Genomic DNA, 128,861 nt, shown 5'->3' on the forward strand with positions numbered 1-128,861 from the left:
TCCTGTGCTCTGTATAGTCTTCCTGAAGTTTCTGGCATGCTTTGGCTCCCTTGGATCTTCCAGAGGGAAGGACAGCAGATGAAAAAGATGAATTAGTCTGTGTGTGACTGGGCATTTTGGGGTTCCTTCAATCAGCTGTGAAACCCTTTCTGGAGGCTTCCACACAGCAGGGACCAGGCTGAAGCTGTTACACCTGTTGGTTGTGAAGTGAAGGGGCACCCACTTGTTCCCACCTTATCTAAAACTTGGCAGCCTTCATCTCTAGTAGGATAATTCATGTGTATCTACACCAACCCTGGAACAGAGCTTGGCCTTTGGATGGGAACAATCATCACTGATGAAATGCTGAAGCAGCATTTCTAAAAGCTTTAAATTCTTTTATACTTAAAAAAAGAGCTTTTATATTCTTTTATACTTAAAAAAACTCACGCAGAATCTGGATTTTTGGAAAATTGTAGAGTCACAGAGTGGTTTGTGTTGGAAGGTCATGTCATTCCACCCCCTGCCGTGGGCAGGGACATCTTCCACTAGCCCAGGTCGCTCCAAGCCCCATCCAACCAGGCCTTGGACACTTCCAGGGATCCAGGGGCAGCCACAGCTTCTCTGGGCACCCTGTAATTGTGCTTAAAGGTGAGTAACCTCCACTACAGAAAATAAAGTTGCTGGGCCTCCGGCCAGGTTAAATGCTTTGTCTGTTTAATTGTATTGGGTTGACCCTGAGTTGATGGATATTGGTCTTTGAGACCAATGACGCGTCTCACAATTTACATATTTAAACCGCACGGAAAGGCTGGACTTGCCCTTTTTGTTGGAGCTCGCCTGCTGGAAGGTGGGGGGGCTGGGGCCACTGCCCCTTTCCCCCTTTCCCAACGCTGCGGCACGGACCCTGGGTCACTGAGGGGGACTGTCCCAGAGCCGCAGGCAGCTAAAACCAGCCATGGACTGCTCACAGCTAAACCCATCCAGCGCGGCTTCTGGGGACAGGCGGGTCCCTCTCCTCTCCATGCGGAGCCGGCGGAGTCAACGGGAGCCGGCAGAGCCTCCTGTCTGCAGCCAGCACACTCCGTGCTGAACTGAAGAGGACACCACGCAGCCAGCAGCACAGAGGGAGCGAGGCTTTCCCCATCGTAAAGCCTGAACAAGAACACCCTTCAACATGGCGGCGTCAGAGTCAGAGAGAAAGAGAAGTGAGTCACGTGGGACGGAGCTGAGCATGGCGACAGGAGAAAAGAGGGCGGTGCCGCGATTCTGGCGTGCAGCTTAAAAGAAACCTTCTTGCATGCCGTGGTAAGAAACTGTAATACCACAAACTGTTTGTCTCTTTAATCCATTTGAAGAACATGGGGGGATGGAGAATCCTCGTGTGGCCTATGAAGATTATGGAGAGTGCCTATGCCAGGCTATATAGAAGTAGTAAGAGGCTGTTAGAGACTTGTGGCGAAGAAAAGCCTTTGTGTGCAGGCCCAAATAACTTATCCTTAAAAAAATTAATAACCCCATGTGATGGCCCATGTTTGGCAGCGTGAAGGAACTGTGAACTTTTTCATGGGAGAGATGTTCTACACATAGCAGACTGTTTGTTTCCGGGCGGGTCTGCTATTGGTGGCAGTTTGGGAACCACGTGCAACTGAAGGAAAACCCTTTTTTCCTTAAGCATAAGAGAGAGACTTTTCAAGAACTGCAACACTGACTAACATCCCATGTTCTGTCATCCTTGTGTGAGCTGGGTAAAAGGAGAGAAGTGCTGGAAAGTGGGGGGGGGGGGGGGGGGTGTGGATTTGCTTTAATTTTTTTTGTTATTTTCTCTTTACTTTTAATTCTATTAGTAATAAAACTCTTTCATTGTACGGCAACTGTTTAAGGTTTGTGCCTGCTTTGCTTTTCTCCTAATTCTTATCTCACAGAAGGAAAATAAGTAAGTAATGAATATTTTGAACCAAAACCACTACTTTAATTGGTGTTTCTGCCCGGTTTCGAACTCAACCCGCTACATTAATTGATCTGGTTTTGCAGGTGAAAAAGTGTTGTTAAAGCCCAGCTGCTTTGGTGGGACAGTTCCCGTAACTGGGAGCTACAAAGAGAGAAAAAATCCCACGTTCATTTCAACACTGAGGTTCTTAATTAAAACAAAAAATACATTAAACATGGAATATAATATATGAATTTTAGAAGAAAGAGCAAATGAGGCAGTGTTGGTAAAGGCAGTGAGTAAGGAAACATAACAGATGAATTTGATTAATACATTAGGAATGACAAAATAACCCAAGTAATGTTCAGTTTCCCAGAATTAAGTAACCTTAATTACATTCTACTTCTCTGATAAGTGTTCGCCACAGGGCATCTATCCACCATGTTGAACAGTAAATTTTTGTATTTCTTTTTGCAACTCTGAGCATCAGCAGCCTCTTTTAAAAAGCGAAGTTAAGGTCATGCAATGTTCTATATTTACAGTCTACAGCCCACTGGAGCCAGATTCAGTCTCCCACTGAATCCCCAGCACCAGCCTGAGCCTGGTGAATGTGAGATTTTTTTACCCTGGGGAGAGTAATTGCTGTCTGATCTGTTTGCCACCCACTGAAATAGTGCATTTACCACTTGCTCTAGGTGAGAAAGTGAGTACCAAAATTATGACTCAAGGTCTCTACCAGGTTTTACAGATGTATGCATTTTTATATATGAACGTCTATCTGCACTTTCCAGGGGTAGGTAGTGATAGAATGAGGGATAGTGACTTTAAACTGAACGAGGTAGGTTTAGATTGGATATTAGGAAGGAATTCTTCCCTGTGAGTTTGGTGAGGCCCTGGCATAGGGTGCCCAGAGAAGCTGTGGCTGCCCCTGGATCCCTGGAAGTGTCCCAGGCCAGCTCAGATGGGGCTTGGAGCAACCTGGGCTAGTGGAAGGTGTCCCTACCCATGGCAGGGGTGGGACTCGATGGGCTCCTCCAACCCAAACCATTCCAGGATTCTATGACATTGCCGGGAGGTTGTGGAGAGCAGCAGTGACGAGGGAAAATTTGCTGCTGCCCAACCCTGATCAGCCCAATCTCAGCCAAACCTGAAGCAAGGGCAAAGTGCTCTGAATTCTCCCCCTTACCTATGGCTGGCAATGATTCTTGTGCCCGTGGATGTCATGTGTGGAGGAGCCAAGGGCTGCACTGGTGCTCCCCAGCTGTGCTGTGTCTTTTCCCCCTTCCCAGGAGAAGCCAAACACTGCTGTCAGAGCTTCTGCCGTGGCTCTTTAGACACAGCCTGCTGCCAGGTGACCAAAGACCCCAAATGAACTGTGAAAGGATAAAGAGGGACAAAGGAAGAGTTAACATGAAACATCTGAAACCACATTCCCCTATTTGCAAGTTCTCCATATATTTTTCTCAGTGGAAATGATCTGTGGAGGGAAAGAGAGAATGGCTGTTTATAGAAGTACCACTATTTGTTATCACTGTGAAATAAGAGTAAATCCTGAAAAAAGTAAAATTATCTAAATTATGAGAGAGGTAGTTAAACCTCACAGTGGTGACATTTCAAACTGTAAATATTGGAATGAAGCAAGCAAGTGAATAATCCCTTTCTATAAAGCATTGCTCATAATAGCTGACATTTTCAGGCCCTGTTTTAGCACCTTGCTGTATGTCAAAATACTACTGCCACATTAAAATATAAACTTCAACTTTGAAATGTTACAGAAATAACTCCTCACTAACCTGGGAAAGAGGTGACTGTCAAATTAAACCAAACTAATTCACCAGCATAAACCAGCTTGTCTTCTGGTATGGATGGACTGCAAAGAAGTAAGATGGTAGTTGTACCGAGACAAACAGAATTGAAGTAGGGGACCAGAGTACCTTTCTGGAGGAAGCTGATGGATTATTATTCTACATTACATTTTGTCTGTGTTTTATTGAGCCCATCAGCTGTTGTGCATCCAGTTTTGGGCAGGGAACATTTGAGTTTTATTCATCAGAAGCACTTTTAATATTTACTCTGCTACAACCAAAAGCAGTTTTGCATTTCAAAGGGATTCCTTGTATTTATTCCCTCATTAAACAACCTATTTTTCAGCCAGAGACAGGTTTCATATACTGAAGTGTTAATATTTAAAACTAGCATCTTCTCATGTTGAGGATGTTATCTACTGATTAAACCAGGGATTCAGCTCAGCTGGGCAAGTTACTTCACATCTCTCTGAGGTGTCAGCACTCATGGGATCAGATTGATACCTGTCTCCTCTGTGCAAAGATGGGACAAGGTTTATTAGCTGTTTGTAAAGTTTAAATGATGGATATTGATCCTGAGATGTGAGGAAGATCTTGCTCTTCCTCCCAACCCAGCATAAAATTCAGGTTTCACAGTCTGAGCCTGGGGTGGCTGGGCTGTGGCCTATTGACCCACTGATAAGCAGCATGTAGGTGAGCAATTAAACATCAAAGTCCTGGCTGGGAAGGGGGAGCTGATCCAGGTTAAGCAGCTTCCATGAAGTTTAGCTTTTGGGCTGCATAATGCCCCTCACACATGAGGCAGAGCAGCTCAGCTGGAGTTTGGTGAGCAAGGATGGCTCCTCTTGGTCTGTCACCACACTGAAGGTCAAGGTGCTGCTACTCTGATGCTTTCGGGGTTAGGAGAATATTTTGTCATTACATTTGTTCTCATTAAGTATTTGCACAAGAGTTTTTGAGCACTGAAGTGTACAAGAAATGACTGAATGTGGCACTCAGTGCTCTGGGCTGGGTGACTTGGTGGGGATCTGTCACAGATGAGACTCAATTATTTTGGAGGCCTTTTCCAACCTGAATGATTCTGAGATTCTGTGTTGTTTTCCACAGAGGAAGTGTGTGAGTTTATTCTCACATTGCTTTTGAACCTAGGAGACCTTTTCCTTCTTGCCAGTTATATCTGAGCTACATTCCCACTCCAAAGCTCAAGCAGAACAAGCTAATTGCTAAGAGACTTGCTGTACATAGAGCTACTAACTGCAATTAGAATATAACACACAAGAAGGCTGACATTAAATTTTGCTATTTGGCCTTCATCAGCTCACGTGGACTGGGGTTGTACACTTCATTTCCCACCACATGACTTCCCAGTATTCCATGGCAGTCAGCATTGAAAGACAGTTATATAATCTACAAGCCTCATTAAATTTTCATAAATATCCAACTTTGGTGGTGATTTTCTGAACACCCTGTACTTGATGATGTCTTTCACCAGGGAATAATTTCCCTTGATAAACATTGATGAAAATGCAGCCAAAGTTAATTGATACAATTTCTATTTTTCACTCTGAGCATAGTTACTCTTGGGTTTGCTCTGTTTGCACATGCCAAGGATCAGTTGTCTTAGAGAAGGACTTACTGTGCCTGACTGACTACAGCATCTTCCCACAGGCACTTGTTTGACAGTCACCTCCAGTCAGCCAGAAGTCTTTTGCCAGCCATTTTCAGACTCAAGTAAGGCATCAATCTCGTGGTGGGAAACCTTATGGAACTGAAAGCTGCTGTCACCGTCAGCAATCCAGACACCCTCCCTCCCTTTCACACAACAGTGTGATTTCTCCCCGAAGAGATGTTTCCCAGAAAACAGATGTTTCTGTTTGAACCAGAATTATTTTTAAAAGGTACTTTTTAGAAGTTTAGTTAATCTTTTAAGGGCAGTGGTATCAGGAGCATCATGGTGAAGTCTGGCAGTGTTCCATGTCTCCTAAAATGAACTGATAGCACTGAACTGCCTCTAATCAAAGCCCACTTGATATTTAGTGACAAAACCACCTTAACTTGTGTTGTGATCCGGTTTAAACTCAGAAGAGCAAAGAAAACTAAGTCTCTATGTACAAAATGGAAAGAACTTTGAAGGTTCAAAATACACCCAAAAATGAGATTAAAGCCAAACGAGGTTAGATGTTGGTGCCAAAAATTTGATATGATTTATTTAATAGTAAAAGAGACAAAGAGGAAAAAAAGAGAAAAGAAAGAAAGAAAGAAATAGAAAAGAAGTGTTCATGGGGGGTGGGGGGATAGGGAGAGAGTGACAGGGGTTAGGTGGAAGCATATCACCCTTCCAGGGGTCCCAAAGACATCTCGTTGCTCCCCTCCATCTGGTCTGTTGGTGGTGAGGGTCCCCCGCTGCCATGCCACGCCACGCCACGCCGAAGAGTAGAACCCAGTGGATTAATACATGCTTTGGGCAGGTGGGAATGCCCACGTGCCTCCCTTGCAGGGGGCCAGTTTGACATTGTCCCTTGCAACACTGAGGATTTGTTGCATCATTTCTGGTGCAGGGTCTGGAGACCCCTTTGATGGGCCATGTCACCCCCTCTGTCCTTCACGTGGATGCAGCTTCTCCCCAGATGAAGGAGCTCCTGGCTGGGCTCCTTTGCACAGTGGAGCAGGAGCCTCTCTCACCAGAGGCTTTGCCAACACACACCCAAAGCCTCTCTCCCTCCACCCTTTGGTGTGAGGGTCTGTTCAAGCCTGGCAACTTATAGCCCTGGGGCTGTGGCCTCCACCCTGAAGGTGCTAAGCTCGACCCCTCTGAATGGATTCTTCTTCCCCAGCCCAGACCTGAGTCACTTTATCTTATCTTCATCAGCAAGCGGTGTGTAGGGCCTCACTCCGAAGGCCTATGCAGGGTGAGGTAGTCTTCTCTGCAGCTTTTGTAATACAGTTTTGCTAGAAGTTCTTCATGAAAATGTTTAAGCCATAAACTATAATATTTCAGTCTCTGACAACTTGCTTAAAAGTAACAGCACAAATTCATCAAGGCTTTTTCAACATTTGATAGCGTGAGTTCAAAACAGGAAGATAAACAGCAAATAAACATGTGTTTTTGTATTGCTTATTGCTTCTGATGGCATCATGCCCACAGACTGCTTTCTGCAGCCTCCATCTTACAGATCATTTCCTTGCTCAAAGCCCTCCAAAGATTAGTGACTATGTCAACATGGGTTTGTACAAGAGCAGCCCTCAGGGCCAGAGCAGGACAGTTGCAAGGTTGGAAATTCTACAGCAAAAATGCCTTCAACATATGACTGTGTCACTCTGTTCTTAGTGGAAGTTTAAAAGCACTGTCATTATATTAAGAATTCCAAATGTTTTCTGTTCCCTGCTGTTTTACAGGAAAATTGTCACCCAGCTCCTAAAGATTCAGCAATTTCCAAAAGCTTCTCTGCAAAATTTCCCATTTTGTTCTTGTCCATTTGCCAGGCACCTTGGCTGTTTCTCTTTTCCCGTTCTTGCTGCAGCTGGAGGAGCCAACCCAGTTGCGTTTACTTTGCATGAACAAGGCTGTGCAGAGGTAAATTGACACACAAACCTGCCAGGGAATGGGCAGAGTCAGAGAGCATCAGGAAAATCTGAGGATTCAGTTACGTGATCTCATCTTCCAGCTCATGGATTGCTGCAAGGCCAGCTCTGCTGAGCTCCTCCTGCTTTGGGAATTAGGATGTGTGGGCACCTCTCATCACTGGGCTCATTGAGTGTAGGTTACCTGTGATCAAACCATAAGGGAAATCATCCCTGAGGCACACTTAAGGGAAATAAAAACACAATTTCTCTTTTCATTCTTGTTACTGGAATTGGACAGCAAACGAATCCATTCCCTATTCTCTGCTGTGAGGGTGGGGAGGCCCTGGCACAGGGTGCCCAGAGAAGCCGTGGCTGCCCCTGGATCACTGGCAGTGTCCAAGGCCAGGCTGGATGGGGCTTGGAGCAACCTGGGATAGTGGAAGGTGTCCCTGCACACAGCAGGGGAGTTAGGTGAGGTGATCTTTAAGATCCCCTCCAACCCAATCCAGTCTGGGATTCTGTGATTCTCTTGATGGGATTTTCAAAGCAAAGCCAGAATTTTGGCATCCAAAGTCGATTTATTTACAATTAAATCCTTAATACCAGGTGTTTGGAAGTATTTAAGCCTTGAACAAAAGGAAAAGCTTCAGGTGCTTATGAAAGGGCTCTATTTTTCACAAGTTATCCATCAGTCTTTTTTGTTGGAAAAGGCATGGAGTTCAGTCTCTTTGCCCTACAATTTCCAGATCAGGGATATGCAAATAGTGAGACTTGGCTGTCTTGTTCATCATTAGGGGAGAATTTATGCTACTTTACATGGATACTGGGCCATGATGACGTGTATTGCACTCAAAAAATATAGAAAGGTGCATAGAGAGAGATCAGTTCCTAGGGAATTACTCTACAGACAGACTGCGATGTCAGTTAGATGCCTAATGGGATTTTTAGACGTACTTTCATACATTAAGCACCCAGTTGCCCTGAGATTTAGGCACCTCTTTTTCTTTTCATTAGATTTTCCTTTGAAAATGTGATGTCTGAGTGCCAACTGCATTTCTAGGGATACAACGATCTCTGGAAATGGGGCTTTAAGCAATTTGCCAGCAGCACAGGGTATGTCAGTGAGCAAGTGCAAGAGCTCTCCAGGCTGCTGGCTGTGGCTCTGTTTGAAGCTCATCCTTAGGCATTAATGACATTTCAGTACATGAGAACATCTGACTGACATGAACAAAAATACCTGTAAATAAAGATACTGAATATACCTTTATAGAGATGTATTATGAAATAAATGTATCTATATAATAGAGATATATTGAAAAAGATATCCTTGGCCTCTCCATTCCACATTAAGTTTTATGGAAGAAAGAACACATATTTGTAATTTCATCCATGGAGGAAAAAAAGGAAAATTTTAAATTAAGTTTAATTGTGGCTCTAAAGGACTGAATTAAATTATTTTTATCTCCTCTGCAGGTCTTTTTTATTTCCCATAGTGGCTGAAGTCTTCCTGTGCATCATATTATTTCCTATTAATTTCTTTTTAAATCCCTCCTTTAGGGCTCTGCATCCTACACTCCCTCTTATTTTTCATGGAAATTTTTATCATGAAAAAAGAGGAGCAGACAGAGTTAGGGTAAAGAATACTTAACTTGGCCTCTGCCTGGACCTACATATTTAAGATTTGCAAGGTTTCTGCTTTCATCCAGGCAGAAAATAGCTGCTAAGCAGCAGCATTGTTTTATAAAAGGCAGAGCCACAGCTTGAACTTGCCCTGACTTGTGCTTGTGGCTACTCCCAGGGTTATCCCCAAGGGAGGGAATTTGGATATACCTCCCACCTATGCACTAATCTATGTCTCTGTACAGCTCACGGTGTCCTGGTTTGGGCTTGGATAGAATTTTGACACATGGGTATCTATGTGTAAAACAAAAAAAAATTATATATATATATACACACACACATATATACATATACATATATATACAGAGATAAAAAGAAATTATATTTGTGTTCTTGCATGTATTTCTGGGTGCACTGGTACAAATCGACTTAAAACTTGGTGTCTGCCTTCTTAAATGCATAAATTTACCTAAACTGTGATGGTGGTATGAAGCTGGTCCACTGACTTTTCCCTCGGAAAAATCCATCTTAAAAACCTTGCACCAGATTTTTGAGTTTCTTGCCAGGTTTCAAACACAAAAGTGAAAAGCTTTCAAACAAAGCAGAGAGGTTTGTAATATATACAAAAACTGTCAAGTCATGTCTCAGCCTTTCTTGCATTGTCATGCCTCTGCCATTATTTTTACTAAAACCAACTCTTTTGTTGAAATTTATGCAATTGTGTGAGGGGCATAAAACTCTAGAAATGTTTGGAGGTTCTGTTCATTAACCCTCACTGTATTTTTATATTTGATCTTGGACACAGCAGCCACCAGGATGCTTGTTGCTTCTGAGCTCATAAAGCAGACCAAAAGCCTTAGAGGAGATGAGTGCAAATATATAGAGTTTATAAATTTACCATACAAATGTAATAGGATATGAAATGTGTATATCATCTAATCAGTGATGTGACTTCAACAAATCCAATCTAAACTACTGTAAAGCCACGACCCTACACAGACCCAGAACTTAGACTCTCAGAATCCTTCAGGCTGGAAAATCCCTCTAAGATCATCAAGTCCAACCATTCCCCCAGCACAAGGCCACCACTAACCCGTGTCCCCAAGTGCCACATTCACACATTTTGAACTCTCCCAGGGACAGTGACTCCACCACTTCCCTGGGCAGCCTGTTCCAATGCCTAACCAGCCTTTCCCTGAAGGAATTTTTCCTAAACTGGGGTGTTCTTACTTTTCAGAGTGCTTTATACACATTACCTGACTCCCAGTATGGCTCCTGAGACAAGTCCAGTACCTGGGTGCCAGAACCACATGTGGAAAGCCACTCAAAGCTCTGCAGTGGCTTCTTTAAATCAGTAAGAGCGAGTTGGACTGAGGAGAGGTGCCATAAATTCCTCACTTGATAAGCCTGACGGTAAATAGGGCGGACTTCAACCCCTAAAACTAACTCCTGAAATTCCCCAGGCATGGCACGGATTGCCAGGTGACTTGGGGCAATTGGCAGGGGTTCTCCACACTCCGTGCATAATGCAGAGGTATGGCTCAGCTGGGAGATGCTGTGATCACAAATGGCACAACACACACATGCCCAACCGCTCCTTCTTGGGGTCATGGCAGAGACCAGGAGAGGAACAAGAGGACGTTACCTCAGGAGAGCAGAGAGTTCCCTTTGGAGGCACAGCCAGCCCAGAGTAGATCCCTGGCACAGAAGTCGGAGCAAAACAAAACAAGGTTCAAAAGCAAGTACACGGAGACCAGGTTGTTACAGTTCTGAAACACCACAGAGAGGCTGAGGAAAAGCTGGGTTTTGTCATCAGTGTTGTTTTGCTGGTCCAGCTGGAATTACACAAGGTACTTCAATGAGAATTTCAGTTGCACCCTGTACCCATGTTTATTATTTTTTCGGCTTACCCACTTTCACAGGCTTTAATATTTAATTGACTGTAAGTGAACACAATTCCAAAGAAGTGAGAGTGTAGTCTGCGTTTCTCAATTTTCCCACTGCTGCTAACATTAATTTGTTTCACTACTGCTTAAATAGGACAATTCTAGTACCGTCAACGTGAATTTTAGATGTATATAATCAGATATACATCTCCCATATTCAATAACATCATGTCAATACCAGAGTTTAGCACAACTTCTCAGCACAACCTTCTTAGCATATGAAGACTTAATGTTTTGCCTAAATCTCCAGTTCTCAGGAAAACTTACTGCTTTTTCTCTTTGGTGTTGAAAAGTAAAACTGATTGGAAGTGTATTTTTAAAAAGCCAGTGGGAAGTTAAAAAGAGAAGTCACACACATGACTCATGGTCCTGGAAACAGCTGTGCTGCTTTTGGTGACAAAGGGCTGGGCTTAGGCCTTATATAACTCCAGGAAAATCAATATGCAGCAAACATACTAAGCCAGAAAGGAATCTGAGCCCAAATTTTAAAAATCATACAGGCTGTCTCCTGTCATATGGGGGTTTACATGGGGGTTCTTTGTCCCCCAAGTACTTTATTTGTTGTCATGATTGATGTGTTGGCAGTAGATTGGGTCACTTGTAGGTGACAGGTACAACAATACTCACTGCTGTATCTTGAGTGCTTAACAAAATGAGGAGTGCGTTGATCCATAAAAAATTGCCCAAATCCAAGCTGTGCCCAGCCTAACTGCAGGCATCCTCAGAAGAGATTAAAAGGGCTGCATGGAACAGCTGTACCATTCCCCTGGAAAGTCAGTCTCCAGAGATCTCCACAAGTCCTTGCAAAACTGCTCCTTTCCACACCTTGAAAATACCCAGGAAACCAGAGCAGGAATTCTGGGTGTCTCTTTAAGGCACAAATTCTATTTGATACCAAAAAGGCTGAACCTTGAAAGAGTAAACTCCTCTTCAATATGTACTTGAAATGGATATTGTTGTGCCTGGCTGTTTGTTTCCTAATATTCCTGACAATGTTTTATCTGGTGTTTATGCTCACAGTAGTTCACAGATTATTAGGTACTTACTACTCAAAGCAAAAGTAAATCCAATATCTGGGATACATATTTAGCAACCCCAGGCCTATTTATATAGTGCCCTTAGGGCACTGGTCCATCTCACACACAAATGAGAACAGAAAATGCTGTCTCGGGCAAGCCCATGAGACACTTCCTGTGGTCTCTCCTAATGCCCCGAGTGAGAGGATACATCTCTGACTTCCCTGTATAGTTCTTCATGTACCTGGCGTCCATGAAATTGTGTAATCCCATTTCAAATCAGCCTCCATTGCCTCCTCTGGAAATAAATTCCAGAGGAATTACATTTGTGTTATTTAAAGAAGTGCTTTCTTCAATTAAAAGTTTTACATCTACCTCTTAATTGTTTCCACATCTGTGCCTTATTACTGAGGGATTTAGTGAGCAACGAGTTTGCCATGCACCCACCCCCTTCATCCAAGGCCAGGTGGCACAGGGCTTGGAGCAGCCTTGTCTGATGGAAGGTGTCCCTACCCGTAGCAGGGGGTGGAATGAGAGGAGCTTAAGGTTCCTCCCAACCCAAACCATTCTGTGATTCTATGATTCATTACTTTGTACTTATTTTGCCCTACTGATAATGAAATAACTACAAGTAGCCACTCTATGATACTCTCGTGGTCTTGAACACCAAGCCAGCCTCATCCAGGGACACACTGCACATAGCACTGCAATCCCCACCCCACAGCCCATTGTCTGTTAGCTGTAGTAGCAAAAGTAGGTGCAAGAATCACCAGCCCCTGCCCATTCCCATGCAAAATCAACCTGCTGAATGATTCGGGTTGATTTTGCAAGAAAAACTCCTCAGAAAGTTGATTCCTAGGTTGAGGTGATTTCATTGTGCATTACAGCATCCCAGCACATAAGTGCAGCAGTGCGCGGGGTGATAAAAAGCATGGTGGGGCTCTAGGGATTGCTCTTCCCAACCCTTTGTTTCTTCAGCTGGATTTGCAGAACTACAGAAACATATTGTAGCAATGTCTGTCACATTTCTATTTTCATAGAAACAGATCTAGATCCTCCTGAAAAAACTCTCTCTTTGTTATAACCAGAATTACAAGCAACTGTAGAATACATCCCCTTTTCTCCCTTTTAACCCTAATTTGCAGAACCCTGTAAATCTGTGTCTAACTGAGGTGTGTGTTGAAGTGCTTGTCCCATCAACCTTGCAAAGTTACTGCAGGTTTTGGGGTTTTTTTCTCTGGTTTGGTTTGGCTTTTTAATTCTGAAGTTCAAAATCCTGGAAAGCTTGAGAATGTTTCCTTCTTTCATTTGCTTCACCAAACTTTTCACTATGACCATGTCATTACCCATTCTTTCCCCAAATATACAGTTTCCCAGTCCCAACATTTAATCTTTCAAAGATTAAAGAGGTAGCTAGGAAATATAGGAAGGTACCTGCACAGCAATACCTGCAGCCAGCCACTTATTTTTGCCATCAGCCTCTACTGAGGCTTTAAAAAAAGCTCAAGTTTTTAATCTTATCTAAATGATAATAATCCCTCTGGATTTTTCCTCCCTAAGATTATACAGTAGATCATATGGTTATCCATATTCATAAGGTGGTCCTCTTCTAAATGGTCATACAGAAAAGACATGTTACATGCATGAGTCATATTGTTCTTCACAACAACAACAGCTTTAGGGTGAAAGTGTTAATACAGGACTTGGGTGATCTAACTTTAACTCACAGTTTTGCTCCATTCTTCCTTTTTAACTTGAACCAATAATGTGGCCTTTTTGAGCCTCAGCTTCTTAAGATGTAAAATGAGGCCTATAAATCTCTCCAAGTTGCTGCAAGACTACAATCATTCATCTTGGTGATGGAATCACAGATTACAGTGGGGAAAACTTAAAGAAAAATAACCATAGTAGAATTGCAAATAACAACAGGGCATAATCCTGATTCACTCACAAAAAGGAAGTGACCACAAAACCAAGAGGGATTCAGGTTTCACGTACAGATTTTAAACTGGAGTTCATAAATGGTGCTGCTCTTTCCCCTTTCCCATCAAACACATTCAGATCCCCTTCATGTATATGCAAAAGGAAAGATAAGGCATCCCACAAAAGCACCACAAGGTAAAGTCACTGGAGATTGTTCTCTCTACTGAAGAGTTGGTAATTTATCACCTTGGGTTTTGCCAAAGTGGCATAAAAGCAGGCAATGGAAATTACTGAAGAAAGGACATTGAGAAGACAAGACATAAATGAACAAGAGGCAAAAATTCAAGAGATTAATTTTTCATGTGTTGAATTTTCTCTCTTCATCTTCAAGAGATGAAGAGAGATTATCAGTTTTGGGGAAAAGCAAGACAACATTCTCAGTTTCTTTTCAGAACTTTGGGCCTCAGCAATACAAAGCAGACTGATATAAAATGAACATCTGCTTTGTTTGGTCTGGTACCTACAAGAATTGACAAAAGCTGAATACATACTCTATTTTTTTGAGTGGCTGTGTGACTTTTTGGGTCTGTGTGCATTATCTGAACATAGCTGGCAGAAAACCACTAATGCCTTTTTCTCTTTCCCCTAAATACGTATCATTCCTAGTACTGGAGACCTGCATGGTACTTAAGATTGTAAAACTGTAAGTAAAATGTGCTGCAATTAACATGAGTAATTTGGTTCAAATCAACTCAGAGATGAGTGAAGTAAATGCTCCTACGGTCAATTATTTCCCTCAGCCCCACACAGGGCCACTTCTTGTTCCAACCAAGTTCAAAGGTAAACATGCTTTTAACTCTGACAGGAGTAGGAACTTGCTGTTGACTGGTAGGGATGGATGGCTGCAGAGTTTTGAAGCTGGAACAAAACACCCATGGCTATCACACACCAGCAATTGTCTTGGCACCACAAACATTTACATATCAGCATGTTACACACTCTTCATTTTATGTGTGACAATGGAATAACCGAGACCCATGTGAGCGTCAACATAGAGTATTTCATCTTAGTAAAAACAGAGTTTATTGTTTAACTTCCTGACTATCCTGGTATGTACAACATATAAGAACGGCACTGTGAAATGCACAGATACAATATATATTTAAAGAAATAAACTGGGCATTTCCCCGCAGTGTTTGGGCAGCTAACAGCACTATTAATACTCCAGTGTAACACAAGGCAGCCTGTCGTGGTTCTCCCTCTCTGTGCTAAAAGGATAGAGCCAGAAAGTGAGATGCATGACCTTATGGTGGAATTTGCAGTCCTCAGGAGAGCAGATGACACTGCATGTGCGCCAAATACTCTTGTTGCCAATCTAGTCCATCCCGATTGGCAGCCATCATGCTGGAATTTTAAATGTCTCCAGCCTTTTTGTCCCCTCTCAAGGCTGGGCAGTAATTCAGATTCTGGAAGGGACATTGGTGCTGCAGGAAAAATACATCCCACTCCAAATGTGTTCCTTTACACTTTCCCCCTGTGCTGCTCTACCTTCCATAACCCTTCCAGTGCTTGTCCTGTTTGCACTCATGTGCATGTTTTCGAAGTGCACTGCATTTTCGTTATGCAGATGTTCTGTGACTGCACTACAAAGTGTTGCAGCTTGAGGTTGCTTCTGTGCAATTACTGATTCCTGATTATTACTGCTACCCTAGGGTATTTTACCGTGTCCCACAGCCATAGGGAGGAGGAGAGAAGATCCAGCAGGCAGGAATTGTGCAGCAAGATTGATTTATTTAATTATTTTACAAACTCTTTATAGACTTTTTTCATCATAGTCTATTTGGACAAAGGATCAGCCACCCCTTGGGGTGATTGGCTAAAATCCTAAAACATCCATTGTCAAAACATTTTCTACTGTACCATAAACAAGACTTTTCAAGGCTGCAGGTGTTTGGTTGTTTACATAACTCTGCTGCCTCTCTTGAGAGAAAAGTCTCTCACGGACTTACTTAGAAAATAGCAAGAAAATCCTTGCTAGCAGCATTTTTGTATCTATACCTGATGATACAAAAATATGCACTGACTAGCTCAAAAATAAGACCACTTTGTTCCTGTTTACTTGTATTTAAATTGAATATTCTTGTTAAGGAGAAACTTGCAGTTACTCATGTGCTTTTATTTTAATGATGATGATTTCCTTAGTATAAACAGGTCATACTACAGATATTATACATGAACCTCTCCCACTTAAATTGTCAGAGATTTGCTCGAATTAGCATTGCAACCAGAAGCTCCCAGCAGAATATGAAACAGGAGCTGGAAGCAGTGACGTGCTCTGGTTTCAAAGGCAGCATGCACACACAGCGGCCTCAGCTGCCCTGGCTCTCCTTTTACCCACCATTAAAGCGAATCCCACTGCAATAGGGAGTAAAATAAAGTCCTTCTCGCATTCCTTACACAGCCCCTGTCCCCCATATCCCTTCTGGCAAGCCCCAGCCTCTTCCAGGCTCCAAGGAGAGCAGGCACAGGCAGTTAACTCCCTGCACCGCAGGGGAGAGATAGGCACTGAAGATCCAGCCCCCACACAGATCCCGTGAGGGAGCACTTGGGTTGAAGCAGTTCAGCTAAAAATCACAGGTATTTCTCAAATGTGCCCTTAAATAGCATTCCCATTATCTGTTTTCTGCTGCAGCTCCCTCTCATTACTCCCTCACAGGTATCGTGGATCGTCCCACGCATCAGACACACACCATATGCTGCACTTGCAGAAGTCCCCCAAAAATTCTGATGAGTGCAGACTGCCCTGATCTTCCTTTCACCGTATTGTCTGTAGATTCAAGAGCTGGGAAACTTCATTTCTGTCAGCAATGCCAGTCCTTGCACTTCAGTGATGTCGGTCAGGTCAGACAGCTCTCTCCATGCAGTCCACTGAGCTGTGGAAACAAACACCACTGAAAAGTGAAATATAAATATGAAATAGTTATCTTCTCCTATGCATTTCTATGCTGCAGAATTAATTTACATATAGCTCTGAAGTCTTCAAACAGAAAGTGCTACATAAATGCAATGTATTGTGAGTTACGTGAAAGAAATGATTTCAACACAAACTCTACCTTCAGTTCAAAGATCTCATTTCCATGGAAGCTTTCCTCAGCCCTCTCAAAACCTACAACCCACAACAGGCTGGGTGTGGCAGTCACCAATGCTTTTGGAAACAAATCACATCAATAAAAGACACGTGTCCCAAATGTTAAACCCCCCCCAGTGCTGAATGTCCTCCTGACATTTGTGAAATCAAAGAGGATCCACGTATCAGGTTATTTTCTCAAGCACTGTCAAGCTGCAGCATAATACAGAGTGAGAACACAGTTACTATAAATTTCTATGTTCTTTGGAATAAATTATGAGGTTGAAGATTAATTCATTGCTCTTGATCAAGAAACAGCACAGTTCATCTTTGGCTTGTTCCTGTGCTCATTGTAAAACCAACCCTCAAGGCGGGGTTCTCATTAACCTTCTGCCTTTGTGCTGGCAGGGATATACAGTGGGAACAGTTTTCCTTTCATGGGACATAAAGGTTCTTCTACATTTTTCTTCTCTTTTTAAAGTTAAATTACTCATAGCATTACTATGGCTGGAACATATAAGCAGAGTTAAAGTGACATCAGAAATCTATTCTTCTGCTTGTGCAGACATTACAAATGCACAGTCCAACTCTTAAATAATTTTGTCCTCATACCTTATGATGTTAGTATTAATTAAAAAAGCAAATTTGAAGGATGCTGGGTTCTTCTGTAAAAGCTGAAATAAGAGTTTTGCTTGGAAAAAAAAAGCCCCGCCACAGGAGCTATGGACCTCTCAGTATAAATTTTCAGTCATTTTCTGGAACACTTTCTGAGCTGATGATAGAACAGGATGCTTCATTCTCTTTTAAATTCCCAGCAGAGCAGCTAAATCCCTACCTGGTCACCCACCCTTTATGTTATTTTAAAAGCTCACCTGTCTGGCAGCAGGGAGGACAGGCAGCGTATCCCTCACAGCCACGGGATGTGTGGGAGCAGACCAGACCCCCCAGGCTGTTGGCGCCCTGGCCCTGCTGCCGACGCTGTGTTCTGGTCTTCCTAATTACAGCCATCCCTTAATAATCACAGCAGGGATGCAGGAGGCTGAAGAACACACCACTGGCAAGGAGCGGCCTCTTACAACTGTGGTGGCCTAACAGCAGTCCCTGATGCTTCATCACGAGAGGCTGGGATTTACACATCTCCCTTTCCTTCTCTGGCATGACCCAACACAGCTCTTCTTTGGGATAGAGGCAATCAGGTCTCTGTTCATTTGTTTTCCAGAGATTCCCCACTGTTACCATTCTTAATTAACATTCTGATTTTTCACCAGGACCATGAGTGAAACTAATGATGCAACTCCAGAGGGAGAAAACTAAAAAGAAGGAAAAGCAAACTGGGAGCTACCAGGCTCCAGTACAGCCAGCAAACACTTAGTGAATGCAGCCCCAAGAACAAATAGTACAAAGCTTTTACTTGCGTGCACAGTCAGAAGCTGGCAGAAAGCTGAGGGGTCAGGAAAGCAAACAATTCAAGTGCAAAGTGTTTTATTGTAACCCTCTGAACAGGATGTTTCAGCCAAAGAAACTATTGTCCTTACGGAAGCAAGATGTACAGGTGTATGGAATGAGGCAGCGTTTTTGTAATGTACAACCAGAATATATTTGCAAATATCACTGCCCAGCAACCATAAGTTAATGTAGTTGAAAAGCCTTTAATTTTAACTAGGCTTCCAGTCCTAAGGAACCAATAACAAAATTTCAAGTTCTATAGGAAAGCCACAAACTAGAGATTTTTTTTAAAGGCTTATTTCTGATCAGAACCTCTTGAGCACGCGTGCAAAGTCAAAAGGATCAGACTTTAGACCAGCCTCCTTAAAATCAGAGAATCTCAGAACGGCTTGGGTTGGAAGGGACCTTAAACCTCATCTTGTTCCACCCACCGCCATGGGCAGGGACACCTTCCACTAGCCCAGGTTGCTCCAAGCCCATTCAACCTGACCTTGGACACTTCCAGGGATGAGGCATTCACAAATGTGCCACCACAAATGTTTGGAATCAAGTCTGAATATCAACTTTGGATTTTTTTGCTCCAAGAATGATGATGGGACAGGTACTGTTTTGTGAACACATCCATACTTCCGAACTGATGTTACATCTGGGTTAAATACTGTCCCAGGCCAAGGAAAAATAACTTGTATTATAAATTAAGGTAGTATCTCCATGCCCAGAATGGATCTGCTGACAGTTGCCTGGGGAGAATTGTCTTGAAAGAGTTATAAAAGCCATAATTTTTTCTAAAATTGTAGCTATTTTCTCTGTGCAAGATGTATCTGCAGCTGGGAGCTCACATGAGGCTTCATCCCAAAGGCTGTGTCTTTGAGATGGAAGAATTGATCCTTCAAGGACGAAAGAAGTGGTTTTTTTAAAGACATTAACTAGTGGCTCTATCAGAATCCTCTGAATGTTTCCTATGGAGTTCATCCAATGGAATTAATTAAGGAGACTTCTGTTTGCTTAATGGAAATGAGACAAGACATAATTTATAGCCTTGGTGTGGCAGTCTCTAGCTTTCTGTCCAACACAAATCAAGGAAGGTGACTGTGGTGGAAGAATGGTGTCTCCTGAAATGAAGGAGGGAAGTTGTTTATATTTTTCAAGAAAGATGAACAGAGATTTGATGACTAGAGAACCTGCCATTAAAATGTAAGGCCATGGCTATTAAACCTGTGTCTTTTGATACTCCTTCATAGTGCTTATAAATTTCCTACATTCTTTGCTCCTATGTAGAGAATTTATCCAAGACTATCACTGCTTTGCCACGGGGAAGGAAAGGAGATGAACTGCCCTGCTCAGAGTAGCTCTTATCAGCCAGCCAGATGGCAAACGACGTGCCAGAATTTACAGGGAAGAGTTCAGTGTGGACCATTAACCCCATCCCAGTCCAAACACCATTAAAATGTCACTGCTAAGGACTCTGAGAGCCAAGGCACTGACAAAATGTGTTCCACACAAGTACTTTTGCAACCAGAATGAATTATTGAAAACCCTTCCAAAGTGCAGCAAGGAAAAGTTATGGAAGGAGTAGATTGGTGTAAGTGACAATTACACAGAACCCAAGTAAATTTCAATTGCAATACATATCTCTCTATATATATTTCAAAAATATACATGATAAAGGGTATTTAACTAAATTGTATTCATTTTCACAAAGCATTTTGCTCATTCATAAAAACAATTTTCTATTTAAAACAAGAGCAGGGACTGGATTCCCTGGCTGGTGGTGCTGCACTGCACTGAGCTGTGCTAGTCTGTGTCCACAGAGAAACACTACGTGACTCTGGATTTAAAGACATTTTGTAGAGCAGCTCATGAGGAAAAAAAAAGCCCTTATTCTCACTTCTAGGAGTAATATATTTTTTCTACACTTCCTCCAATTTTACAGCAGCAATCCAAGCCACATATTTTGCTCTAACCAAATACAATATTTTCCCCTCTTGGGTGGTTTTCATGACAAAGCTCAATAGGAAGCAGAGTCCGATGTTGTAACATCAAGCCTTGCAATACCCAGAGACATCAGATCTTTGGATGAGATGTGGTGGAGACCAACAGAAGAGCCATCAGGGACACCTACAGACACCTGACTTACGGGAAACACGCCATTTGGATGACAAGCAAGAGGGCTTTCCATGCATTAGACTGTATTTTCCATGGCAGGAGACAACAGGTATGCAGAACATCCAGAGCCTCCACAAGCATAACAATCAGTTCTTCTGGTTCAGCTCCCGGTAACTCAATCTCTTGGTATCAACTCAGTCCACCGGTCCCTTTCCATAATGTGTTCTTCTTTAGAAACAATTAATATTTAGCACAAGTTTCATTGGGAAGGGTTGCAAAGCTTCTAGCCATTTGAAACGAAGATATTTGCGTGTTATAGAAGTACCTTCCATCATCATAGTATCTCATCCAGAGTAAGGGTGCTTTAATGATTTAAAATAATTTCATGTTGATTGCAAAGCAAAGACCGGAGGAAAAAACCCCTTTTTTTTTCAGTGGGAGTGAATTTGGGTGATCAGAATGCAATTGGCCCAAAGGAGAGCTGAGCTCCTGGCCTAGCCCTGCTCTGCAAAACCCCGAAAGTGTTCCCCTGTCACGGGGGTCTATATGAAAATAACTGGGAACACTCATCTGCTAACTGTGCTGTGGGGAAGCTGCTGCTCCTGCTCTCTGACGTCACAAGTGGTGGCTGACAATGAAAATTGATGGTGATTCATAAAGGCATCTCCATCCCTAAGAAAACCGGAACAGCAGCTTGTGTAATCCAGAGATTTACTTAATTAAGGAACATCCCAGCACCGTTCTATTTGATCATCATTCCTTTACCTCCCTCTCCCTCCCAGCTTTGCCTTTGATTAGCAGAGCCCTGATAAGAGACTTCATTCAAAAGAAAGCAGAGAGTGGGAAGGTGATTTAAAGGTGAAGTGTGGCTGGTGATTTAAAAACTGAAAAGAGGCAGTGGGAATGTGTCAGAGAGGCCGGAAGCTGGGATTATCCTGTTTGCTATGGGCAAGGTGAGAAGCTGGAGAGGGCTCATCTGCAGCTGAGATATATGTGCAGGTGAGGAATATACCTACAGCTTAATGCCTCTGCCTGCTTCTGATGAGACAAGATCATTATTTGCAGTATTTTAAAGTCCTTTCTGTGTGAAACCTCAGAATGGCCCAACTCCAGTGTTTTGAAACATGCTTCTCCACTGAGATTCTTGAAGAGTGTTAGAGAAATGGATAAATATTATAATATATGACAAAATATCATGTATATTGCACAGCGGAGACACTGAAGCTGTATCTAACGTAATCTACAGGCTTCCTATTTCTTGATCAAGGCGGCCTCTGAATCCGGAGGAAGCACTCAGGGAAATTGCACGGGAAAGTGTATGCTGCCTTCCAAGTGACCTTGGCACTTTAAATCAGGAAGCAAACATGGATCCTCAGACATCACCCAGCCCATAGTTTATTTATGATGCTCTTGCAGCAGCTCTCAGGCCCAGCCATGAATCAGGAGCTTGCAAACACATAACAAACAGACAGGGCTTCAAATACCCCTCGTTTATCAGCAGGGATGTTTAAAAATTAATTTCCCTGGAAAGACAGAATTTATCCTGAAGAGTGTGTGGGTATATTTCTCACCCATTCTGGGAAAATGTCATTCCCAGAGGGATTCCAGGGAGATGGAGTGAGGTGGGATGAAGCTGGCATGGCCTCACACAGGGGGCAAGCTGCCACGGAGAGTTCCAAACATTAAACACGGTATTTTTTTGGTCAAATAGGTATGATGCCTTGAACTACAGCCCAGACTGATGAAGAGTCATGGTTGAGGGAGTGCTATAGCTGAGGGGGTAACATGGCTGAGGGGGTGTCACAGTTGAAGGAGTGTTGTGGCTGACGGGGAGTCATGGCTGAGGGGGTTCATAACTGAGAGGGATCCACGGCCGAGGGGGAGCAATGACAGAGGGGGAGTAATAGCTGAGGAGGTGAAACGGATGAGGGAAAAGTCGTGGCTGAGGGGGTGTTATGGCTGAAAGGGAGCGATGGCCGAAGGGTGAAACGACTGAGGGAGTGTTACGGCAGAGGAGGAGTAGTAACCGAAGTAGAGCTGTAGCTGCGGAGCTGACATGGCTGAAGGAGAGTCACGACTGAGGCAGTGTCACGGCAGCGCGGGTCTCATGGCTGAGGGGGTGTCGTGGCTGAGAACAGGCAGCGCCAGGTTTGAAAAATAAAGGTTACTGAACCAGTTGTCCTCGTGGCTGAGCACTGCAAGCAACGCTGCAGGCGGCAGCCAATACCGGCAGAAAGGAGCACGGCGGTTCCGCCCCAACCACCTCCTCCGCCTCACCCTCCACGGGGCACGGCGCCTCTTCCCGCCGGCCCTCAGCCGGGGGAGGGGGAGGCCGCGGCTAGAGCGCCCTCGGGCGCGGAGGGCGGGGGGCCGGATCGTTTCGTAGCCGAGCGGAGCCGCCCCAGCACCGCCTCCTCCCCTCCCCGCTCTCCTCCCGCCCCGCGGAGGCGGAGGGTCCGGGGCGCAGTGCCGTGCGTGTGCCCGTAGCTCTCGTGGCCGCGCTTCTTCGCTCCGCTCTCCTTCCGCCGCCTTCCCTCGGCAGCGCCGCGCCGTCCGCTCTCTTCGCTCCCTCCGCTCTCTCCTCTCCTCTCCCTCCGTTCCTCCGCTGCCCCTTCCCGGCCGGCCTGGGCTGCGCCTGCGAGTCTTCTTCCCCCGCAGTCCGGAGGCCCCCAGTATGTTCAGCGCCGTCCGCGCTCAGAGGCACCAGGTACGATGGGCGGGGGCTGGCCAGGGACCGTGCTGGCCGCGCTTTGTTCGGCGCTGGGGAGCGGGTGGAGGCGGCGGCCCGGGCGACCGCCTCGCACTCGGGGAACCGGTGCCCCTGCGGACCCGCCGCGCTTTGTTGCTTGTTCGGGGCCCGTTTTCTTGGGCCTCGGAATTGTCCGCATGGCCTGAAGGGCGTGAGGCCGCTCCCTCCGTGCCGGGGGAACGGGCGGGCCCCGGCGGCCGCGGGGTGCGGTGTTGCCCCCGGCCGGGAACTCCCGGGTTCCCCGTGCGTTCGGGTGCGGTGCCAGGGTCAGGCGCTGCCTCTCCAAGCGCCACGCTGCAGCCGCGGAGTGGCACCTTCCTAAACCCTTAGCGTGGGGGGATGGGGGGGTAAGAGAATCGCGGGAATCCTGGACTTTGAAGGAAGTAGCCGCTCCGGGATGAGCAACGTGTGCTGACAGCTGGTTGCCAATGTCATGACGCTCCTTGTCATCTATACCAGTTCTAGGGAGTGAGGGATAATGAAGCAAAAACAGTGGCTGTCAGACCACATTAGTGCTTCTGGGAAAAGCTGGTGAGGGTGAATGACCAGAGCGGTTTGGTTTTGGTTTTTGGGGGTGGCTGGGGAGTGTACAGTATTTTCTGCCTGCATGCACCAGTTCCCAGAGCTTTTTAGATTTTTTAGAGGCACTTCAAGGTAGAAAATGCATTTGCATTGGCACTTTTGCTTTTCCTTTACCCAGCATTCCCACAGACAATAAAACCTGAATTGGTTATAATTTCATACAGGGTAGAAAAATGCTGACAGTGAGAGGCGAAGCGTCCGAGTTATTTCCTGAGGAGATGAGTGGTGATAGACTAATGGAAATACAGTCTCATGTCTCTCCTTATTTGTGTGCTTTGTGAAGGGAGGACTTTTTTTGTTGTTTGCAGTGATGAGTGTGTAGACACCACATTTATTCTCTTCTGTCAGCAAGCTTAAATAAAAGAAAGCGAGCAGGATGTGGTGCTTTGATGGTGAGATTGGTGTAATTTTAGAAAGCGGATTTTGTAGCCACAAGCCTGACTCCTGGAGCACAGGATACGACAGTCAGGGAATACTTTCCAGTTAGGAAGCTGTGTGTTAGCTGCTGTAATTAGGTCTAATTTTGTCTTCCTCAGCTTGAGTTCTTAAGGAGTAGGAGATGGTAAGAAAGGCAAAAACTGCCCAGAATGGGGGTGGAACACAAGGAGGACATACAAACAAAAATCACTGATTTGGTTGTGTGACATGTTTGGAGAACTGTGGGAAGTGTGCATTAGTAGAAAAAATAAACCCAGGGGGTGGGGAAAGGGGAGGAAAGAACTCAGATTTTAGTAGAGTGCATGTGAGGCAGAAGGTTGAAAAGGAGATGTAGATAAAGACTGTGACAACAACAGCAAAAGTACAACGTGGGAAAGGAGAGGAAAGGCAGAACCAGTGTGAAAAGGGAACTAATGACCAGAGCTAGGGCTCCGAAGTCTGGGAGGCCAGTCGTGGAAACCAGTGCTGAATGGGCAGCCAGGGTGTTACAGCTGAGGGTTGTCGCTGGAACAGCAAGCATGAAGCATGAAGCCTGCTGCTTATAAATTTTTAAAGTCTGCATGCATAAATGTGTTTGGAAGCACTCTTTATAGAGGACAGTCCAAGCATTACATCTTCCAGGGCTGCATGTAAGAGATTTTGAAAAATGTCCACAGTACTCTGTCCTTCCCCTTTCAGTTCCTAACCAGTGATAGCAAATATTCCCTCTTCTCTCCCTCTCTCCTCATTGTTGGCATGGGAGCACGACTGAGGTTGATGTGCAGGTGAAATAGAACAGTTTTGTCTACAAGTCATAGTTATCAGTGAGACTAAATCTTTAGTGGAAAGCAACTGAAAAGTGAATAAGCAAAGCAAAATTGTTGTAAATTCCGAGTCTTACTTCAGATTACTGGTATAAAGAGATTGAGCCTATTTAGTGGTGTAAAGTATGTTGGTAAGTGTCTTGGTCTGTGGTGTTTTGCCCAAATGCAGGCTCAGACATGAAAAGATGGTGCGTTTTTACCATAAATAAATGCTAATGTATGAAAAAAATATTTTGAGGATGTTTGGTTTTATCTTCTGATATAGGTAATGGACTGTGAGCAGTTGTAGGTATGACCTACATTTCTTCTGAGCTGGGCTGTCACAAGCCAGAATGCACCGACTGGGTGTTAAGTTCCATTTTTGTTTCACAAGTGTCAATCAAGTGTCTGTCATTATATCAGCAAGTATTGACTTTAGGTCAAAAGATTAACAAGTATCTCTCCCAAAGTAGTGCTTTACCTGTGAATTGAAGAAGTAATACCTTAATTTGACTAAAATGTTTGTGCAGAATTGGCACAGAGCAAATACTGCACATGGAAAATGGGCTGTATTAAAGATGAGAGGTAAAATAGATGGTCCCTGTGTTGTTAGGTCATGGGCAAGGTGACTTCTGCCTCTGGGGCTTGTTGTCTCGGTGGTCACCTGAGAGCACAGCTCCTGCAAGAAACTCTGCGGGAGAGAGGCCTAGGGCAGCACTGAGGATCGCTGTGTCTGAGTATCATTGCTGTTTAGGTGAGTCTTCTTGAATGTACCTTTAAATGGGCATACAGTGAAATAGAGGAGTTTAAAAGGAGGGAATCTCCCTTCTGGAAGTTCAGATGTGCAGCCAGTTTATCTCTGAGTGCATTATGAGCTGTGACTTGCTCATGGTCCAGTGGTACACATACATGGCAAAGGAAAATCTCAGTCTGTGCACAACATGAGGTGGTCAGGAAACACAGTTACTACAACAAGGTTGTGTTTAAAATTGAGCAGCTGGGCAGACATTTGAGTCCTGGCATTGCTGTGCTTGGGAACAGTCGGGGTGCTGGAACATGCCAAGGGGATGTTCCATGGCTTCAGGCCTGCCTGAGCCCAGCGTGATTGGCCCTTGATCCAAGGGGGTCTCCAGCCTCAACACCAGTACCAGTCCTTACTGTTCAAACTACAACAAAAATCCAGAGCTTATGGATTACTCTTATATTTTTTGCATCATTTTAAAAGTAAGTGCGAGGAATAGCTGCTCTCAAGTAGGAGTTTTCTCCAATGGAATGTGTTGGTCCCATCTGGGATGATAATTCTGTAGTTTTAATGTGTTTAGAGAAGTGCATTTGGATGGAGCTTGAACAGTCATCGTGTCAGAAGCACCAGGCTTTACCTGGCTGACAGTCATCTGGGAACATCTCACTTGGCTTAAAAAAATTCAAAATCCTGGATAATTATAAAAAATGCTGCAGAATTCTTGATGTGCTGAGCTAAAAGGGAGTATAGGCAAGGGAGGGAAGGTAACAGCAAAGTGATTTCGAGTTTTAAAAATAATTTAAGGGAACGAGTTTGTTTGCAGTACCTGTTTATAACCTTTAATGCAGAATAGGCAGCGTTCTTGACTTTGCAGTGAATTTTGGCTGATAGTTCGGGTTCTGTTCTAGCAGAAGTACTCCAAACCAAAATATGGAAAGTTGTGAATCTGCTTGTGCAGATTTAATGCTGTTTTGAGTAATAATATTAGCCATGACACGCACAACAGCATTGAAACTCTGTGGCAGCAATTAAGATGTTCAAGTTCCTAGATATTCAGATTGGACAATACCATTAGGGGCATAAATGCATCTGCGTGGGATTGGTGTCTTGCACAAAGGAGGACTTTAAAAGAAAAATCTCCTGTTTCAATCCAGAATTATTTTGGATGACCTTCTTGGGTCTTCAAGGTCCCAAGCAAGTACATGTGGCAGAGTTAGAACACTGGAAATAAAACGGATGTGTTACAGCAGAATGTGACAAAACATGCCCAGAGATGTAAACAGAGCGAGGCTGATTGTGGGATTTAGTTGGAATTGTTTGACTAGCTGTCCTGTGACTCGGAATGTTTTGTTGCGTTGAGTCTTTGGGGAAGGTGTGGACATCAGGCTGTTGGGTTCTGTTTGAGAAGTTTGCTTTCTTTAAAAGTTGCAGTGATTATGCCAATTGTACCAACGGGGGAAGCGATGACTGCCAAATGCCTAATTAAACAATATTTGTTAAGTAAAGCTTGGTGTCAGCTTCATAACTTGCCTGTAGGATTACAAAAATAATATACCTTTATTGCGTTAGATTTCTTTTCCCAGCAAAGCTCACTGGCATCGCAGTGTGTTTCAGGAAGTTGTGTCCCGGGTTGCTGCTCCTGCAGTGCCCCAGCGTTCCGGAGTGCTCTGTTCCCGGTGGGCGCTGCTGTGCTCGGGAGCAGGTGTTCCCTTCTCCCGGCTGTGTGGCTGTGCCTGCTCCAGCAGCCAAGCTCAGCGAGTGTTGGCTCTGCCTGCGCAGTTCTCTGCCGGCTGGAATATTCTGTGTGCCCAGCTGTGGGGATGGGGGCAGTGTCCTGTGGAGCTGGTCCGTGGTGGGATAATGCCCCCTGCCGCTGCTGGGAATCAGCCTCCTGCTGGAGCTGCCAGGCTGCCTGGGCACCAGGCAGGTACTGCTCCTGCCACAGTCACCCCCGGGCTGAGCCCTGGCCATGCACCAGGGTCACAAGGTTCTCTTCTCTGCAATGGAGGGCACTTTCAGTTTTTGACAAGGAGAAATGAGCTGCACCTATTTTTAGGAAACCCAGTTCCCAATGTGGCATTTATTCTGTAGGTACAAATATAGTGTTGGAACTGAAGTGATTGATGTTTTCCTGAGGTGGTACCAGGGTCATGGAAAGTTCCAGAATGAGTGTTGCCTGTTCCCTCCCTATTGCTGCTGCTCCTCCTCCTCTTCTTCCCTCCCCAAAAAATCCCTGCATAAAGAGCCCACCAGCATGTGGATTCCCAGCAAAGCCACCCTGATCTGCACTGCTGGTGCAGAGCTCAACCAGAACCCAACAGATTCTGTTCCCAGCGTGGCAGAGAGACTTTTTACCAAGGAAGGCTGTCATACAGATAGTGATTCCTGACTTTGTAAATCTTTCTGGAAGTAGCGGAGACTGGAGACATGCCCAGTCATTTCAGACATGTCCTTAATCCATCTTCAGACAATTTTAGGCGTTCGGTAGAAGAAGGCTATAAGTAGATGAGCACAAGAAGAGCCAAAGGTAGGAGGCTTGTGGATTGTGTGCTTTTAGAAAATGGAGTCATTTTTGTTGGCGTTACGTGTGAGTTACCTACTTGTGCAGGCAGTAATGATAATAGGACGTGCTGAAGGGCAGAGTAGGTAAGGGATTGGCTAAAAATGGGATTCAGCTCTTCCAGCTTTTTCTGTAAGTACTAGTTTAGCCCTTTTCTTGTCTCCGGGGGTATAATGGTGATGTGGTTGATTTCTTATTAGGCATGAGGACATATTGGTGTCAATATGGAATTTTTCAGGCTGTTTGCTTTTTGTGGAAAAAAACCCACCTTTATTGTGAAGAAAAACTTGTTTATTTGGGTCAGGAACATACATCAAGTTTTATATGAAATACGTGGCGGCACTTAACTCTTTTCCTTACTTGATACCTTCTCCTTTATTGCAGGTTATGATGCATGATTATCACAGAAGAAATTCATGTCTATAGCTCATAAGGACTTTATTACATCATCTTCAAGCCTGATAGTTTTGGAATCCATATTGCAGCTGCAAACACACGTCTGCTTTTGCATTTCCACAAACATCTTCCTTGTCAGGACATCCCGAAACTCAAGTGCTCTGTTCTAACACAGTGATACCATTGGGCTATTTTAAATTTACAGTCATATATTTGCTGGTAAGTTGTACCATTAATTGTGTATACAGTAGTCAGTACTTCTGCTGAAATTATGCAAATTTAAAATCTTGGTGTCCTTTCTTTAATAAAACATGACAAATGGATATTTGTAAGAAAGATTATTGTTGCCAGTTTAGGGTTGAATACTCACAGTAGTAAGTGAATTTAAAATAGGTAGATTAACACTAGAAGTATTTTATGGGAGCCTTGCTATTTTCATTACTGATTTTTGCAATCCACTTTTTCTGGTTTGGAGTTTTCTTATTTAGTGTGATCTTCAGAATTTTCTTAAACTTGAGATGGAAATACAAATTGTTGTTGGTAACATTAATAGAATTCCACATATGCTTTCCTCTAAGATCTTCAAGGTAACTGTACTTCTGTGTATGTTAGCAGCTCAAACTTACAAATCTGATTTTTTTTTTTTAATAATTACTATTTCAAATTCATTAGGTCACCTCAGGGTAATAGTTTAGTATTCTTAATTAGCTTCCTATTTGGAAAGTGGTTAACTAAAAAAGAATCAATTAAAGGAGCTATAAAATAGCTTCCAGATAAAAAAGTTAAGTTTCCTGATGTTATTTTTCCGGTCTTGGACTGGTTTCCCTGAGGTGGTATGTTTGTATATGGCCGAGGTCTTCCGAGGAAGATGTTCTAGCTTTGAAATGGCTTAAAATACATTATTGTTTTCCAGAATTTATTAAATTCTGTCTGTTTTGTTGGTCATAATGTTCTTTCATGGCTCCCAGCTGCTCTAGAGTACTGAGTCATTACTCATAAAATTAAACAGAAAATGTTTCTCTATCTATTCTACTTCACTAGCTACTTTAAATTCTCAGTTCTTATTTTTCAGTGTAGCTGGGTTTTGCATCTGCAAAAAATGCAGCTGGACCAGGGTGATAGGGAGCAGAAAGTGGTGATGAATAATGATAGCTGGGGATGGATCTACCAAAAAAGATCTTTAGAGAGGGGAATCCATGTAATCCAGTGGCTCCCAGCTTGCTCCCACAGAGCTGGCACAGGTTCTGCCTGTGGTTTGAACCCAGTACCTGCTGAAGTGATGTGGATGCATTAAAAGTTGTAGCCTCAATCCCTGAAAATCACTAATCCATTAATTCCCCTGCATGTTTGTTTGCAAACAGTGTGTTTGCTTCTGTACTGAAGCAAGATGCTGTGTGTGTAACCTTTACCCATTGTGTGTGTGCAGCCTGACCAACACCAAGATGATTCCCAACGGATATTTGATGTTTGAGGATGAGAACTTCATCGAGTCGTCTGTTGCCAAACTCAACGCCTTACGGAAGAGCGGTCAGTTCTGCGACGTCCGCCTCCAGGTAGCTGTGCCCTGCCCCAGTGGGGTGCCTGGGGGGGTGTGGGGGTTGCACCACATGAAGCTGTTGCTTCAGTGACTGGGAGATGTGAGATTTTAGAAGCCCGTTTTTCTGAAAAATGCATACTAAAAACCACCAAAATGGGGTGCACTTTGAGAGAAGTGATGCTTACTTTTAGCTGGAGACTGTTGATTGGAAAGATGGGTTTGAACTATGGCACTCACTTGAGTAGGCCTTCATACTGTGAAAATACAAAGGTAGTTACAAAAAATCCTCACCAGCACATGGGCTTCTTGTTTGTGTTTGACATAAAGGTGTGTGGACACGAGATGCTGGCGCACCGAGCTGTGCTGGCGTGCTGCAGTCCCTACCTGTTTGAAATCTTCAACGCTGACAGTGACTGTCATGGGGTTTCCCATGTGAAATTCGATGATCTCAACCCAGAAGCTGTTGAAGTTCTGTTGAATTATGCCTATACTGCTCAGTAAGTAGTTCTCAGAGTAACTAGAGAGAGGGTAGACTTCTATTTGAAAAATCAGAATAATAGAGGCAAATTCTATCTTTAATAGGTTAAAAGCTGATAAAGAACTGGTGAAAGATGTATACTCTGCAGCAAAGAAGTTGAAGATGGAGAGGGTTAAGCAGGTATGGTTCTCAGCTCTTCTGGAAGTCCATTCTGCCTTCTCAGGCTGACAGCATTGCACCTTTTGGTGTTAGTGAGCCAAAACCTGATGATTCTGTGGAAGAAGAGTTCAGCACAAAGCTCCTGTAGATGTTCCTTAGCATGGTATTGATTTGGCGCCAGCTGGATGTGTTGTTTCAACTTGAGCTGTCTTGGTGCCAGAGTGTTCTCTGAAGTTACATTTTGTATTTGTGCACCTGTGTAAAAAAACCAGCTTTGAATCTTGGCTCGTTCCTTACCTTCAGGTCTGTGGCAGCAGTGCTGTGCGTGGTTGTGTTGGGAGCATGAACAAACCTGTAAATCTGTCAGAAAAAGAATAATCCACACACTCCTGAACATAAATTTGGTAGTGCTTGACTTTGGAAATACCCTTGGCTGCAGATAGGGGTACTCTTTACAAGGGATTTGGGATTATTAGCTCACCTGAGAAACAGTTTTGGATAGGTGTTCAGTAGAAAAGCGTGGGGTCAATGTAGATGTCCGTAGCTTCCAAATGTGTCTGACTTTTTCATTTAAGATGTGCATATTCCTGTGGAAGGCAACATTCCCTCTACAGCACTGGCATGGGGAAGACAGCAGACAGTCACTGTGCTGCAGTTAGAAAACAGCTGCTGCTGTATGTTGGGGTAGATAATTTAAATGTATAAAAACTTCTCTGCTTGTACACTAAGCCGCAGCTCTTTCCTTGCCAGGTTTGTGGTGACTATTTGCTCTCCAAGATGGACATGCAGAGCTGCATCTCATACCGGAACTTTGCCAGCTGCATGGGAGACTCTCGGTTGTTGAACAAGATCGATGGCTACATTCAGGAACACCTTGTAGAGATTTCAGAACAGGAGGAATTTCTCAAGCTCCCACGGTTAAAGGTTAGCTTAAATTTGTAGAATTCCTTCTGGTACAGGATTTCCAAAACGCAACCTGAGAAGCAACTAGGATTTCCTTTCCCTTTTGGGGGAAGGAAAGCTTGGTCTACTGACTGCTGCCAACAGCGTGACAGTTCTGGATCTGTGTCCTGTTCTTACTGCTGTGAACCTTAACTGTAGAGAACACGTGCTGTCATCCTTTCCAGGTGTAAAAGGTGATTGTGTTTAAATGTGCTTCCTAGTTCCATAGGCTGAAAGCATCTTGTGGTGTTTTCTGGCTCTGTGGTAAAGTGAGAGTTGTGCTCACTGTGTAAAGTACAGCATGCTAAAGGGTAATTCCTAGAGAGTAAATCATCTTTTCTCTTCTCCCTCAAGCTTGAAATAATGCTGGAAGACAATGTTGGCCTACCCAGCAATGGCAAATTGTACACAAAGGTAATCAACTGGGTACAGCGCAGCATCTGGGAGAATGGAGGCAGCCTGGAAGATCTAATGGAAGAGGTTAGTCTTTAAGAAAATGGGATTATGGGATTAAACATTAAAAAAAACCCAAAAAAAAACAAGGAAAAAACCAATATGAAGGATGATCCCGTTTTACTTTTTTTTTTTTTTTTTTTTTTTTTTTCACTTTTTTAACTATGACCCTAAAGAATTTAAATTTTGCTGTAGGTACCCCTAAGCTGAGAAACTGGGGGGGTGTTCAGGTGAGCTGAATGCACTGTTCAGTCTGGTCTTCACTTTCCTTTTTGCTCCCTGTTGCTGTATAGTAGCCTCAGAGTGGCCTGTATCTGCTTTAGTTTGGGGAGGTGGTACTGAGACTTGCCATAGATTGGTGATGTTTTCCTTTGCAGGTTTTGCTTGTAAATGCACAGTAGGTAAAAGCTTCTAATGGTTGTTCCTCCCCGTTGGTTTATCTCCCCATAGGTTTATTAACAAAACTAGGATACCAAGGCTGAAGAACCAAGAAGAGCCTCAAGTGTATTGACACGTACAGAAGCAGCAGTCCTGCCCCAGTGCTCCTAAGAAAATCCGCTGTGGGCAGAGAACGATCATGATGATTTAATGGTGTTTACTTACTCCTTTACAGGATGCATTATTATGAAACTTGTGTGTTGTTAAATGGCTTATTCATGAATACTAATGGTAGATGTCGCCTGGGCAGTGTTTAATGGCAAAATTAGCGGGGAGACAAAATTCTCAATTGGCTCCAGCAAATGGACTTTACCAAATCTCATGAAACATCGGAATTTTCCAAGTCTGTTATTACAAGCACGAAAGATCCCCAGAAACACTTGTCTAGGCAAAAGTATATGTTGATGCTGTCATATAATCTGAAGTGTGTATTTCCTCTTGGAGAAACTCATTTAAAAGCTTGATCATGTTGAAATTAAGATGCATTTCATTGAAACAGCTGCATCTGATTTCAGTGGTGGACAACAGTTTCTTCCAGAACTTAAATCTGTGTTGTCTTCACTCATTCCCATACCTTTCTTTTAGAGCCCACTGTTGGCTTCTCTTGGCCTTTTTTGATGGAGATAAATATGTGTATTTTTCAGAGCAGAAAACTTGTGTGCAGGGATAAGGAAAATGCTTGCATGAGACTGTGAATTTGTGTAACTTTGCAAATTAATGTGCCTTTTGCTTGTCTAATGTTTCTGTGCTGGGAAAACAGTAGAAGCCCATGGAAAATGAAGATTTCTCTCAAGCTGAGAAAGGAAGGAACCTTTACCCCCTGTTTGAAGATTGCCACCATGACATCTGCTTCCTTTTAGTTTTGCCACTGTGCAAGCTTGAGATGAGCTGACGAGCAGTGTGGTGTCTGGGGTAATGTGCCTGTAGCTGAGGAGCACGGAGACAGCAGCCACATGGGTGTTCTGTTGTTGTTTTTGCAGGTGCAAACGCTGTACTACTCAGCTGATCACAAGCTGCTTGATGGAAATCTGCTAGATGGACAGGCTGAGGTGTATGGCAGTGATGATGACCACATTCAGTTTGTGCAGGTACAAATTGCAGACAGTCTCAGGTAACCCCAGGTAGACTGGAGCAGTTTACAGCACACCTGAAGTCCTGTGTCCTGCTGGCAGAGAAGGCAGCAGGTGCTGTAGTGGAGAAGTGCACCATGAGAAGGTGTCTGGCAGGAAGCTGCTGCAGGCCATGATGTGCTCTCAGCTTCTGTCTCTTTGGCAGGCTGGGCTGACTCTTGGCCCTTGCAAAACAGAGTGCTCTGACTTCAAAATCAATCCTGGCTGTTAGAAGAAAGAAGAGGCAGACAAGCACTCAGCGGTAGGAAGTCAGCTGAGACCTTGTAGAGTTCCCAGAGACTGTAGAGAAACACAGACTGCTTGGCTTGCAGTGGGGAATGTATCTGTTAAATTTGGCCCAGAAAAAGATTCCAGATCCAAGTTCTAATCCTTGAGCTGCCAGCGTCCGCTTCTTTTGTTCAGCTGCACTGGTGGTGTAGCTGCCAGATATCTCTGATGCTTTGACAGTGCAAATCACTGCTGTGCTTTTTGAGAGGTCTTTCTAAATGGCTTTTATTTTTATTTCTAACCAGGTGTAATCGTTGAACTCCAGAAAAACCACATGGCTCAGTACAACGCAGGCTAAGATAGAAACAAAAAAGGACTAGCAGTTGTAAATTATCAGTTGCTTTATACAAATGAACTTGGTTTAAATTTATGATTTTGAAGCAAATACATTGTAATATTTTATAAAAGTGAAACAGGTTCACACAAAAAGTTTCCTTCTTGAAATTTTTAGCTATTGTGTACGTAAAACACTGTCCATTCCAGAATGTGGATTTTAGAAATGAAATGAGAGGAAAAGGAAAAGCCAGCTAATTTTCCAGTTTCTTAATTGTTTTTAGGAAGCCTTCACAGAGTTCTCCACTTCTGCATACCACTTGTAATGCTTACTAGCAGAGAGGTGAATGTTCAGAAAGTTCATTTTCAGAAATAAGACCAGGACTTCTCAACAGTTTTCTACAAATCCTTTCTGATAAGAAAAATCACCAACTTCAGACATCCTAAACAATTGAGAGATTGTTTATTGATACTGATTTTTGTATCGATTATTATTAGTATGAATTACTATTTTTTATTATTATTATTATATATTATTAGTATCAATTGATTATTGATACTAAGAAAACCCTGGATGCCAGTTCTGGAAAAAGTGTAACTTCTACATTTTTAAATTATAAAACTTTGTATTTTCTGTTGCTGTCAAGGCAATTTTAAGATAAGAGCATAAGTGGTTAATTGGATGAAGGTTCAGAAATAACAAAAATGTTCTCCACAAGTGCACTGGTTGGCACGGTGAGCTGAGCTTAGCAATCCAGCTCCTCAGTGTGAGGTTATCTGAGTTAGGTGATGTGTTTCAGAAGTCTTGTGACAGTTTCCATGGAGATCAGGCTCCAGGGAACTGTGCAAGCATCGCAAACTTGGGACTGTGGTCATAAACTCTGCTGCTTGAACAGAATAGACAGCGTGGTAGCTTCCTGTGCTTCAGGAAGAGCCTCAACAACCCAGCCAACTGTGCTGAAACTGGAAATTTTGCGGTTTTTCTTAATTGAGCAAAATCATGTAAGCTACAGTATAAATTTAATTGGAGATGAAATGAAAGCAGAAATCTGTTAGTGGAAAGTATCAAGGGAGTAAAATCCAAGAAACAGCTTATCTGAGCACAGAGGGGAACTGAGGCGAAATTAATTTGTCTTCAGGGAATGAAGAGAATAGTTAATTCACTTCCAAATAGCATTATATAATTAACTCAAGTTCCAGAAGCAGAGCTTGGGAGTGAGGCTCCTAGGTGGTAGCTCAGTTCTCTGCAGCTGCATGTAGCTCTTTCATTACATTTGTAAATCCTGCTAGGAATGCACGCTCACTTCCAGGGATTTGCAGTCCAGCACCAGCAGTAGAAAGCTGCAGTCGCAGGATGAAGTGAGTCCCAGGAGAAAAGTGTAGGGTGGTTTTTGGCCACTGTTGCTGGGCAGGCAAGATGTTCTGCTGAAAATATAGGTGTGCTATAAATGCTGCTCTGCGGAGGTGGTAGACAAGTCTGCTCTGGAGTGGCTACGTAGTTTCTCAGAGAAGCACAGGTAGAAGAAGCTGTAGTCTCTGGCTAGGTTTCTGTAGCTGCCTTTTGATTTTGCAGAAGAGGCCACCACGTGAGAATGATCACAAGCAGATCAGTAGCAGCTCCTCTGGAAGTCTTTCTCCAAATGCTACTGTTCAGAGTCCTAAACACGAGTGGAAAATCATTGCTTCAGAGAAGACTTCGAGTGAGTAACGGGCAGGGGTTGTCTAACAGATGTGTCTGGTCTTGGGTACCTGCCACCTCCTGCTCCCTGGGGATTTCCTTCACATCTCTGAGGAATGCTGAGGTGTCTTTTCTTACTGATGATACAAGTCAAGTAATTTGTAGGGTGCTTCTGATGTACCTGGGCCAAACTGGGATTACATACATCTCAGTTCCTTATCAACCAAATCCATGGTGTGTATCATTTTCCCAGAAAATCCTAAGGAGATAGGCAGTCCACAGTTAATTAACAGAGCTGTTTGGTCTGTGTGTGCGAGGAGACTCCCAGCAAATCTTTAAGTTGCTGTCATATGTCCTTCGAGCACTCTTTTAGTATCTAAAGCATAGTTGTTGATAACTAACACTTTTTCTAACACTTGGAACCAGTAACCTGAAAAAATGAAGTTTCCATGCTGCCAAGGGGAGTGGCACAGCCAGCAGAGCCCACTTGGCACCCAGCTCAGTCCCCCTTCACATGGTGCCCTGCTGACGGTGGCGGTGTGCTGTCCCCGCAGGTAACACGTACCTGTGCCTGGCTGTGCTGGACGGGGTGCTGTGCGTCATCTTCCTGCACGGCCGCAACAGCCCCCAGAGCTCCCCCTCGAGCACCCCGCGGCTGCTGAAGAGCCTGAGCTTTGAACTGCAGCCCAGCGACCTCATCGAGAGGCCCATGTGCCCCATGCAGTACGCGCGCTCGGGGCTGGGCACGGCCGAGCTGCACGGCAAGCTCATCGCTGCGGGTGAGCCGGGGTGGGGGCACCGGGCCGGGGGGTGGGCTGGTGTCTCTGAACGTGGGGCCAGTAACCTCTCGCTTGCAGGGGGCTACAACAGGGAGGAGTGCCTGCGCACCGTGGAGTGCTACGACCCCGAGAAGGACACCTGGACGTTCATTGCGCCCATGAGGACACCGAGGGCCCGGTTCCAGATGGCGGTGCTGATGGTGTGTGGGGTGGGGAGCAGGCCTGTGGGACACTGTCCTGCCTGGGCTGAGCTGAACAGGACACACTGAATAGGATGGCTCTAGAAGTTGTTTCTCTGTAGTTCCACGGTTACCCGAGCGCTCAGGAGCTGAGTGTGGTGTGCTGAGAGGTGACGGGTGTTGGTTTGTTCCTCTCAGGGGCAGCTGTACGTCGTGGGTGGATCAAATGGCCACTCGGATGACTTGAGCTGTGGAGAGATGTACGAGCCCGAGATTGATGACTGGATGCCTGTCCCAGAGCTGCGGACCAACCGCTGCAATGCAGGTGAGGCCTGTGCAGCACCCGGACCGCAGGGTGGAAACTCAGCCAGTTGTGACTCACGTCCCATGCTTTCCTGTATCAACAGGAGTGTGTGCCCTGAATGGAAAGCTGTACATTGTGGGTGGTTCTGATCCCTATGGCCAGAAGGGACTGAAGAACTGCGATGTGTTTGATCCTGTAACAAAGGCTTGGACGAGCTGTGCTCCCCTTAACATCCGTAAGTTTGTTGGGGAGCTGGGGAAGGAAGACGAGAAAAGGGCAATTGCAGAACTGCACCAAACCAAAATCTACACCAAAGCAAAGCCCCTTGGAGTTGCTGCTGCTGCGGGCTGTTGCTGGTGGCTGACTGTGCTGGCTTTGGTTACAGGGAGGCACCAGTCGGCCGTGTGTGAGCTGGGGGGGTACCTGTACATCATCGGCGGGGCCGAGTCGTGGAACTGCCTCAACAGTGTGGAGCGCTACAACCCCGAAAACAACACCTGGACCCTGATGGCGCCCATGAATGTGGCACGGCGCGGCGCTGGCGTGGCTGTCCGTGATGGTAGGACTGGGACTGCTTTTGCTGCTGCCGCCTCGGGGCTTTTCATCTTTGCTCTGATGCGAGTAGAATACAAAGCTGTGCTCCTTTTTGGGCAGGAATCCAGTAGGAGCCTGGCTAAACTGCCAGTTTTAATTAAAAAACAAAAACCACTTGGTTGTGGGGCATTCACCCCACCTCTTCTCAGATTTGTCACTGTGCAGCTTCTAGAGCTGCACCTGCTTGAATTTGGACTTTGCCCCTACTCTGACTCAAATTTCTGTCACCTGTCATGGGCAGGAGACCCAAAGCAGGTCACTCCTGTAATTGCAGACCTTCACCAGGCCGAGGTCTGTGACAACAGCTGGGGTCCCTTTGGGCTTTGTCCAGCCTTCTGGTGGGAACACAGGGCCAGCTGGTGCTGAGCAGTGAGCGTGGCTCCTTTTCTTCACACAGGAAAGCTCTTTGTGGCTGGAGGCTTTGATGGCACGCACGCGGTGAACTGCGTGGAGATGTACGACCCTGCCAGGAACGAGTGGAAGATGATGGGCAGCATGACCACGCCCAGGAGCAACGCTGGCATCACCACTGTGGCCAACACTATTTATGCAGTGGGGGGCTTTGATGGCAATGAGTTCTTGAACACACTCGAGGTCTACAATCCAGAGTCAAACGAGTGGAGCCCCTACACCAAAATTTACAAGTTTTAAGTGAATTAAATTCCCTTTTCAAACTAACAGGCTTAGTGATGTAATTGTGTTTCAGTAGAGGTACACCTGTGAATAGGGGTGGGGAGGGCATAGACGTTGCCAACAGCAACACAGAGCTTTTGCATATTGCATATTAATGTGCTGTATATATTTGTTTTGGAAAGAATATTGAGATGAAGGGGTTTTTTGTGTATTTTAGAACTTCAAGGTTTTGGGTTTTTGATGATAACGCAAGAGAAACTAGACTGGGCATACCACTTCAGGAGCTTCCCCCAGTGTTTGTCACTTTGCACATTGGATGACTTCCTGGAGGTGTGTTCTTGGGGCAGGAAGGGTAATGTTTGTGGGGGATAATGTTTTTTCTTTCATCAGGCCTTGGTTTCCTTCAGTAACTGGAACAATCTGTAACAAGAAGCCTTATTTAAACAGATATAATGGCTATTTTTTTTATTAAAAAAAGCTGACATGCCTCTGCTAATACCTTATCTTTTACAATTGCCTTTTTATAACAGTTTTTATATACTCAGCAGAGTATTTTGTCTGTTGAAATGCAAATGGCAGATAAATGGCTATTGAAACAAAGAGACAGCCTTGGAGTTCGTAGAGCCCGAGTGGGACAGTGGATTGCCCCTGCAGGTGAGCTGCTGCCTCTGCTGCAATGGTGTGAGTTAATGTGTGCCACCTTCCTTAGAGCTGCACAGGGTTTCTGGACATGACACACCCAAGACTCTCTAGGGTGGGGAAGGGATTCTGGCTCCAAGTACTTAGAGGAGAATGCAGAGTGCGCTTTCTGTACAGCAGTTTTGTTACTCCGGGTGAGCTGATCTTTGTACAACAACAACTTGGGGAGGGGGGTTCTCATGGGTTTTAAACTCTTGCCAGCTGGCAAAGAAAATGTGTTGTAGTACCTGTCTTAAGTTTATTTTTCTAATATTACCAGCTGGAAGTGTGATAGAACATGAATAACTTGATTTTGTATGTGCTCATAGTGCTGTTTTAGTTCACTTTCTCTATTCCTCTAGATCAAATGTTGGGGTGGGATGACTTGGTGTCTAATGTGTAGTGCTGCACATCTAACTCTGGGTGCCAAAACTAGCACTGACTGCTTGCTGCTGCTGCAAACACATTAAAGGTACCGTTTGGGAAACCCTCGCACCACAGGCGTGCCCTGACCTGGCTCTGTGTCCTTTTCTTCAAGGAGGCGGTCTCCAAAGAGGAGTCTGTGGTACTAAAAGTGGCTGTAGGCACAGGACAGGGGTAGGGGCTGGAGTGTCCCATGTCCCTTGTGCCTGCAAGGAGAGAATCAGGCTCGCTGCTGGAGGGACCAGGGCTTGGAGCACCACAACCCCTGGGGTGTGTCTGCTCAGGGGCTGTGTACAGAAACCTCTCTGCAGGGTTGGGTAGTGCCCCGCAGGGCAGGGGGTGCAAAGCTGCACCTGGAGCTACTCCTTCCCCTGGGCAGCTTTAGGGATCAGCTACACCAGTGATGGCACTAGGCCAGGTCCTGTGCAGTGGGGCAGGCAGGAGCTGGCTGCTCCAGCTTCCCACGGGAGTGGGAAAACACACCAGGCCCAGGAACTTCACTGGCCCCTGCAGGCTGTGAAGCTGGTCCAGCTAAGCAGGGAGAGCCAGGAGAGTGGGGAACAAAGCACTTCTCCTCCACAACAGCCCCTCCCAGCCAGTTGCCCGCAGAGCACAGCCAGCATGGGCTACAGCTGGGCCAGGGTTGAGACACAAGCTGTCCCCATTAGCACCTTGGAGCCAAGGTCCCCACCCCGCTTCCAGGGCTGGAGAACCCCCATGGAAACAGCCCCACACAGCAACTGTGCTTCAACAGACTCCTCCAAACCCCCTGGCCCAGGGGCCTGCGCAGGACTGTGCTGCACTTGCATTCACAGGGACTGGGCAGAGCCACTCAGAATCAAACACTGTTTAATGTAACAATAAATTACATTTTTACAATCAAGAGTTTACAAATACATCCAAAAGTTAATATCAAAATAGACACTCTGGAACTTTGCCAGTCAGCTCATCTCTGTACAAATACATACACAGAAGAGGTAGTGTTAAAGGCCTTAGAAAATGGCTTTTGCAAAGTTTCACGACTTAAAGCAGTTCTGGAAAGCAACCAATAGTGCAGCCAGAGAGGGATGTCACCTGGAGAGCAGGGAGGACCAGGCCCACCTTGCAGGAGGATGTGGCAAGAGCAGGATGAGGAGCTCCCCCAAGAGCACTGCTAGCAGGTTTCCACTGTATGAAGATAAAGTGCCTGCTTAAACAAAGGAGAAACACCTTTTTCCTCTGAAAAGGGGTCTGGGACAAACACCTGCATCGGGGGGGAGGTCTGTTTTGTCTTTAAGGAAAAATGAGCATCAGTCTGTTCCTTTGCTCATTCTACGTCCTCTCTTAAGCCCTCACAGACACACGTTGTGTCTGTGGGTCAGTCCTTCATTTCCAGCCTTGCACTGCACTACTTCCTGCCCTCCCGAGCTTCTGGCTGACACAACAGATTCCTTTCTCTCACTTGTCACTTGTAAAGTACCAGCAACACAAACACAGGGGTTTTCCTCTACAACCATTACCAGCTCAGCTCCTCACAGCAACGCTGGATGCTCAGAGCAGCCCAGCACAGCTGCTGCATCCCGAACCAGCACTGCTTCTCCTGGTTATCCATGGCTATCCAGCGGCACCCTCACTGAAGACAGAACATTCTAGAAGTGAACAGAATTCTCAGCAGAAATCCCGACATTTAATGTCCACGTGGAACTGTGTTTTTCCCTTCAACTCCAACCCAAACCAGCACCGCTGAGGAAGAAAACACGGCAGTTTTGGCTCCTCCAGCACTTCCCTCTCCTCCCCCTGAGGAGGTGGAGCTCACACAGCTGAGCCCGGGTCAGAGCCAGCCCCTGCTCTTGGCCTCCCTGTACACAGAGGCCTGGCACTGCTCCAGCATCTGCTCCAGCTGTGCCAGCTGGCAGCAGCCCACTTCCAGCCTCTCCCTGGGAGACAGGAGAGAAAGGTTAGCAGGACACAGCAGAATAGAAATCTTTACAAATACTCCCTACATTTTCAAGGACATTTCCATCAAACTCAAGCAGCAGCAGTGACTTTTGCACTACAGCTGCTAAACCTGAGGATTTCATATGAGTTCCTTGCAACACCCAACCCACAGCTGCCACAGGCAGAGCTCCTGTTCCCTTCTGGGGCAGGTAAAGTGGAACAATCGGCAGGAGAGGTCACTGACATCCACTTTCTGGAGAGATTTGGGATTCTGGAAGGTTCAGTTCAAACCATCCTTCATACACTGACATACCCTGTACTCACACTCAAAATAACGATCTGGATACACCCCCTTATGACTTTCAAAAGAGGAATCTCAACCTGATCACATATAAACATGCCCTAACTTTGGTTTCCAAAAGATTCTTTCTCAAAAGACCATTTAAAAGCAGCTCCTCAAAAAAGGAAGAAAACCCCCATCACTGAGTTCCCCAAGCACAGCCTGAGGGCTGCCACAGCAGTCTGCAAAATACTTGTTTTACTCTGCTGAGCACAAATTTCCACACACAGTTTTCTTTCTGCCTGTATCAATACAGGTCTAGAGCCATCAACTCATGCGGAGTGAAGCTTTTAAACTGTTTTTTATTGCTGATTAAAATACTGAATGTCTCCCTCTGCATAACTTTGTGCCCTGATCTTGCAATCTGCACTCTGAACTTCACGGAGGATTCAGGGACCCAGAATCAGTCCAGGCAAAGGGAAGCTTTTTAGAGTAATTCACCACCCAGCCTTTCACTCAGCTGATCCTGGCCAGTGACAGCTCATTCATATCCACACAACAGCAAAAACCAGTTACCTGTCCTTTATTAGGCAGCTCAGAATTATTAAAAACCCACGATAACATTTTAGAAACCTCCCAGAGCCTGGATTCACAAACCCTCAGTGACATAAATTCATAAAGAAATGAGCCAGAAACCACTGGCATAGGAAAGAGGGCCCAACACCTCACCTCCAACAGCTGAAAATCACCATGTAGGCACTGATGCCTCATCTGCAATATAATTTCTGTCCTCTCCTGCTCTGTGTTAATTGGGCATTAAAATTAAAAAGGGAATTTAAAAAATCCCCCATTCATTTTCCCTACACTGTTCCTACAAAGGGGGATTTTTTATTGACCCGGATGATTCCTCTCATGGTACCTTGGTTAATACATGTGAAAAAGCTGCCTCAACCCCCCCAATGGGGTCAGTAACTGGCTCACCTGTACAGCTCCTGTGAAACACACTCATACAGCTCCTCAGCAGTGAATTTCAGACTATTATTGATCTAACACAAAGAAGAAAGAATTCATATAGTCATTTATCAAGTATCACATGTCTGCTACAATTATACAGTAGGAATAGCAGATACAGCTCATGTATTCCCTAACAGGCTCTCAAGTTGAGACAGTACATTAAAAAAGACATCCTGTATCTTATAATAAAATCTAATATTACAAATTCCAGCTCCATTTTCTAACCACTTCTGCACAAATCTAAAAGACCTTCAATAATTCTTCCTCCCCCCTCAAGTTAACCAATAGTTTTATTTATATATACACATATATAAATACATATAGATGTGTGTGTGTGTGTGTATGTACCTCAAATGAAATAGGCTCTGACTTGCATCAATTCCAAAAATGCATGTGAAGGCCCAAACCCCAAATATACTTCCCTGCACAGCAGAGCACTGCAAGCCTGAAATATGTAATGTATTAAATAGAGAAATATTCTACTAAAACCATTCATTTCAAGGCTTTTTACTCTCAACAGCAAATCATTCACACCAAGTGAGCACTCAGCAAATCACACAGGCAACTCAAATACCTGCTGAAATCCAACCAAAAATCTATCTTTATGTTCAACAGCTAATAAATAAGAGTGAAGAATCTAAATTCTTAGTGGAAATACAGTGATGAGACATGACCTCAGAGCTACTTGAAATAAAAGCTGTAAGTGAAGTGACCAAACACCAAAGAAAATATCATACCTCATGCCTTCTGAGGAAGTTATAGAGGGTCCAAATATCTTGGAAACTGCTGGTTGGAGTCAAAATTCTGAAAAAGAAAAGTTTGGGGATGCTTTTAAGCAAGTAGAAAAGGAGTCTATGAAAGAGTTTAAAAAATAAGCCAGAAATCCTCAAGGGAAAAAAAAAAATTACTTGAACAAAAAGGAAATTATGAAGTTTGAAGAATTTTCCCTTCCACTCCTCTAACAGAATTAAAGAGCTTATTATTTCTGTGAGGACTTTTCTAGAGGCTTTTCCTAATTAAAAATTCCCTCCATGTTTTTGTGACCCACTGCTGTATGAGGAGGGAGGAAGCCCAGCAGTAATTGAAAGCCCTTTGGTGCCCACCAGCAAGGCCCATGGGCTCACGTGGAACCACAGCAAAGCTTCCCAGGATACACAACATTCCCACCCCAGCTTTAACTCGCTCCCTCCAGATTCCCATGTGCAGCCCAAATGCTGCAATTCACTTCCCATTTTTGCTACTTCTAATAACCACCACCTAAAACTGCCAAGGGCCAGCGGGATGTGGCAGCTGAAGAGAGGTGGCTTTAATGAAGCACCTCGATGGACACCCTTTTCCACAAGGCTCCAAACCTCATCCAGTAAGGAAGTTGGTTTTTAACAAAATTAAATATCCTCATCTATTTAGGCAGATACAATTTAGTTCCACCTCAGTGCAACTTTATTTGCATTCACCAGGAAAAGCAGAACCCTCCTAAATGCTGTATAATGTACCTTAAAATCAACATTAAAACACAAGTAACACCTTATAAATATTAAGAAATATTGATAAAATTCTGGTTTTTAAGTCTTACATAGTTAAATAATGATTAAGATAATGACTGGACTTGGAAAAAATCTTTTGGGGAAAGCTCTATTTACTTTCCCATGGGAAAGTGCCCAAATTCTCCTCTCCCTCCTCTTGCAAGCTCTAAGCTTCATTTATAAATGAATTAATTAGGAGTTGAAAAAATCAGGAAAGTAACAGAATAAGCTAAAAAATCCCAGTTAAAGGACCCTGTGTTTGAAGCAAGCTGGAAGACCATGACACAGCACAGGATTTACTGTGACTGGAGTGTCCACTGCTTTCTCTCATCATTTTTGGTAGGAATTATCACCAAAAATTAGTCACGCATTCTTCCCCCCCTTCCTAAGAAGCAGTACCCAAAATGTTTGCGTTAAACCTGCCAACTATGAGTCAGGAAGGGAACCAACTGGCTGCTCTGCCTAAAAACACCTTGGAGCCTTCCGCGGGCACCTCAGCGACAATCGGCTTTGACAGCGGAAAACCCCGGCAGGGAGAAGCTGCCAGCAACCCTCCTTGGAAATGCTGGGAATCCCGGCAGCTGGAACTGCACAGCAGCTCCCACTCCCCCGGCAGCTCCCATTGCCCCCCAGCAGCTCCCATTGCCCCCCAGCAGCTCCCGTGCCCACCTGGCAGCTCCCATTCCCCCAGCAGCTCCCGTGCCCACCTGGCAGCTCCCATTCCCCCCATAGCAGCTCCCATTCCCCCCATAGCAGCTCCCATGCCCACCTGGCAGCTCCCATTCCCCCCATAGCAGCTCCCATTCCCCCCATAGCAGCTCCCATTCCCCCCATAGCAGCTCCCATTCCCCTAGCAGCTCCCATTCCCCCCATAGCAGCTCCCATTCCCCCCATAGCAGCTCCCATTCCCCCCATAGCAGCTCCCATGCCCCCAGCAGCTCCCATTCCCCCCATAGCAGCTCCCATTCCCCCCATAGCAGCTCCCATTCCCCCCATAGCAGCTCCCATTCCCCCCATAGCAGCTCCCATTCCCACCTGGCAGCTCCCATGCCCCCTCGGCAGCTTCAGGCAGTGCCAGCTCTGCCTATCACACCCAGCACCTGCAGCAGTGGCAGCAGAGCATCCCGAGCCTGGGAGAGGCTGATTCCTCATGGAATCATTCCCTCCAGTCCAGTCAGAAACTGCCCGACTGCTGGCATCAGCCTGGATGCACAAGTGGCCACAACACAAAAGGTGTTATGAACAACCTCACCCCAAGGCCATCACAAAATGCTGGGGCAAGGTCTGTCCATCAGTATTTTTCCTGCTGTGCCAAGGACACACATGAGTGAGTGATGGAGCTGCCATGGGACCTCTCTAGAGGAAGGATGGAGGGAACATATCAGGTGTATCCCTGCAAGGGGTGTATCCCTGCAAGACCTCAGGTAGATGGACAAACCCACTGTGCCTCCAGTTCTTTGGGAAAAAAAACCAAATTGTGTAAATAATCATCCAAGTAACTTAATGTTAAATCCTGTACCTCATTTTATGGCCTTTGCTTGGATGATGCCAATGGTTTCTGGGTTTGTACCACGGAATGAGAAGTCTGACATTTGGCTCCAACTTTTACAGCAGCTCCAAATAAAAGAGATTTGTTGTTTTGAGGGGAGAGCCCTCGCTCCACACAGAGCTCTGGGAAGCTGCTGAGGAAGAGCCTGCACCGTAACTTCCCCCACAGATTCCCAACAGGTCAGCATTCATGAAACAGCCTGGTGGTGTCTGCAGCTAAATAGGGGCTGCAATACCAGCTCCAGTCTGGGAATATATTCTTCTGTACAAAACTGACACATTCCTGTCTGCAGAGCAATGATTTCACAGCACCACCGCTCTCTGCTGCTTTCAACCACTTCATGCTCCTTTCATCTCCTGTAGCCACCACCTTGTGCTATGGAAAATGGACATTTTAAGGGAAGGTGCACACTGGGAAATCTGGACCTGTATGAGCACTGACTCTGCCTCTATTACTTCATTAAATCAAGTTGCCCTCGTTTCCATGGAAGTTTCTCAGTGATAAAAAGTCTGCCTCAACTACAGAAATGTCTAGAGAACATCCTCTAAATCTGTAATCCATGAAGCAAAGGGCTTTTACATCAAACTGTTCTAAGGAGCCATGTGAACCTCAGTATTGTGACCATTACAACATTAACCACTGCTGCTTCTCTCTCCACACTGGTTCAAAAGCAGAGGGTGGAAATCCATGGCATCACTTGGCCTTGCAGAACCACACTACAACACCCCCCATTCTGTACTTGAGCTTCAGCCTAAGAACTCCAGTGTGATTCTACACAGTTTTCTGGAAATACTGAGCATGTAAGGTAGAGAAGATAATGTCATGGAAAGACCCGAGAAATGACTGTGGATACCTGCCACCAGTCGGAGGTTAAATGCTGTCCTGGGGGCAGGAAGGAGAAAGGAGACAGTCAGACTTGGTGATTTTATCTCAAGAGCTTCCCAAACCACTCCCAACATTTCTTTATCTCCCATTCTGTCACTCATCTGATGCCAAACACAAGGTGTAAGATACAATAATAAACAGAAATGGATAGGAAATAGCTCAGGATGTGGTTCCTCACTTGTGCACAGAGAAGATCTGGGAGAAAGCAAAGCCTATTTGGAAAGAACCAGAAAATGAACTTATCAAACAGAAGTGAAAAAGCCCAACCCACAACCCAAATGGCAGTGAAAGCAGCTCAGCCTTCCAGCTGCTCCAAGACCCCATGAGGGCAGGGACAAGGGAGGTCTGGTGGGACGGTGTGGAATCCCGTGTCACATCCTGGGGAAGTTCTGCCCCCAAGGCCTGTCCCACTCAGCTGTCCCTCTGTCACTGCTCAGGCTGGCAGGGCTGGCACAGAGCACTAATCAGTTAACAAATCCAGGGCTCCATCTAAAAGGCTGGGATCTGATGGGAGAAAACGCAGCCTCATGCATTAACAGCCCCTTTTAACCTCACAGCCCGAATATCAAGGAAGCAAAGGAGATGGGAAAAGGAAACACCGAACTTCAAGGAAGCAAAGGAGATGGGAAATGGAAACACCGAAGTTCCCTGTGGCTCATTACCAATTCCTCACTGCACTGCACCGAGGGGCTCCAGTGGAGTTACAGCCACCAACATAGGCCAGGGTTGCTTCCACAGCAGCCAGCTGGGAAATTCAGGGGACTTCTCCCTGCACCGAAGCCAAGCTCGTGATTTCCGTTGCTGTGGAAGTGTCTCAGCTGTTACCCCCTGCTGGCACCTCTGGCTTTACAGGCTCAAGGCACCGTGTCTTTTACAACCCCGTGTTTGAAACCCTTCTGCTTTTCAGAGTGCTCTAAAGGCACCACGGTGTGAGCAGCTGCACAGCACCACCTCTGCCCTGCCCCTTGGGGAGCACTGCCCAGTTCCAGCTCTAGCTGAGCTTTATTTTGTAGAGTTGTCAATAAAATGGACACAACAGAACATTTCAGTGGGTAAAGGACAAATTTGGGCCTGGCAGCAGAGAAGGCTGCAGATAAGTTCAGTTTCAGGTTTCACCTAAATGCATAAAACCATAAAGATCCAACAAGTAGTGATTGGAATGTCTGATATTTTGAACTGAAAGCTAATCTCCATTTTACTTCCAGAAGGAGACTGTGTGCAGAGCAAGATCAAAGGCAGAGCTCTTCATCTAGAGACTTTATTGGAACTTTATGGCAGAAAATATTAACTGCCACAGGAGCCTGAGGGAATGAAGAAAATTCTCTAATGAGACACCAAGGAAAAGAAATCTCAATTCCTCCAGTGACCAGCTGAAAAAATAAAAAGGGCACAATTTCTCTACATCTGTGGAATTCTGTACTAAAATTAGTAAAACTGCAGAATTGTTTTTAAATTATTTCGATTCAGCGATCAGTTCTGATATGGTAATGCTCTCCTGCACTACTAAAATCTTAAGAAATTACACTTTTAATTTACAAATGTTTATGAAGCCCTTGACTAACCCGCATTTTTCCAAACCACTGGGAGTGTGAGAGAAATTCCATTTAGATAAAAGATTAGAAAAGCAGAATTCAGGCTCCTTATGCAGTCAGTAACAGACAAATATTTTTACAGGTGACAGCATATTAGTACAAATATTTAAGAGGCCTGTATCTAAGTGTATATGCTATAAACTGTTAGTGATTTTAAAGGTGGCATATGAACAAAAAAATTCTTTCTTAGCCAACAGATGAAAAGAAAAAAATCCAACTAGAAATAACTGTATCAATTCACCAAAGACTAAATTCTCTTTCTTTTCTATGAACAAGGATTTCTTATCTAAAAGAAACTTGGCAGGAAACATGAAGACAATGTCCAGTTCTTTAGGAGTGCATATAAAAGCTTGGAATCACAAGTTCTATTCAGCTGAGGGCAAACGTCAGCTCATCTAAACCCCTATTTTATTCTAAAGAGTTCATTTAAGAGACCTTACATGAGGTGCCCCAATTAACTGGTTCCAAATAATACCCAACCCAAATACAAATATAAACCACCAGCGAGAACACTCAGAAAACTTCAATCCAAAATTATTTAAAATCATGTCATGGGTTCACAATTTTACTGGATGCTTGAATTTCAGAGGTTTAACAACTCTCGCTCATTACCAGTAGTAATATAGTTAGAATATGCTAACCATAATGATTATTCTTAATTCCAGAGCTGAAGGCTGTAACCCATCTCTAGCACACAAAATTGTGCAATATAAACACCACTCTGCTACCAATGCTGCTAGAGGAAAAAGCCAAGATAGAATGAAAAACCTGCATGGTGCGACAAAAGCTACCAGGACAGGGTAAGGTGCCAAAAGCTGGTACTGAGACATCTTCAATGAAACAGCTTTTTTTTTTCTTTTCCACATCTGTATTTGTCATTAACATGTTCTGGCCATCAAGCCTGAATAGCTGGGGTAGTGCCACTGGTGCAGGATTTTTTTTATGATTAAGGGTATCACTACATTTATCTCAAAAAGTATCATCATGTTTTCCGATTGCTTTTAACAATCTGAAAATCCAAACTTTTAATGCAGTTGAACTTTCAATACGATTTATTGGTAAAGCTTCCAAACTTTCACAAGATGTTTTCTCTCTTCTTTGTTCTGAACAGCAGGGACCAGAAGGTACCACAGAACCAGTTGTGTTTGATCACTAAAGCTGTGTTACCTCCAAATATTCAAGACAGAACTTCCTCACTATTTTTTCTCCAGTGCCTCCTTTTCTGCACTCATGACATTAGATAAAGTCACTGAAAGATATTTTTTCAAAAATCACGAAAAATAAATACACTGCAAGGTCAGTTTTAGAGCAAAATGAAAGTGAGGTGTCCCTGCCCATGGCAGGGGGTGGAACAACATGAGCTTTAAGGTCCCTTCCAACCCCAGCCATTCTGATTCTATGAAAACTTCTGAATTTTTGCTTTGATACTCTGAAATATTCATAAAACTGCAATGAGACATCAACCTGGCTCCTGACTCTTGGGAAAAGTTCCTCAGAAGTCTCAAACTCCCTTAAACCCCTCCACTCAAGGCCAAAGCAGCGAAAGCGTGGTGCAAATTCTCCCCATCTCCTGCTCCACAATGCCACCTACTGCAAACCTGCACATCAGAGCAGGCATTTCCAAAGTGTCCAGGAAAACTACTCCATTCCAACAGTCAGCCTGCGTATTTCAGGATTTCTTATTTTTACAGAGCTCTCCCATATGAAGAAAACCAGCAGTTTTTAATGAAACACCTCTGCAACACAAAAATAACCATCCTGAATATTCCATATTCCCATTAAATGTCACCCACCACATCTATAAACTGATACCATAGGATCTGTTGCAAAAACGTTAGGACTGGAATGAAGAGAGCAAAGTTTAGCAGTAACCTGCTTTATTGAAACAATTTCCTTAGAGGGAAAAAACCCACCAGCAATAAATTGAATCCATCAGCACTCAGCTGCTCAAGCTCACATTTCTACCCATATTTTTCTGCTTCTAATTTTATAATATTTTGATCATTAATCTTTGAAAGAAAGACTGCAATTCTTTGAATGGATCTGTATTTCACTGCCATGAAAAAAAGACTAAGCCAAGTCTACACAGGAGATTCCTTATTCTTCCTGAAACTTCCAATTTTTTGTGCTGTATGAAAAAGGGCGGAGGGATGGGGCTCCCCCTGCCAGAGGGCAGGGTTAGATGGGATACTGGGAAAGAATTGTTCCCTGGGAGGGTGGGGAGGCCCTGGCACAGGGTGCCCAGAGAAGCTGTGGCTGCCCCTGGATCCCTGGAAGTGCCCAAGGCCAGGCTGGACAGGGCTTGGAGCAAGCTGGGCTAGTGGAAGGTGTTCCTGCCCATGGCAGGGGGTGGCACTGGCTGGGCTTTAAGGTCCTCTCCAACCCAAACCATTCTGGGATTCTGTGATTCTATGAAGACAGAGGGAACATTATCCTGCCTAAAGAGAGAATCCAGCTGATTGTCGTCGTCATGGCTGTCATGAAGAACACTCTAGAACTGGGAACAGCAAAGCCCCAAAACTTTATATCCTTCACTCTACTGGAACTTTGCCCCCATCCGAGTGGGCCTCACAGTTGAAACACAAATGCCCTGAATTATTCAAAGTTCCTGCCATCAGAACTGATGTATTAATCATAACCATCAATCATTAATAGCTCCAGTTACACCTGAGCAGAGGCAACTCACTGGTCAAACACTGGCAAACAAATCCCAGACATAAAAAAAAATTCCCTACAAGAGATCTCCATGTCTGCAACATTTTCATGATCTTTTGCTACCAAGAAATAGCTCAAGGTAGCCTTGACAGCAGGATTTTTACTGCAAGTCATGTCACTAAGCACACAGAATAAAGAGTGGTTTGGTGCTGAAATATTTCAAACTTTTGTGACTTCAGGTGCCTGTTGCACATTTTGTGCCCAGCTGCAGTGCTCACCTGCCAATGCCCTCACGGATGTCCTTCACAGCTGCCAACAGCTTCTGCAGGCCCAAAAAAGCCTCTTCAAACGAGGCCTTAGCAGCCATGGTCACTGCACTGGGGTCCAGCTTCTGGAATAGCTCAATACTGAAATTCAAAAGAAATAAAGAAGAGACAGAAAAGCAGTTAATAAAAAAGCTCAGAATTCAGAGAAACTCAGTGTGTGTTGTGTGTTTGTATTTTGTCTATTAAAACAAAAAGGTAAAATATAAATCACACTATCTAAAACAGTCTCAGAATACATGGCAGTGCAGAAATGGAGTTATCACTGCTGATTAGCTGAGTCCTCACAGACCACCAGAAATGGAGTTCCTTTGTGCTTGGCTGGCTCAGAGCCCCTCCTCGGAAGAGATTCCAGACTAAGAAAACAAAGAAAAAACACAGTACCTATTCTGATTTTATCAAAAGATATGGCATCCCAGTGAGTTTCCAGCAGATTTTTCAAAAATAACCAAAATAAAAGCAATGGTAAAACATCTAGATGGAAGAGGAGTTAATTCCATGCAATTCTTGAGTTTACATGAAAAAGGAAATACACTAGATTCTGCATTTTGTAAAGTGTAGGATTTTGCTTAACAACAAAATGTTTTCTATTTCCAATTGATTTTCAAGTTTTAAAATAGGGTATAGAATTTTGCATAAGCTGGATGACCTCCTCTGGGTCTGGAAAGAAAATAACCACAGGAAAATTAAGATCTCAGATGCTATTTTATGGATAAATATAAAATTTTCATGGATGTCCCAGACTTGTGGAGTTTTCAACTCTATTTTTCAGGGCAACTTATTTCAGCTGCTGCGCAGAAAAAGAGCAGCAGACTGACATAACAATGTGCATACTCCCAACTTTTGTGTGATATTCTTTTTTGGGGTCAATTTAGATTAATAACAGGGTAAAAAGCACTGTTTCTAAAGTGTGCTTGTTTGAAAGTTATCTAAGGTTATGTGTTAGTTCTGAGCCCCTTTAGCAAGCTGTACCTGTACAAGTTCATGGTGTTCCAAACACCTTCCAGGACAGACCAGATTTCCTGGTGCCTGTTTTCCTGAGCTGCATGAAAGCTGGGATGTAGCTCTTTTTCCTCAGTGCTTTGCAGATTGGGTGTCGTGGCTTCCATTTTTTCACATGCAGCATTTTCTGAAAGAACCATGATGTCTTCTGATAAATCCTGCTCACTGTCTGCCCTCACCTTATAAAACAGTTCAGCAAACAAATAATCAATGTATTTGGTTCCTAGCTTCAGAAAACCAGAATCTACACACTTCTACAGATTTTTTTTAAGCAATGCTCAAGAAATCAAGACTGAACTCTCTGAGTTGCCTTGGTTACAGTCTCTGCATCCAAAGCCTTTCTCGATGGTTGGGGTTGGAAGGGACCTTAAAGCCCATCCTGTGCCACCCCCTGCTGCGGGCAGGGACACCTTCCCCTAGCCCAGCTTGCTCCAAGCCCCATCCAGCCTGGCCTTGGACACTTCCAGGGATCCAGGGGCAGCCACAGCTTCTCTGGGCAACCTGTGCCAAGGCCTCAGCACCCTCACAGGGAGGAATTCCTTCCTGACAAGTTTTCAGACAGAGCCTGATTCTTTTGGCAGCAGAATGTCAGGTTCAGGGCTGACTGCATCACACAGAGGTCCCAGCACAGGTCAACTCCTGACCTTCCTCCTTTCCCCTTCAGCCTTTTCCAAAGACACTAGGAACTCTTTACAGCTGTTCTGACCTAGCTTCTTTCCCATAAATCCAAGTATTTCATCCATGCTCATGACTCCAGTTTTTATGCCATTACATACAGAATTGACAGTAACCATAACGAAGACAGATGAAATTTCCTCCACAGCAACTCAGAGCTGAGCTGTGAGTGAAGATCAACTTCTGAGAACACAAAAGGTGTCAGGACAATCCCCAGTAACCATCACAAACCACGTGATACAAGGGAGTCCCGTCTTCAGCTACCAAGACAATGAAAGCTGAAATAACACACCTAAGAACAGCAGTATGGGACCCATGTCAGAAGGTGAAACAGCAAGTTTCATCTCTAAGGCCCATCAGCTACAATGCAATAGAAAACTAAGACAAAATAATGGTTTTCAGTCACCTTTCCAATACTAACACATTTACATTAGGGAAAAAATGTATCAGCAGATATTCACTGCATGAAAATAAAAGTTAAAGTCAGGGTCTCTTTGTCTAAAAAACACCCCAGCAACATTACCTGGAGTAATCAGTGGAAATGATGGGAATAATTAAGAAATCTAAGCCAGGTTTGGAATGTGGAACAACTCGAGGATGGGGTGAGGTGGACAAACACCAAAGCCGCCCTTACCTCCCCTAGAGTCTCACACAGCTTTGTCACTTCAGCATAAGCTTGGGGCAGGACACCGTTGTAGTCTGACCTGGTGCTGAAAGCATGGAGCAATTTTTTGGATTCCTGGAGCAGGATACGCACTGTTGAGGAGTCAAATGGTTTATCTGATGTTTAGACATTAATGTGAGAGAGAGAAAAAAGAAATGTTAGGAGCTATCAGTCTTGGCATGCAAATTTAATACTCAAATACCTGGATTAACAGAAGCACGTGAAAAGCCTAGGAAAATGGTTCAGAAGCATCAGGTACAACAATCTCAGAGAAACATGCATGAGACTGCTCACTCCTTAACCAAGCCTTCCAAATTTATCCTGGGATCTTGCATGAGGATCAACTGGCATATCTAAAATAATTCTGCAGAACAGCAATATCCCAGAGAGGTAAAACCATGAAATCACAGGATATCCTGAGTGGGAAAAGACCCACCAGGATCATGGATCCAGCCCCTGGCCCTGCACAGACACCCCAACAATCCCACCCTGTGCATCCCTGGGAGCGGTGTCCCAATGCTCCTGGAGCTCTGGCAGCCTTGGGGCCGGGACCATTCCCTGAGGAGCCTGGAAACCCTCTGGGGGAGTTCACCAGTCTGTCTGTCAAAATCAAGTGCTCAAAGACATCTTTAAACAAATGGATGGTTTGTGGGTCTTTTTTTGTTGGCTTCTTTTTAAAACAAACCTCCCTGCCCTCACGTACCACATTCAATATCCTTTGCTCCTCTCTAATTTATTTGGCAAATGCAGATCATTTGGTCACACGTAACATGGGGGCAAAGGAGGGAAAAGGATTATCTGCTTTTTAAAAATAATTCAGAGACTTTGGTGACCATTAATACACACAGTCAGTTCTGTAACTCAAACCAGAACAGGGAGGCTTTTTACAAGTTTACAATTAATGTTGTCAGGGACAGTTACCTGCACAAAGGTGTTTAGAAAGACATTCAATGGTTGAAAGTAAACTCCTTGGCACCACATAACCAAAAACAGCCATCCAGTGTTTTTTATAACACTTCAGCAGGTTTGCTAAGGTCCATGGTGGCTTCAGATACAGGATCTGGAAGAGAGTATGTAATAAATTCAAAGGCTGGTTTTCATTTAGACATATTTCTATACATTCCACAACTGCTCTATTCTTCAAGAATGTGATGATTTGTGACTGCTGAAGGAGAATTTCAGTGATTCCTCAGAAATAAGACCACATCCAGATTTAACAAGTTTAATCTATTAATAAAGATTTGATCCAGCAGCATCATGGGTTAAACAGTGATGCTCATTCAGAAGGAATGCACAGTCAATCAGTCTCATAATTTTTGGTTCCCCATTCCTCAAAAATAATACTTTCGATTTATCTCAAAACTGATCTAATGAGTTACTTGTGCACAAAAGCCAACAGTAACAAGAACAAAAAGACCAACAATAAATATGCCTTTGATTTTCTAGTACAGTTACAAAGTAAAAATAAACACTGTGACTATTTATACATGAAGTAAATTATGTCTATTGCAAAAAACCTGATATTAACTACTATCAAGCGAAACCAGTATTTCAAGAGACGTTAAAAGAAATTAACTAAGTGAATCAAGAAGTGATTAAAAGCTTAGCAGCTAATCAGGGCAGTTTGGGAAACAACAGTCACCCCACGATTTGGGGGATTTGTCAAGCCACAGAGGCTTATCTGCAATAAATTTAAACTTCTAACAGCCTCCCAGCTGGTAGAAGCTATGAAATGGAATCTAAAGTAAAGCATGAACAATTTGAAAGTGCCTTGTACATGGGTATTTATCTTCTGCAAACAATACTTTTGCAAGAATGTTTAGAGGTTCTCATTAGTACCCTTGTCATTCTGTATCTGCACTGGAATCAATTTAGCTGTGAACAGTTTTATCCACATCTGTTCTGGTGGGGAAAAAATGCCTGCAACAAATGCCTCAATATTATACAGAACATGATGGAATGATTTCTTGAAGGATGTATTTACAGGGTGGGGATTTAATTGACTAGAGAAGCTGAAATAGAATTTTAATGCCGCTAATAAAAAGAATCCTGAAACTTCACACTGAGAAATCAGCACCCCTCTTACCGTGTCATTAAAATTCTATTAAAATACTGCACATGTTGCACACTACTGGTCAAACAGGATAATCTTGCTATAAAATGAAATATTAGAAGTGAACATTGAGCTGCTCCCTGTCAGTGAACTGTTATATCAGGGACCTGGATGACTTGGGTTTGGCTTGGCACAGGTATTAATAGCAATAAAATACTAAGGACATTCAAACCTCTCAATAATCAAAATATCAAGCAAGTTGATGTAAGAAACCACCTCCATCCACAGGTTTCCAAATGCAAGTTTCATTTCAGTCTCCAAAATAGAAGACAAAGCTTCTCCTAAGTTCCTTTCGAGGTCTGGAAGCACATTTGGGAATCGTGCAGTAAAACCAGCATCGCCTCTTGTTTTCCCAAATTCTGTATCTGTCAAACCAACGACACAAAAGGTATTCATTGAAACTGGGTTTATATCTAAGTCATGTTGATGGTGCATGAAGAACTTGTGTCTATAAAGACAGACTGCACTTCAGTTTATAAAGCAGATGGGCTATACCTAATTAGGTTTCAAGTATTTCTAGTTATACCCACTTGTACTGTGGGTATTTTTAATTAAGAGCTACTAACCAAGAAGGTTAATTTCTCCAGAGTATTACTCATTAGTGATCTTACTAGACATTTCTTTTTCCTTAAATAATTTAGATCATATACAGCCAGCAGGGTTACCAGCAAGCACAAGATGATCACTTCTGAGTTCTGTAAGCTATACCTTTGGACAAATGAAAAACCTCTTTCCGTCCCAAAAAGTTCAGGACACCTTTTAAATTACTCTAAACACAGAAAATTCATACAGTGTTTTTTCTATAAAATAGAACCACATCATATTTGAATTTCCTAGAACTCTGAGACAGATGGTTTAATTAAAGTCTCAAACTTTCAGGAAACCCTTGAAAAAACCTTCCCCAAACAAAAAACATTCCTAAGGATTCAAAGCATAGGAAAACTGAAGGTATAGTAGGAACTGTTCTCCCTTTGCCCCACTGATTCTTACACACTCACAAACCAGCATATTCCACAGACTCACCCTGCTTTGGCTGCTGCAGCTCCTCACAGTTCAGGGGCCTGTTTGCATTCACATTCTGCAGAGCAGTGACCAGATCAGCTTTGCAGAATGCCTTCACCTCACTCACAATGGCTTTACTACACAAATTTTTATCATCCCTAGAAGAGAATTAATTGTTGTCAAAAAAGGAATAAAAGCAGCACACTGAAAAAACTTGTATTTGGAAAACTTACTTTGTGAACTTCGTTATATAGACAAAGTTTTCTTTCTCAAGCAATTAGAAGCAGTTCAAAAAATCAAACCGGAGAATTAAGTAAAAATGAGAAACATCCTGAAAAGTGTTTCACGGTCTAGGTTTGCTCTCAGAAAACAATAGCTATAATTACTACAGGAGTGATGCTTAGTTGCTATGATCTCAGAAAGCAAACTAGGCAATAATTCTGAGACAGTAATATCTTATTTGATGGCTACAGTTAGTTCTCCTTGTTGAGACCCTTTAGTACTATTCTACTGGCCAAATCATTATCCCAGATGCCATTCTGAGGTCCTGCTCCAGCAGAACTACTTTAAAAATCCAGGACAAAATTGCATCCCAGTACTTTCTCAAAAATTCCCATTGCTTATACTGGTAGAGGATAAAGGGATTTTTTGGATGAAAAGCAGTTCTGAAGTCACCTTCTGTTCTTTGATCAGTGAAATGTAAAACCACCATCACTACCCTATGAATACTGTGACTGAAGTGGCATTTTCAGCAGCCACCTGTGTCAACTTGAAAAAACCAAATGGTGCCCAGACTTTTAACCCCACTCATTGAACTATGCAGGAACTGGTTCTAGCCAAGACCAGAGCAAGTAGAGCCAAGGAGTATTAGTCCTTCAAACTGGCTTCACCTGCTCGTATCAAACTCAGAATCAATACCCAGAGGTCAGCTGTTATCTTCACAAACAGGAAGAGCAGCAAATCCATCTCCAGGTTCCCTCTTTCTAAGATTAACCCCGTTTGCTTCTGCTTGCCTGGCTGGAAACAGGGATGAAGTCTCTAACTGGATCTCAATCACTAATTCACGTATTTTTTCCTATTTTGTAACTTCAGTAGTATTTTTTATGAGAAACCAGAATAAAATCTGAGAAACCTATGCTTTAACAAGTTTTAAAATTGAATATTGAGTAAGCTGAATTTTATTTCAGGCCTCAAGTTCATGAAGGTGATTCCATCTCCAATTTTAGTGGTTTATTATATCCTTCTACTCTAGCTTTCAAGAGGGTGATTGCCCTTCCAAGAGCTTACTTCAGAAACTGCTCTTTCTTTAAGGCCTAATTTGAAAGCAGTGTGGCAGGAGAGCTAAAAGCACCCAGGAACTCACGTGCAGAGGACGACAAGAGCTTGTGGGAAGAAGTTCTGGTACTGCAGGCAGCACTGCAGGACGCGGTCATCGTTGTTCTCGTCGCTCAGCCCATCTGCAAAGGCAGTGCAGACACAGCTGAAGGATGTGGGCACAACTCAGCCTCACAAACACCTCCCTGCACTCATGGTGCTCTTTGTACGTTTAATACTCCCCACAAAAGGAGACAAGTTCAAGGTGAAAGTAAGAAACAACTGATAAAACAACAGATAGTGAACACAGCACTAGCACTAATAAGGCATTTGCACACCACAGCCTGGAAAGCTGCTGTAAGACATTAGCTCATTTTAATTAGCAAACTGCAGAGTGAAGTCTCCGTTAAACTCAGAATTCTAAGGTTGCCAGTAGGTGAAGTGCAAGGATGAAGTACCCAGCACAAATGGATTGCACATGTATTACACATTTTTTGAGAAGCCAGCTGCATGGATTGCCCCCACAGTTTGGAATCCTGGTTCTTGAGACACTTGTAGATAAACTGCACTGCAGGGATGGCTTTGTCCCGAACATGCTGCAACATTTTCCCCTTCTTCAAGTTGTCCAGCTCTTGTAGGACGACCCAGGGAATTATTAATGCAAGTCTATCAACTCCTGGAAGGAAAAAAACCACCACCAATAAACAAAGGTATTTGCAGAGGTAACACAAACTGCTACAGAGAACTTTCAATACAAGCATCATATTTATGCAAGTTCACAACTTATTGCCAATAGTTCTCATATTCCTTGCTCGAGAGAATCTAGCATTCGAAAAAGAACCAAAAAAGGCTGAGTTCCCTCTTTCTAATCTAACCTCAATCTGGCACTACACTGATTACATGGAAAAGTGACATGAGGCAAACAAGAGGGAGACACATTTTAATCAGCAGAATGCACTGACAACATTGTAACACATATTTGCAGCAATTATCTTGGCACAGACTCGCTGTAAGATGTTGCAGCAAGGTGACACAGCAGCTGGAATACCAGGCTGCACACACCTGAGTGACCAGAGCAGTCACTGTGCCAAAACAAGCAGCGAAAAAAGCTCGTGTTCATTGCCAGCCAGCACTCCTGAACCAGGAACAGGAAGTGTGGATACTGGACCATGGTTTTATTTGTAGGTAAGTATGGGCTGAACTTTAAAGCTTTTATATGAAATACAGGATAAATCAGAAGTTTAATGACTGTTCTGTTGGTCCACCCATGACAAATACTTCAACCATTTTCTTTCTCATTCACATTACGAGAACAGAATTTTGAAAAAATTTATTAATAACCATCTGTTTTGTAATAAATAGGCTAGCAATCACCAGCATGGTGGGTCCGGTGCAGGACCATAAACTGGGAGTTGCAGTATTCTAAAAAAGGCATCTCAGTGTACATAAGACAACAGCATTCCTAACCTGGGAGGAGAAATACAGTCTGACACACTCCTGAAAATCACTCAGGCCCTTAGGACAGGTATTTTCCAGGTGGCTGGAATAAGTGTATTCCTTAGCTGAAAGCATCAAAGCACCCTAAGCATTCTGATAGATTCCAGATATGCTTACCAAGAACTGACATGCATGATCCTAACCCAGCAAACATCAAATAACCAACAGCTTCCCAGCAGATTAGAGCCAGATATTAAATCCAGGGTCTCATTCTAAATTTCTGAGAAATTGCTCAGTTCTGTCACCTTTACCAAGACAGAAACAAAGCACTGACTGACTCCTCAACACACTTTAAATTCTCTTTCTAGAAAAATAAATGATAAAAGGAGACTAGAAAATAAGAGTTATCACTAGTAATGGGTTAAATGCTCAAATTATGTTCTTAGAAAGGGTTAAAACTTATTTACGTCTAGGAATTCAAGCATTTTCCTGGGAATATCTGCCATGATTCTCTGCAGGTACATGGTCTTATTATAAGCACAGTAGGTTTTGCTTCCACAGCTGAGGTTTTCCTAGGATGCAGCTTGTTTGGGTTCACAGAACCAGGCTCTCAAGTGTGAGCCTTCTGCCTCTGCATGAAACCTGCTGCCCTTTTTAAGGAATGCAGGCTTGGTTTCCTTCAGGCAGCCTGAAGCTCTTACAGCATCTGTTCTTCTTACAATGTCTTACTCATCAGAACATATTCACATACCTGGTATATCCTCAGATTTCAGGGATCTCACAAACTCAAGGTGACTAATCATTATATTTGTGTCAATCACCACTAGGATGCTCAAACCAGAACTAAAAGCCCCTAGGGGAAAAGAAGAGAAAAGAAGAGAAAAAAAGAGAAAACAGCAACAATAATCAGTTGTGTGCTCCCTACTCAGACCATCAGTAACTGTAATTACTGGTTGCATCTAGAGAGCAAAGCAGATCCAATCATGGCATACCAGCAGAAATATTTAAATCCTGTTCTGGAAGATCTATCTCCATGCTTGTAAGTTCTCCACAGGTCTGTACTACAGACAAGGCCATCCTCTTCTCCACACGAGCAACGTGCAAGTCTTCAACTATCTGCATCTACAGCAAGAAAATGTGCATGTGTGCAATCCATTGGAAGGAATCACTTAATGATTCTTCCCCAAAAAGATACCTTTGCATTAATGCTGTTAAAACTGCCTCAAAATGATGTCCGAAAAATTTTAAGTCTGCACAGGAAATGTAAAGCCATGAGAACTTCTGCATATGCTCCACTAAAGACATCCAAAATACGGCCTAGAAAGATTTATGACCTTTCTACCTGGTATTCCAAAACTTTGTTGCATTTTTTGTTACACAAACTGCAAGTTTCCTAACAGGCACTTCTTAAAAAAATATGTTTCTCTTCCAACAAAAAAGTTAAGAGGATGGAAAATTAGACAGCTGGAGCATGTGAGCAACTATGAAGGCCCCTTTGTTGTACATGGTAACAGAAAGACACTCGTTATCTCAGACAGCTCCTGATTAGCAGCACTTTAGCAAGTTTGCTTAGTTTTTTAAATAAATGCTCTACATTTCTGGAGTGTAGATCATGAGTCAACAATGCCAAATACTAGGAAAGGTCATGAAATTCTCCAGTTACACAGCCTTGGTGCCCTTGGTCTCTTAAGACAACTCAGAAGTGTTAAATGAAAGCATTACCAACCTCTTGGTCTGTTTCTGCGTTCTGACTGTCTTGAAGGGGTGGAAAGTCTTCAGAGCTCTGTAGGAACAATTAAAAAAACCCTACCAACACCACAAAATACCAAGGAATACTGAGGAACAAGGGATCCCCACATCAGGCGTTTTGAAATACAGCCCTACAGTGTTAAACAAGTTCCTCACTCACCTTTGGGACAGGCACAAGCTTTCTGACCTCACCTCCCTGGTAGGAGTCAGACGTGCACGGGACCTCAACATTCTAGAAACAAGCAGGAACAGAAGTACAACACATATCTTAGAAGGCTTTTTAGAGAACACTGGGTATTCCCAAGTGAATAGGGAACATAAACCACAGTTATTAGCATCTACAGTATAATTTCAATGGGGCTTAGATGCATGGCTTTCTTTTAAATAAATAACTGTGAATTACACAGCAAATTCCATCTGAACATTAACCTCTCACTTTTGCACATTGAAGGCGCTTGACCAGGCTGCCCGAGAGGTTGTGGAGTCTCCATCCTTTGTTCTGGGCAACCAGGTCTGGCTGACCCTGCTTGAGCAAGGGGGCTGGACTGGATGATCTCCAGAGGCGCCTTCCAACCTCAATGACCCCCTGGCTTTGCACATAATAACTCTCTTTGCATACACACAAATGCTCACACCACCGTAACACAAACTGGAATCTCCAAAGATGCTGGGGATTTACACAAGAACAACAGCAAAATAGCCCCGTGCTCAAGATCCGGCTTGTGTTTGGCTCTGCACCTCAACCTAAGCTTAGAAATAAACCCGTCACACATAAAAGGGAAGTTCTGCAGCACACATACCAATTTAGTCCCAGATCCACCCCAAGGTCTCCTGGCATCACTCTGCCAGCAATGCTCTGTCTGGCAGCAAGTTTTCATTGGTTCAGTTTATTCATTCAAAGAATGAAATAACCGTATCAGCTCAAAACAAAAAATCAGCTGATTTATACCTAAACTGAAGTATTCCACACCCCCAGCAGCAAAGCAAAGCTGTGGAAGCATCTGTGACACAATCCCAACATACAAGACCTTTACTCTTCTGACCTGTTTAACATTTAGCTGAGGAAGATGGTAACAAGGTTTACATTGAGATCAGAAAAATCCACCTAGTTAGCTATGAAACCTGGCTGGATTCTGTAAGACAGTCTGCTGGTATAAATCTGTCTGCCATTGAGAAACCAGCCTGAAACACCTACATAAAGAATTGGGTTCTCATTACCTGCTTAAAGCACAGTGCTGTGGCTTCCAAGTCCCCTTCTTTAGTCCCTGAGTGCCCAGGAGCTTTAGGAGAACCAGCACCATGTTTTCTGCGCTTCCAAGAGTCCCATCGTGGCGGAGTTTCTGATGAGGAGTGTGATGATCTGTGTTTACTCATGTGCCTCTTCTTCACAGCAAAGTCCTTATATTCTTCTTCCTCCTCTTCCTCCCAGAAGCTAGATAATGCTCTTGGCTCCTTTGTGGCAGGTTTATCACCATGCCCAGTCCCTGCATAGCTGTCAGGTGGCTTTTTGGGAATTCTGACATCTTCACTCCACTTTTTTGAGCCCTCTGCCTTTTTATGTGGTACCTCATACACAGAGGACTTAAACTTTTCTAACATAGTTTGTTCTACTTTTAGCTTGAGTTTGCAGAGTTCAGCTTTCTCTCTCTTTTTCTTCAGTGCCTTGTCCCTCTGAAGTTCAAAGCTGTGCCAGAGCCTTTTCCCTTCTGTTCCATCAGAGCGACTTCTTTCCTTGCTGGCAGTCACCACATCAGGAGTGCGGGTGGTTTTGCCATGTTTGATTTCTTTGGCTTTAAACTGGATCACTATTTTCTTTTGCTTTTCAGTTTGAATTGAAGAACCATCCAGGGTTTTGCTTCTGTTTGGAGATTTTTCCTGGGATCTTCCATCAGCACTGTGGGAAACACTAGAACTTCGGTGTCGCTTCTTCTCTTGTCCATCTTTCTCTGGTTTGGACCTACAGAAACATGAAGGAAGTAATGTAATTTAGCTCAGTTAATGGAAAAGAGCAATGAAAAAGGCACCTGCACTTGATTTAGACAGAGCTAAGCATTTTTGAGCATCATGCTCTTAAACATGACTTGGAGCAACATCTGTCCTTCAAAATAGTTTGATATAGCATTTATTTGATTTACCTTTCTCCACTGTACAGCCACTTTAGCTTTAAGAAAATAGAGAAAAAGCTTTTTCTGCACTTACTGTTGGTTTGAGAGACACCCTACACAGTCGAGCTTCTTCTTATCACACAGATAAGTTTTAACAGCAGTTCAGTGATAAAGGAGGTGCGTCATCCTAAAAGGTCAGCTTGGTCACACAGTGCCAAAACACACACAGCTTTCAAACTGTTTATCCTGCACTGACTGGAGAACTTGGAAAGGGAACAATGGATGGGAATATAGTAGCATTCTACAGAAATTGTGAATTATGTGAAAAATTTTTAGGAAACTTTCTTATAAGAGCAGAGAAAATACTCAGTAATTATATTGACTGTACACTAGGTTTAAAATATCCAAAGAAAGACCAGTAAAAACACTGTATTTTATTTGGTAAACAGGTTGAAAATAGTCTTCAGTTCAGCATTAAAGGGTCTATAATTGTTATACTTTTAAGTAGTTCTATTTAATGACAGATTGAGAATTTACCTCTGAAGTTCTGTTTCTCCTTTCACAGTGTGCTTGTAAGATCTTGTGTCTTCAGAGTTCTGAAAGAAAAAAAAAATTCAGAGGCTTACAGAGGAAACTGCAATTAAAAAAAAGACCTTTGTAAGACAGTGTCACAACTGAGTGGTTTGGCTCCTTAGAGAAACACTGTCAAAGGGTGCCAAGGATGTGCATGCAAAGATAAGGGTGCAAAGGGTTTAGCAGCACTTCATGATTTAATCATGGAGCACTTTAATGCTTACAAAATGATTCAACACGGCCCACTACAACACTGACAACTACAGATCCGAGACAGTAATATTCCTACCATGATCAATTCACAGGCACTCAGGTAAAACCATGTGTCCCACAAGGCAGGTACTTTTTATACACCTCACATTAGACGACTCAGTTTTCCCAAAACCACAGCAGGGTGTAGGAAGTTACAACAGAGAACAGTAACATATGGATTATTTTGGATAAGGAAGCTTCAGACAGTTCATCCTTTCACAAATAATTCACTCCTTCAATAACGGGGGTATGCTGACTCCATGAGGCCATTAGGTCACTGCAGCAGAGATTCTTCCTACCTAGAGAGGCCTTAGCTGGTTTACTTCCACACTAGAGAGCACTTAATGCAAAAATCAGAGGCTTGCAGAAACCAGGGGAGTCCTAAATTAAGGCAGTTTTGAGAACTTCTGCCTGTGGTTGGTTCTGGAGCTGCAATGCAACAGAAAAAGCAGAAGGACAGACAATTCCAAAGGCTCCCCCCGGGGTCACATCCACCTCCCTGCTGTCCCCACCAGCTGGAAGGCAGTGAAGGAGCTCCCTTGGGGTAGGTGGAGCTCATGATGCTGCTGGGACAACTTCTGGTGGTAACAAACCCATTTCCAGCTGCTCAGTTATTCATTTCTCTCTTCAAGGCCTATTCCCCAAAAACCATGAGTTTCCATGACATTTTTAATATTTCTTTTCAACCTATCTTCTCCTTTTCTTGAAAATTTTCACTTAATTTAGTCATCACAAGCAAACTTTCTTACTGTTCCTCTTCTCCCAACACTATCAGTTTGGGGTATAAGACACCTCCCACCCATACTGGGATCACACTGGAGGGCACTTGCTACTATTAGAGGTTTCCTTATCTTTTTGCTGTTAAAGCTGTATTCTTCAAACTGGTAGAAGCATTAGCAATGGAAATAAGCTACAGTATGAGGTTTTAAGCCAAGTGTTTACCCTTACTTACAGAAGTAAAATAAAAACAAACAATAAAGCACCTTAGGATAAGTCAATTTAAAAAGACAAATTGAATAATAGTAAGGAATTCAGAGGAAGAAAAAATAGTTATAAATATTTGACTTTGAACAACATTTTCTCTATGATCAAAAAGCATCTAACACGAATAATTCAGTTTATAAGGCCATAATATCATGCTAATTTATTAACACTTGCAAAAAAATTTTGAGAACACAGGTAAAAGCTCTCTTACTTTATATATATATTCTCTGCAAAATCCAGTGGAAAAAAAATCTAGCAAATTTAAGTGTGGATTTATTAAACTACTGCTTTATCAACTATGTATTGCACTTCTGAGAGAAAACACCTTGTCAGAAGTGGACATAAACAATAAAAAATAATAGGAAGCTACCCACATGTGTGACCAGAAAGATGACAACTCCTGTAGTACCTGCATTTTACAAGTGATTCAGTGAAGACTGACTCACTAGACACAACGATGTACTAGAATATGCTGAGAATTTTGGTCATTAATTTATGTCTCAGTGGCTAGAAGGAAATATTTGAGAGTCGCTCACCAAAATGCTCTGAAGGACAACTTGTGGTTAATCAGAAAATTAAGATATATGATCCAAGATACAGAACAGTCCAAGAAAACAGCATTGGTTTCAGTACCAGTATTAAACCCAACTTTCCTCAAAGAGAAAGATATGCTAAAATAAAAAAAGTCTCCTATTTTCTGATTCCCACACTACTCACAGCCTCTGGAGAAAAACACCATTAATTATCTGACCAACTCAACCCTCCTGCTGCTCTTTATGACCCTGTCTTTAAATCGGATTCATCCTTCTACCACAAGGCCACTAAACAATTCATGTTTTCTTGAATTTAGGAGACTGAATTAAGATAATAGAAGTAGTAATATTTCTGCTCCTACTTTGTCATCCTGGCCATCCAAACAGTCTTCCTTTCCAGCTAGTTTCTTCAGCTTCTTTTTAGACATCTTCAAATCCTACGACAAAAAGTGTGCTGTCTTTATTACTTGTGTCAAGTTTTTAGGTCCAGATGAGATAAAAATAAATTTTAACTGCATAGAGAAAAATACTTTAATAATCTTCTTTTGTTTTCTCATTACAGAGCCACAGCAGATCTCAACAGGGTTAATTACTCACATCTAAGGGAACGCCTGAGTAGAAAGCACAGCGATTACACCTCCCTAGAGACACTTATTTTGTACCAGCAAACAAACAGAAACAAGCATCCTTTAACACTGAGTCGTATAACCAAGTTTTAAGACCATCGAACATTGGAAGGGGCTGCCCAGGGAGGAGTTGGAGTCCCCATCCGTGACGGTCTCCAAGGAAGGCCTGGACGCGGCACTCAGTGCTCTGAGCTGGCGACAGGGTGGTGATCGGGCACAGCTTGGACTCGATGGGCTTGGAGGGCTTTTCCAACCCAACTGAAGCTGTGTCTCTTGAAGGCAGTTCCGCCTATGTGACTGTCGCATTCGCTCCCTCCCGAGGACGGAGGAATTACAGTGACATCCCGCAGCAGCCCCGCCACCCTCCACACAAACCAGCACACACCAACAGGAAGTTCAGGAGAGCTGTGGAAGGCTTCACCCGGAGCTCCCGAGGCGATTCCCCAGATCCCAAGCAGGGGAGCCCGGGAGTGGCTCCGCCCTGAGGCGCGGGCAGCACCGGGCTCTGAGGGAGCCTCTCCACGGAGGGCTGAGGGGCGGCAGCCTCTTCCCTCACTCCCTCCAAGGGGAGAGCCCGGGGCGCTGCCAGCATAGCTTCCCTTCCCTTCCCTTCCTCCCTCCCCACAGGGCACGGTGCGGCGCCGCCTCACCCCGCTCGGCTGCTGCCCCGCGGAGGCTGTTGGGGCCGGTCGGGCGGCTCGGGCCGTGCCCGGCGCGACTGCCCCGGGCCCGGCGCGGCTCCTCCTCCGCCGCAGTGCGCGCCGGGCCGGCCCGGGTGCGGCTGGGAAGTGTAGGCGGAGCGGGCGGAGCGGGCCGGTCAGCGTGCGGGCTCCACGGCAGCTCCGCGGCGGGAACATGGCAGCGGCAGAGGCGGCGGAGGCTGTGCTGGGGCGGCAGCAGGAGCAGCGGGAGGAAGAGGAGGAGAACCATGGCCATGAAGGCAGCGGCGAGCCGGCGGCGCTCAGTGAGAGCGGGCGGGGATCGGGCGGGCGGGGGAGCCGGGCCCGCCGTGCCAGGGCTGAGGGCGGGCGGGCGCCATGCGGAGCCCGGGCGGGTTTGAATTTACACCCCGGGCAGGTTTGAATTCACACCCCGGGGCCGCTTCCCACCTGGGCCGCGGAGCTCTGGGAGGCGCAGGCTCCCGGTTCTCCCGTTTTCCCGGCGCGGTGCGGGACCACACGTGTTCCCGCGGAGCCTCGCGCCGCTCGAACCCGCGCTCCTGGCGCTTCTTTCTCCCCCAAAGCTAACGATACTCCGTCTTTGGTTATTTGTTATTCCGTGGGGTCCTATGAGGAGCCCGGGGTGCGGTGTGGGCGCAGTATTTTAAACCAAAACGTGTTTGCGCCATGTGCTCAAGGATAACCCTGCTAAAGCAGGGAGGTTGGACCACCGTGGTCCTTCAGACCTGACCCGCTCTTGGGATTCTGTAAACTGGTTTTGCTGAATTTCCAGCCCCCCAAGTGAGCCCTTGCTGCCACAGCCTTACAGTTCGAGTGAACTGACTCTTCTAATTAATTCTTTTTCCCGTTAAGTATACTTTAGGCTCTCTGAAGCGTTATTCTGTTTGTGTGTAATCAGTGATTCCTGGTGGGCATTTAAAATATCCTGAGGTCTCGGTTCGGTAGGAACCTGCTTTTCTTCATCATTCAGTGTGAAAGTTTACCTCTCTCCATGTGCATTTACATATTAACTGTTTTTTTACATATATGCGAATTATAATTTTCAACCATTTTTATCTCTTCACGTGCTCTGAAGATGCAGTCTGTCCAGCTCTGCTGGTTTTTTGTCACTGCTGTGCTCTAACTGCATTTTTATAACTGTTTCCACTTTTCTCGCAGCTAACCAATAGGTATTAGGGATTTCTTACCAAACGTCTTTTTACTTACTCGTTTTCTTTCTATATTAATAAAGCATGTAGAAACTATCACTAGGAATCTTACAACATTTTAATGGAGCACTAGGCTCCATGCAAGTCTTTCTTAGGTGAGTTGTCAGCTTGAAACAGGTCTGTGAGAAACACAGCAACAATCTCTGCATAGGCAATGCACCTCCTGATACATTGTAAGGTAGGTAGAAGTTTTACTCTGTGCTTCTGTTCCTTCAGTTTCTTGAGACCCTGTCTTGAGGTATTCCTTCCATTTCTTCTTTCTGTTTTATTTTCATAATAACAGATATTTGTACCCAACAGCGATGTTTAAAAGAAAACAAAAAAAGTAGCCCAGGAGAATCTGAAGAACTGCTGTAAGATCTTTCCAGCCTGTCTTAAGTTCTGGTCAGGAGTAGGTGGGCAGGGAAGACCAGCAAAATCAGAGAATCATTGAATGGCTTTGGTTGGAAGGGATCTTAAAGCCCATCCCGTTCCAGCCCCTGCCATAGGCAGGAACACCTTCCACTATCCCAGGCGGCTCCATGCCCCATCCAGAGAGCAGCCATACATTCCTGGATCCTCTAAAAATAACTTCGGATACAAACCAGTTTGTAGCTCCGTATTTTCTCCATGTGGTGCATCCCAGTTTCTGTGTTAGGATAGACAGCACGTGGTTGCCTTTTGTGCTCTCTCTGCACTTCTTGTCTGTCCCATCCTTGGCCTGCTCTGTTGCTTCTCAGTAGTTGCAAATCGATGTCAGGGCTTTGTTATTTCTTGTTACCCGTGGTTGAAACTTCCCTAGTCCCACCCTGTCCCTTGGAATCTTGCTGGGAGCAGGGCAGTATTGATAGATACACGTGGCTTCCTGAATCCTTTCCTAGTGCTTCCTAATGTCCCTTGGAGAGGGGTTGGACCACATCTTCTGGGGATTTCTTCCTCTTTAGTTGTTTTCCCCGGATTTGACTTGGGCACTTGACTATTCTCATCATTTTATTGCCCCATCTCTCAACCTCTTTAAGTGCTTGAAATTCTTCACCAGGCTCATCTGGAACTGCCCCAGGAAGTCATTCATTTGCAAATGCTGATGGCGCCAGCACTTAACCTCATCACTGCCTCTGCTGATAGCAAATTCCTGCCTTAGTCCGTTCTTCTTTCATATTGGTTGAATCATGAACTGTTCTAAATTTTCCTAGCCAATAGAAAATTGTCAGGAGAATTTGGAGTTCCTCCTTGCCTGCTTTGCCTTGCTTCACTGCATCCTGCCAGAAAATAGCATGTAAATGTTATTTTATTAAAATAAATATTAAAATAATGTGTAATCTGATACTGATACGTGAATATTCATTTCAGCTGTCCAGGATGGCATTATTCCATAGTGGTTTCCAAGGATGATTGGAGTGATAATTCATCTCATACTATTCTCCTACATAATTTGTTTTTCCTCCTTCACGCTTGTAGTCAGCACTGGATTATTGGAAACAAATGAACATGTTTGTACAGTTCAATTTCATCAACAGCACTTTCACTGGGTTTTTGTTTGGTTTTAAGATGGTGTGGTGGTCTCTGAAAAACTGAAAAGCAGCAACCTGGATGTGAAAATTACTGAGTCAGAATTGGAAGTTGAAGAAAAAGGAGCGGAGGAAGAACGCCCAAGGGAATCTGATAGCAACATTTTGGATGTATCATCTGATTATCCAAGAGGTTTGCTAATAAACGCTTAATATTTGTGTCATGTTCTTGAGGAAAGGTAGAAGTAGGGAGGAAAGGTAAAGGGAATGTGTGAAATCTCATTTTAAAACTCATCTCTGTATCCTGAGCACGTGGATCAGTTGCTTTGTCTTGTATAAGAAAACCTGAAGATTAATCCTGTAAAAACATTGTAAAGGTTAAAGGTGCTACAGAGTCTGTGTTACAGTGAAGTGGGATGTACTGTGTGCTGGAATCAGTAAAGCAGATTTGAACCTAAATTTTTTGGTCTTGGCAAATTCTGACTGATAAGTTGAAAAATCAGGTGGTAGATTTGAAGGTTAAACTGTTTACTAGGGGAAAGAAAAAAAAATGGTAGAACTTAATGTATCCTGGCTCCATAGTGAATAATTGTTCTTAAAATTGGTCCACTTTTAGTTGATATTTAGTTTTGCCAGTCAGTTCATAGGATGTTTTTGTACTGCTTTCTTGTATGATTTGCATTCACTAACAATGCTGAGCAGTAAAACCAGGTGTAAAGGGAATGTGACTTGATCTTTTCAGCTGTTTTTTTTCGAATGAGGGCCTTTCCAATCTGAGAAAGTTTGTGTGTCAGTATTAAAAAGAAGTAGGAATCTATGAAAATATATGGATCTTATTAAACAGCCATTCTGGGGATAATTTTTGCAGTCATTCCTGCTGCCATGGAAGTAAAAGGACAAAAACAAGTATTCCAGTTGTTACTACAGTAATTCCCTAACAGTGCTAGATTTGAAATGATGCATAGAAAAGTAGCAGTAAACTAAAAGCAGCTTTTAAACTAAGAATGTCCAACTTCTAAATATTTCTGGGATTTTTTTTAGACAAACATATTTCAATTCAGAGACACCTTGCTGATCTAGAGAAACTGGCTGACCTGAGAGAAGGTGAGTTTTCCGCAGCAGTGTTGCAGAACGCAGATCTTCATGTTACATTTTCCTTTAGATTTTATCTTTAACACACTACATATATTTAGGATATTTAAAGACTAGAGATTTTGTAAAAAAAGGGCTTTATGATTTATTCTCTTATTCTGCTAAATTCTGCCGGAGAGGTTGTTTGATATTCAGCTAGTTTTTATTAAATACTTCAAGGGCTTCAAGACCTTTGTTACACAACCTTGCCTTTGCTTTTTGTGTCTCACATGCAGGATTTTCAAGAATTTTTTATTTTATATTTTTCAAAATTATTTGATACAGGGTATATTGTCTTTTTTTGCAGCTTAAAGAGATATCAGCTGTTTGTTTTATCCAGAAGATCCAGGAGTTGGAACAACAAAGTCTTTTTCTAACCTCCTAATTTGTGCGGGTTTTGGCTTGCTGTTTTTTTTTTTTTTTAACATTTCGAGTCTCTGCATGTCATCGGTAAAGTTCTGTTGTTCCTCAGTACTTTTCAGAAGTTTCATTAGCCACATGTTTGCTGGAGTAAAAAATACTAGAAACCAAAACCCAAAGGTAGTAGAAGTTAATGATTTTTAAAGTTGTGGTGATTTTGGTCTACATTCTATGGAGCAGAAAGAGGCAACCCATTAATTTTAAGTTTGTACATGAAACAAATGAATGTTCCCTGAGGATTTAATCGCTAACTCATGTCGATTTTACCTTCAGCCTTTTTTATCTTGGCCTGCATCTCAGCTAACACGAGTGGTAACTGCATTTCATGTTTCTCATAGGTTTTAATTGTATTTTCAGATGAAAAGAAACCTTGTCCGTTGTGTCCTGAGGAGAAATTCAAAGCTTGCTATAGCCACAAACTCCATCGTCACCTGCAGAATTTGCACTGGAAAGTTTCTGTTGAATTTGAAGGTAATAGCAATTGCGTTTGAATAGTAAATACTAGAAGAAATTGTAGGCATGTTCTGTGTTTCATCTTTCGAAATTCCTCTTGATTTAAGCATTTGGTTACCAGCTCTGAATTAGAACCATATTTTGACAGAACGAATTTTGAGGTGAGATGTAAAATGTAAATGTGAAATAACTGTATTCTTCTCCAGCCAAAATGGTTACAATTGTGCATTCTCTCTTTAGAAAAACACCAACAATTCCTTGGCATGTCATGAAAATTACCGTAAAATTAAATATGTGTGTAATGACAACTGCTTCAATAAAAGTTTTAGTTATATATTAATAATAATCAGACACACACGTGGTCAATTTTGGTGCATCATAAAGATTCCATGGGTTCCGATAAACATTTGAAGTATTTATGTAGTATCAGTATTTAGTAGCTTTAATTGTTTTTTAATAAACTCTGTGATATGCTTATAAGATGCATTGAAATCCCTGCAAGAAGTTTAGGAGGGAAAAGAAACCAGTGTGTTTTTTTAAAAATCCAGGTGTACGGGTTTTTGGGAAATAAAGTGACTGTTTAGAGGATGGGGAAGATAAAGTTAGACTATAAATGTTCCAACTGGAGTATCAGGTATCTCATTTTGGTTTCCTTTAACTGGAATGTATGTTTTATAGGAGTCCGCACACAAGTCTTTTAGCCAGGTAACAATATTTTTGTGAAAGACTCACAAGTACTCTTGAACTGGAGACTTGGTGTAGCTTTGTAGGATGCTGAGAGACTTATTTTAGGAAATTGTAGATTCTGTGCATTTTAAAATTTAAAATGTATAATTGGCTGATAAATTACCCTGTGAAGAGAGAATGTACCAGATAATTGGTGATGTTTTCTTATTGCTGTCTTGTGAAATCTGAAGTGAGAGCACGTGGTGCAGGCCGCAGCCAGGCCATTCATTTACAGTTCTGGAATGGGATTTGTTTTCCAGGGTACAGAATGTGCATCTGTCACTTATCCTGTCGGCCAGTAAAACCCAACCTTGTTGGAGACCAGGTAAAAATGCTGAACCACAGAAATTCTTGTTACTGTACAAAGTGGGGGAACTGGGTGACTGAGGGGAACTTTTGAGATCTGCTTAGTCACCAAATACATCTTGCTCCTCTGCGTGTGATGCCAAAAGCTTGTTAGTCCGGGGTGTGTGATAGAACCCTTGGGTAGCTGAATGTGGTTGTACCTCTCTTGTTGTGGGGGGGCAGCTGCCTAGATCAGCTCTGGCTGTAGATTCCAGATATTTCGAGTGCTCTAGATGTAACTGACAGATGACTTCTCATCTCCCTGTGTTCAGTTCTACTTTGACCGTGTTTTATGTATTCTGAAACTACGTAAAAGACTCTATTTGACAGACATTGGCAAAGATGGGAGCTCATTACCACTGTATCATCTGCTCGGCGACTATCATACGAAGAACTGACATGATAGGTCACATCAATCGCCACGTGAATAAAGGAGAGACTGAGTCAAGGTTTATCACAGGTGGGCTCTGACTGACAGGAAACATCCAGTCTTCTTCTGTCATGTACCACGTGCAGTAACTGTGATAAGGGGTGGGAGACATGGGAAAAATTCAGAAACAGAGTTAGCTTTTCTAATGACAAATCTGCCCTTAGTATTTCAGGACTTTTGTTTCATCAGAGGTGTAGCAGAGTTGTGTTTTAGGTTTGCATTGACCAGTTCCTGTGTTCTTATTGATAACTAGTACTCCCCTCACCCTTAATGTTGTAAGTACCAGCTTGTGTGTGTGTCCAAAAGATTGAGGGATGTGGCATCCACAGAACAAAAAGTCTGAAGTACATCTTTCTGCAATGTAAAAATCCTTTGCTTTTTATCCAGAACTACAACCCTACCTGACTTTCTCCAGAATGAGACTTTAATTTCTAAACTTGCTTAAACTAGGTTAAAAACATTTTAAATAATGGGAATGCCAGTAGTTTGATGCCTGGGCATCAAACATGCAGTTTGCATGTCTGAAAAGTGATAGTAGTACCATATTCCACATCTCTGTAGAGTTTGTGTTGCGAAATACATTGATCTCTGTGTGCTTCCCTTCAGAGCTGTGGGTAAAGAATGGCCCCTTTAGCATTTTTTAACAAAATGCATGAGGCAGTTTTTCCTCATGAGAAGAGAGAGGAGAAATCCGGAGGTTTTGTGCTCTGTAGGCACTTGGCAGCTCTTGGGGGCCCTGAAGGTGGAGCAGGTACACCCATGTGTGCGTTTGAAAGCCCTGAGAGAGAGGCAGGGTGAGCACTAGAAGATACCCACTTGATACAAATTTTTCCTGGTTGTTCCTAGGTACATTTTAGACTGGGGATGAATTGCTCAGAGGAATGGCAGCCTGTGTTTACAGCTGTCAGATCTGAAAGCTTGTTTTTCCACAGAAATTCAGGTTTACACAGAAACTTCGTTTACACAGAACTCAGGTGCTGGAATTGTCCATGTACTTGTGCTGTTTATACACATCTCATGGGGCTGTTTGATAACTTAGATTAGATCAATTATTTTTGCAGTTCATGGATACACATTCAGGACTATGTTAACAGGGTTTTAATTAACTAGCAATGTATTATGTTTAAACATGCAAAACAAATGTGCTAAGCCTCGGGCATGCGGGCTGGCTTTCTTAAACTGGAGGGGATACGTAAGAGCCCAGCTGAGAAACAAATTTGATGTTTTATTAGAAGAAAATTGTGGTAGAGCGTGATCCTTATCTGCCACTTTTGAGATTAGAAGATAAATTGTTGCCTGCTTCCCCCCTCATCCTTGTTAACTGGTCCATGTGCTGGCTGGATTGCAGCATAACCCAGACTTCTTGCTTTATGGGAGCAGTTTTTCAGTGTAATTTACCAAATGTGTTAATATTAATTTCAGTTCTCACTGATTCTTTCCTTCCACCTCAATGACTTGTTTCAGTTCGTGCTCCCAAGTCGTCTTACGAAGTGGTGAAAGAGTCAGCCACAGATGTGCAGGTTCTTCCCAACCACTCCACGCCCCAGAAAACAGATTCCTATTTTAATCCTAAAATGAAACTCAACAGGTGAGAGAGCAGGGAGTGGGAGGATGCACCAGAGGGGTGGGGAGTTTGTAGTGAAAAATATGTGTTCTGAAAAACAACCCTGCGAAACTTCTGTTCAGAGGGCAGGAGAAAGGAGTTTCTCATCAGAAAACTCTTCTTGACAAATAATATTTATACCAAAGAATGCTATATGTGAAATACTGTCATTTCTGAAGCAATTAAGTATTTTTCTGTAAGTAGTAGATTTTACCTTAAGAATATGCTGCTGCAGAATTCAACTTTTCAGCATAGCTGAGGTTTTTGATTTACAGTTCTTCCCTGTAAAAGGTGGAATTTACTGAAAATATTCCTGTTGTGTTAAAGGGAAATAAATACGGAAAATGAAGTAAAAATGTTCTCTCGACTTACAGACTGTGGCCATTCTTTTTTATCTTCCAGGCAGTTGATATTCTGTGCACTGGCTGTGCTTGCTGGGGAGCGCAAACCCATTGAATGTTTGGATGCTTTTGGTGCCACTGGTAAAGTCCATTTCTTTAATATTTTACTTAATATCCTATAGGAGGAAGCTGCAGAAATTTATAACTGACATCATATACTCAAAAATAACATGAGGTACACAATACTTTTCTTCCTTAGGCAGGGAGTCGTGAGCTTCTGTACAAAAAACCAGCTGTCCAAAGCTGTATTAAGGCTTTTAAAAAGGCTGTAAATAATATTAAAGTTCGGGAGTCTTCTTAAAATCAGTTGTCTTAATGTTCACGAATTCTGTTTTTCCTCAGGTATCATGGGATTGCAGTGGGCAAAGCACCTCAGAAGTTCTGTGAAAGTTACAATTAATGATTGTAATGAAAATTCTGTGACAATGATTAAGGAGAATTGTCATTTAAACAAAATGAAGGTGAAACTGAACATTAAGGAAGAAGACAATGATGAAACTGTGGGAGATGGAGAAGAAAATAGTGACACCATTGAGGTGACAAAAATGGATGCCAATGTTATCATGCATTTGAGATCATTTGATTTTATGTAAGTGTTTATGTTTCTGTCAAAATTTTCTGGTGTGGTAATGACACACCCCACCCCACTTCCCCAGGATATGATTATACGGAGAAATTGGAATGATAAAAGAATCAACTGGCAGTCACTTGAAATGTAATTTTGTTGTCCCAGAAATGGTGTGGGGACAGAACTTTAGTCTTAAATGTTTTAGAAAGTGCTGGAAAAATACTGGTCTTTCTGACATCCAGAATGGGTTATAAATATACATAAAAAATTTAAGACAGGCTGGGGTTTTTTATAACTTCATTGTCTGTTTGCTGAAGGGAAATACCAAATCAGTTTTGGGTTATTTTAAAACTTCTTTTAGTTTAAAATTCATACCTTTGCCTGCTGTTTATTGCATCTCTTGTTTTTATCTACTCTGCAGCATATTAACTTTGAATTAAAGCAGGCTGATTCTTCCAGATTGGGTATATAGATGCATACATTCAAACCCTATACAGACATCAGAATAAGGGATGGGATTTTTTTGTATTGTAAATGATTAACATCCAGATCTAAGCAGTGCTGGAAGTTTTAGTCCTGTTCCTTCTTTCTGTTTTAAGTGTGATCATAGGTGAAGGTTATAAAACTGTGTTTTCCTCAGTGTAAAGCTAGACTCTGGAGCATTTATGGACACTCAGTGGTACTTCCTTTTTTTTTCAGCCATTTGGACCCCTTTGGAACTTCTGTGAATTACCTGGACTCTGCCTTTAGAAATGTGAGGAACCTTGGGATTGTGTCGTTGACATCCACAGACATCAGCTCCCTGTATGCCAAGGCTCAACATGTGGCCCTGCGTCACTATGGCTGCAATATTGTCAGAACAGAGTACTACAAGGAGCTGGCAGCCAGGACTGTAATTGCTGCTGTGACAAGGTACTGCTATACCAGCTCCAATTAGGGTAAAAAATTATTAGGTAATTATTAGAAATAATTAGTGACTGGGTGAGGTAAAAATGCATCAGTGGGGGGAGGGGGGGAATGGTGACATGAAAAAAAAGAATACCCAGACTTGCGAACTCTTCTATTTCTCTATCAATTTTGCCATTTTAGAGCTCCATGAGACTTTATAAATACAAATTAAACTGCTTGAATGGCTTCTAGCTAAGCATTTCAGTTAGACTTGCTTCAATGGAACTTGATGTTCACCGCAGATCCTCATACTTGAGGTTCAAAAGATGGATGTGATGACTGACTTGTGAAATTAATTACTTGCATGTGGATACTCTCAGTAAACTCAGTCTGTGAAATAAATGAACACAGAAAACCTAGTGGGAGAAAAAAGGTACAGGCAAGAGGATGGGACCACTGCTTGGAAAAGATGAGGAGGAAATGAAATCACCAAGTTTTGAGAATGCCAGAGCACAAATGCTGACCTGAACATGTGTAGATTTCCCTTGTCCTCTCCCTGCACGTGTGATGCTGCAGGTGGCAGACCAGTATTTCTAGCTGTGATAAAAGGAAGTAAAATTAGATTTGCTTGGCCTATCAGGAAGGACACAAAATGAGGCACTTCAGGAAGAAGACTTCCTCCTGATCTCTCAAATCTTCAGTACCTCTCTGTAGGAAGTGGATGAACTCAAGAACCGTGCTGCAGGTTCAGGTGTCCATGGCAGTGTTTTCCTGCTGAATTCTGTACAATTTGGGTTTTGTGTGTGTTTCTCCCCCCAGAGCTGCAGCTCGCTGTAACAAAGGCATTGAAGTGCTGCTGGCAGTAGCTCTGGAACACTTTGTTCTGGTGGTGGTCAGAGTTTTACGGGGCCCGACCCCTGCGGATGACTCGGCAAAGAAGGTCCGATACCTCATCCACTGCCAGTGGTGTGAAGAGAGGGTTTTCCAGAAAGAGGGCAATATGGTGGAAGGTAAACGGCTTTTCTTTTGCACTTTGTCTCTCTGTTCTGTGCCTTGTTTATATTTACATCCCATTAGTAACAATTCCCTTGTATGTAACAATGAGTAGTTTGTGTGAGGTAGAGAGGGCACTGTGCTTCATGGCCTTGGGCTAGATCAGTTGTCTGCATGGATTTTCCTGTAAATGGACTGGATTTGTGGCACAGATTACTCAGGTTGTGGCTGCCCCTGGATTCCTGGAGGTGTCAAGGCCAGGTTGGATGGGGCTTGGAGCAGCCTGGGCTAGTGGAAGGTGTCCCTGCCCATGGCAGGGGGTGGCGCTGGATGAGCTTTAAGGTCCCTTCCAACCCAAACCATTCTGAGATTTGTTTCTACACAGGACATCCTCCCAGCCAACTGGAGCTGCTGGAGCTGCCAGGATGCCTGGTATGTCCATGGGTCTGCCACTTCAGGAAAAGCCCTAGGAGTGAGGTAGCCTTTGATACCATTGGATTCCTCCAGAGAGCAGCAGCTTGATAGCTTTTGGTGTCAGATTGCTTTTCTGCTGTTCAGTTCAGTTCCTTAAAATGCAGTGGACTGAGCAGTCTGGCTTTCCTGTGCTGTTGTTACTGGGCTGTCTCCACACGCCCGTTAGCAGAGGCAGGAGACAAAAATTGCACTCCTGAAGATGGTGGTTTGAATGAATATAAACCCTAAAACCTTGTTTCCAAGTTAGAGGCTCTTGGATAGCTCACTGCCAACTCATGGTGTCTTTGCCCTGCTCAGAGTCAGGTGCACGAGCACACAATGAGCCTGGTATTAAAAGTTGTTAAAAATCAAATAAAAGTTTTAAGGATGGGAATGAGTAGCTGAGTACAGTGTTATGGTAGAGATCTTAATTAGTAAATGAACTTTGCTTAATGCCTTAATTGCACAGGGCTTACAAGACTCGTAGGTGGACTGTGTTTTGCAGATGTAACTGGCTGATGTTTCAGATTTTTTTGTTGGTACTTACTGTTAACCTGGACAGCTGCTTATGTAAGGGTAGGAAGGCAAATATTTTCCTTGTTACTTGAAAGAAACATCGAGAAGTTCTGTTGCTTTTTTTTTCTTCTGTGTTTTTATACTGATTAAAGATCAAGTCATCAATCAATAAATCTCGCCATGAACTGCTTGGCAGAAGTGCAAATGGTGTCACACTTCTGCTGTTGCCCTTCCAAATACCTCACTGAAGTGAGCTCCCACTGCATCTCTTGTCTCTGCAGTAACACAGGCATGGCTGGCCATTTTCAATCAATTTAAATGCTGTTTTTCTGCTGCAGAAAACCCTTACCAGCAGCTGCCCTGTGACTGCCACGGCAGCATGCCTGGGAAGACAGCAGTGCTTCTTGGTCCACTCTGGTAAGTCCACATCACAGGACACATTGGGAGGGTCACTCTGGGTCCAGGAGCTCTGAAGCTCATCTGTTCATACCATAACAACTTCTATTTTAGCACTACAGAAGGAGGTACAGCAATCAGGAGCAGTTCAGGAAACTGAGTGTGGATTTGAATTTAGTGGGGTATTCAGTTTTTCCTTTCGTTCAAACCAGTTAATAAGTAGTAACACATTTTAAATTTCACATTCAGTGCACTTACGGAATATGTCCTGCACAGGAGAACCTGCTTCTGTGTTCCTCTATTCCTCAAATATTAACTCTTGTTACTCCATACTTGTGGAGAATTTATTAAATAAATCATTACATGTGCTGATGGTAATAAATACTATACTGCTTGTTAATTAATATTTGTAGAAACAAGAATAAATATTTTTAAAGTCTTTTAGCCATTTCAGATCAGTATTAAAAATGGTTGGCAATCAACAGTACCTTTCTTGTGGGGGTTGAATGACTTTCTCAACATCTTAGGGCAGAAATAAAATGACTGTTCTTGAGATCTTGACTTTTGTTTTTTTTAAACATGACCAGTGTTGCTGTCATTGAAAAAAAATCATTTCAGTGTAACATAATTGCTAATCAATTTGGACAAGAGAATTCTGGAGCAGCTTTCACTCAGAAGCCTTAACTTTTGACTTCTCTTGCATTTCATAGGTCAGGAGCGCTCTTCAACACTGGATTCCTCAGGAGGATGCTGCTGGAGGCTGTGCAGTACGGCTTGGATGAAGCTCAGCCACTTCTGAAGACATTAGTTTGTGAAGCAGAGTGCACAACTCTCAAACATTTTTCTACCCACAGTCCTGGTGATGAGAACAAACAAGGTAAGAAAACAGGCAGCCTGTTCACACAGACTGGCTTTGTGGTGATTTTTAGAGATGCTGATCTGTGATAACTTAATTAACAGCAGTGTATCCCTAGAGGTGAATGCATTATTGAATAATTGAATTATTTCCTTCTGTGTAATTAAAGCATTTTGCCACTTTATGGTAGAAATAATTTTGCCTTTTAATTGTATTCTAGAAGAGTGTGGCGTATATATTAAAACATCAAATACTTCTGCAGAATCCTACTTGGTACATGGTAAGTGGAGCATTTAGGTGTAGCTTGTTTTATATTTAACAATATTGCACTCAGGAGTGTTTTCCCACCCAATACTGGTTTTATTTCATCTTTATCCAGAATCATATTTATTGGTAAAAGCAGAATGCCAAATACTCCATGAAGGCCACTTTAATTTACTTCTTACTACTGAAAATGGCCTGTTGATTAAATTCAGGCCAGATTTTACCTCTGCAAACACCAGCTTACAAAAGCAGGCACACAGCTGAAGTTGCTCTGTGGCTTTGTTTTCGTGCATGCTGTCTGAGGCTTTGCTGGCATTTTTGGGGTGCCCCTGAGTACTGAGTGGTTTCTGTGGCCTCGTTGTGATGCAGGGAAGAGGAAAAGCGAGGAGGTGCTGCGCAGCGCGGCGAAGCGGCAGCGAGCCGAGCACAGTGCCGAGCACCCCCCGTTCTATTACAACATCCACCGGCACAGCATCAAGGGCATGAACATGCCAAAGTAAGTGTGGGTTCACCCTCCAGCGTGGTCTGACGCTGACTCTCAGATTGTACTGAGTCAGCCCTGTCAGCACCAAGTCTGTTCTAAACTCAGGGGTTTGGTTTTGCTGCATTTCTTCCCAGGTTAAATAAGTTCCTGAACTATCTGTCGGAGGCTGGATACCGTGTGAGCCGAACCCACTTTGACCCCATGGGAGTCCGCACCAATGCGCCCCTGGTGCAGTTCAAGACTGTTCTCATGAAGTACAGCACTCCCACCTACGTGGGGGTACAGGCAGAAGGCCCTGTGCACCTCCCTGGAGAGATCCAGGTGGGAGAAGAGGTTCCAGCTGCTGCAGAGATCAAGGTGGAGGAGGCTGAGTTAGCGGAAGATGGTAAATCCGGAGTCACCGCCGCCATGGTCACACAGTCATACCCCACTCACTGTGCTGCTGATTAATGCCGATGGGTTTGTTCATCAGGATGTTACAGACTTTCAGCATGCCCTGTTCCAGTAAGCCACTCCTTCCTCCCAAGCTGGCATTTGACCATTTGAGCTGCCTGTTGTACTTTGAAGGGATGGTTTAGACTTAGGTAGCAGAACTTAGCCCTGATCCTGGCATGGCTGTGGTCACGGAACTGGCACTGTGGGAAGGCTGTGGAGTTAACTGCTTTTTATGCTCACCTCCCTTTCACACTGAGGCATGGAGGCTGCTTCCTAGTCTGTCCAAGCCTTACTGCCAGCACAGCATCCAGGAGGGGGGACAGAGCCAAAAGTGCTCAGTGTTTTGAAATATGAGATTATTGTGAAACATATTCATATTCCTAAAATGCATCATTCCTAAAACCTGGCCAGCTATGATCCAGAGAGAGGGCATGTTAAGGTAAGAAAATAGTACAGGATAAAATGCCTTGAGTTGAAGCCAGGCAGTCCTGCCCGGGTGCAGCTGTAGCTCCAGGTTGCACGTGTAACTCTGCATTCAGGTCTGTTTCCAGGGTTCTCTCTCCAGGCAGGAGCTGATCCTGGGAGAACAGGAAGGAGCGGTGACACGGCTGTTACCGAACTTCAGTTTGTAACCGAACCTTAGTGAGTTGTGTAGTCACTCTAGGTAGTTGTTTGCTCAGAGCTTACAGTGGTTGTGTGCTGCAGAAAGGTACAGGGACAAGGGACCACAATGGACGTTCAGGTGAAGTTAGGTGGCAAGTTGTCAATAGTAACTCTGAGCTAAGACCTCTTCTGTGAACGAGCAAAGCTGCCAGGTGTTGGCAGTTCTGGTTTCCTTAAATACATGGCAGCATTCCAGCCAAACAAGCTTGCCTTTGTCATTTTTTTCCCCCACACTTAGTTCTGGTATCTCTGTGTATTCCACTTGAAGAGCTGTCACAGTGGTGGCCATTTCTCACAGGTTTGGTGTTCAGCCTGGCCCCCAGTGTTAGGTTTATCTAAGAGCAGAATATGAGGGGTTATTATCCTTACCCATCTCTGAAACTTTACAATAAAAGTAATGTGATTGATACACTCCTGATGATAAAAAACGTCCTATGCTCCTGTCAGGCCAGAAGTTGCTGCCTCTTCCACCCTCTTCAACTCCAGATTGCTTTGGTGGTCAGTTATTCTCTTCTCTAATTTCACAGAAAACGAACCTACTGAAGGGATCTTGGATCAGTGATACAGCAACAAAGTGTCCTTCAAAAATGTAGTGCTTACAGTTCTTTTCCAAAGATCACCTTGGGATCACATTGGAAAGCTAAATGGAAGGAGAGAATTTCCCATTCCCTAGTGGCATTTTTGGGTTTTTAAGTGGATAGAGTGTTGGCAGACGTTGCTTGCAGGCAACACACTTCAGTGTTAATAGAATAAAATCAGTCCTAAGGTCAGTTACCTGGAGCAAAGAATTATTCTGTTTACAGTAAAGTAGGTTAAAAAGAAAGTTTAACTGAAGCCCCTTGTGGGCAATGCTTTTGATTACTCTGAGCTCCTTTTAAGGAGCTGAAGGTATTGAATACCTTTCCTAAGCCAGGGCAACTATTCCCCGGTGTCTGGAGGGGCAGAAAAAGTGAAGTTCAGGCTTGTCTGTACAATCTGGGCTCTTTACCAGACAGGCAGAAGCTGCTGTGATCTGAGGTGGGGTGTGGCACTGCAAGGCGCTGCAACCCCCCTGACCCCTGAGGACAACACTGATAAAAAAGCGTGGTTGTCAGGCCCCAAAGTTAAATGCCTCCTTCTTAGTTAGGGTGAGAGCCCACAATCCCCCAGTTCTACGATTTACATGTTTCCCTACGCTTGGTTCATGTTTTCCCCTCCCAGTTTTGTGTTTATGTATATTCATTTCCCTTAGTTAATATGTATAAGCTCTAGAACGTTCTGTCGTATTCCACACCCCCACTGGTTCCTTCCCCAAATCCCTCCGATGTTATTCCCATTGGTTCCCTCACTGGTAACCTCGCCTACTTGCCCTTATCTCATTGGCTGTAATCCCTTCCCCCCCACCCCCCGCCTATCCCCACTATAAAATCCCTGAACGCTGTCAAAAATTCGGCTCTTCGTGGTTGTCCCTTCACGTCAGTAAACATCAGTGTGGAATCCATACGGAGAGTCCCCTCTCCTCTTCTTCGTTGCCTGCGTGCCCTCACACTTGCCTCAGAGGAGATTGCTCCCTCAGGTGAGGAGCTCTTCCCCTCCTTTTTGTGTGCCACCTTCCAGAGGGGCTGCAGCCTAGACCTCTGGGCTCCTCTTTGTTGGCACGCTGGCTGCAAACCCCCTCTGGGGTTTTGCCTCTTGTAAGGAACCAGTGGATGTTTGTAACTCAGGCCTCTGGGAATTCTCTTCCTCTTCAGCAGTTGTCTCTGTTGACTAGGTAACAGTCAGTCCTGCCATAATCAGCTGACAGAACATTAGTGTTGGTTTGGGGCTGGAGCTTGGTGCCTCATGTTCCTCCTTGCACTGATCCACTGGCCATGTTGGCTGTTCCAGTGGGAGATTGGAGTGGGAAATAGGTGAGGATAATGCAGGAGGTGGTGGCAAGGTCACAGCTCAGTCCCTGTCACTTCCTGGAGCAGCCAGTACCCAGTGCTGTGCCAGGCACCATTGACAGACATTCAACAATCTTTATGGGACCAAGGTGTTGCTGCAAGTGGCTTGTCCTGAACAGGAAATCACAACTGATCAACTCCTGGAAGCCTGAGGGCTGGAAATCAGTGCAAGGCCATCAGCTGAAGAATAAATGCCAGAAGACAAAGGAAAATTATGCTGTAGGGTATGACCTAGTTACCAGTATGGGCAGTACAGTGTCACCTCTACTGCTCTGTACCTTAGGGACGTGTCCTCCTACCTACAGGCTGTTTCCTGTTTAGGTGTGATTAAAGGAAGCTTTCGGGGAGTTGAAGCTGTTCATAAGCAACTCAGGTAATGAGTGGCGGCCCAGACAGCAGCAGGATCTCAGTCATAGAGTGCTCATGTTCAGTGCATCTCAAGAAACTCCTCTCTAGGAATACACAAGCATTGGCCCTTAATTCAAGGTGCATCCTCTGGTTAAAAGTTGTAAATGTAGAAAGAAAACAAGGAAAGGAACAAAACTTCTCTAAATTATGCACCTCAGCTGAAGGGGTTCAGTACAGCTGCTCTCTGCTGCTTTTGACTGAAGCTGCTCAATAGTTAAATGAACCCAAAGTTGCTGGGTTTAACCTGAGTGCTGTGAAAATCCTTCATCCCCTTCCTCAGGTTGCAGGATCTGGTTGGAACAGCAGCACCTGTGACAGGTCAGTGGAAGAGCTGATACCTTCTGTGTGCCCCTATTTCTCACTCAAGGCTCAGGAGTTGAGCTGCTCTCAGGGGACTGTAGCAGCCACCACTGGTGGAGCTGAACAGCACCTGCACAGCCCCAAGCATGGCAGCATGAACCCAAACACTGCCCAAAGGGGGTCCTTTATCAGCCACAAGAGGAAGCAGCACTGCAATTCCCAACATATTGTTGATAACATTTTTGCTTTTATTGTCAATTTGAGCATTTCAGTGGGACTTTAGTTGGATAGGAAATACTTTAGTTGGATATTAGGCTTACCCGTACGTAACACACATTATGTACTTACAAAAGAACATGGCTTTAGAAGGGGAAAAGAGTAATGGCATTTTAAAAATAAAATAGTTTATAGCACTAAAGAGTCACAGTGCAATCAATGGTTTAATCAAACAACTACATTATATATATAATATTTAAAGAACATAAATATTCAGGAAATTCACTACAACATGAAAATAAAGGCTTCACATTCTCCCACGCTTTTTAAAAGAACTGGGGACAAAGTGACAGCTCCTAGACAGACTGCTCAGCTTCACAACACCTCTCTTGCTTAAGGGACTGTCCCTCCCCCTCAGCTCCCCCCAAGAGGGATGCTGGCACTAATCTAGAAGTTTCCCCAATAGCTTTAAAGCATTTAGCACAGCCACTCCCCCACCCCCCATTATATTCCGTGGACATGCACTACAGTCTATACAGCAACGCTTCACAAAGTCAGCAAAAACAGGTCCCTAACAGCTGCCCCTCTGTGCTCTGGGGCCTGAACACTTCCATTTCATGTCACAAAAACTCAAGGCTCTCCAGTCAGAGGAAATAATTAAGTTACTCAAAGAAGCCTGTGCAGTTTTCACAGCAGGATAAAGCTGATCTGAACAGCAGCCAGAAGGGACACTATTTACAAGTGCTAGGAAAGCCCAGAGCCAGGGAAGTGCAAATCCTTCCCTGGAGAATCCCCGAGCAGCAGAATACTTTTGTACCACGTGTCAAAGCCAGTGGGACTCCAGGCAGGATGCAGGAGGAGTGTAAACCACACCATGTGGGGTAAAGCCTGGTGCTTCCCACCTACCACCAACTTTTTGCTTTGAGCCTCAGGGGCAAATGGGAGGGTTCATCAGCAAGTCTGAGAGCAAAGGAAACCTCATGGTGACAGCTTCCCTTTAGACAGGACATGGGACAGGTCAAGCGGCCCCCTCAGAGCCACAGCAAGCTCCAGAGCTGGGGCACAGGGGCTGAATGCAAATGACCAGCAGCTACCGGGCCTTACAGCACAGCCCATTGCCACGTTGGGAAACTTGAGCCTAAATGTAAGACACTAAATGGTAAACTTTGTCAAGTACTAAAGTTGTCTTCCAAAGTGCTAAGCCATGTTTGTTAAAGCTATGGCAAAGTAACAAAAGTAGAATCTTGGAGCAGCTTACTGTTGAAGTCTTCCCTACTCACACTGACACTGGGAAAAGGTTCCTGCTGGGGTGGGACAGTTCCCCAAAGCAAAGCATTTTGATGGCTGTGTGCTGAAGTTGGGGGATTTGCTTTAACAAAGAAGTTTTCTGGACAGTTCTCTACAGCACATTCACAACAGGGATCCTACTCTAGGGAACAGGGCAGGGCTGTGAAACATTCAGATTTCCTTCAGTTAAGCTGGAGGACAGGACAACATTGCAGGAGGGGCCAGGCAGGAATCACCAAGATTGGCATGTCCTGCACGGGGAAGAGTTACAGTTTGGCGTGCTTGAGTGTTTTTTCACTGAAATATTCATTAAAAACCAAACCAATCTGATGAAACACCTTGCACTGAAGTATTAAATTAAGCCCAGTAAACAGCAAGGTTTTAAAGTGTCAGTTTTCTCACTGCAGCTCTCTTTGGAATCCCAGAATCCCAGGATGGCTGGACTTGGAAGGGACCTTAAACACCATCTCGGTCCAAGCCCCTGCCATGGGCAGCAAAACCTCTCACAAGATGCAAAATTCACTTTTGTTCACAAGAAGATGTCTTAATGAACCTTTCCTAGGGAATCAGATTACCTCTAGCTGCAAGACTATCCCAAATCCATTCTCTCCCGATCAATCCATCAGATGTGTAACAGTCACCAAATTCCAACATCTAACACATTCCTTGGCATATGCTACTATTGAACAGACTTCCATGGCCACCCAACACTCCACACTTCACAGAGGCTCCTATAACTGTGTCCAATGGAGCAGAAATCCAGATTTACCTGGACAAAACAAAGCCATTCCAAACTGGAACGCTGGATCAGGTATCATGCATTAGGAACAAAAAAGCATCTCAAACACTGGAATGCACTGGAGAAGGTCATTTAGTCTCCTAGGGAAAAACCAAAAAACGCAACCCAAAGACTAAATTAAATACAGCCCAGAATACTGTCTAGTCATATTACTGAGTATACTGAGAGTGCCTGAAGGCATCACGTGTGTTGTCCATGAAGATACTGGTGGTGCCTTATTTTAATATTAAAGAAGTCATAGCTATAAAAAGATTAGTCCCATCCCAGTTTCCCAGCACTTATTTGTGCTCCTTGGTGGGGGCATAATACAGTTCCATGGGTTTGTTCACTTTCCAGTACTTCTCACTGACCAGTTCCAGGGAAAAGGACCCATTTAGCACCTAGAAGAGAACAGCAGAATGGGAACGAATGAGGTAAATCTGATGTGGTGCTGTAAAACAGGCTACTTTAATCAGTACTTACATGTGTGGACTTGAAGGAGTCACCAATAATGTGGCACAAGTTATAAGCCAAAAAACCCAAACATTCTCAAGTGAAGTAATATTTTTCCCTCTTCAATTTTAATTGGAAAAGAATGGCATAAGCCAGGTCATGGTTGGTGCCATCACTGCATCTTCCCCAAGTCATTTCTATGCCTCCTTTTCTACCAACCAAGCTTTTGCCAAAAAGCAACTGATCTGCTTCCAAATAACCTGGTGCCATGAATTTTACTCTGAGCCAGCTTGGGAAGAGCCCAGCTGAGTGGATTTTGAGCAGATGTGCATGCAGGGCCGTGGCTGGCCGGCTGACTGGGGCGGGGCAGGGTGGTGCTTACGGTGAACTGGCCGGCGGCGGTGGCGATGTAGATGGTGTACTGCTTCTCACTGGCCGTGTCCAGGTTCATCTGGTTGGACTCGCCTTTGCTCCGTAGCTCCTCCAGGGCCAATCTCACTGCCAGGTACTTGGACAAGTGATCAACCGTGGCATTGCCCGAGGTCTTGATGTACCTGCGACAGCAGCCACACAAATCATCAATAATGATTGAACAGCAGCTGTGGGAAATGCTGGAAAGCCCCAAATATTAAATGTCAGCTGTGAAAAGGCCTTTAGAGACAGTTCCCAGCTGAAGCTTTGCAAGATTTGCACTCATCACAGAGAGGTGTCTCATCAGCAGAGAAAGCCAAGGAAAGACCTCAGGAAACACCACAAAACTACTCTCTGCTGTGAGCCTGTGGATACAAATATTGCTGCTAGCAAGAATTTTTATTGCTTCTTTCTAAGCCCGTGAGATACTTTTCTCTCTCATGAAGACAGTAGCAGAGTTCTGTAAACTATGAACACCTGCAACCTTGTAGAAGTATGTTTATGGTACAGTAGAAAAATATTTTGACAATGGATGTTTTAGGATTTTAGCCAATCACCCCCAAGGCGTGGCTGATCCTTGTCCAATTAGACTATGAAGAAAAACATCTATAAAAGAGTTTGTAAAATAATTAAATAGATCAATCTTGCTGCACAATTCCTGCCTGCTGGATCTCTCTCCTCTCCTCCCTATGGCTGCGGGATACAGTAATATGAGCCAAAACTTGCAATCTGTGCTTGGACTGGATTATGAACAAAAAAATGGGAGGAAAAGCTTCCAGCATGCAAATCCTGCTGACAGAAAGCTGCTCTGTAAACTGCTGACACTTATACAAGGTTTGTTTATTCCCAAAGAATCCTAGAGTTAAGTACAAAGGGGCTGATATAACACCATCATCCCACTAGTGAACTGCAATGCTAGGAAACCTTAAAAACATCTTTATTTGTGACCAAAGGCTTAAAACAGCTTATGACTATATTTTTTACAATAGTTTAGCAGTACCATCTACCTGACTTGGAACAGAAAGAAGGAAGAGTGCTTATTTGCATCTGGCTTTGGCACAGGTTGCCCAGAGAAGCTGTGGCTGCCCCTGGATCCCTGGAAGTGTCAGGGATGGCCAGGCTGGACAGGGCTTGGAGCAACCTGGGACAGTGAAAGGTGTCCTTGCCCATGGCAGGGGCTGCAACTGGATGGGCTTTAAGATCCCTTCCAACTCAAACCATCCTGTGATACAGTTAAACAGGATGCGGTATGTCTGAAGTAAATTGGTGTCTAGAAGCCCCAAGAAGTGATGGAAAACCAAAGCACCAGGAAATAGCAGCAGAATACCCGGAGATGGCCAGGGGCCACTGACCTTGTCTGCGCACTGTCGTCATTCTCCATGAGGGTGGGGTGAGGCCTGAACACCAGCTCGATCTCACTGGCCCCATCCATCACGGGGTCTATGGCCACAGTGGTGTTGTTGTTGTCCAGCTCCAGCCCAGAGTCATCCGAGGTTTTGGTCCTCTTGTTGCTGGGCCCCGCTTCCTGGTTGCTGTGTGTGGAGGCATTGCTGCAGTGGGAGCTGTCGCCGTTGTCCTCGGCCCCGCTGCCGTTCTCAATCTGCTGCTTCTTGCCCCGCTGCAACCTGGCCACAAACAGGCAGAGATACACCCTGACCCATCCAGAATCCACCCAGATCACAACACACCTCCTCCCCAAGTGAGGAATGTGCACACACAAGCACTGAATGTTTCAGAGAGACTTTGAGTTAAAAAAATTGCTAATATTAATTCTTTTTTAGAAAAAGATACTCATAGACAGAACTATTCATTTTTTCCTGTCGCTCAAACACCTTTTAGGTATGTTTTAAGACTATTTTAACTTCCCACAGTTCTTTTTCAGGCAATTGCAGACCATTATTTTCATTCAAACATGGGTCTACATGTGATTAGGATTATTAAATCACACCATGCTTTATCATGCAAAGTTTGGGGCCTCCCTCCCAGATGGCTCTCTTAGGTTTAAATGCACACCTGGAATTGCACCACAGTGTAAACACCATATATTCCAGCCTGTGAATTAAGTCACAACTAAGCCCCAAGTCCTGGTATTTCGTGCGTTTATTGGCATGTAAGGGTAGCATTTTGGTACAGGATTCATGGTGTTACGGTTTCTTATCCAAGACATGACAGCCATAATTTGGTAAAGCTACGCTGAAGTCTCTATCAGGCTGCCACAGAAGTCGCAGGCAGTGACACAGAGGTTTCTGGTAGTAGACAAAAGGTTAAAAATTGTCTTGGCAGATATGAGAGGAGAGGATTCTCAAGCTCCACAGGGCGTGGGGACAGGCAGTGTATTTTTAGCCCAAAGGCAAACGAGGTGATTATGTACCTGTTCATAGCCTGAATCTTTAATCCCTCCTCAATGCTGTGGCTCAGGGCTTGCTGGTTGTTGTGCTTGCTGATCCTCGCCAGCACCCTCTCCTGATGAGCTTCGTACTCATCCCGGCTCGGGTAAATCTTACTGATGAGAGCGTCAAAATTGGGGTCTGGCCGCAGGGATCTTTTTGAAACGAGCTTTTTGCGACATGTGGGACATTCTTTGTTGCTGGACGTGGACAAGAAGGAAGCAAACAACACGTAACTCTCCAGCAGTAACAAAACTCTGCCCTGTTCTTTCCATTCTTGGTCAAGTGCTCACTAAGACTCAGTATGTATAGTAAATCTGGAAAGGGGCTTCTCTCTCTTGACAGATCAGGTAGTTGCAGATATTTAAACAAAAATCCCAAACATATCTCTCCCTGCTGCTCTTTTATTTTAAAGTATGTTTGAGCAGACTATTTAGACTGAAGGGATCAGAAGTCCCACATTCCCTTCTTCCCTTCATTTTCTGGCTGGATTTTTACCTAGAAAAAATGGATGTCTAGTGGAAATTATACTGAGGCACAGTCTTAGGAGGAAATTCCTCCTGTGAGGGTGGTGAGGGCCTAGCACAGGTCACCCAGAGAAGCTGTGACTGCCGCTGGATCCCTGAAGTGACCAAGGCCAGGTTGGATGGGGCTTCGAGCCACCTGGGATAGTGGAAGGTGTCCCTGCCCATGGCAGGGGGTGCAATGGGATGGGCTTTAAGGTTCCTTCCAAGACAAACAATTCTGGGATTCAATGATTCCATGATTTCTAACACTCATAGTACACATAATTTGAAATGGCTGAAGGCCACATAATTTGAAATGTATTATTAGGAAAAGGAAGAATAAGTGAAATTAAACCCATTTTTGTCAGTAATGTGTATTTTTGTTTTACTGTTACTGGATCTATGAGAAGAAAAGAATACAAAAGAGAACTTCAACTCCTTGCAAGAAAGAGAATTATGAGATGATTTTTCATGAGGGAGGAATTTGATCTGTCTTCCAGAGATGGCTAAAGATGGAAAAATAATACTGGAAAGGTGTGCTGCACATTCAGAAACTCCCAGTGCACAGTGACTGCCCCACATCAACCCCCAATGACACTTCCACCTCAAGTGCAATTCCTCTTCCTTCTGGAGTGTCCAAGCCCTCTTTCCTCCACGGTGTTCATCCCTGTGTCCCCTGGCAGCATCCCTTTCTTGTCCTCTGGCAGTGTCCCATCCCTGTTCCCTGGCAGTGTCCTATCCTTGGCAGTGTCCCCTCCCTGTTCCCTGGCAGTGTCCGTCCCCCCCATCCCTTGGCAGTGTCCCCCTCGACCCCCTGGCAGCGTCCCCTGGCAGCGCTCAGGTACCCGCTCCTGAGGGCGGTGATGATGCAGTCGGCGCAGAAGCGATGCAGACACTCCTTGGTGGTCATGGTGTTCTTGAGCATGTCCAGGCAGATGGGACACATGAGCTCGCTGTGCAGGCTCCGGGGGGACACCACGATCTCCAGGCCATCTGTGATGGCTTCCTGGCAGCAAAGAAAGGAAAGGTTCTTTCATGGGATTGAGTCCCTTCCTCATGGAGACAGCATGTTTTACCCAAGGAAAACACAGCAAAGAGACACGACACACACAAACACATCGAGCACACAAAACCCTAGTGCTGCCAGCCTTGCAGCACACAATTAAAACAAGGAGCTGCTGGAGAGGGTCCAGTGGAGGCCACGAAGCTGATGAGGGGTCTGGAGCATCTCTCTGACGAGGAGAGACTGCAGGAGTTGGGCCGGGTCAGTCTGGAGAAGAGAGGACTGAGAGGGGAATCTCATTAATATATATAAATCTCCAGGGGGTGTCAGAGGATGGTCCCAGACTCTGCTCAGTGGTGCCAGTGACAGGATGAGGAGCAATGGCCATAAACTAAAACACAACAAGTTCCACCTCAACACGAGGAAGAACTTGTGTTCCTTGGAGGGTGCAGAGCCCTGGAACAGCTGCCCAGGGAGGGCCTGGAGCCTCCCTCTCTGGAGCCATCCCAAACCCCCTGGACATGTCCCTGTGTCACCTGTTCTGGGTGACCCTGCCTGGGCAGGGAGTTGGACTGGGTGATCTCCAGAGGTCCCTCCCAAGCCCAGCAGTCCCTGGTTCTGTGATTACCTGGGGTGTTCTCTGCAGCTCGTACAGACTGAGCTCCCAGGTCTTGCTCAGAGGCTGCGTCCCGTTGGTCTGCACGGCCTGAGACATGGCTGGGGAAGGAAGGGACACGGGCTGAGCACTCAGGTGTGTCTGGCTCGGGATCCTCTCCCCTCCTGAGCCGCAGCAGTGTCTGTCCAGCCAAGCAGAGGCTCCAGGGAACACCCGTCCCCCCACGTACCAGGCTCTGCTGTGTCACACAGATAATCCCCTGCTTGTACCACTCCAGGAGAACTGGGGGAGCCGCTCAGCCGTGAACACTTGGCAAAAATCAATTCAGTTGTTAAACAGAAGTGACACAGAACTGAAGGCCAGAGAACCTGGGCCACAAATGCCACCTGATGCAGAAAATATTCCTAAAACATTCACTTGTAAATGTGCACACAGGTCAAGCAGGGTCTGCTTCCTAACCAAGGGGAAGGGCAAAATAAGACAGGACACAGCAACCAAACGTGCTCACTGGAGCACACCACGAGGGCTTTTGCTTCCTGCTGAAAACACATCCTGTAAGGTTTCCATCAGAAGTTTGAATGCTACTGAAAGATAAGTGAAATCCAGTCACTGTATAATTTTAATAATAATAATAATAATAATAAAAACTCAGAGAAACTGCATTGCTGTCCCATCAAAATTTTAGTATTATTGTATGAGATGAGGCAAAATTACCACACAGAGTCACTGCAGATGTGAAAAAGTCTGGTCAAAGTGACAGAAGAAAATGGTGTTTCTGAACAGAAAATACTTTTATGCTGGGGGACAGGAGGCACTGCTTCCCATGTCTCCAAAAAGGCCTGTCTTGAGCAGGCAAACTAATCCCAGACAGTGGTATGTTTAAAAAAATAATTGTAACTATGTAAGTGGCAAGACAGCAGTTGCAGACCTTTTTTCTACATGGAAGAAGTAGAAGTGCTTTTTTTTATTCCTTTTTTAAATCTGGGTTTCCGGACCCTTCAGTTCAGCAGCCAAATGCATTTTCTGTTGGCATCTACCACATACATTATAATCCATTTTCCAACTCATTAAGATCTATATGAAAAGGCCCAAACTCTCTGGAGAACAAGGTTACTCTATAAGCTTTAATTAATTGTGAAGGGAAAAGCAAGAGAAGCAGTTCAGAGTTTTAGATCTACTTTCATCCAGGCACAGAAATCAGAGTTTTCTCATTTGGTATTTTTCTTCTTTTTGAGGAAGGAGGGAAAAAATCCTGACATAAAGTAGCCACATCCACTATTATGTCTATTAAGTGGAATCACAGAATCTTGGAACAATTTGGGTTTGAAGGGAGCTTTAAGCTCATCTAGTTCCAACCCCCTGCCATAGGCAGGGACACTTTCCACTATCCCAGGCTGCTCCAAGCCCTGTCCAGCCTGGCCTTGGACAATCCCAGGGATGCAGGGATCCAGGGGCAGCCACAGCTTCTCTGGGCAACCTGTGCCAGGGCCTCACCACCTTCACAGGGAACAAACTTCTTCCCAATATCCAATGCAAACCTACCCTCTGTCAGTCTGAAGCCCTTCCCCCTTTTTCTGTCACTCCAGTTCCCCTCAAAGAGTGCATCTCCAACTCCAATTTTACTGTGTAAATATCGTGCCCTAAAAACACAGTTTACTTGTCATAAGAGACACGTTCCTCTGAGTGGATCAGAGAAGTCCCATGTCCAGTTAAGACCTCACCAGCCCAGTAGAGGTGAGAAGCCACCACATTGTAGCTGCAGACTGAAACACTGTGCTGTCAGGACTCTGAGTGTTTTATTTCAGTTAATCAGTGGTATGAATTTAATGATGGTATTAAGTGACACATCTCAGCAAAGAAAGGAAACACTGTTTCTCTGTGTTCTAATTTCCACTAATATTTAAGGCAATTGCAGGTGTACAGGAAGCCAAGTCCTCCAGGGTAAGGATTTTTGTATGTGTTGTTCTAACAGAAGCCAAACATCATTCTGTGTCTGCACTGGATACCACTCTTGTGTGCTTTTAAAGCTTACACATTCAATTAACCATCATTTCAACTGCTGCAAGAAATTCATGAAGCTGCTAATCACAACCCTTCCCAAAACCTGCTGGAGCATATTTACCAAGACAGCAGAGTCCCAGAGGATCCAGGCTGTCCTAGCCAAGAGCCTCCTGCTCTCTACGTCTGAGTGAAGAGCTCACCCTGGCAGCCCCTGCATGCACAGGTAATTCCTCACCTGAACTCGTGCGCTGGCACCTGCTAACACAGAACAGCAGCTCTGGGGGCCAGGTCATCACCAAACCCATCCATCTGCACAACAACCACATTAACACCAACATTTCTTCCTGGAAAGGGTGGTCAGGCCTTGGTGGGGCTGCTCAGGGAGGTCTGGAGTCCCCATCCCTGGAGGTGTCCAAGGAAGGCCTGGAGGTGGCACTCAGTGCTCTGGGCTGGGGACATGGTGGGCATCGGGCACAGCTTGGACTTGATGATCTCAGAGGTCTCTTCCAGCCTCAGTGAGTCTGGAATTTATCCTGCAGCCATGCCTACAAGCCCGAGGCTACACTGCACAGGATACTGTACAGCTGTCATGATAAATAACTGAGCAGCTTTACTCAAAAGCCTTCTCATCTGAGATGCCAAGTGCTTCACTCTCACCCTAAGGGCTGCAGTGATAGTACTTTCAAATTTTAACAGGAAAAACGGTGGCCTTAAAGCCAGTTGAAAGCTGGAGAGATCCACACAGCCCATTCTGTCACTACCAAACACCTCTCTGCCTCTGGCAAGGGAAAGCAGGAGCAGTGGAATCGTGGTCAATTCAAAGCATGCTGGATCGACAACAAAAACAATCAAATTATGCTCCATGGAGTCTCTAATCTTCTTGATGATCAATAAATAAGCCTGCTTAGCTTTTCCCCTGATCCCCTACAACTTCAAGATCTATATTGGTCCTGAAAAATGCATGCGAACAAGGCCTGATTTCTCTTCCCTCTGGCACTGTGGCTCTCAGATTGGGTTGTGTCTCCTCACACTGCTGAAATCTAACCCAGCAACATCCACAGCTGGCACCAGGATCAAACATCCAACTCCACAGTCAGGAGAGGCATTTTGACCCAGAATTGCACCGACCATGTAACAGCCACCAGGTAACGATCAGCAGTCACAAAACCATAACCAGTGAAACATCTTCAGATGTTCCATCAATGAATGACGTTCTCCATTTGTCTGGGGAAGTGAGGTGGGAAACACCTCTACATTGAGCTGACTCTTCAGTTTCCTTTTAGGACAGTCCACTGCTACTAGATTTGAAGCAGGCATCTGCTGAAAGAAATCCTGCATGGCTCAGGTCACACTGGCTGGTTCTTTCTAGAGCTACAGAAGTAGGAAGTTTTTCACGAGTCGAAGGAAGATTATCTTCCTGTTCTTGACACTGTGTTCAGAGAGAAAAATATGAAGTGCAAAGTTTCTAGACTGAAGGTACAACAGACTTTTTACTAACTACTACTGGCAAAGGGACAGAAGATACAGAAAAAAAATGCTGAACCTCACATTTGTTCTTCAGTCTGGAAACTTATTCCAGTAAAATCTCACATTCCTAAAATCACTGGCATACTTCACTGTTCCTCTGCATCCCTTTTGGCATTGTTTTTCAAAAAAGTCTTACATGACCAGTTTCTCACGCTCATTTTCCCAGCTCACAGTACGACACAGATTTCACCTCAACAATACCCACTTTTCACCTGTTCAACATTTCACATCTTTCCCACTTTATAGTGAAGGTGGGATCTCTTCTTCACAGGTCACACGTGAGAGCACCAGGAACAATATGCAGTCAGACACCCCTGTGAGCCTCTGCTGAAAAAGATTCTAAAACACCACCTCATACTTTTACTTACACCACCATATAACCTTATCCTTTTTATCATATTTTTACCTTTATGACTTGTCGGTTCCCTCTGGATGTAAGAGGAAAGCAACCAGTCACACAAAAACAGGCTGATATCAAGGGGAGAAACCACATTCATAGAATCACAAAATAATTTGGATTGGAAGGGACCTTAAAAGCCCATCCAGTCCCACCCCTGCCATGGGCAGGGACACCTTCCACTAGCCCAGCTTGCTCCAAGCCCTGTCCAACCTGGCCTTGGACACTGCCAGGGATCCAGGGGCAGCCACAGCTTCTCTGGGCACCCTCACAGGGAACAATTTCTTCCCAATATCCCATCTGACCCTGTCTTCTGGCAGATAAAATCTCTTTCTCTCAGAGCCACCAACAAGTAGTCATGGTTGGGATTAATCCTGTGGGCAGAGAGCCATTCTTGTCAATCATTAAAAAAACCACCTTAACCAAAATTGTATGGACCCCTGCACCCCTTCAGACTGACTCAGTCTTCAGGCACAGCAAAACCCCGAAGCACAAACTCCATAATTACAGGGTACACACATCTGTCACTATCAAAGCCAGAGCCAATTGATAAACCAACATATTACACCTCAACAAATGTGATGAAAACCTGTTGTTATTTAAAAACTTAAGAAAGTAAGTTTTGTTTCTGAAGCACTGGAAAACAGTGCAGTTATAGGAAAAAATACCAGTAAGGAACACCCTTTCTGAAAGGCCCTCAGATCTCCTGCCTGCTCACTGACTGGGGAATTTATGCTGGGATGTCCTTCTTCCAAATGTGCTTGGACAAAAAATTCCAGCAGATTAATATTGTCACACACCACATCCACTTTACAACCTCTTGCACTGAAATACGCTTAATTATTTACTCCAATGTAGTCATGACTGAAGTAGGGTGGGCATTTGGATATCCCACTCCTGAAATTGCCAGTAAAAATAAAATCCAGCTGGAAGCACTTAGAGCAGGCCAGTCAGAGCTGTGGGCAGCCAATGGAGGAGCTCTGTACCAGCATTTCTCTCCTCCTGCCCTTCCCAGCTTACCTTTCACAGCTTTCTACTCTCAGATCCACCAACGAGTAACAGCTCCTTAGTATTATTGCTGAAAATTCATCAGTTCTGAAAATGTAACATTTCCTGAGCTCTAGCTCAGCACTGACCTTGATGGTGGTCACGCTTAAACCAGGGAGCAGGGGATGCCGTCAGGGATCCCTCACACCTGGATTATGCTCCAAAATGCTTTGCAGGGCCTATTTTAGCCCAGGCAAAGGCTAAAGAGCATCTGCAGCATGGTTGTGTGAGCACACCTTGAGATCAGAGAAAGGCTGGAATGGTACCAAGCAGCTGGAGAGAGAACCCACAAACCCAGCTCAGGTGTGACCATAACCAAACCAGCTCCTATTTAACTTTCTGTGATAGTTTCATGAAAAAAACACTTTTGAGGAAAAAGAATTTATTAGGTTCTTTAAAAAAAATATTACACACATTTTTTGAGAGTATTAAAATCTTAGAAATAATTGATTTCTGTTCTAAGTTGTAAAAGGTAAATATTTAGACTTAAAACAGTAAGAGAGTTAGACCTCTATTCGGTGTGCCAAGTTCAACAGCACCTTCAACCACTCCAGGTTTTTCTTCCTAAGGATTAATTCCTTTAAAAACCGGTATCACAGTGCAGCTACTTGGAAGTTTAACAGGATTAGAGCTTTAAGTTTTACTCTCTCTCTCACACTATAACTACTATTGGGAACAGATTGCACGTTTTCAGAATACTCAATTCAATCATTCATTTCAATTTATTCAATTAAAGCATTCTGAATTTTAAGGTTTTTTTCTGTTTTTACTTACTGGCTTAGAGCTTGATTTGAAAAAAAAAAAAAAATCCACACAATCTGGAAGACACTATTTGAAGGAATTAACCTTCCCTGCAGTTCCCTGGCAGCTCAGATAGCTTTACATCCAGCTGAATCTAGGACAACTGGTACTAGACTATAATCTAGTATGTTTAGTATTCACTCTGAAGGTTTTTTCCTCTCTGGATCAAAAAACCCCCAGGAAACAGCCAAATCAGGTTCTGGCCTGGAGTTCTTTTGTTCCCTGCTCTGGAATTCCCTTCTTACTGATCCTGAACAAGGATGTCACCACACCTGGCTGTGCCTGCACTCCCTCATCGCTGTCACCACTCCTCGAACTGTCTCTTGCTGAGTTTATACTGCACTTACTCTAATTATACCCTGATCTCCCAAAGGGAGGGGGAGGGAGGTCCTACTGAACTGGGTTTAGTTCACTCAGCCATCAGGCCTTGGCCTCCCAATCAACTTCAGTGTCACGACATCCCTTACTGGGAAGGTTTTCACTTCTATTTGCAAATTGAATTCAACATTCTATGAGCCATGCAGAAAGTCATCTTCTCTTGACACAATCACACCTGATCTAAGCTGACAATAAATCCAACCTCAGGGACTGATGTTCAGAGTTGCAATCAAAGCACAGTGGCTCTGTAGGGCAGCTCCACATGCAAGGTTCAAGTTGTCAGCCTTGCAGACATCCAAGAGATAAGGTATGACTTGGTATCCATCAGATCATCTGTTACAGGCACCAAAACCCCATTTAAAATCTCAAGCTGCTGTGGGCTCCCACCACAAGCCAGATATAAAGCAACCATTACTTAAGGTACTAAATCCAAAATGAGAAAGTATTTCCCACAACAAAAGGTATGGACAGACAGAATAAACTGCTAAGAAGTGCTGAGCAGCAGAATCCACAGGGGAAACTAATCCTACCTGAAAGCAGAAAGCCACAGCCAAGGGGCCACCAGTAACAGGTCACTTGAGAGGGGCTGTGGGATGCCCACTCTGGGACAAAGCCACACTCGACTGGATGTGGTGGTGACCAACCTGACCAACTGGTCCTGCTTTTGCCAGGGGGTTGTATTGGATGGTCACTGGAAGTATCTTCCTATCCTACGGAGTTATCCTATGGGGTTATCTCACTATCAGAGATCTTTATCCTTAGTTTTGCTGTGTAGACAGTTACAGCCAAAAAAAGTCAACAGCAAGTGACACTAACCAGCCAATAAACCACTGCCACAACAGAGGTGAAGAAAGGTGAACACAGCCTTCTCTTGTCCACACACCTCTTACAATCCAGGTGGCCAAATATCCTGTGAGCATCCTCCTTACCCACAAAAGAAACATCAGAAGGTTTTTTGGGGACAACAGTGACCACCAGATTGTTTGAACTGTACAGAAACAGCAATGAGCTGGGCCTTCAGACACCTGGTATGTTATAAATAATACCCAGCAAGTCTGCTTAAAAGTGGGCGTTTCCTCCATAAACTCATGATATAGCCACATACTTAAGAAAAAGAGCACTGAGAATAGAGCTGTAAATGGTGCAGATTAGCTGTTAGCCTGCAAAAATTCATGAGGATCAGATAGAGATTAAACATGAGTGTTATCAAGTGAACAGTTCCAGCTATTCACAGAACACCTGAAAGCACACTGGTGGGCTAATTTCAAAATTATTACCAAACACTTTATCAGTTAATACTGATGGGAATGTGAGCTCCTTTGTAAATGCCTGCTATGGTTAAAACTGAGTAGTCTGCAGCACTTCCACAGAGCCAGCGTCGCAAATATTTTGTACACATTAACTAGAAGTCTATCATGTGCAAAGCAGAATCACAGCCAATTAAAAGACTATTAAAGATGGCAAATTAATACAAAATATGAAGCTGAAACTTCACAGACCAATTACATGCTTCAAAAACCGAATCTGGTAACAATTAACCAGTATTTCCACAGTGCTTTCTACCCATATGATGTATCAGCTTAGAAGCAAACACACCCTCAGACTCTGTATGTGGGACAGAAACTCTGAATTAGATAAAAAATGAAGGAGAAGAGACACAGTTCATATCATCATAGAATCATGGAATCATTCGGGTTAGAAAAAACCTTAAAGCTCATCCAGTGGCAACCCCCTGCCATGGGCAGGGACATTTCCACTAGCCCAGGCTGCTCCAAGCTCCATCCAACCTGGCCTTGGACACTTCCAGGGATCCAAGGGCAGCCACAGCTTCTCTGGGCAACCTGTGCCAGAGCCTCAGCACCCTCACAGGGAGCAATGCCTTCCCAGTAGCCCATCTAAACCTACTCTGCCAGCTTTAAAACCATGTGGCCCTTGTCTCTTATGGAGCATGGATCATTATCTTGTTGATCTGTGCTCTATGAGAGAAAGAAACCATCCCACCAGCCACTTCTGGGCAACAGTGTGGCTGTGAAGTAAGAAAAGAATCAGATTCATGTCAGGGCACGATCATGTCAGGGAACCCTGGATGCTAAGCTGGGCTTTGGTAAGCAGTGTTTAAAAGCACCTGCATCATTACAACCCTGTCCGCCAGCAATGACTTTGTATCATTCCAACTCCAGTTACAACTGAAGTGACGCCCACTGAAAATTAAACACGTGATAACCACTCTGACAATTTTACAGTGTTTGCACCCGGCTCCCTGCCATCCTAGTTTCCTACTTTATTTACCAAAAGAGATGAAGAGATTAACATTCAAATGTTTTCATCAATTATATTAATATGGTCCCACTATGGCCAAGAAAACAATTTAACTACAATAAAACCAGAAAATTAATATTAAGACACAAATTTTACACTCGAGTAGGTAAACTCTCACTGAGTGTCAAGATACTGGGTGACTGGCACAATGGAGAAGTTACTAATGCAATAAAACTAGGTGTAAATACATGAGTGACAAATGTTCCCCACACTCAAGACTGTGCCAAATTCTACATTTAAAATACTGAGAAATCCAAGGTTTGTCATTCTATAAAGAGCAGTTAGCAAAGAGACACAACCTCACTGCTGCCCTAGAGCACTCCGAGCCAGGAGGGAAAGATGTATAATTAATTCAAGACCACGGACTCAAAAATGTCCCAAAGCAGCCAATAAAACGGAGGAATGTAGAGAAATCCAAGGCACTGGTGCAGTTTAACAGCTCCAACAGTTGGTAACACTAAAGATTTTTCCCAGCATGACTGTCCCTCTCAGTCACACCACAGCAGAGGTTTTCATTTGCCTGATAACTAGTCCCAAACTCCCATTTTCCCATAAACTTAACAGCATTTCTCTTCAACATTAAAAAAAAATCCTCCCTTGCAAACCAAGTAACACCACCTAATGCTGTGATTATGGAATGTCTGGAAGGCTGCTGGACAGATGACATCTGCCTGAGGGAGAAAATACTACGGGCATTTCTGAAACCCACGGGCTTGGAAGCACATGGTTTTTTACAGCTTCTTGGCTGTATCTATTCTCCTAAGAAAGTCTTTTGCCTTGAGATATGGAATCTTCCAGCTAACAGGCATTCACAATTCCCTGGCCCTGAGATGGATCAATCCATGGAGCTGGGCAGCATTTCCAATCTGGCTGTCAAACTGCTCCTCCTGGCCAGGAGACACTGGAGTGTGACCTCACACAAACCATCTGCTGTGCATCTGGACACCTCTGGAAGGGCTCTGTGAATCAAACGCTGACAGGAGTGTCCAAAGGGAGACAATCCTCCTGGTTTAGATGTCAAGGGCATCAGGGAAAAATAAAGTACCAAATTAAACTGTTGATCAAACTCCAGGGTGTTTTATCACAGTGTTGGGAAGAGCCATGTACTTCTGGACATGACACAAAGATGTGATTTTAGGTTGGTGCTTCTCTGTGTATTTATAGCAGGAAAGTATAGCAGCATATAAGCACCATGAGTCCAGGTACATCCCTCCTATGGAGCTGAGGCTCAAATTTCAGTTTATTCTAACAACGTTTGTACTCTGTGCATCAGTGGCCTTTTCACACCACCTCCCAGCTCACTCCATTCCTGTCAATAATCTTCAGTCCTCAGTGTCAGCTCCTCATTCCCAGTTCTGTATCCCACCCTCCCAGACATCTCCTCAGCTACAAAAACTGGAATACATAGAAACACCATGACATTTCCAGAGAACTATCTATATCATCAGTTGTCTCCAAGGAGTCCAGAATTCACCTGCTCAAATTCATCACACATCAAACCCAGGCTATTCCTAAATTACAAAGCTTAGGGTTTTTTTAATCTTGAAGGATTAATTAGAAAATGTTCCAGGTTTTGGTATGTACACACACAAAAGCAAACACTGCCCACTATTCTAATGCATCAGGCAGTAAGATTATTTTAATCATTAAAGCTCAAATCCTGGAACCTAGCCTTTCACACTATCTATATCTCATCCAAAGTAGTATTAAAATATGTTACAACAGTAATGCCTTCTGCCAGGAGTAGAAACAAAACCCAAAACTGTTACAGGAACAGCAACTTTTCACTGTTGACGTGGGTTAATACATCAGGCAAACACTTGACCTCAAGTGTGCCAACAATTCATATAAAAAACAGCCACTACCAAGCTATAATTTAGCCCTGTGAAGCAACAATATTAAGCAGAACTCTGGGGGAGTGAGCAGAATTGTGATTTTATCTGCCACTTGTTAAGTTTTATGTCAAGTTTCTCATATTATGAAGCATGCTACTGTATACTATGTGTGTGACTACCCAGGTGAGTTTCAAAAATGAAGTTCTTAATCTCCTAAATTAACCTTGGACTTCAGAATTTATAACCAGCTGTGAAGGAGAAAAGCCGAAGTTCCTTTCTAAAATTCATTTCAGTGCTATATCTGATCAGAACAAGAGGGATAAAGGACTGAAAACTTTTGGGAGCAAATAAAAGTAAAGCTTCAAACTTCAGAAAAATTGAATCTGTCACAGCAACTAAATTATACAAACAATTCATGATATGTGTTGCCTTAGGATATTTTTAATGAGATTTAATTTTTAATTTTTCCTTGCCCTGCTCTGCTGGCACATTTTTTTGAGGCAAACCACTCTCTTGCTGTGTCCGTGAATTAACAGCTGCTGAAAGCAAGACCTGAGCATTCCGATCAATTAGGTGAAGTTTAATCATTTAAAACAGTACCTCTGTTGTGGCCTTTAAATTTGCTGTACATTTAAACAAAAATTCTATGAACATCCGTGTACAATTCAAAATCTTTTACATCTTCACAAATGCTGTGACTGGTTCTGCCACAGGTCCGTGCAGGATCCCAGGTTCCTTCCAAGACAGTCTAAAACCAAAGGTGTGTTGAAATAACCACACCAGACCCTGAACTTCAGCGCCTGAGGAGCCCTCACAGATCTGCTTCCACTTTACTGGGAAATCAACATGGGTTTATTATTTTTCATCCCACCAGCAAAAAAACATGAAAACCTGCTCATCACCTTTTTGGACTGCTGCTTTGGTACAGCGCTAAAAGACGCTTCTAAGCAAATTTCAGAAACATTGTAAAAGTTCAAGCCAAATACACTGAAATTCAGGTGTACTGCTCTCCTCAGGCTACCAAGATGACATCAAGCAAGCCACTTTCCCTGCTCTTCAGCCCACAGCATACCTACTGTCCATCCCATTCAGTAACAGAAATGGCAATAAGCAGCAGCATTCTATTGCATTTATATTGTAGGAGAAATTCTGAGATGTCAGGCCAGCAAATATGCCTGGGCGTCCAACTTTTCCAGAGCTATGTTAGAGTGCCACAAGGATTTCTCCCCCCCTTGGCAGTGAAGCCACAACCAACAGCAATATAATTTTCTTGATGAGAACAAAAAGACAGCTTGGGTATTAATAAACAGAAAATAAACTCCCCCACAACACTTGAGAGACAAAAAGACTCAAGCCATTTTATGTCTGATTGACTTAACAGCTGCAATAAATATAAAAAAGCAAAACTGTGAATTTGGCAAGCAGGCAGCTCTCACCTAAAGCTGGGCAACAGCAAAGAACAATTTGTGTTTCAAGGACTCCCTCACAAGTAAGACTGTCCATTTTGTAAATAGTACTACAGGAGCAACACTTAACACAGTTTAACCCAAAAATTACACAAAACAGTTCAACGTTATTCCCAAGAGGTGAAGAGTAAAGAATGAATAGGTTTTAATTAGCTAGCAGAACACTACTGCTAACTCCCCACTGTCTGCAAGAGAGCTCCAGGATCCAGAAGTGGGGGGAAAGCAGACAGGGGCAATTCCTAAAATATTTCTCCACCACAACAAGTCTAAACAGCTCCACAATATCGAATGCTGCTCATTCCTCCAAACATTAAGAATTTAAGGTCAGCTTCGAAGGCCAGTTATTTGCATCAACAGAAAACCAAGCAGAAGCAAGCTGAGGCTCAACAGCACCTCTTCTCCACTCTCTTTACTCTCTGTCTGCATCATTATTAAACTGCTGACCTATTCAGAAAAAAATAGGTAAAAAGTATTTAGGGAAAAAAAAAGTGGAAGGAATTCCTTTACTCCCATGTTTCTTTCATGCATGTTCCTAGAGCTGGTGATTCACTAAGAGGAGATCCAATGCTCCTTCTAAGAAAAATACAACTGAGCAGTCACAGACTGAAGTCTCACTTTTAAAGCTCCTTTCCCTCCCCCCATTATATTCTTTTTGTAAGCAAGGGAAAGAGTTAAAAGAAAGATGAAGAAATTCCCTTAGCCCAACATTTATTTCACATATAAAACTGATGGCTTTCCTGTAGCCTGTATTTCTATTCAGTGATAGCAGAGCACTGAAAATTACAGAATTCTGCTCCAATCACCCATGATGCCCAACCAAGTCTTTATACTCAATCCATTACCATGCATCACTCTTAAAACACAAAGCATCGCTGATCAAGGGAGACCCATGCAATTTACTTTGCTGGCACCTGCGTATTATTTCACCTCTAAGACATGACAGGCAGTGCTTTTCTTGGCAGCTGCAGCAAGGCTGGTGCTTCAAAGCTTTGAAGCCAAAGGTCAACAATTTTAGCCACTGAAGATATGAAAAAGTACCTTCAATGCCAAGTCTGTGCCCCTCTATTACCACAAAGTTGAATGCAGACAATAATAAGGCAGTTATTAAACACTGTGAGTGACAATTCACTGGGGCAGTGAGGTTTAAAGATGCTGTTGATTTGTCTGTCATTGCTGAAAGACACTGTAACAGAGTCACAACCAGCCACAAACTTGTACCTGACACTGCAGCTTGTGTTGTCCAGTGAAAATTCCTCCCATCTCCAGACAACTGATAAAGTTAATCCTTCCGACAAATACATTTTTATAAGCAAAATATACTGCTTATCCATATCCGCTGCTGTCACAGCCAGCGCCTCTGTCTTTGCTGACAGCTGAATGTCAGCTCTGAGCTTGACATGATATATAAGAAAGGCAAATTATCTCATTACACAAGTTTTTAATGGAAACACAGATGAATACAAATCAGAGCACCTCTGCAGGGAACTCCTACGACAAATTGAGTCTTTGTTACTAAATGAATGACACTCGATTAAAGAATTCTCCCTGAGCAAAAATAATTTCACCCGCACACCGGTCACATTTTTTCAAACGCAAGCAGTTCCCTTTAATCCTTATAAGCCCGTGTGCAGTGCACAGTTATCACACAGAGCTACAACCACTTCCAAAGAGGGCTGGATTATGAATTATCATACTGGAAATCATCTTTCTCCACTAGCTGCCCTCTGGATTTCTGTGGAATTAGGCGCTTGATCCAATTATTTTCCACAGAAGACAGTCTGAAAATCAAACAGCTTACAAAAATCCTGAGAAGAATATTGCTCAGTGCTTGTTTCATATACAGACGGTGCCATAGGGTTGGTGCAAGGAAGGCAACTGATCCAGAAGAGCTACTGCAGAGTGTAAAACTTGGCAAGAAACAGGTGCTCAATTCGTACGGGAAGCAGAGGGAGCGATGCGGAGGGAGGAAGCACATCCTCAGCTCCCGGCACAGCGTCCTTCTGCACCTGCTGCCCTGTGGGAAGCGACATTTTCCCAGGAGCAGCCGGATAGCTCCCAGCCCCAGTTCGCGAGCATCACGCCCCGCCAGCACCGCTCGGCACGGGCTCCGGGATAGACAAAAGACCGGGAACGCCGAGCTATAAATCACACACAGGGCCGTATTGTGCAGAGGGGCGATCCGCAGAGCCAGCGAGAGCAGCTCGGGGCCGTGTCCGTGAGCTGCCCCTTGCCGGGGATGGCAGTGGCGGTGCCGCGCTCGCCGGGCTGGTGCTGCGGTACTGCGACTGCGATGGAGCCATGTGTGCTACCTCTGCCTGCAGCTCCCAGGCGTGCAGCTGCACAAATGCACTGACATACAGATCCGTACGTGCATATATAGGGAGATAGCTGCGTAGATATAGGAATGTGTACACAGATGCATACCCCGGCTGCCCCGGGCTCGGCAGCCCCACGCCGGCCCTGGTGGCGGCTCTGTACCCCGCGGCCCTGCAGCACGGCCGGGCTGGGGGCAGCCGGGGCTCCGGGCTGCCATGGGGCCGCTGGGCACAGCTCCTACCGGACACCCCGGCCCCCACCCCGCCGGAACAGCCCGGCAACCGTCCCGCCGCCTCCCCGCCCGGGGTCAGCCCCGCTCGAGCACCGCGCACAGGCACCCGCGGCTCGGCTCAGCTCGGCACCCACCCCGGCCCCAGCCCCACAGGGAGGGAGAGCCCCGGCAGCACCGCCCGCCCCGGCCCCGCGCTCACCGCCCGCCGGTGCCGCCTCTGTCCGTGGCCGGCGGTGCCGCCGCAGCCCCCGCAGCACAATATGGCGAGCGGCGGCTCCGCAATGGAGCTCGGGAAATAGAGGGGAGTTACATATTCATGGCCGGGGCTGGGCAGGGGGAGCGCGGACGGGGCCGCCGCGCCCGGGCCGCCCCGCACCCTCCTCCGCCTCCTGCACGGCCCGGGCGCGGCGGCCGCTGGGGTCGCTCGCTGCTTTCTCCGCCCTGCCCACACCTCCGGCCCCGCCGCCGCCAGCGCTCCGCATCCCCTTTCCTTTCCCGTTCCCGGGATGCGGCACCGCGCCTTGCGGGGCTCGCTCCGCACTACGGCCCCTCTCCATTGACCGCCCTTCCCGGGCGGGGGCGGCTGAGCTGCGCCAGGCAAGGTTGAGGTCGCACATCAGGAGGAATTCCTTCCCGAAAAGGGTAATTAGGCATTGGAATGGGCTGCCGGAGCTGTTTAAGGAAAGGCTGGCTGTGGTGCGATGGCCTGGTTGACAGGGTGGTGTTGGGCACAGGTTGGCCTCGATGATGCCAGAGGTGTTTTCCAGCCCCGGTGACTCCGTGGTTCCCGCAGCGAGCCCCGCAGCTCGGGGCCGGAGGGCGGGTGAGTGGCGGTGCCCTGGCCGGAGCGGGGCCGGCCCGAGCAGCCCCCGCTGCCCCTGGCCAGGCGAGCCAGGAATTGGCTCATTCCCTGCTCTGCCACCGGGCAGCCCCCGCTGTCCCTGGCCAGGTGAGCCTGCGGGCTGCAGGAATTGGGTTATTGCTGCTTCGTTCCCCGCTCTGCGGGCAGGAGCGGATCCGCCACCGCACAGCCCCGTAGGATGAATGCGTGGCATCGGGCCGGCCCCTGCTGGGCTCTGCTCCCTGAACTCCAGGGCTCTTGGACAGCGCTCCAGAGGGACGTGCCCGGAGTCCGAAGGCTGTGGGAAGCAGCTGAACCCGGGCAGGCAGGGCAGCGTGGCACCGAGCCCAGCGCCATCCCCACACCCCTCAGACAAGGGACGAAGCTGAAGCAAGACTTGTGGTGTTTCTGTTTACGGTACAAAAATACACATTTAGGTGTTCTCGAGCATCTCCAGCCCGCTCTGCAGTCCTAACGTGAAATAAACGTTTGTCTTCCCGTGTCTGCGTTTTAACGTTTGGTAAATGAACATTGGTTTTATGAGCTTTGGGTCTTGAGAGGTGCCTTTACTGGTCTTGGCATCAACTGTTTTATAGCGATAGCAAGGCAGTGCACTTATAGTGTAATTAAATCTGGTGTGAGTAAAAAGTGAACAGAGATCAGATGTGAGTCTGAATTAATACTTCAGTCTTTAATCATGCAGCAACATAATTATGATTATTTGAAATGGAGTATTTAAGGCAATTCAGTATGAAGTATTGTAAGTTTTCCTAGAGTGTTATAGTTAGTGTCTTCATAATTAGAATATTTTAAAAGTCCTGGTTTGGACTTTCACCTCTCCTTGCAAAACTTCACGTATTTTTGAGACATTCTAGCCTAAGTCAGGTTATTCCTAGGTAACTATTTTTATGGAGTAGCTTTCACTCCCTCACACTCCTTATGACCTATACTGCAGCCTATACAATTGATCCTTACAAGATGTTGATAAGTTAGTCAGGGATAACGTCTCTGTTTTCTAAGTGTGATCAAATGGCTCAGATAAATCTCAGAGGGAGTCAGCGTGGACAGGATTTAACAGTCCTTATCTTGTTCTTGATTGGGTTTCTTAAAGAATTGTTTTTCTGAAGTGGGTTGTGTTGAGCTCTTTCAGTGTTAAAATTCAAAGCTGGTACAGAATGGAATAAGAGATTCTGATACATTCCTCTCTTTAGAATGACACTAGTCATAACTAATGACTGAAATTTTCCTGAAGTTTCATCAGTGCCAAGGAAAGGAAGATGTTGTCTGTCAAGTTATTGTGGTACCAGAAGTGCCCTTTGGTAAAAATTGCTTCACTTGTTAATTGCCTGCAGCACTGAGGTGAGTGAGGAAGTTCTGACATTAATGTACCACTGTTAGTGAAATTTGTTCTATGTGAGAAAAGCTTAATGCTACAAAAATAAGATTTGCAAAGTGAGAGCATGCAGTTGTCAGGAAGGCAGATCTCCAAAGGCAGATGGAGTGCAAGGTGAGTTGGAATCACAGAATCCCAGATTGGTTTGGGTTGAAAGAGACCTTAAATTCATCTTGTTCCACCCCCTGCCATGGGCAGGGACACCTTCCACTAGCCCAGCTTGCTCCAAGCCCCATCCAACCTGGCCTTGGACACTTCCAGGGATCCAGGGGCAGCCACAGCTTCTCTGGGCACCCTGTGCCAGGGCCCCTCCATCCTCACAGGAAAAAATCTGGTAAAATGCAAAACTATACACTGGCATGTAAATTAACAAACTATAAACATTTCTAGGAATCTTTTGCTGAAAGAGACACAAAAAGAAATTGAACACACTTAAGCTGCGCTAATGGTGTCCAGCTCACCATATTTCTAAGAATATTTACTTGATTTTGTTTTATATTTCCTGTATGATTTAATAGTGGCAGCATGGATTTCCTCTGCAATGTGGTGTTGCTGCTTTTAAGGATGTGAGAAAAGGCTACCAAGTACTTTCCAAGTGCAGGCTGTCCTCCTGCCAAGGCATCAACATGAGGGTTTCGTGACCAGGGGGCAGCTGTGGTGCAGATGCAGGGCTGTGCTCCCCAGCAGGAGCCCTGATCGGCGCAGTGACTCTGCTGTCATGGCCAGGGGTTCGGGGCCGTGTCCCTCATGCTCAGCACTCCCTACATACATCCAGATACTGTGTTCAGTTTGGGGCTCTCACTCCAGGAAAGGCATTGACAGACTGGAGGAAGGGAAGGCAAGGGAGGGCCCCAGGATGGCTGGGACTGGAGAACTTTCCCTGAGAGGAAAGGCCACGGGAGCAGGGCTTGGTCAGCCTGGGACAGGCAAGGCTTTGGGGACCCTATGCATCCAGCCCCTTCCTGTGAGGTTATTGAGCCAGGCTTCTCTGACCTGCTTTGAGCTGGAGCTTGGACAGGGACCTCCTGAGGGCCCCTCCAGCTCAAGTTATCCCATCATCCTGTGATTCTGCACTCCAGTGCAGACAAGAAAGCCTGGGAGATGGATAATGCTGTATTTCAATACAATACAGTGCTCTGTGTTGGGAGCATTTTTGTTCTCTGCAGCAGGTAGCAGAACCATGCAGCATGAGAGCTGAGAGAGCTTTCATCAGCTCCTGCTTTCCACTGTTCCTGCTGTAATGGAAACGTTTCTTCTGCTCCTTGCGGCAGCAAAATAATAGTAAAGAAAATTACTCCAGTCAACTGAGACACGTTGTTTCCATGTCGTCCTTCCAGGTAAAATATTTATTACCTGTTAAAGTGATTGAAGGTCACCCATTCACTTCCTTTCAGAAACCAGCATATAGAGGGAAGGAAGAAAAAATACTCACATTTTAAAAATCTGGAGGCAGGGAACTGTAAATAGGAGGCAAAAGGTGGGAAAAATCAGGAGAAAATATCTGTGTTGGTGCATTACTCCACTGTGGTACATTACAGTAAAGAAAGATGAGGGTATAAATAAATGATAGCAAAGGAAAACTAAATGGGCATTGGTAGGATGAGGTAAGGTCTGCCCTAGAAGTAGTAAAATAATCCTTTTCCCATGCTGAGTGTCCCTGGTAGAGCAGGAGGGATGTCTGAGGCATTTACCCTTTGTGCAGGGTACAAAGTGTGTGCAGAGCAGCTTTGCTCAGGATCAACTCAGGTACAATGGGGCAGGAGGAAAAGGCACTGAGGTTGTTCTTCTGAACCAACACTGGCTCAGGACAGATGGCTTTGCTACAGTTTAAGATTTAGAGTCTTTAAAAATAAAGCAGAGCAAGCAAGCTGCGTGATCTTTAATGAAAAATGTTCGGTATTGTGAATGGGAAAGAAGGGAAATTAAACAAGATTGCTCAGCACAGATTGGTATTGTGGTTGTAACTGTGATGTGCCTCTTCCTCCTGCCAGAGCTGTAGCAGTCTGGTGAGAATGCCCAGTGGCAATCAAGGGGAAAAGATCCTTTTCTGGATCGTAAGAGAGCTGCAAGATAATACCCCAGTGATATATCTGCAGAACTTTGCAGACTGGCTTTATTTTGAAGTTTGTAGACAAAATAAGTGAGAGGGAGAGAGTTTGAGCAGATTAACTACTCACAGAGGTAACATGAATAAATGGGAATTGTAACAGAATCCATGTTGCTCGAGGATCAAAATGTACAAATTAGGGATTCTATTGGCTGTAGTCCTCTGAAAAAGAAGTTTGGCATGAGACATTACAGGCTCTTCAGTATTCAGGCCCTGCCATTATTAAGTACTTGTCTTCAAAAAAGTCACTTAAAACCAGTATGTAGCCAGCATTTGGACAGTCAGTGCTGACCCTAGAGGGAAAGATACTGCTAAAAACAGCATTTGGTAAATCCAGAATGAGCTGGGAGTGGCAGAGAAAGGAGCAGGTAGTAAAAGAGTGGATCTCATTTAGGAAGGGTCAAAGACTTATTTTTACCTCTCCAGTGTATCCCAAAAATGTCAATGCACTTGATCCCAATAGAGCATTAATGGAGAAATGGTCTGCTCAGGCAGGGGCATCAAATCTTCCACCTTTGATGGGAACAGTGACAGGCAAAGTTCTTTAATGCAAATTGCTTATAAGAAGGCAGGGAAAAAGCATCTCAAATATCTCAACTCTAAACTTGCAATATAGCCCAAAAGCTTTGGCAGCTTCAGGGACAGCAAGCATTCCAGGGTAGGCACAAGCCGAACAATCCCACAACCACAGCTGGGGAACAGCAGCAGGACGGTGCTATCAGTGATTGGTAGTAACTCAGAAGTGTTTTCATTCAGCTGCAGGGTTCAGAATGTGATTGTATCAGCAAAGTAAAAACACAGATCAAAACTGGCCAAGAATTTGAGGAGTAGCCACAAGATAATATTATCTGTTCCATAAAGTGAAGTTTCAGCCAGTGATCAAAGGGTTTTGCCTGTTTAATAAATGAAGGATAGTTCCAAGTAGCACACCCTCAAATCACAGAAATGGCCATGCAACTGAAAAAGTTTCTGAAATTCACAATCTTCAACATTTCTTGAGGCAAAACACCAAACTCACTTAGACTGAAAAAAAAATGTATTTACAAAATCTGTAGCCTTAGGGCTGATGCTCAGAAACTCACAATGTTTTCAGAGTATTGGTTCTTTGAGAAGACATTATGTCTCCTTAGCTTTGGAAATGTCTCCAAGGCACATTAAGACATTCAGACATTTGACTGAAATAGAAGAGGTGGATAATTAGTTGCATCGTTTGTAAACACATGCTTAATTGGACTTTTGGAGAGGGGTAGCATGCACTTAATGGCTGGTATTAATTCTGCATTTGCTATTTATGACAGTGTATTAACAGGTGTAGGGTGACAGAGCATGTAATAATTTAATCAGATAATTAGCTTATTACAAATATTTCCATTTGTTGGGATTTTTATTTTAGGCTTTACCTTTATCCCTTTAAAGCAGTAAGAGCATTAATTCCACTTACCTAAAACATGTTGTTCAGCCACTACAAAACCAAAGGTAATAATTGTTTCTGCTTGCATGTGCTGCCAGAGAAAACCAGAGCTGAGGAGACAACGGCTGTTTGCCCAAAGTGCCACCTTTGTGCCAGTGTTCAGAGCTACCCACGTACCCCAACACAGGTGGGACTACACAGACATGAAATATGGCCTCTGTTCCATAGGATGGGAGTAGCACACCTAACATGTGGCTGCCTTGTCCCTCTGGGGTGCTGTGTGTATGGCCTGTCCCCTGTAGCCAATGGATATTCCAAATTCAGGCTGCAAAAGATAAGCTAACTTCTTCCATTCCCAGAAACCCAGGACCTGGAGATAAAGGCAAAAGAGTGGGAACTCATTATAAGTAACTAGGGGAAAGCAACAAAATGTTGCTTCTGTGCTCTGCAAAGGGGGCAGTGAATAACACAGAACCCAGCTTAGGTGTCAAACTGCAGCTGGTTTTCCTTGTAACTCCTTGTTTACTACTTTTATCATAGTAAGTGAATTGAGGGGAAAGAAATCTTGTTTTTTACCTTGTTTCCTCAAAATATTGTGCACATCCTTTCAGAAGGGCCTAAGTAGTGTCAGGGCAAAGAAAGCAGAATGCTTCAGCTCTGATGCCTAGCAGAGGTGGTTTGAACTGAAATAGGGACAGGATTAAACCCTTTTTACAACTTTTTCATTTGTCATTCAGCAAACAATGTCCTGCTCTCTGTAGTAAGGAAACAAGGATGATTAAAGCCTGCCAAATGAAGGGAAGCTCTGTACACAGTGTTTTGAAATAGTTTTTGGAGAAATAACTACATAGAAAATGTTGTGAAGATAAAGTCAAAGACTTATGAGGCACGGAAGGTGTTTGTGGGATTAACTACAGGCTGAGACTAACCCACAGCAAAGTTGTCTCTTGCACTGATGAACTTTCATTCATGGTGAAAAAATTGTGCTGTGCCCTGGCAAACAAATTTAGCACTGGCTGTTCTCATGCTAGGGCTGTGGGCAATATTTTAAATATGTGCACATTTTAGGTGTGTGACACAAGACAGCACAGCAGCAAGGTTAGAAATAGGAGAGTATTCGGGGGGAGAAGCAATACCTGCACACAACTTCATGAGATCCAACTAGGAGCTGGAGGCTGAGCATAGATGGAAACAGTGCCACTGAGTGTTTCTGTAATGAGGCCTGACTTGTAGCTGATTAATACATATACTGATCTCTAATTAGGTGCAATTAACAGCCTGTACACAACAGCTGCCTGGGTGATATTTAAGATAATTATCTGGTGCCCTCTCGTGGAGCATGAGATAGATACAAGCAGACTTTTTTTTCTGCAAGAACAGATTTCTTTTTCTTCCAGTAAACGGCCCAACCAAGAACCTTTGCTGAAATCATGGAAGGTTTATGCTTGCACTGAAAATCACCCAAAAGGTAAATAAGTATGAGGATGACTTAGTCTGTTGTGTTGATCTTTACGAGTAGTGACCAAAAGCATATTTTTAAAGAGACAAGGATAAGGAGAAGGCAAAAAGAGAAGATGGCAGAAGGAGAAAAAAAAGAGGGAAAAAATCCTGGAAAAAAATAATCAGGATACATTTTAGTAATTCTTGGCTTAAGCATCAGTTACAGGAAATGAATGACTACTCCTTCCCTCTTTTTATATCTTATTTTAAAAGATTTCCTGTAGCACAGACTTACCTTGTTTTGTAGCTGGTCAAAGCCTGCGATCCCCAACCTGACTGTTTCCCTGAGTAGAGAAGCTCAGTGGATGATTGTGCCACACTTTCCAGAGGCTACTTAAATTGTGCAAGACTATCCCCTGAGCTGTGTGTTTCAAACATAACTTTGGTGTGCTTTTAACTCATCTGTTTTTTCCATTACTTGAACTTCAGCAGTGACCTCAAGAAATGATGGAAAATAGGTGTTTGCCAGCTGGGTCCTCATTCCAAACCCACATGTGACTCACCAAAGCAGCTGTGCCCATTTCTTCATAACACAGCTCTGTTCTCTAAATGGTGGGAGTTCCCTAACTCTGCTGCTTCAGCCTGGACAGCCCTTGGGTTCTATAGATCTGAGCTCTGATTTATTTGGGAGTGCTGGAGCATATTGCATACGCATTTCAGCCCAGCATATTAAGCAGAATTTTGCAGTTGGAATTTCTTTCCAAGATCACAGTTGCCAGCCTTATGAATTTGGGATCTGCAAATCTGGTAGGTGCTGGGGGCAGGCATTATATTAGGGTAGAGGTCTAAAAAACCACGTAATTTCTCTTTTTGGGTTCTATTTCTTCTTTGATTATTTTCAGGCCAAGGGATGGAAAAGTGAGATTGTGGCTCTCTGTTGTTATTTGCTTCTAAAGTCTGTGGTTCTGCACTTTGGCAAATTGCTGCCTTCCAAACAGCAGCAAGAACACAATTTGAAGAAATACAGCCTACACCTATTCTCTGCAGCCTCACACATCTGCTTCAGATTTGCAGCAGGAGAAGAAATGGGATGTGTAATGCAGATTTATGGACACAGCAGATGTCCATAGTCCATACAGCAACACATGCACACACACACTGAATGCAGAAGACCTTTTGGGATTCACTGAAATGAGGCACAGGGCTAGTGAGAAGTACAGAACCACTTGTAATAATAGTTTCTACAGCACTTGTAAAGAACCTGGATTTGTGAAGTCCTGATTCTCCACAGGGTCTGTAACGAGGAGAGCTGTGTTGCTGAGTGTCTCTGTACAGTTAAGACAAGAAAAGCAGTCCAGCCCTTATTCCTGCACTGTTCTTTGTTCCTCAGAAGAAATCTGTCAGAATATGGATTTAGGAGTTAATGGCCTGGAAGCAAAATCCCTCAGTACTGAGTGTCTATGTTAAAAGTTGTTAAGAATTTACTGCTATCTTTAAAACAATCAGTGGAAAGACTAGAACCTATTTCAGGCAAAGAGGAAAAGATGGAACAAGCCAATCTTTCCAGACAAAGAAAATGATGAGTATTAATGTACAATCATTTTAGATTTCTGGCAGGACCTCTCTCCCCACAATATTTGTCTTGTAAAGTTAAAAATGGCAGCATTAATACATTCTGCTTCCATGACCCCCTGCATGGTAGCTGATTGGAAAGATCAATAATGTGCCTCAGGTTGTGAGTCATTAGGAGTTTATTTTTTAGTGTTGATTATTACAGTGTATGTGCGCAAGTGTGATCAAAGCAGATTATTTACAATACACAGCAGTGTGGTCTGTCGGGACAGCACATTTCCAAAGCCGTGGAAAGTGGTTTCAGAGAGAGCTGACAGATTACTACAATGTTTATCATTGTTACAGCCTCAGTGGGAGTCTGGTTTAATCTAATTAACATAACAGTGGGAGCACAATGACAATAAAAATTAGAAGCGCTGAAGAACTCTATTATGTGGCTGGTGTGACTGGGAATGACAGACATTGCAATGAATGCACAACAGGAGGATGCTCAAAGGTGACTACTGCTCAAAGAAGCCTTTTTTTGTACTCATGACATTAAGCTGAGATTTTTTTCACACTGTCTGCTCTGAGCACCCACTTCAGGTGTTCTGCATTGCCTTCTCTGTTCTTAGATGCCTCTGAACTGACTAAGCTGGCAACATAGCTCTGGTCAGAGAATCCCAGACTGGTTTGGATTGGAAGGGACCTTAAAGTTAACCCAGTCCCACCCCCTGCCATGGGCAGGGACACCTTCTACTATCCTAGGTTTCTCCAAGCCCCATCCAACCTGGCCTTGGACACTTCCAGGGATCCAGGGGCAGCCACAGCTTCTCTGGGCACCCTGTGCCAGGGCCTCAGCACCCCCATTGTAAAACTTTCTTAAATTCAATCTAAATGTCTTAGTTTTTCCAGGTGTCACAAAAATCAGGTTTTTTGGTGATAATTTAGCAACAATAGAAAACAGTACCTTGAAAAAACAAGTTAAAACAAGCCTACTTCAAACCTCAGAAGCAATTTAAATAGTACTGTTTGAAAGGCGTTCCAGGCATCTCTACCGATAAGGTAAGGGGCAGTGGGATGAAACCGTCAATAGATACCATGGTTTGACTACCATAAGAAAGCAGGCGGTTTTGGGAGCTTTGTTCCATACTTCTGTGTTCTTTAGAGAACTACCTGTTGTGTTCCAGGAACAGGTATGCTGAAGTAAATCTCACAGGAGGCAGTTTCAATTCATGAAACCTTGTGGGTTCCTTTTCCCACTGCTTTCAGTGGTTGATTTTGCAGAAGTCTGGTGGGTTGGCGTGCATGGGGAGGGGGGACCTAAATCCACAGCACAAGTGGAGGAACAACTTTCACAAACTTCCAGGCCTGGCATGTATCCTGGTCCTGAACACCTCCAGCAGGAACAGAGAAAAAAAATCATCTGTATCTAAACAAGTCAGGGATTCAGAGTTGTTGGACAATGAAACTGTAGAGTACACACCCGATTCCATAAAGCAACCAAACCCAAATTTTTAATGTCCTTTCTTGTGAAATAAATGACAGTAGTATAGTGTAGCCATTGATCAGAGAAGACTCAAACAGGCCACCCTGCAGAAGGATTTGTCAAAGGCACCTACAGACCATGAATAGCCACTATCTATGAAATTTTACAGAAAACAGGCATCTACTCCTCATTCCCAACCTACAATAAAAAGTCTTCTAAAACGTATGCATCAAATACCATAAACGTTGCAGCAGAGCATTGGCCAAAAGTCAAAGCACTCTGGTGTTCTCTAGGACATAATTTCCCTTAGTTTCTGGCAGTTTTTTGACGATAAACTAGGAAAATATGATAAAGAGAAGTCTTGGAACACAGAGTGGGGATGAGAAAGCTGTGTGAACAACTTGACAGAGTGTAAAAAATACAAGAAGGAAGGAAGCAGGAGAGAAAGTGGTTTGGTAATCAGCCCATGAGAGGAGGATGTAGAAGTGTGGTGATTCAGTGTTAGCCCCTCCTTGTTTCCTCTTGTACAAATTCTTAAATTTCTCAGGGTTTGTGCCCCATTCTTTGCCTTTTGTAGGAGTTGGAACCTAGATTTTTTTCTCCAGATGAAAAGGTGGGTTATTCTCTGTCACAGTAGGGCAAGAGGACTCATACCTGGAGCAGATTTCCAGAGCTGCTGGTGGTGATTGTGATAATCTTGGCTGGATGAGCTGAGCTGCTGCTGTCAGGAGGCATCCCACCTCTCTGAACTCCCTTCTGGCCAAAACACTCAGATTTAGAACTGAGACACCAAATCTCCTGCTTCTTCTTGTCTCTCCAGAGTGCAGGGACAGTCACTGACATAGTTATTGCTGCCTCACTACGGGGAGCAGCAAGAAGGCTGGAAGGGGCATGATGGGGCATCGTGGTTTGACACCGGTCAAACACCAGGCACCCACGAAAGTCACTCACTCACCCTCCCCTGCCACAGTTGGGCAGAGGAGAGAAAAGAATAACGAAGGGTTCATGAGTTGAGATAAGGACCGGGAGAAAACACTCCAAGGGCAAAATAGGCTCAACTTAAAGGTACAAAGTGAACTTACTACTAACAGAGTCAGAGGAGGATAATGAGAATTAAAACAAGCCCTTAAAAGACCTTTTTCCCCTAGCCTTCCCTCCTTCCCAGCGACAGCGCAGGGGAAAGGGCGTGGGGGTTTGCTCAGTTTGCCACACGAGGTTTTCTTCCACTGCTCACGGAGAGGAGCCCTTCCCCTGCTGCCCCGTGGGGTCCCTGCCACGGGAGACAGTTCTCCGTGACCTTCTCCAGCGTGGGTCCACTCTGACGAGCAGCGGTCCTGCCAAACCTGCTGCAGCGTGAGTCCCTCCCACGGGCACACAGTCCTCCCAAAACTGCTGCGGCGTGGGTCACTCTTCCACGGGGTGCACTCCTCCAAGGCCAGGCTGCTCCAGCCTGGGAGCGGGGCACCCTCTCTCCATCGGGTCTCCCACTGGAGCACAGCCTCCTCCAGGCATCCACCTGCTCTGGCATGGACACCTCCCCCGTGGGCTGTGGGTGGATCTCTGCATCCCCCGTGGATCCCCAGGGGCTGTGGGTGGATCTCTGCATCCCCTCTGGATCCCCACGGGCTGTGGGTGGATCTCTGCATCCCCCGTGGATCCCCAGGGGCTGTGGGTGGATCTCTGCATCCCCCGTGGATCCCCACGGGGTGTGGGTGGATCTCTGCATCCCCCGTGGATCCCCAGGGGCTGTGGGTGGATCTCTGCATCCCCCGTGGATCCCCACGGGCTGTGGGTGGATCTCTGCTTCCCCCATGGATCCCCAGGGGCTGTGGGTGGATCTCTGCATCCCCCATGGATCCCCAGGGGCTGTGGGTGGATCTCTGCATCCCCCGTGAATCCCCATCGGCTGCAGTGGCACAGCTGCTTCACCACGGTCTTCACCAAAGCCTGCAGAGGAATCTCGGCTCCGGTGCCTGGAGCACCTCGTGTCCCTCCTTCTCCACTGACTCCGGTGCCTCTGTGTTGTTCCCCTCAGGTGTTCTCACCTCCTCCTCTTCTCTGGCCAGGAAAAACTGTCTGTGCACACTTTGTTTTGATTTCCTTCTTCAATCTGTTATCACAGATAACCAGCCTCTGTAATTGGCCCAGCCTTGGCCAGCAGCTTGTCCATCTTCAGAGCCATCAGGGATTGGCTCTGTCGTGTGAGGGATTGGTTACGTGAAAAGGGACATATAGATTCGGGATATACAGATTCTTTGCAGCTTACTGATTTGAGAAGCTGGCTACGTGAGAATGGGCACATAGACCCTTGCAGCTAGCTGAGCAAGGTCTCATAAGACAATGCACCACACATCCTGTGTAACAACTGAAGTTACAGAATATTACATGTATCTTGCTCAATAACTGAACCACCATTGAGTCTTACTGCTGAACTATGGGTTTATTTGCAGAGCCAGCAAGGTTAGGTTTTGGCAGTATAACAATAGACATCTGTGGTTAGAAGGCCAGGGAAAAAAGCAGAACTGCTGACCACAAAAGGGGTACTAAGGAGGGGTTTAGGATCAGCTTAGTGGACGTGAACCACTTAGAATGCACCATTACGAATATGCATAAAGCCTATTATTGTTAGTATATAAGGAGTTCTAGTACAATCAATAAATCAGATTCCTGCTGATCACTCATATTGAGCGTCTGGGTTTCCCCTCTATCGCGACACTGTCGGACATGGGGAAAGTTTCCAGCAGCTTCTCACAGCAGCCACCTCTGTGGCCCCCCAGGTGCCAAAAACCAGGCCCTGCAAAACCAACACATGGGGCCATGGAGATGAGTAGAGTGGACCTCTCCTATGAGGAAAGGCTGGGAGAGCTGGGGATGTTCACCTGGAGAAGAGGCTCCGGGGAGACCTCAGAGTCCCTTCCAGTGCCTAAAAGGGCTCCAGGAGAGCTGGAGAGGGACTGTAGACAAAGGCCTGGAGGGACAGGACAAAGGGGATGGCTTTAAGGTGAAGAAGGGCAGGGTTAGATGGAATATTGGGAAGAAATTTTTCCCTGTGAGGGTGGTAAGAAGCTGTGGCTGCCCCATCCTTGGATGTGTTCAAGGATTGGAGCAACCTGACTCTAGTGGAAGCTGTCCCTGCCCATGGCAGAGGGTGGAACGAGATGATCTTTAAGGTCCCCCCCAACCTAAACCAGACTGGGATTCTATGATTTTAAGTTGAGGATACTTGGAATGATTTTGCTTTGTAAAGAAAACGAATTGCCTGATAACTCTTCATTAGCAAGCTACGATTGCCTGGCAGCTTTCTGTAGTGTAGTGAGTGGCCACAATTTGGGTATCTGAAAAACAGGGAGGTGTGCGGGGTCAGGAGAGATTTTTGTATGGAATGATTTTACCGGAGGAGGAGGAAGAGGAGGAGGGATTCTCTGTCACCAGAACAGCTACAGAGGTGAACGTGCAGGAGAGGGCGCCCGACAGCAAGGAGTGTGAAAACATCTCATTAAAACAGGGAGAGAACAGCTGGTTTTTTGGTTGAAGTTATATTTTGCATAACCTCAGAGACTTAGAGTGGCCAACTGAGCTTCCATGGTTTTGGTAGCTAGTGCATTCAACATGAGTGAAAATCTGATTGCTGTCACTCATGTCAGCAACTCCAGCCTTCAATCAGCAAGGAGTATAATCTTTACCAGTCCTCTCTAATTAGATGTGTGAGAGCAAACTGGATAGGAAGTGTACAGCTTCCCTTTATTTCTCTTGTGTCACACCACTACCTCAATCCCAGCCATGGATACCAGCCTCCACAGTGAACTAGTTCCTTGTTAAACTAGAAAATCCCCTTACAACGCCTCCACATTGCTACAGTTAGTGTTGGCTGCCTGTGCTCCCAGAACGCGGAATGAGGTTACAACTTGGGCTGTGTTTATTTTCAGGGCTATAGCCATGCAAGGCTTTTGCAGACAGCAGAAACATTCAGGAGCCAGGACACTGGAGCACTGGCAGGATCTACTGACTCTTTTTCCATGGCAAATCCAGCATTTAGGGGAACTGCACTGAGTGGCAGCTACTTCTACCCATCCTGTCTTCAAACAGAGTGTTCTTCCTAAGCACCTTCCCGCTTGGTGGGCTGCCCTTCACCTGCTGGTGCAGGTGTTCGCTTGAGGCCAAGCTGCCACTGGGCTCCCTTTAAACTGAAGATTCAAACTCGAATCCCATTTCCTTGCTGTGAGAGCTTACTGGCAAGAAGAGCCCTGTGCACCACCAGTGAGAAGGTTCGTAACCCCTCTTGGTGTCTTTCTTGCACCGCTGCCTCACCCAGAGGTGCAGTTACAGCCCTGCCAAGTTGCTTCTCCTCACTCTCCTTTGCAGACACATCTAATACAGACACAGCTGTGGTTTGGGCAGCTCACTCTAGTGACAGCTGTCATCAGTGGTGACCACACTTGGGGCTGATGCTTCATGGGCTCCACCTGGAGCACTGCATCCAGCTCTGGGACCGCAGCACAAGGAAGACATGAGCCTCTTGGAGCCAGAGGAAACCATGGAGATGCTCCCAGGGCTGGAGCCCCTCTGCTCTGGAGCCAGGCTGGGAGAGCTGGGGGTGTTCACCTGGAGAAGAGAAGGCTCCAGGGAGACTTCAGAGCCCCTTCCAGGGCCTAAAGGGGCTCCAAGAGAGCTGGAGAGGGACTTGGGACAAGGGCTTGGAGGGACAGGACACAGGGAGTGGCTTCCCATTGTCAGAGGGCAGGGATGGATGGGATATTGGGGGGAAATTCTCTCCATCCCTGGAAGTGTTCAAGGCCAGGTTGGATGGGGCTTGGAGCAACCTGGGCTAGTGGAAGGTGTCCCTGCCCATGGAAGGGGGTGAAACTGGATGGGCTTTAAGGTCCCTCCCTGCCCAAACCATCCCATGATTCTGTGATTCCACATGAACTTTGGTTTATTGTTCCTTCTTTTCAGAGGATTTTTGCTTTGCACAAGGCAAAACTCTGGAAAGGCTCAAGCTATCACTAAGCCCCCCACAAGCTTTTTTGTGGTGTATTGTTCTTGTCCATGGACTAACAATGCAGCCAGTGCCTTTGGATGGGGGCCAGCAGCCAAGTGGAGACCAGCGATAAAGGCAAGGAAGGAGGAGCAAGGGAGAGTTTGACCTCACAACTTTTGTTTAAATTGCTGATTTTTTTTAGTATTTCCTCTTGTTATTCTTTAAGTATTTGGGGAAAGAGAAGGGAACCAAAGCCAGACCATTATGTATGCTTAGTCCATAATCTAAACATTTTTATAATCTCTTTTTTTCCTTTATTTTATTGGTTGTTTAAGTAGCTACAGAAATCTACCAGAGAAATGGAGACTAAAATTTTGCAAGATTTTAATTCTGGGCAGTGTGCCAAGTAAAAGGTAATTGTTGGCAGGACTCCGAGGTTTGGTTTGCATACTGCTTTCAGTCCACAGCAGGGATCCTTACAGCTCAATTATTCTACACAGACAAAATGCTCAAAAAGCTTCATTTTAAAATGGGCTGAGTTGGCTGTTAGAGAACATTAACACCCCCGATTTCAGCCTCCTGCCCACCTCTGTGTTCCTGGGCTCTCTGGTCTTTGACAGAGTACTGCAAGACCCCCCAGTTCTATCCAGCAGTGGATAGAATTATCCATCCAGAAATACGTGGCAAAAGCCAGCATTAAGGTAGTTCAACTGCTAAACATCCAGCGTGCCATCAGAAATGAAACAAGGCCACTGCTGCTTCTTCTGTTGGTTATTTAGACAGGCAAGAGCTAATTTGTGCATCTGAACACATCAAGGGAAAACACATTAAGGCTAATAACAAACAACTTGCCCCAAGGAGAAATTCTGTCTGGGTTTAAGTGGAAGAAAATCACTGTGAGAGCAATTAAACATTGCACTAGGTTGCCAGGGAAGTGGTAAAATTTCCCTCACTGGAAATATTCAAGGTTCGGCTTGACAGAGCTCTGGACAGCCTAATTCAAGGGTCCTGCTTCCAGCAGAAGTTTGCAGCAGATGGGCTCCAGAAGTCCCTTCCAAACCGGATTTTTCTGTGATCTATGATAATACTTTTAATCATCATGTTTCAAAGCTGGGATAATAGAAGAATGTTGTAATTTTCTCTCATGTCAGGAAAATGAGGATTCCAGTGCCTACGGAAATACTAATTTTATTATGAAATAGAAAAGGAAGGAAAAGCAATAGTTGCATTTCACTTACAAACATTAGTGCAACTGACTGTGGTCAAAACCAATCTGGTAAAGTTGAACTGCATAGGTAACCAGGAGTATATAGGTTTCTTCTAAAGATCATCAAAAAGAGTAATAAAATAATCCCTTTTGATCTGCAGAGGGCTGTTTTAATGCAGTAAATATGCTAGTGTGTTCAATACTGCACAGCAAAACAGCTGGGCCTGCGATGGTAGATGTGTCTGAAAGCAAGCAAGTTTTTAAATAAGTATTATGCTTTCCTGTAACAGCCAAATAAACACTGGCATTTAAATGGCTTTGAAAAAACTCCCAGAATTACTAGTGATTTCACAGAGTTTATCAATTCTAAGTAGATCACTACTACATAATGAAGGCCACTGCTGTTTCTTCTGTTGGTTATTTAGAGAGGCAAGAGAGAACCCAAGGCAGGTACTGTGCTAAAAAAGCAGATTAATTGTTACCCACGTTAGTGACTAGAGAAGCAACACAGTGAGTGTAAGAAAATCAGTAATACACCAGTTAATTACATCTGCACTCCTAAAGGATACTGAAAAACCTTGTGTCCAGGTTTTATCACCCAAATAAGTCATGGTAATAATTAATTGGAAAGATTTTTGCTGGCTGCTCCACCATGAGGATGTGCTGGTGCTGCTGAGGAGGTGATGTCCTCCTTCTGTCCAGGTACTCTTTGGGTGAGTGCAGATGAGCTGGAGAGGAGCAGGAGGCTGACAGGATCCCAGGGGTCAGGGGTGCCTCACCCACTGACGGGATTAGTGTGGGATTGCTGTGAGGCTGCTCACTGAGTGGCTTTCCCAGCCCAGGAGCCAGGCTTGGGTGGATGGACTTGTGCTCTCAGCATCTACACTCAGTGAACAGAAAAACTTGTAAACACGTTGTGATCCATCTACTGTAAGTTCAAAGCCTCGGAGGGATAAGGTTTTTATAAAATTATCTGGAAGGAAAATGAAGCAGACAAGACAATCACTTCAGAGAGGGAAAAATACATCAAAAATCCCAACTATTCCGTTTTCCTTTGTGTGTCTCCTTTTGAACTCCTGCAGTTCCTTCACTGTGAAGGATGGTTTAGCAAATCCCACTTAATTTGCTACATATGCATTCCTGGACAGGCTCCCGAGGAGAAGCTTGTCCATGGAAAATGGAGACTTGGAACAGGAAAGCTGTGTTTAAACCCCATGCTTGGTCCTAACGAATACACTTGGAATAAAAAGCAACCAAAACCATCTGTGGCCAGAAGAAGCAAATCCAGATGTCATGGGGATTTAGCCCTCTCCTTCATTAATCATGTCTGCAGGATCGTTCAGCTTCTGCAGCCTATGCCTGCTGGACTCTTGAGGAGTCATTAATAATACAGGAACAGCAGCTCACTTGGGAAGAAAGTTTTGGTCACATCTTCAATAATGAAATGGAAGTAGAATTTCTTACTCCTCTAAGCAGAGTCACTATGATTTCCTTAGTTAAGATGGGAAAATGACAGGTTTAATTTCTGGATTTGGTGTCTTGCCTCACAAAACTCTGTTCAGATGCAGTGAGATACCTCAGCCTTCCCCTCTTACCAGGCTGCCTCCTACAAATCCCACCCTATAAACTTATTTCTACCACTTAGGAAGGTTTTGGTCTTCCCAGGCAGGTGTGGCTGCCCATTTGAAGCAGTAAAGAACTCACTGGATCGCCAACAGATGGATTTTTGTTCTGGATTTTTGTTCTGGATTTTCTGCTGAGATCAGCAGATTGGGCCATGCCTTCCCGTTTGCTGTTCTGTAGCCGTGGGAGCACCGGGCAGTGGGAAGGGCATTCAGCTGTGGTTTATTCACTGGTTTCTGTGCACCACCTCTATTTTCACGTGAGGGAACAAACCCATGAGTCTTGTTTGACAATGAAGGAACTTCAGCAATGAATTTGTGAGGGCCTGTGCATTAGCTGTTTTGACATGAATGTCCTAACTAATTAAAATACAGCCTCTAACGGCAGCTGAGCAGGAATGATCACCTCATTTGTCATTTAACAGATTTCATAACTAGTTACTAAGCAGAGAAGGAAATGGTGTTTGAATTTACGAAATATGTTTTGTGTATTTAAAAAACAGAAAAGTTCAACACATGTATTTTATTTTAATTTATATCTACACAAAACCATGTAATTTCTTGGCCACTGGGGCAGGCAAATGGAGTGTGCAACAGCTGGAGGTGATTCTCAGCTCTAGGATTCCTTACTTTATAGGAACTAAAACCCAGAACCACGTCTTCAAGACTGAGTTTTGCATCCCTGTTCAGAGTATTTATTCCTGTCCCAGATGCCCTCAGTCCCGTGGCATGTCCTCACAATCCATTTCACTCCCTTACCGATTCCCAGTGGTGCTGGGTTTGCTGCACCTCCTTACCTTCCTGTTCTTCTAGATCCAGCATTGCCCCTCCAGCCTTCCAGAAGGAGACTCCCACTTCAAAGAGCCACAAGGCTCACATCAAAAGACAAGCTTAAACAGTGTTCCCATCAGGATCCTGACATGGCAGTGACAGGGCCAGCAGCACTCCCACAGGAAAACTGGGGAGGGGAGGAGACAAGGCCAGGGGAACTTTTCACCACAGGGCTTGAAGAGAAATTACTTCACATTAAGGTAAGGCAGAGCCTCTTGTTCTTGTGGGGTTACTGATTTCAGAGGATTTTTTCACTTAAGTACTCCAGGTGTGCGGTGCTTTCCCTTCTCCACAACTGCTGCCTGGTGCTGTACTTGGGGGAATCTGTTTATTTGCAGTAAATCAATGTTAGAATCTGTTTTAAAAAGCAGTCTTGACATGCAAGTTGGTAATATGTCCTAAGTACTAACAGGTTGTGTATTTGGTTGCAAAGAGTATCACTTGCTCAGAATAGATTTGCAAGTGTTTGGTTGTACTCCATGAGAACTGGGAACCCAAGAGCCACTGAAGGGCCCTTGTGGATAGAAACAAAAAGAACAGAGCTCTCTCGAGTGAGTACCATGAAGACTGTGCTGGCCCCTCAGTTTTGAGAAGAAATTCTAGGGAAGCAGCATTCTTTTGTTGTGCATACCTGGTGTCTTAAAGGCCCAGCTGCTCAAATCCTCCCACTCCAGAATCTCAGGTGTCAGAAGAGGGAGAAGCTTCTCATCCTCATTACTGGGAAGCTTTAATCACCCCACCCCACGCTTGGACACCGAAGAAAAGAGCTTTTTTTAACCCCAAGTTTTCTACCTTTCCACTCAAAAGTATTTATTTTTTGAGGCCCAAGATGTGTGTTGTTTGGATGTTGAGGATGGCAATTCTCGATTTGTAGCAATGCTGATGTCTAGCTGAGCCCTGCTATGGGCTAGGGCTATGCTTGTGTATATGTATTTACTAAATGCAAGTAGAGAAGTACTGAACTCTGCCATGTCACCAAGAATGCATTATCAGAACATTCTATTGCAGGAGTTTCAAAACCCTCTCAGATTATGTATCACATTCAATTCTGTGGGCAAAAATGAAATTTCTAAACAATTTGCAACTAAGCAGGGTAGAATGATGAACATCATCTACAATTTGGTTTTTTATGAGCATTGGTTTTCAATGAGTATTCCAATGAATGTTGTTGACATGTTGAATGTGAGCAACATAATAAAACATAATTGGGAAGAAAATAAGGAGTGAGAGAGGCAACCAGCAAAGCCTCATTCTGCATTGAATTGTGCACTCAGCAGTCTGATTATATTTTGATCCACATAACCTTTGAAAGGTAGAACTAGAGATAAAATGATATATTTTACCACCATCTGCTATTGAAATATTCCTTTGCCTTGCTTTTTCTACTTCCTGAGTTATTCAGACTGCCATCCACACTTTTCAGTTACAAAAATAAGGGGTTTTATCTGATTTCTTCATTTGAATAATGACCATAAACACCATTTTTGCCTCTTTCCTGGAACATTCAGTTCATATATGAAGTGGCACTTCATATACTGTCTCCACACCATGCTTTTTCATTTTATCTTGGTATAAGAAAGATACTTTTCATAGCAGGAACAGCCATCCATCGGCAGAACCTCCTCAGGGGTGTGGCAGAGTGTCCCTTGCTGAAGTTCTCAAGGTGCAATGGCACAGGGTGTTAGATAATCTCCACAGACTCCCTTTCCCAGGAGAGGCTGGATCTTTTGAGGTGCCTTCCAACCTGGGCTGTTCCGTGATTCTGGGATTAGGAGCCTGTCAAAATCCACTCTTCTGTTGTGGGTTTTCAGTGCTCCATCCTGGTTGGTCTCAGGGCAGTAGCTAAAGCATAACCAACTCTTAACTTTTTTTTTAAGGCTATTTTATCAAAATGTTATTTTTGGTTCTCCAGCCAGAACATCTGTGATTCTCTTAGAGTATCTTCTGCAGCTAGATTTTAAGACCTCCTAACCTTTTGAAAATAACTCATAAGAATAACATTTTTGTTTTACTTACATGGAAAGGATTCAGAATACACTTCAACCAACAGTCTGTCCTGAGAAAAGGGCTGTTTTTATTTTATCACACATCTCTCGGGACTACTGTCTGCAACCTGATTTTGACTTTCAGACAATAATGATTAAGAGTTTCCTCTAGCAATAGGTAATTATTATTTATTCATTACAGTTTCATGACATTTGCATCTGGCTGTGTAAACAGCACCTTGTTATCCTGCCTACAAAGTCAGTGGTCTTAAAATGACTCCTTTCCCTTGGAGAAATCCTATATATTAGTTTTGGATAATGAATCATCTCTCCCAATGGAATTCACACACTTTTCACTTCAATGCTTCTGTTTGATAACAAACCATGTCGCTGAGGCAACCAAGAGGGCTGTGGGGGAGCACACACAGGGTGAACCTGCGCTCCCTCTGGAGCAAAGGGCACAGCCAAGTGCTCTTGTGCAGCGTGTCTAAGAAACTGTTTCCTTGGCACGTCCCCTTTACAATCACACAAGGAGAAGCAGCCAGCAAGGTGGCCAAGATTTTATCAGTCCCTCTGATGATACCTCTGCAGTTTGTCAGCTCTGTGGTTGTGTTAAGGACTGTGTGTTTGACTAACAGGCACTGTAAGTTCATTCCATGGTGTGCCCATGGCGCTGGGAATGGATCTTGTCATGTCTGGGGCACATCAGGGTTCCACCAGAGCGGGAGATCAAATAGATGAGATTGTGGAGACAGCCTCCTTCTCCCTCCCTGCCTCCCTCTCTCCCTTCCTTCCCTCCCTCCCTCCCTCCCAAAGCAGAATACAGCAGTGACAGAGCACTGCACTTTTTGGGTACCAGAGCTCCCAGTACTTCCACTGGCCACTTCGTGAGTCCAGAGCATGAAGAAGCCTGGACTGTGGTGATGTAAGAAACCACCTCTCTCTCCATGTCACTCTTACACAATTGAAGTCACGGTAGCAGCAGAGGTAGATCTTCATCCCTTTGTTTGGAAAGAAGGGCTTCTCCTGATCCTCTTCACTCAGGAATTCACTTTCATTTTGCCCTTTAGGATATAATACAACCTTTAGGATGTAGTACAAAACAGGTGTTTAGAGAAGGAATTTTGGGGTGTCTAAAGATAAACACAACCCTCAAAGATCAGGATTTATAGGAGAAAAAGTGGGAAAATTCTTGTTTTGGCTCTGGTGGTATTCTTGTTTTGATTGTATTACTTTATCATTGATACCTGCAGCGCAGGTGTCACATCAGCTTATACTTTAATATGGCAAATTCCTTATCTTAAAGAGGATGGGTTTGGTTTTAAGCAGTACAGAAAGAAGATCATTTATCTCTGTTCCTTATTTGGCTCACATTTCTTATGGTGTCTTTTTAAGATGCTAAAGACACAAGCTTTGCCATCAAAACACAGCATTTCCCTACCTTAAAAAGGAAATCACAGTCTTTAATTAGCAAGTGTTTCTGAAATGCCTGGGGATCTTCAGGATCAGGCAGTACCAAAGTATAGAATGCTATAACTAAATAAACTCCTCAGTTCTCATTTTGTTTTTACCCT

General features: G+C 44.3%; 4 protein-coding genes and 1 long non-coding RNA gene across 11 annotated transcripts; 3 read left to right on the forward strand and 2 right to left on the reverse strand.

The window, feature by feature from the left end:
- Positions 1-22,887: 22,887 nt before the first annotated feature.
- On the forward strand, positions 22,888-39,733 carry LOC125329849 (influenza virus NS1A binding protein). Of its 2 annotated transcripts, none has more exons than XM_048312249.1 (15): positions 22,888-23,169; positions 28,700-28,930; positions 30,138-30,264; positions 30,576-30,745; positions 30,831-30,906; positions 31,636-31,809; positions 32,182-32,307; positions 33,699-33,806; positions 35,962-36,088; positions 36,621-36,845; positions 36,924-37,045; positions 37,223-37,349; positions 37,432-37,563; positions 37,714-37,887; positions 38,320-39,733. In XM_048312249.1, the coding sequence occupies exons 3-15, from the start codon at positions 30,154-30,156 to the stop codon at positions 38,571-38,573; spliced, it is 1,926 nt and encodes a 641-aa protein (XP_048168206.1). In that variant the 5' UTR covers positions 22,888-23,169; positions 28,700-28,930; positions 30,138-30,153; the 3' UTR covers positions 38,574-39,733. The 2 variants fall into 2 exon arrangements, with proteins under 2 accessions (XP_048168206.1, XP_048168207.1); XM_048312250.1 differs by lacking the exon at positions 22,888-23,169 and adding an exon at positions 27,926-28,282.
- Positions 39,734-40,488: 755 nt separating this feature from the next.
- Positions 40,489-67,280, reverse strand: SWT1 (SWT1 RNA endoribonuclease homolog). 6 transcript variants are annotated; one of them, XM_048312244.1, is made up of 19 exons: positions 67,074-67,280; positions 66,160-66,234; positions 63,993-64,051; positions 62,569-63,307; positions 61,511-61,582; positions 61,328-61,384; positions 60,594-60,723; positions 60,353-60,454; positions 58,652-58,840; positions 58,214-58,307; positions 56,872-57,008; positions 56,065-56,213; positions 54,657-54,795; positions 53,706-53,851; positions 52,367-52,575; positions 51,350-51,478; positions 43,605-43,671; positions 42,835-42,899; positions 40,489-40,823 (listed from the first exon to the last, which is right to left on the reverse strand). In XM_048312244.1, exons 1-19 carry the CDS (start codon positions 67,278-67,280, stop codon positions 40,727-40,729), a joined length of 2,862 nt encoding a protein of 953 aa, XP_048168201.1. In that variant the 3' UTR covers positions 40,489-40,726. The 6 variants fall into 6 exon arrangements, with proteins under 6 accessions (XP_048168201.1, XP_048168199.1, XP_048168200.1 ...); XM_048312242.1 differs by having other exon boundaries at positions 40,731-41,572; XM_048312243.1 differs by lacking the exon at positions 67,074-67,280 and adding an exon at positions 66,809-67,045 and having other exon boundaries at positions 40,731-41,572.
- TRMT1L (tRNA methyltransferase 1 like) lies at positions 67,279-82,028 on the forward strand. The gene is made up of 16 exons (XM_048312248.1): positions 67,279-67,387; positions 69,839-69,991; positions 70,840-70,902; positions 71,707-71,820; positions 72,789-72,853; positions 73,204-73,333; positions 74,768-74,891; positions 75,309-75,388; positions 75,650-75,896; positions 76,575-76,787; positions 77,583-77,773; positions 79,064-79,142; positions 79,832-79,998; positions 80,198-80,257; positions 80,611-80,737; positions 80,860-82,028. The coding sequence occupies exons 1-16, from the start codon at positions 67,279-67,281 to the stop codon at positions 81,173-81,175; spliced, it is 2,238 nt and encodes a 745-aa protein (XP_048168205.1). The 3' UTR covers positions 81,176-82,028.
- Positions 82,029-84,684: 2,656 nt separating this feature from the next.
- Positions 84,685-106,763, reverse strand: RNF2 (ring finger protein 2). Its single transcript, XM_048312251.1, has 7 exons — positions 106,632-106,763; positions 92,126-92,214; positions 91,340-91,500; positions 89,973-90,188; positions 88,954-89,226; positions 87,573-87,744; positions 84,685-87,138 (listed from the first exon to the last, which is right to left on the reverse strand). Exons 2-7 carry the CDS (start codon positions 92,210-92,212, stop codon positions 87,037-87,039), a joined length of 1,011 nt encoding a protein of 336 aa, XP_048168208.1. The 5' UTR covers positions 92,213-92,214; positions 106,632-106,763; the 3' UTR covers positions 84,685-87,036.
- A 132-nt stretch (positions 106,764-106,895) lies between these two features.
- Positions 106,896-107,775, forward strand: LOC125329851. The gene is made up of 2 exons (XR_007205295.1): positions 106,896-107,074; positions 107,167-107,775. It is a non-coding gene; the product is annotated as an uncharacterized LOC125329851 (long non-coding RNA).
- The last annotated feature ends 21,086 nt before the right edge of the window (positions 107,776-128,861 follow it).

Source organism: Corvus hawaiiensis, chromosome 9, assembly GCF_020740725.1.
Source record: "Corvus hawaiiensis isolate bCorHaw1 chromosome 9, bCorHaw1.pri.cur, whole genome shotgun sequence".
Classification (NCBI taxonomy): Eukaryota; Metazoa; Chordata; class Aves; order Passeriformes; family Corvidae; genus Corvus; species Corvus hawaiiensis.

What these genes read in the sequence shown, in the direction of transcription:
- LOC125329849 (XM_048312249.1), top strand. Translation starts at nt 30,154, where the DNA reads ATGATTCCCAACGGATATTTGATGTTTGAGGATGAGAACTTCATCGAG. An exon ending in AATTATGCCTATACTGCTCA is followed by an intron (nt 30,746 to 30,830) that starts GTAAGTAGTTCT and finishes TATCTTTAATAG; the next exon opens with GTTAAAAGCTGATAAAGAAC. An exon ending in CGGCAAGCTCATCGCTGCGG is followed by an intron (nt 36,846 to 36,923) that starts GTGAGCCGGGGT and finishes TCTCGCTTGCAG; the next exon opens with GGGGCTACAACAGGGAGGAG.
- TRMT1L (XM_048312248.1), top strand. Translation starts at nt 67,279, where the DNA reads ATGGCAGCGGCAGAGGCGGCGGAGGCTGTGCTGGGGCGGCAGCAGGAG. An exon ending in CCTAAAATGAAACTCAACAG is followed by an intron (nt 74,892 to 75,308) that starts GTGAGAGAGCAG and finishes TTTATCTTCCAG; the next exon opens with GCAGTTGATATTCTGTGCAC. An exon ending in AAGGGCATGAACATGCCAAA is followed by an intron (nt 80,738 to 80,859) that starts GTAAGTGTGGGT and finishes ATTTCTTCCCAG; the next exon opens with GTTAAATAAGTTCCTGAACT.
- SWT1 (XM_048312242.1), bottom strand. Translation starts at nt 67,280, where the DNA reads ATGTTCCCGCCGCGGAGCTGCCGTGGAGCCCGCACGCTGACCGGCCCG. An exon ending in CGGGGCAGCAGCCGAGCGGG is followed by an intron (nt 66,235 to 67,073) that starts GTGAGGCGGCGC and finishes TTTTTGTCGTAG; the next exon opens with GATTTGAAGATGTCTAAAAA. An exon ending in ACGCAGAAACAGACCAAGAG is followed by an intron (nt 60,724 to 61,327) that starts GTTGGTAATGCT and finishes TTCTTGCTGTAG; the next exon opens with ATGCAGATAGTTGAAGACTT.
- RNF2 (XM_048312251.1), bottom strand. Translation starts at nt 92,212, where the DNA reads ATGTCTCAGGCCGTGCAGACCAACGGGACGCAGCCTCTGAGCAAGACC. An exon ending in ATCACCGCCCTCAGGAGCGG is followed by an intron (nt 90,189 to 91,339) that starts GTACCTGAGCGC and finishes GTCCACGTCCAG; the next exon opens with CAACAAAGAATGTCCCACAT. An exon ending in GACGACAGTGCGCAGACAAG is followed by an intron (nt 87,745 to 88,953) that starts GTCAGTGGCCCC and finishes CTGCTGTCGCAG; the next exon opens with GTACATCAAGACCTCGGGCA.